Source organism: Pongo abelii, chromosome 8 (assembly GCF_028885655.2).
Source record: "Pongo abelii isolate AG06213 chromosome 8, NHGRI_mPonAbe1-v2.0_pri, whole genome shotgun sequence".
NCBI lineage: Eukaryota > Metazoa > Chordata > Mammalia > Primates > Hominidae > Pongo > Pongo abelii.
This window is the reverse complement of record NC_071993.2, coordinates 47,644,436-47,784,046: the sequence shown is the minus strand read 5'-3', so window position 1 is coordinate 47,784,046 and position 139,611 is coordinate 47,644,436. Positions and strand designations below refer to the sequence as shown.

General features: G+C 40.9%; 1 protein-coding gene, 1 long non-coding RNA gene, 1 other non-coding gene and 2 pseudogenes across 5 annotated transcripts; 2 read left to right on the top strand and 3 right to left on the bottom strand.

Annotated features, from left to right (window-relative positions):
* Window positions 1–6,307: 6,307 nt before the first annotated feature.
* Window positions 6,308–8,251, bottom strand: LOC103888571 (zinc finger protein 25-like; annotated as a pseudogene).
* A 19,178-nt stretch (window positions 8,252–27,429) lies between these two features.
* LOC129048436 (uncharacterized) lies at window positions 27,430–47,998 on the top strand. Of its 2 annotated transcripts, XR_008510778.2 has the most exons (4): window positions 27,707–28,170; window positions 34,322–34,443; window positions 41,271–41,523; window positions 47,918–47,998. It is a non-coding gene; the product is annotated as an uncharacterized LOC129048436 (long non-coding RNA). The 2 variants fall into 2 exon arrangements; XR_010141504.1 differs by lacking the exon at window positions 47,918–47,998 and having other exon boundaries at window positions 27,430–28,170; window positions 41,271–41,638.
* A 15,955-nt stretch (window positions 47,999–63,953) lies between these two features.
* Window positions 63,954–113,400, top strand: LOC100440486 (zinc finger protein 33B). 2 transcript variants are annotated; one of them, XM_063727538.1, is made up of 6 exons: window positions 63,955–64,068; window positions 65,552–65,604; window positions 69,181–69,266; window positions 70,082–70,226; window positions 70,507–70,602; window positions 107,706–113,400. In XM_063727538.1, exons 1-6 carry the CDS (start codon window positions 64,046–64,048, stop codon window positions 109,790–109,792), a joined length of 2,490 nt encoding a protein of 829 aa, XP_063583608.1. In that variant the 5' UTR covers window positions 63,955–64,045; the 3' UTR covers window positions 109,793–113,400. The 2 variants fall into 2 exon arrangements, with proteins under 2 accessions (XP_063583609.1, XP_063583608.1); XM_063727539.1 differs by lacking the exon at window positions 69,181–69,266 and having other exon boundaries at window positions 63,954–64,068; window positions 107,709–113,400.
* On the bottom strand, window positions 97,229–97,334 carry LOC129048530 (U6 spliceosomal RNA). Its single transcript, XR_008510908.1, has one exon. It is a non-coding gene; the product is annotated as a U6 spliceosomal RNA (small nuclear RNA).
* Window positions 113,401–135,030: 21,630 nt separating the features above from the next.
* Window positions 135,031–137,275, bottom strand: LOC129048482 (eukaryotic translation initiation factor 3 subunit L-like; annotated as a pseudogene).
* Window positions 137,276–139,611: the final 2,336 nt, after the last annotated feature.

The following is a 139,611-nucleotide window of genomic DNA, read 5'->3' as shown; positions in this document are numbered from 1 at the left end:
AGTGGTTTTGGTTTTATTACCTGAGAACTTAAGGGAGATAGAGGGAGGTGCCTTTGCTCTCTGTTTGCCAAAGAGATAACTGACTCCTTTTCCCATTTCTCTTTCTTAGCGCTGGTATCTGGTGAGAAGGCAGTTCTGGCAGTGTTTGGTTTTTGTGGGGAACAATGGCTAAGGAAGTGGTTTGCTACTGGCTTCAGAAGTTGGGCTCTGCAGCCTTTATCCTCCACAGCTGCCTCACATAGTTTTGACTCTTCCTGATTAAGGCAGTTGTTAGGTTTGGAAGTCTTCAGTTTCCAGAGCCAGCTGGACAGCTGACCCTCTGGTAGCTATTTCCAAAACTGCCAGCCTCCGGTTGCCTCATCTCCCTGGGCCCCTTTTTTTTTTTACTCTGAAGCAATATCCTATATTTAGTGAACAAACCAATTTGAAGTCAGAGGAAATTTGATGGGGGAGTCTCTCCCACCTTACAATCCTGGATGGATGGAGTATTTGGGCCCAGGAACAAGATGTATCCTGTTAAAAAAATTTAACACCTTCATCAAGCATACTCCAAATGGCAGCTTACAGTGCTATGAATGTACCTCTAGCTCATGGGTAAGGAGCAGTGTTTATTTTTGGGTGTCCTGAAGAAAATATTTGGGGGAAAGAGTGGGGAGAAGCTCAGGCAGCTCCATTTATGGTTGAGCAATGCTTTGTATTCTACAGAAGGGACCATAAGGACAGTGGAAGAGAGTTTAGCATTCTGATTGTTCACCTCTTGCTCCTTCCATTCTGATGGCTAATTAGGGACACCTCATTAGCTATCAGAGTGGAACAAGTATTTACCAGGCTGACATGAGCTTCAGCCCTGCATCCTGTATCTTCTGCTTTCCCAGCCTGCTGAGTCACCACCTAGGAATGGCAGTAGCCAGGTTACCACCTGGAGCACCTGGAGCGCTCTTGGCATAATGCACTGCTGACTGATTTTGGTCTCCTAGACACAGCTTGGGCCTCTCCAAGCCTGTTGGAGTGATAGGCTGGGTCTTAGCTCTCCTTCCAGCTTGTTACACAAGGTGCTGACCTGCTTTTCAGGGACAATTAAGTGTTTGTGAGCAAAGGAAGGCGGTGACCCGAGTGAAGGTAAACCAGAGCTGCATTAAACACACATTTGGAGTTACTTTTTCTATCTTACACAGGAGGGCCCATCTCAGTCAAAATGGAACGGCAGATCAGGCTGATTGTGGTAGCCACATTCCAGATGCTTATCAAGATAGCCAACTAACCCTTGAATTTTTGTTCTATCAATGTACCTTAAGATCAGAAGTTACTTTTCATAATCATTGTACCCCTTGTCTTTGGGTGATAGAAAAAGGTTTGGAAGGAAGTTGGGGCTCTTAGAGTGAATCATTGATTCAAGCTAGCTTTTGATATACCTTTTGGTGTATCAAAGATACACTTTTTGGTGGCAATGTCTGATTCATTTGTAACATCTTGGAGAGGATTGGAATCTCTTTTTCTTTTTGTATCAGGCCAGGATAATAGGAGAAAGGGGAGGCCAGATCTGTAGAGAATGAGCAGGTGGCTTGTTTAGGGTTTCCTGCCCTTGTGAGATAAGGGCTCAAGCATTAGATTCAGTCTTTCCATTTGCAGTGAAAGGAAGTAAACTCACTTTCCCACCCTCATCCTGGAGGTTACTTATGTTATTTGCAGACCCCAACTTCTGGCTCTCTGTTGAATACACTTCTTAGGCAGGTTGCCCTTACTGTTGTACCTTAACACTGGGAGAAAGATCCAAGGCTCTGGGAAGGACAGTGACAGTTGTCCTACATTGGCTAGTTCCAAGACCCTGAGGGAATTGCCAAGTCAGCAATTAGAGAATTTCCTTTTCTTTCTCTTTTATTTTTTTTTTTTTTTGAGATGGAGTCTTGCTCTGTTACCCAGGCTGGAGTACAATGGCATGATCTCGACTCACTGCAACCTCTGTCTCCCAGGTTTAAGTGATTCTCCTGCCTCAGAATCCCGAGTAGCTGGGATTACAGGTGCCCGCCACCATGCCCAGCTAATTTTTGTATTTTTAGTAGAGGCGGGGATTTCACCATGTTGGCCAGGCTGGCCTCAAACTCCTGACCTCAGGTGATCCACCCGCGTTGGCCTCCCAAAGTGCTGGGATTATAGGTGTGAGCCACCGCGCCCGGCCAGCAATTTCTTAAACTTTTATTTTTAGCAACTCCACATACATGAGAACTCTCATAATCTCCTAGTCAATAAAAAGAAAAGTTATTGAAGTTATAGATATTGCACCCAGAGATCCAGATCAAATCTTAAGGAAGGAAGAAGCTTAGAGGAGAACTTCATCCTGCCACTCTTTCATTGGAATTCCCTTCTAACAACGTGTGAGGTGTCAGCCCCATTTGAAGAACTAGTTTATATATCAGAGCATGGCCTGAAAGTCAGCGTGGCATCAATTTTTGGTCTTTTTTTTTTTTTTAATAGAGACAAGGTCTCACTATATTGCCCAGGCTGCTCTTGGACTCCTGGGCTTAAATGATCCTCTCTCCTTGGCCACCCAAAGTGCTGGGATTACAGGTGTGAGCCACTGTGCCTCACCAATTTTGGCCTTATATATGACTAAGTATTTTGGGGAGGGTTTTTCAGGTGATGTGCAATTGCTCCATTCCTCCTAGACATCCCAGAATCTGGTCACAACCTCCTTTTTTCCACTTCTCTTTTCCTTTATGCTCATTAAACCTGTTTTCTGCTATTTCCCAGGCTGTCCGCCCCTTCATGGTGTCAGTGCTTCCTGTTCATCATGTACAACAGGGCTTGTACTAGCATTCTCAAATCTCTTTTTTTCTTCCACACCTTCCTTTTCTATCCCCATTGCTGGACCTGTGTTCATTTTCTCTGCTGAGCTACTGAGTGCCACTGCATAACACTGACTCTACTACAAATTTATGAGCTCCAGCCACAGCTTGGCTCTCAATCCTATCCTGAAACCTTTTTATTCTCTTCTGGTTGACTACCATTCATTTTTTTCTACAGCAGCCATTCCAGACTTTCACCATTCTCTTCAAATTTGTTACTCCACCCCACCTTATACACTCAATAAGTCATTTAGCCTTTTATCTCAATTTATGTGTCTCAATTTATCTGTAGTCTTTACCAGTCCTCACCACATTCCCTGCTATTTCAGAGGCAGGTCTCTGGGCATATACATATATATTTTGTCCATTCCTAGTGACTCTTTGTAAATATGCTCAGGTTTTCTCCATCCTAAGATAAAAATTCCTTTAAGCTTATCTCTTCTTCAGACTCCCTGTGCCTTTTTTTATTTACCATCAAACTACCTCAACAGCCTTTCTTCTACTCCTTTAGTCATCATCAGCCACTATAGCCAAGCTTTGTGCCCACCATCCCGATGAAAGGCTCTCGCTTGTGATGACTTGCTTGCAGAACTCAGCAGCCTCTTTTTGTTCTCACGCTGTTTCATCTTGTCACAGCATTTGACACCATTTGGACCTCTTTCCTTCCCTATGTGCTATCTCTGGATGAGTTTACTTACTCTGGTGATTTCATTTAGGAACTTTGTCTGTGTGTACAGCGATGAGTGTCTTATCAGAATCTGTAACTACCTATCGTATGACCTTTTCCCCAAGGTCCAAACTTGTATTTCCAAATGACTACTCTCCTTTTCCATTTTGCAGCCTACAGAAATTTGCATGTAATGTATCCAAAACTGAACTTATACAACCACTATGGAGAATGGTTTGGAGAACTAAAAATAGAGCTACTGTACAGTCCAGCAACCCCACTCCTAGACATATACCCAAAAGAAAGGAAATCAGTATATTGAAGAGATATCTGGACTCCCATGTTTATTGCAGCACAGTTCACAATAGCCAAGATTTGGAAGCAGCCTAAGTGTCCATCAACAGATGAATGGATAAAGAAAACACAGGCTGGGCACAGTGGCTCATGCCTGTAATCCCAGCACTTTAAGAGACTGAGGTGGGCAGATCACTTGAGGTCAGGAGTTCAAGACCAGCCTGACCAACATGGCGAAACCCCATCTCTACTACAAATACAAAAACTAGCCAGGTATGGTGGTGCATGCCTGTAGTCCCAGCTACTCAGAAGGCTGAGGCATGAGAATTGCTTCAATTCAATTTAGACAACATTTATTTCATATATTTACTGCTACATTCTGTCAAGAAATTTCTTGTTTTGATGTTATGACAATTCAGCAAGTAAAAAACACATTTCTTTGAAAAAATACTTCTAAGCTCAGGCTCTTAACATATAAATATAATGCACAAAATAAATACACTGCAAAAAAACCACCCACCTACAAATTGCTGTATTCATCATTTCTGAAACATGTAATATTTATAAAAGCGTAACTCTACATTGCTTTTATTTTCAGCTCTAAGTAACAGAAAAACTTACTTTGTAAAATGCTAGATCATAGGCTCAAGGGCATATGGTGTTTGCCACAACTACTCAACTCTGCTGGGGTAGCGCAAAGACAGGCACAGGTCAAACATAAACAAATGTTTTTTTGTATGTATTCGTGTTTTCAAAACTTTATTTATGGACACTGAAATTTGAATATCATAGAACTTTCATGCGTCACAATATTCTTTGATTTTTTTCAACCATTTAGAAATATAAAACCATTCTTAGCTTGCAGGATACAAAAATGGGTAGTGGGCCAGATCTGTCTGATGGACTGTCATTTGTCAAACCCTGACTTAGTGTAGTCAGGATCTGCCCCTAGATCACTTGTAGGAAAACAAACAACAAACAACCAAATCAAGGCACTGGCAGCAAGAAGGTGGGGGATGAATGTTGGGTAGCCAAACTTTTTTTTTTTTTTTTGCAGCGTAATTTACAAAATACAAATAATAATGATGATAACCTCTAACATATTGCTCTTGTGTCTCAGACACTATTCTAAGGGCTTTGAAAATGTTAACTCATTTAGACCTCAAAGCAATCCTAAGATGTTGTCACTATCACTACTCTTTTATGGGATGAGAACTGAGGCACAGAGATATTAAGTAGCATGCCCCATGCAGAATTGGGGCCCAGGCAGCAGGAGTTCAGGGTCCACACCCTTAACTATGTCATGTTGCTTCTATGAGGAAGAAAAAGTTGGTGAAGAACATTTAGGACTTTCACAGAAAATACAAAAGCAGATAGCTTGGCTGCCTGCTCACACATCAACAGTGAGATACATAGTATTTCTTACATTGCACTATTTGTTTTCATTGTGTAGATTGTAATAAATATTACTGGGTTTAGCTGTTTAAAAACAGCTCAGGCTTTTGCTATATATAAATAAATGTGCCCTTAATGGAAAACTTGGCTGACATTTGAAAATTTTACAAAAACATTTTAACTTCTTTTTGAAGGATTAGTTTAGTACCACTGTCTATATCCATTTACAAACACCAAAACATAGGAGAAAAAGATGCCTTATAATTTAAAAAGAATATTACACTTGCAATACAAATATTAACAAGAGTCACTACTGAGACTTAACGTACAACATCTTCATATGCATAATAGTTACTGAATTAAGGTTACATATTTCCCTATGTACAATTATGGATGGATTCCACAAGCACATTGAACATCTGCAAGTTACATGTTATAACACACTCACATACACACAAAGTCGTATATACTAAAAGACATTTAATGTATGTTTAAAGATGTTGCCTGATAATTTGTGCTTTTTAAAAGCTTCATATATGTAGACATTTGCAGGTTTCCTTTTAAAATAGAACAATCTTGGCATCAGATCTGCAACATGCTTTCTAGTATAACTGTTTCCCTCAGTACAAATTATTTGAATTTTTATTGAACACTTTCCAAATATTTAAAATATCTATCCAAGTACTAGTGATCTGACATTGAATGAAACATCAATTCTTAATAAAGGCTTCTATATCTGCCACTGTCTTTGCAGTTATCCTTTTGAATTCTCTAGTATACGAGCTCCAATTGTGTAAAGAGATTTCTGGATACTCAAGGAGCTTTTCACTCGTGAGCTTTTGGATGTCTACAGCTGGCTGCCCTGACAGAAAATGTCTTGACATTCGTTTTACTTACAGAATTTCTCTCCTGTGTGATTTCTATGTTGTAAAATAAAAGTATGACTTCTAAAAGGTTTCCCTCCTGTTTTACAATTTGCATGACTTCTGCCATCTATATTATCTAATATTTAGAAAAGTCTACAATATGATAAAATTTTCTCCCAAATGTATATAATTTTTCTCTATGTATTTGCTGATACACAGAGAGAGCAAAGATTGTAGCTGAAAATTTTCCTATATTGAGGCCATTCATTAGGTGTACCTCTTGTGTGAATTATCTGATTGTTTTGAAGGATGAATTCAGTCAAGAGAATTTCCCAACTCATCTTACTTCTCAGCCTTCCTCTTCTTTGTGAGTGTCTTCTGATGTGCAGTGAGTTGTGACTTCTGGATAAAGGTTTCCTCACACTCCTAACACTCATAGGACTTCTCCCCTGTGTGTTTTCTCTGATGTATAATAAAATGTGACTTCTGAGAAAAGGACTTCCCACATTCCTTGCATGCATAGGGCTTCTCTCCTGTGTGAGTCTTTTGATGTAATCTGAGGACTGAATTCACAGAGAAAGATTTGCCACATTCTGTGCATTCATAGGGCTTCTCCGCTGTGTGTTTTCTCTGATATTAAGTGAGGCCCGATTTATAGTAAAAGGTTTTCCCACATTTATTACATTCAAAGGGTTTCTCCCCTGTGTGAGTTCACTGATGTACTGTGAGGGCTGACTTCTGGTAGAAGCATTTCCTGCGTTCCTTACATTCATAGCGTTTCTCTCCTATGTGAGTTCTCTGATGAGTTTTGAGGTGTGAATTCCTAGAGAAGAATTTCCCACATTCCTTACATTTATAGGGTTTCTCCCCTGTGTGTGTTCTCTGATGTACTGTGAGGTGTGACTTCTACAAAAAGGCTTTCCCACACTCCTTACAGTCATAAGGTTTCTCCCCTGGGCGTGTTTTCTGACATACCATGAGGTATGCCTTCACATAGAAGAACTTCCCACATTCAGTACATTCAAAAGGTTTCTCCCCTGTGTGTGTTTTCTGATGTTCTATGAGATGTGGTTTCTGGTAGAAGGATTTCTCACACTGATTACATTCGTAGGGTTTCTCTCCTGCGTGGGTTTTCAGATGTCTGCTGAGAGATGATAGGTGGTAAAATATTTTCTTACATTCTTTATACTCATAGGTTTTATCTCTAGTGTGAATTTTCTGATGTCTTGTGGAGGTCTTCGCTTTTAGAGAAAGATTTCCCACATTTATCACAGTCATAAGATTTCTCCTTTGAGTGAGTATGCTGATGTACTATGAGGGTAAGGGAGGAGACCACCCCTCATATTGTCTTATGCCCAATTTCTGCCTCCGAAGAAAGAAAAAGTAAAAACTAAAAGGCAGAAATGATATCCACAAGCAGACAGCTCGGCACCACACCCTGGGCCTGATAGTTAAAGACTGACCCCGACCTAATCGGTTATGTTATCTATAGATTACAGACATCGTACAGAAAAGCACTGTGAAAATCCCTATTCTGTTTTGTTCCGATCTAATTACCGGTGCATGCAGCCCCCAATCACGTACCCCCTGCTTGCTTAATCTATTATGACCCTCTCAAGTGTACCCCCTTCGAGTTGTGAGCCCTTAAAAGGGACAGGAATTGCTCACTCGGGGAGCTCAGCTCTTGAGACAGGAATCTTGCCTATGCCTCAGGCTGAATAAATCCCTTCCTTCTTTAACTTGGTGTCTGAGGAGTTTTGTCTGCTGCTCTTCCTGCTACAAGGGCAGACTTCTGGCAGAAGAACTTCCCACATTCCTTACATTCATAGGCTTTCTCTGTGGTATGAGTTTTCTGATGTTTTGTGAGTTCTCCATTCCTAGACAGAAAGTTTCACATTCATTAATGTGTAAGACTTTTAAGGCTTTTTCCCCCACACTAGGTGTATTTTCCAAGTACCTCTAAGGACTGATTTCTAGAGATGTTCCCATATTTATTGGATCCGTAGGGTTTCTCCACTGTGAGCATTCTCTGACCTGCACTGTAGTTTAACATTTGGTAAGGTGAATCTGCATTTGCATTCTATTCACAGGGTCTCTCAATTGCCTGCTTTCTATTTTGTGTAATAAAGACTCCCTTTATTATTTAATTCAGAAGTGTAAAAAAACTACTTCAAAGTTTCAATCATCCGATCCTGCACAAGGTCTCTATGAAAAAGGGCATTTCCATTTGGATTACATTCCTTGGGATTTGCTCTGCAGTGTTAGTTTTCTCACGTTTAGTATTAACTAGTGCCCTCCCATTTCTAGTAACTCCTTCAAGACTCTTGCCTACAAACCTTTTATCTTAAACATTAATTCTTGAACTTGCCTTGAATTTCCAGCTTGGCTTTCCTGGTATCTTGCTTCTAGATCATGAATGCTCCATAGTCTTCTACAAGGGAATCAAAAATGTAATACTTTATAAATATTACACATTAATATTGTCATAGCATTGATTCTTAGGCTTCAGGCCAATTTCTCATAATGAAAGAACCTCCAATGCAAATTTCCTCTAGCCCATTGTTTTGGGAAAAAAAAAACTAAAACAAACACTAAAAACTGCTGTCACACACAGAAGAAGGAACCTAGTTGTAGACCCATGTACTCGGACATTTTTACAAATATGACCTTAAGAGCTTGGAGGCAAAAGTTAAAGACAAAAAAAAAGAACAGGGAGAGGAGAACACAGGACATTCAAAGTGTTGCTGAGTGGGAGTGTGGGAAGTATAGAGAATGCTGTGAGCTCCTTAAGGACCATGAACAGTAAGCAGGTTAAGAAAAACCCCTGGACAACATTGTTCCCTGGAATTACATGGAAAAGATTAAACTGGAAGAAGGAGCTAAAGTATAGGTCTTTATTCCCTCAAACTAGACTACTGTGCTAGGATTCCTAGTAGTTAGCAGACAAACTTCTACTTTATTTCCTCTTCATCCATCCACAGCAATCTAGGTGTCAATACTAAAGTGACTTTCTCAGAACATCAGTTTCCTCATGCTTAGAGGAAGAGTCCTGTAGCTTGGGCTTTCACTCTCCATCTAGTTGGCTTTATTTTCAGGACAGGAAGATGGAGGACCACATATATATCCAAAAGGAAGGATTTGAAGGATTTTCTTAAAAGCATCGGGATAAGCCATTTATACAAGGATGAATTCCTAGTTGTACCACCAGAGATTTTCAGTCCTGAACATATCTGGACCACCAAATCCTGCACTTCTAAAGCACTTGTTACTCATGACTCAACACTAATCTTGAATTTCGTTTTCATATCTTGCTTTCTCCATCTCTGCTTCCAATTTACTACAGGATCTTTAAAGTTTCAATTATTGAACATCATTCTAAAATCTTTAGTGACCTTCATATTTATGCATCTTTAAATGCATGAAAGCAAGTGAAAGATTATCAGCAGAGGCTTGGGGTTGGAATTTCATAGTAATGGTGGGGAATACATAAGAAAAGTCACTTGATAAGGACTTATGCAACGTTAACTCAGATACACATGAAATAAGATCATATGTATGGGCCGGGAATGGTGGCTTATGCCTGTAATCCCAGCACTTTGGGAGGCCGAGGCGGGTGGATCACGTGAGGTCAGGAGTTCGAGACCAGCCTGATCAACATGGTGAAACCCCACCTCTACTAAAAATACAAAAATTAGCTGGGCCTGGTGGCGGGCACCTGTAATCCCAGCTATTCAAGAGGCTGAGGCAGGCAAATCACTTGAACCGGAGAGGTGGAGCTTGCAGTGAGCCGAGATCACACCACTGCACCCCAGCCTGGGCAATAGAGTGAGACTCCCTCTCAAAAAAAAAAAAAAAAAAAAAATCTTATGTTTGGAAAACATTTAAAAGCATAGTAAAATGGAGATTAACAGGTGCTTGCGGGCCACAGGGAGAAATAAGTTGCACAGGCAAGAGAGGGCCAGACTAGTTCTTGACAGAAAATTCATTTAAATAAATATTACTAATACCTCCTTACCCTTCTAAGATTTTTATTTTGTCTAAATGCCTTAATACTAAATGACTTAATACTGAGTCAGTATTAAGTATACCATGCAGACTTCTGGCAGTGTACATCTGCTGCATTACACAACTACTGTGGGAATTTAAATCAACAATTTGGTAGGTATGATATCAACAACTTGGTAGGTATGATATCTATGGTGGGTATAAACCTGTGGTAGGTATATATCTTGGTACGTATATATCTACGGTAGGGTGTAGGACCAAAATTAGTTAGAAGGTTACAGTGTAAAGTCAAGGGACAGGACAAGAAATTCTCAATCTGTCTTTTGGACCAGTAAAATATATTTTGTATACACACTTAACAAATAAATCTCTGCTTATTAATACATTACATACATTTGCATGTATTAATGTTTATTAAGAATTAAAGGGGTGGGTGTGGTGGCTCAGGTCTGTAACACCAGCTACTTGAGAGGGTGATGTGGGAGAATTGCATGAACGTGGGAAGTCAAGACTGCAGTGAGACACAGCAAGACTCTATCTAAAAAAAAAAAAAAGGCTGGACACAGTGGCCCACACCTGTAATCCCACCACTTTCGGAGGCCAAAGCAGGTGGATAACCTGAATGCAAGAGTTTAAGGCCAGCCTGGCCAACATGGCAAAACCCCATCTCTACTAAAAAATACAAAAATTCACCGGGCGTGGTGGCATGCACCTGTAGTCCCAGCTACTCAGGAGGCTGAGCCAAGAGAATGGCTTGAACCTGGGAGGCAGAGGTTGCAGTGAGCCAAGATCACGCCACTGAACTCCAGCTTGGGTGACAGAGCAAGACTCCATCTCAAAAAAATAATAATAATAAATTTAACAAGTTTGTTTTTGTTTATATAAAAGAAAACATAAATAGATATTCTGCTGTTTCATACTACGTGAAAAGTCTTATATATCTCTGGGAGGCTCACCATTCACTGTGTAGATGAAAATACGGAGACACCAGGAGCCACCGAACAGACATGTCAAGTAAGCACTGGAGTTATAGGGGTAAATGAGTGGTTTAGGAGAAAACTTTAATGTAGGCAAATGGCACATTAGAAAAATCAGAAAAACATTTATATGAAAGCAATAGCAGTGGGGGAAAGAAGTATAACACGACTTTGTAATTAATTGGAAATTAGTTAATAACCACTGGGAGAAAGGGGGAGGGCAGCTCCCATAGTGTCTCGCTTGTGGGTACAGTCATAGTGTCAATTATTTTCATTCCTTTACTTTTATTGGTAGAACTGTTTAACGCTATTAAATTTCCTCTAATCATTGCTTTATTTATATTCCATGAAATCTGAAGGACATTATTTTTACTTGCAGAACATCTTGGCTGGATATAAATTCTTGGTTCATTTTTTTTCTTTTTCTTTTGAGATGGAGTCTGGCTCTGTCTCCCAGGCTGGAGTGCAATGGCACAATCTTGGCTCACTGCAACCTCCGCCTCCCAGGTTCAAACGATTCTCCTACATCAGCCTCCCAAGTAGCTGGGATTACAGGTGCCTGCCACCACGCCCGGCTAATTTTTGTATTTTTAGTAGAGATGGGGTTTCGGCATGTTGGCCAGGCTGGTCTCGAACTCCTGACCTCAGGTAATCTGCCCGCCTTGGCCTCCCAAAGTGCTGGGATTACCAGCATGAGCCCCCACGCCCAGCCCATTTTTTATTTATTTATTTATTTTGACAAGGAGTCTCGCTCTGTCACCCAGGCTGGAGTGCAGTGGCACGATCTCAGCTCACTGCAAGCTCTGCCTCCCGGGTTCACGCCATTCTCTTGCCTGAGCCTCCCGAGTAGCTGGGACTACAGGCACCTGCCACCACGCCTGGCTCTTTTTTTACAAACTAACATTATTGTGTGGCAACAAGGAAGTCTGCAAATGAAAACAGGAATACAAGGAAAAGGATAAGTTGGGCAGGAGTTAATGAGTTGAAGTTTGTTTATCTGTGCTTAAAGTGACTGTGGAACACAAAGCTGGAATTGTCCATTTTGGGAGATACACATGTAAGTTTCCACAAACAGAATTTTCAAATATATAAAAAATAGAGTTCTAGAAGAGCCCAAAAAAGAAGCTGTGGGGGCTGGGTGTGGTGGCTCACGCCTGTAATCCCAGCACTTTGGGAGGCCGAGGCAGATGGATCACGAGGTCAGGAGATCAAGACCATCCTGGTTAACACGGTGAAACCCCGTCTCTACTAAAAATACAAAAAAAAAAAAAAAAAAAAAAAATTAGCCAGGCGTGCCAGCTACTTGGGAGGCTGAGGCAGGAGAATGGCGTGAACCTGGGAGGCAGAGCTTGTAGTGAGCCAAGATAGCACCACTGCACTCTTGCCTGGGCGACCGAGTGAGACTGCATCAAAAAAAAAAAAAAAAAAAAAATTAGAAGCTGTGGGAACAGCAATATCTGAGATAATGGCAGGAGGCTAGGCCCAGACCATGGAGCCTGAGAGAACTTCTGTAAACATAAGAGGCCAGGAGGAGTATCTAGGAAACCAAAGAAAGGGAGACTTACAAATAAGGGACAGTTTTAGTTCAAAATCCAAATGTAAAGAGTCCAAATTAGCATAACCACACACCAGCTCAGCAAAGGAGTGAAATCTGTAATAAGTAAGCAGGCCTTTTGAGAAATTTTGGAAATATCTAGAATTCCTAAGACTAGATAAGAGAATCCAGCTCTTGGACACACAGCCTAAAAAAGAGCTTCGTGTAAATTTCTATGCTCAGAGTCAAAGGGCTGGGGTTTGGCAAGGACAGAAGGATGACTGATAGGAAAATTATTAAAGACTCCCCACTTAAAAAACAACAACAACAAAAACCAAAGAGCATCCAGTATAAAGCAAGAGCTGATAAAAAGACTCCACCACATAATGATACCAGGGTCAATTGGGCAACATGATTACTTCAACGGGGTCCCTAAATATGGGTACAATACAGACAAAAAGAGAAACACAAAATTGTGTTATATACACACATAGATATTTTATTCTGTTGAAATACATCTGTGTTTTTTTAAAGCAACACTTCTCTTTCTGTCAAAACATAAAGTACTAGTTTCTTAAATGACAGCAATTCTATTTCAGCAATTAAGAGATTACCTAAGAGAATAAGGACAAAACTGACATACGACTTTTCATATGTAGAACCAAATGCCAAAGACAAAGAAAAAATACCCACAAAGGATAAAGGTTTTGAACCTAGAATTCCATGCCCTGCCAAATTTTTCATTCAAGGATAAAAAAAGATGTTTTCATAAATACAAAGATGTTAAAAGCATACAAACGATGCACTAATTTTGCAAGGCATTCTAGAATATACTTAATAGAAACTACAAAAAAATCACATGGCAATCAGATATAAAAGCTAACAGGGCCAGGTACAGTGGCTCATGCCTGTAATCCCAGCACTTTGGGAGGCCAAGGCGGGAGGATCACCTGAGGTCGGGAGTTCGAGACCAGCCTGACCAACATGGAAAAACCCCATCTCTATTAAAAATACAAAATTAGCCAGGTATGGTGGCTCATGCCTGTAATCTCAGTTACTTGGGAGGCTGAGGCAGGAGAATTGCTAGAACCCAGGACACGGAGGTTGTGGTGAGCCGAGATCGTGGCATTGCACTCCAGCCTGGGCAACAAAGATTGAAACTCTGTCTCAATTAAAAAAAAAAAAAAAAAGCTAACAGATGGCCAGGCGCAATGGCTCATGCCTGTAATCCCAGCACTTTGGGAGGTTGAGGCATGTGGATCACGAGGTCAGGAGTTCAAGACCAGCCTGGCCAAGATGGTGAGACCCCCATCTCTACTAAAAATACAAAAAATTAGCCGGGCATGGTGGCAGGTGCCTGTAATCCCAGCTACTCAGGAGGCTGAGGCAGAGAATTGCTTGAACCCAGGAGGCAGAGATTGCAGTGAGCCAAGATCACACCACTGCAGTCCAGCCTGGGTGAGAGAGCGAAACTCTGTCTCAAAAAATAAAAAAAGCTAACGGCTATGTTAGAATAAGAACTTATTTCTCATATAGCCATAATAGGAAACTATAAAATTTAAAACGGACTGCTTACAGAAGAAGGGAGAAGGAAAAGACTATTTTGTACACTAAACTGTCCTTCAAAGATACTTCTAAATATGTTAACAAAGTGCTCACATCTTTTCGTAAAATATTCACTGAAAGACCATTTTCTGGGCCAGAAAAATATCTTAAACTAAAAGAATTGAAATCTACCAAATACATTCTCTGAACACAGTAGACTTAAACTAGAATCAGTAACAGAAACTTATCTGTAATGTCATCAAATACTTGAAAATAATAGGTGAGCACTTTGTTTAATGTTATTGGAAAATAACATTTGAAGTTGGTTCTCTGAAAAAACTAAGAAAGCTGATAAACCTATATCCAGAATGACCAAGATAAAAAATACGTGTTAACAATATCAGAAATAAAAAGGAGAATAGTCACTATAGGCCCCACGAACAGTAAGAGGATAATAAGAGAATACTAAGAACCAGTGTATGTGCATACATTTGACAACTTAGATTAAATGGATTAATTCCTTGAAAGAAGATAACTACCAAAACTCACTCAGGAAGAAATATCTAAGATAAATAATCCTAGTATCAATTATATTAAATAAACTGAATCTGTAGTTAAAAACCTTTCAACATGAGTGACTTCATGAGAAATGGTAACTTCGGGAGCTTTAAGAATTGGTCCCTCCACTGAAGCAACCATTAAAGCTCACAAAAACTGATAGAATCAACTTTTTGGAACTCTAGAATCTTTTTTTTTTTTAAAACCATCAACCGGTGGAGTACTTTTTTTTCTTTTCTTTTTTTTTTTTTTTTTTTTTTGAGACAGAGTCTTACTCTGTCACCCAGGCTGGAGTTCAACTGCATGATCTCAGCTCACTGCAACTGCAACCTCTGCCTCCCAGGTTCAAGCAGTTCTCCCACCCCAGCCTCCCAAGTAGCGGGGATTACAGGTGCCCACCACCACGCCCAGCTAATTTTTGTATTTTTAGTAGAGACAGGGTTTCACCATGTTGGACAGGCTGGTCTAGAACTCCTGACCTCAGGTGATCCACCTGCCACAACCTCCCAAAGTGCTGGGATTATAGGTGTGAGCCACCACACCCAGCCTCAGTGGAGTTCTTAATAAAGAAAGAGGCTGCTAAATTTTGGGGAGAAAGTCTGTGGCACTTTTTTGTTACTGGCCTACTGATATAGTTTGGATGTGTGTCCCCTCCAAATTTCATGTTGAAATATAATCCCCAATGTGGGAGTTAGGGACTGGTGGGAGGTATTTGGGTCATGGGGGTGTATCTCTTATGGATGGCTTAGCACCATTCCCTTGATGATGAGTGAGTGCTCACTCGGTTCACATGAGATCTTGTTATTTAAAAGAGTCTAGCACCAGGCGTGTTGGCTCACACTTGTAATCCCAGCACTTCAGGAGGCCAAGGTGGGTGGATAACCTGAGGTCAGGAGTTTGAGACCAGCCTGGCCAACATGGCAAAACCCCATCTCTACTAAAAATACAAAAATTAGGAGGGTGTGGTGGTCCATGACTGTAGTCCCTACTACTTGGGAAGCTGAGGGAGAAGAATCGCTTGAACCTGGGAGGCAGAGGTTGCTGTAAGCCAAGGTCATGCCACTGTACTCCAGCCTGGGTAATAGAGTGAGACTGCACCTGAAAAAATAAATAAATAAACAAATAAATAAAGAGTCTAGGACCTACCCCTTATCTCTCTCTCTTGCTCCCACTGTCATTATGTGACGTACTGGCTCCTGCTTCAATTTCTGCCATGAGTAAAATTTCCCTGAGGCCTCACCAGAAGCTAAGCAGATGCCAGTGCCATGCTTCCTGTACAGCCTGCATAACCATGAGCCAATTAAACCTCTCTTCTTTATAAATGACCCAGCCTCAGGTATTTCTTTGTAGCAATGCAAAAAAGAACTAACACAACATTGGTACTGAAGAGTAGAGCATTGCTATAAAGATACCTGAAGATGCAGAAGCAGCTTTGGAACTGAGTAACAAGCAGAGATCGGAAGAATTTGGTGGGCTCAGAAGAAGACACTAAGATGAGGGAAAGTTTGAAACTTCTAAGAGACTGGTTAAATGGTTGTGACCAAAATGCTGATAGTGATATGGACAGTGAAGGCTAAGCTGATGAGGTCTCAGAAGAAAATGAGGAATTTATTGGAAACTGGAGTATAGATCACCCACGTTTTGTCCTGGCACAGAGCTTGGCTGCATGTCCTAGGGATCTATGGAAGACTGAACTTAAGAATGATGACCTAGGGTATCTGGCAGAAGAAATTTCTAAGCAGCAAAGCATTCAAGATGTGGCCTGACTGCTCCTAACAGCCTATGATCAAATACAGGAGCAAAGAAATGTCTTAAAGTTGGAACTGATATTTAAAAGGGAATCAAAGCATAAAGTCTGGAAAGTATGGGCACCACTGCCCTCCGTACTTTGGAATGCTAGAGTCACCAGCCACTTGCAACCTCAGCATGGAAAAGCTGAAAGCAGTCAACTCCAGCCATTAAGATTAATCCATTAATCCATTAAGATTAAAGCAGATTTCTTAACAGAAACTATGAAAGCCAAAAGGCAGTGTGATGACATATTAAAGTGCTGAAAGAAAAGAATTCTATTTCAAGAACTCTTTTCCATCAATAATGCAGAAGAAATTAAGGCATTCCAAGATAAACAAAAGCTAAAGGACTCTGTTTCTAGTAGACCTGCCTTATAAGAAATGCTATAAGGAGTCCTTCAGTCTGAAATGAAAGGACACTGGACAGTAATTCAGGGCCATATGAAGCTACAAAGAACACAGGTAAAGGTAACTATATAGGTAAATATAAAATCCAGTGTTGTATTTTTTTAATTATATCTCCTCTTTTTGCTTCCTATAGGATTTTAAAAACAAATGCATAAAATAGTAACTATATGTTAGTGGCCACACAACATACAAAAATGTAATTTGTGACAGTAACAACATAAAGGTGGGAGAAACAGAGCTATATATCAGCAATTTTTATACACTGCTGAAGCTAAGTTGGTATCAATTCAAACTAGATTGTTAAAAATTAGAAAAGTTAATTGTAATCCTAAGAGTAACCACTGAAAACACCTTAAAATATTCACAAAAGGAAATGAGGAAGAAAGCAAAATGGTACACTAGAAAAAATTTTAAAAGAAGGAAGTATTGGAGGGTATTAGTGTGTTATCACATTGCTATAAAGAACCACCTGAGGCTGGGCACGGTGGCTCACTCCTGTAATCCCAGCACTTTGGGAGGCTGAGGCGAGCACATCACTTGAGGTCAGGAGTTCAACATGGCCAACATGGCAAAACCCCATCTCTACTAAAAATACAAAAATTAGCCAGGCGTGGTGGCATGCACCTGTAATCCCAGCTACTTGGGAGGCTGAGCCAGGAGAATCGCTTGAACCCAGGAGGCAGAGGTTGCAGTGAGCCAAGAATGCAGTGAGCCAAGATCGCACCACTGCACTCCAGCCTGAGTGACAGAGCAGGACTCTATCTCAATTTAAAAAAAAAGAAAAGAAAAGAACTACCTGAGACTGGGTAATTTACAAAGAAAAGAGGTTTAATTGGCTCATGGTTCCACAGGCTGTACAGGAAGCATGGCTGTGGAGGCCTTGGGAAACTTACAATTATAGCATAAGGTGAAGGAGAAGTGGGCACATCTTCACATGGCAAAGCAGGAGAGAGAGGGCAAAGGGGGAAGTGCTACACACTTTTAACCAAATCTTGTCAGAACTCACTGTCTATCACAAGAACAGCAAAGGGGAAGTCTGCCCCCATGATCGATCACCTCCCAACAGGCCCCTCCACCAACATTGTGGGTTACAATTTGACATGAGATTTGGTTAGGGACACACAGCCAAACCATATCACAGAGGAATTAAAGGAAAAGATATAAATTATGTTGAAGAAAAATGCCACGTTACAGAAGTAAGTCTTTATCAAACATCACTTTAAATTTATTAGACTCACCAGTTAAAGGCAGAGATTGACTGAATGGGTATTAAAAACATGATTCAAATATACACCTTCTAAAATTAAATTTAGATCCAAAGACACAAGTAGGCTGAAAAGAAAGGATGGAAAATGGCATTTCATGAAAATATTAGTAACCAAAAGAGAGCTGGCTGGCTATACTAAGATGAGACCTAAATAAATGAGATGGCATCCTGTATTCATGGACTAGGAGACTTAATATGGTTCAAATGACAATACTACCCAAAGAAATCTACAGATTCAAAACAGTCCCTATCAAATTCCTAATGGCTTTTGCACAGAAATGGAAAAGATTATCCTCCAATTCATAGAGAATTGCAAGGGGTCCCCAGTAGCCAAAACAACATTGAGAAAGAAGAGTAAAGTCAGAGGACTCACACTTTACAATTTCAAAACTTACTGCAAAGCTACAGTTATCAAAACAGTGAGGTACTGGCATTAGGACAGAAATACAGTCTAATGGGATAGAACTGAGTTCAGAAATAAACCCACATATCTACAACCATATGATTTTCTTTTTTTTTTTTTTCCTGAGACAGGTCTCACTGTATGGAGTGCAATGGTGCAATCATGGCTTACTGCAGCCTGGACCTCCCCAGTCTCAGGTGATTCCCCCGCCTCAGCCTCCCAAGTATCTGGAACTAAAAGTGCAAACCACCCACCCAGCTAATTTTTATATTTTGTAGAGACAGGGTCTTGCCATGTTGCCCAGGATGGTTTCAAATTACTGGGCTCAAGAGATCTGCCTGCCTTGGTCACCTAAAGTGTTAGAATTACAGGCATGAGCCACTATGTCCAGCCCTTGTTGATTTTCAACAAGTCTGCCAAGACCATTCAGTGGGAAAAGAATAGTCTCTTCACCAAATAATACTGGGAAAACTGAATACCCACATGCATGAGTTAAATGGGACCTCTACCTCACATCATATTCAAAAATCAATTCAAAATGGATAAATGACCTAAATATATGAGTTAAATATGTAGAACTCTTAGAAGAAAACATAGCCTACCATGAATTTGGCAATGGATTCTTCTATATGACACCAAAAGCACAAACAAAAGAAAAATAAACTGCACCTCATCATAATTTGAAATGTTTGTGCATTATAGAACACTGTCACAATACAGAAAAGACAATCCACAGTGTGGAAAATATTTGCAAATCATCTGAGACAGAGTCTCCCTCTGTTGCCCAGTCTGGAGTGCAGCAGCACCATCTCAGCTCACCACAACCTCTGCCTCCTGGGTTCAAGTAATTCTCCTGCCTCAGCCTCCCAAGTAGCTGGGACTACAGGCATGCAACACCATGCCTAACTAATTTTTGTATTTTTAATAGACACGGGGTTTCACCACACTGGCCAGGCTGGTCTCAAACTCCTGACTTCATAATCCGCCTGCCTCAGCCTCCCAAAGTGTTAGGATTACAGGTGTGAGCCACTGCACCCGGCCGATCTTTTTTTCTTTTTTAAAGACAGTCTTGCTCTGTCGCCCAGGCTGGAGTGCAGTGGTGCCATCTCGACTCACTGTAACCTCCACCTCCTGGGTTCAAGTGATTCTCCTGCCTCAGCCTCCCAAGTAGCTGGGACTACAGGCACACACTACCAAGCCCAGCTAATTTTTATATTTTTAGTAGAGACGGGGTTTCACCATGTTGACCAGGCTGGTCTGAACTCCTGACCTCGAGTGATCCGCCCACCCTGGCTTCCCAAAATGCTGGGATTACAGGCATGAGCCACAGTGCCCGGACACAAAACATTCTTATAATACAAAAACAAAAAGATAAACAGCCCAGTTAGGAAATGGGCAAAGAATTTGAGTGTACATTTTTCCAAATAACACAACTCACCCTTGAACAGCACTGGCTTGGATGCAGATTATTTTCAAGCAAACATAATTTGAAAATATAGTATTTGCAAGATTGGAAACCCACCCATATGGAGGGCCAATTTTTTGCACACATGGGTTCTGAAGGGCTGACTGCAGGACTTGAGTATGTGTAGATTTTAGTACATGCAGGGGTCCTGGAATCAATCACCTGCATATACCAAACGATGACAGTATATACAAATGGGTAAAAAGCACACTAGAAAAAAAAAAAAGCGAACTAGAAGATGTTCAACATCATTCACCTCTAAAGAAATGCAATGCAAAACCGCAACAATACCACTTCACCCCCCCACCCCAATTATAATGGGCATAATTTTAAAAATGGAGAACAGGTGTTGGGGTTATATGGAGGAACTGAAACCCTTGTACATTGCTAATGGGAATGTAAAATGGTACAGCTGCTGTGGAAGTTTGGCAGTTCCTCAAAAAGTTAAACATAGAATTGCCATACATCCCAGCAATTCCATTTTTAGGTATATACCCAAAAGAATTGAAAATAGGTATCAAATACTTATAGATGAATTTGCATAATAGCACTATTCATAATAACCACCCAAATGTCTGTCAATGGATGAATGGATAAACAAATTGTGGTGTATATACACAATGGCATTTTAGCCATAAAAAGGAATGATGTACTGATACATGCTTCAAGGTGGATGAACCTGGAAAACATGCTAAGTGAAAGAAGGCAGAAACAAAAGGTCACATAATGTATGATCTCACTTACATGAAATATCTAGAATAGGTAGATCCATAGAGACAGAAAACATATTAGTGATTGCCAGGGGATAGAGGGAGAGAGAACAGGGAATGACTGCTTAATGGGTATGGAGTTTTCTATTGGGATGGTGAAAATGTTTTGAAACTAGGTAGAGGTGGTGTTACACAACACTGTGAATGTACTAAATATTAATACCTCACAATTGTATACTTTTAAATGATGAATAGTATGTGAATTTCATTTCAATTAAAACAAGCAAACAAAACCTTTGAACAAAGACAACTTCAGGCCTAAATGGTTTCATTGGTGAATTCAATCAAACAGTAAGGCAGAAACAATAACAATTATATGTAATTTCTTCCATAAAACCAAGAAAAAATAACCATTCTCAACTCACTTTATAAGGCTCACATGACCCTGAGACCCAAATCTAACATAACATTACCAGAAATGACAACTACAGTGGTTGCTGGCACCAGTTTGTATCAGCTCAGAAGAGCTGATGGTTGTTTTCAGGAACTGGCTGGCATGTTGTAGCTTCAAATTTGCCATGGTGGGAGTATTTATACCACAGAAATTGGTAAACAGTATAAACCAGATTTCTTTCCCAACCCCTAAAATCTGATTATTAAACATTTACTAGCATATTGATCACTGATCAATATTCCTCATGGTGATAGATGCAAAAATCCTCAAAAAATGTTAGCAAATCTAATTCAGCAATATATAAAAATATACACATTATGACCAATTTATCCTGGCAATGCAAGGTTGATTCCACATTTGAACATTAACCAATGTAGTTCACTATGCTAACAAACTAAAAATGAAAAACAACATTATTATCCCAAAAAAGCAGAAGAACATTTGGCAAAATTCAAGATCCATTCATGATAAAAACTCTGAAGAAACTAGGAAAAGAAGGGAACTTCCTTCATCTGATAAAAGGAATTTATATAAAATCTATAGCTTATACCATGCTTATTATTGAATGGCTAAATTCTTTCCCCCCTAAGGTCAGGTTTCATTATGTATATTCCTTTGATTACATAAAGGATGATTTTTAAATGAGAGAAAAAAATCAAAATTCAATGTTTTCTACAGCCTACAAGGGCCATACATATTCTAGCTTCCTCTACCTTTTTGATGTTACCTCTTAACATTCTTTCCCTAAGTCATATCTCTCTAGCTTCAATATCCTACTTACTGTTTCTGGAACATGCTTTGGGGTGTCTGTACTGCTGTTTTTCCTACCCACAATGCTGCTCCCTCAGATTTCTACTTGGCTCTGTCTCTCATTCAATTCAGGACTTTCCTCAAATATTATCTTTTAGGGTAGCATTATCCTAATCAACCTATAACTCGTTCCTCACTTCTCTGTATCACTTTGTCCTAAATTGCTTGAGTTTGTCTCTGAACATATACCTCAGAAATATTACTCAAATGTTGACACATTGTTATAAAATATATTTTCAAAATCACATTTGTGGCCTGGCATGGTAGCTCATGCCTGTAATCCCAGCACTTTTGGAGGCTGAGGTGGGAGGATCATTCGAGGTCAGGAATTTGAAACCAACCTGGCCAACATGGGGAAATCCCTTCTCTACTAAAAATACAAAAATTAGCTGGGCATGGTGGCAGGTGCCTGCAATCCCAGCTACTCGGGAGGCTGAGGAAGGAGAATCACTTGAACCTGGGAGACAGAGGCTGCAGTGAGCCGAGATTATGCCACTGCACTCCATCTTGGGCAACAGAGCGAGACTCCATCTCAAAAAAAAAAAAATCACATTTGTTAGTATCAATGTCATTGTCTACTTTATGCCAAACAGGCTGTAACCTATTTAGTATTGCTTTCATGCCATCAGTGCAAGTATCAACAGTGTAAAAGGCAATCTACATCTTAGCACTCTGAGTCTCAACCTCATAGACCGCTTGAGAGGGTCTTGGAGCTCCCAGGGATCTGCAGACCACATTGTGAGAATCGCTGTTTTATTTAAATGGTATTTTGCCTGAAGGTGATTTTTAACTATTTCTATGTTTCTAATTTAGTATATGGGCTCTCATTCATAGAACTCATTAAACACACACACACACACACACACACACACACACACAGTGAAACAAAGTAAGGGCTAAATAAATGACTCACCTGGAACTTGTTCATTTTCTGCTGCTCTTGGGGAAGGCTGAAAACTACAAAGCCGAGCAGAAATCATAAGGGACCTTACCTGGCAGCTCCAGGAATCACCAGTGAGAAATTTCCATACAACATTTTTGTAAAATATATACCTTTAAGAAAATGTCCCTTTGACCCATTAGAAAGAATACTAAGGACCATGATGAAGTAGCACCCACCTGTCTACTTCTGACTCTGATATAAATCTTGATGAGCCTGGGACATTTTTGAGTGAATCTACACATTTCTTTCCTATTGGCTATTTTGAAAATTATGTTTCTGTTTTCTGAATAACATAAAAGAATCGAAACTTAAATATCCAATAATGATAGATTAAATAACATGTATAATATATCCAAAGTATGGAGCCCTTTGCTGACACTAGAAATGATGTTGAAGAGATATATTTATTGGCACATAAAAGGTAATTAAGTTACATATCATAACCATTTTTTTCTGTTATAAACCCAAGGTTAGAAAGTCTCTTCAAAGTTCTCAAAAATAGGACATTTCTTCTCCCTAAATTGCAGTTTCTCAAAAACCACTTCTCCAAGAACCTTCTTATGATGTAAATATGATATAATGAACTTAAAGATTCAGTTCTACCCTAAGCTCTGCTATTAATAAACTTAGTGATTGTCTTAGTTTCAATGCTTTTGTCTTTAAAATGAGTATGAATTAGATAATCTTGAACAACCCTTCATGTACCATTCTGCTTCTATAAGTCTTCACCCAGGATCACCAATACAGACAGTACTGGCAATGCACTGTCCCCTCAAAACTTGGGCTAGGCCTCAGGTAAAATTTAATTAGGCCCTGATGAACTCTGACTTGAGAATCTAATCTGCTGACAGTGACACAAATCTAGCTTCTAAAATAACAGGTATCATAATTCTCAAGCACTTCATATATGTAGCAAAAGGCAACTACATGTCATAATACTAAGGTCCTTTTCATAAGCAGCAGAAACCATAAAGGGCATCCAAATTGGGAAGGAAAAAGTCAAATTATCTTCGTTCACAGATGACATGACCCTATATTTAGAAAAACATAAAGATTCCACCAAAAAAACTGGTAGAACTGATACATGAATTCAGTAAAGTTGCAGGATACTAAATCAACATTAAAAAATCAGTAGCAGGCCAGGCACGGTGGCTCACGCCTGTAATCCCAGCATTTTGGGAGGCCAAGGTGGGTGGATCACCTGAGGTCAGGAGTTCAAGACCAGCCTGACCAACAAGGAGAAACCCATCTCTACTAAAAGTACAAAATTAGCTAGGCGTGGTGGCACATGCCTGTAATCCCAGCTACTCGAGAGGCTGAAGCAGGAGAATCGCTTGAACCCAGGAGGCAGAGGTTGCAGTGAGCCAAGATCATGCCATTGCACTCTAGCCTAGGCAACAAGAGCGAAACTCCGTCCAAAAAAAAAAGTAGCATTTCCATACACCAACAGTGAACAATCTGAAAAATAATAAAGCAATCCCATTTACAATAGCTACCAAAAAAACCCCAACACCTAGGAATAAATTTAACCAAAAAAGTAAAAGATCCTACAATTAAAAGTATAAAACAGGCTGGGCACTGTGGCTCACACCTGTAATCCCAACACTTTGAGAGGCGGAGGCAGGTGGATCGCCTGAGGTCAGGAGTTCAAAGTCAGACTGGCCAACATGGCAAAACCCTGTCTCCACTAAAAGTACAAAAAAAAATTAGACAGGTGGGGTGCCATACTCCTGTAATCCCAGCTACTTGGGAGGCTGAGGCAGGAGAATCGCTTGAACCTGAGAGGCAGAGATTGCAGTGAGCCAAGATTGCACCAAACTGAGACCTTGTCTCAAAAAAAAAAAAAAAAGTATAAAACACTGGTGAATGACATTAAAATGGAAAGATATCCCATGCTCATAGACTGGCAGAATTAATATTGTTAAAATGTCCATAGTACTAAAAGCAGTCTACAGATTCAATGCAATCCATATCCAAATACCAATGACATTTTTCACAGAAATAGGAAAAAAATCCTAAAATTTATATGGAACCACCGAAGACCCCAAGTAGCCAAAGCAATTTTGTGCAAAAAGAACAAAGCTGGAGGCACTGCACTACCAGACTTAAAAATATAAAGCTATACTAAACAAAACAGTAGGTTACTGGCATAAAAAGAGACACATAGACCAATGGAAAAGAGAATTGAGAAATAAATACATGCATTTATAGCCAATTTCACTTTTGACAAAGGCACCAAGAACATACATTGGAGAAATGAGTTTCTTCAATAAATGGTGCTGAGAAAACTGGGTATCCATATGCAGAAGAATGAAACTAGACCCCTGTCTCTCATCATATGCAAAAATCAAATGACAGTGGATTAAAGACTTAAATATATGACCTGAAACTATGAAACTACTTGAAGAAAGCATTTGGAAATGCTTCAGAACATTGGTCTGGGCAAAAATTTTTTGGTAAGGCCTCAAAAGAACAAGCAATAAAGGCAAAAACAGACAAATGGGATTACATCAAACTAAAAAGCTTTGGCACAGCAAAGTAAGCAATCACAGTGAAAAGACACCCAAAGAATAGGAGAAAATATTTGCAAACTACCCATCTTACAAGGAATTAACAACCAGAATATATAAGGAACTCAACAGCCAGAAAACAAAAAATTTGATTTAAAAAAATTGAGCAAATGATCTGAACAGACATTTCACAATAGAAGACATACAAATGGCCAATAGGTATATGATAAAATGTTCAACATCACTACTCATCAGACAAATGAAAGTCAAAACCACAATGGGATATCATTTTACCCCTTAAAACAGCTATTATAAAAAAGGCAAAAAAATAACAAATGCTGGGATATGGAGAAAGGAGAACCCTCATATACTCTCGGTGGCAATGTAAACTAGTACAGCCACTGTGGAAAACAGTATGGAGGTTCCTCAAAAAATTAAAAACAGAATTACCATATGATCCAGCAATCTCACTGCTATGTATATATCCAAAAGAAAGGAAATCAGTATATTGAAGAGATCTCTGCACTCCCATTTTTATCGCAGCACTATTCACAATAGTCCAGATACAGAATCAACCTAAGTACCCATCAATGCGTGAATAGATAATGAAAACTGTGTTATATATACACAATGGAATATTATTCAGCCATAAAAAGAATGAAATTTTGTCATTGCAGCAACAAAGATGGAACTGGAAGACATTCTGTTACATGAAATAAGCCAGGCACAGAAAGACAAATATGTTCTCACTCATACATGGGAGCTAAAATAGTTGATCTCATTAAGGTAGGATGTGGAGTGATGGTTACCAGAGGCTGTGAAGGAAGCAGGGAGTGAGGAATGAAGAGAGGTTGGTTAATGGGTACAAAAATATGTAGAAGGAATAAGTCCTAGTGTTCAATAGCACAGTATGGTGACAAATGTTAACAATAATTTATTGTGTATTTCAGAATAGCTAGAAGATTTGGAATATTCACAACACAAAGAAATCATAAATGAGGTGGTGGATATTGTGATTATCCTGATTTGATCATCAGATTGTATGCATATATCAAAACATCACATGTACCCCACAAATATGTACATTATGTACCAAAAAAATAAAATAAGCAGCAAAAACCACTTCCAGCTAGCATGGGGCTTACAAAATGCCTAAGCTCAGTTATCAGCCAATGAGAGGCATTATCATATCACCACCATAAAACGGGGAAACTGATGAACTGCAATTTTCATCTTTAAAAAAATTCTTTGTCCCATTTCCTCTCTTCAGAAACTAGCCTCTGGATGGATGGGATTCCCAGCTTCTGTAAAATGCAAAATTGAGGGCTCAAAGGGTGGTTTCAATTTACAAGTTTCACAGTCCTCTAAGAAGAGACTACGGTTGGAGGATGCAGGAAGGCCTTAAATAATTAACCTTTTGACTCAAGGGCGCTGAAGATTTCCCCAAGCATTTTTGGAAATAGAACACTACGTGGTAAGACTGGGTTCAGTACACTCCACAGCTACATTCTGGTGGTGCTCAAGGGAGAAATGCTGTGCTAAATACAAGCCAAGACTGGATTTTAGTGTGGGAAGGCGCATGAACTCAGAAGAAAAAGTGAGGATTTACATCCCACCTGCTAATATTGTGAGTAAATTAATTATCTCTCTGAATCTTTAGTACTCACATTTATTTAAATGGAGGTGGTTAAGTCGAAAGGATGGTTACGATGATTAAATGAGCCAATAATGAAAACAGCATGTCTTGTAATAGAAGCAGCTCACCTTTATTGAGTCCTGTATCATACTTTACATCTACTGCCCTATTCAGTACCCAAAGGCTCCCATCATTTACCAGATGGGCATCGAGCGGCACTGGGACCACCTGCAGACGCTGGACCGGAACCCATGTCTCTGCGGCTTTGGAGCGCCGCCTCTGCAGCGGCCAGCGCGCCTGAGGTGGCGGCTCCTGTCCACGTCATACAATGTAGCTGTTCCGGGAGCCCGCTGCCCAGCCACCACAGGCCTCCTCTGGCCGCCCTTCAAGCAGGTAGCGCAAATGCTATTCCGGGCAGGGGCGCCAGCGCAGACGGCCAACCTCGCCGCCAGGCCGCTCCCACCAGGGGCCCTCCGCGGAGGCAGCTCTGGGGCCAGGAGGCGACTTCCAGGCTGGAGAGCCCGCCTCCCACGCCCTGCCCGCCCGCAAGGGCCTTCCACACACCTGCAGGGGCTCGACCTCTGCTCCCGGCTGGCGCCGAGTCCAGGCCCCGCCCTTTGCGGCCCAGCCGAGACCCGGAGACACCGGAGTCCTCCGCCCACCCTAGGGCGTAAGACAAAAACGCTAACGCCAGAAAGGAGATGGCACTGCACATGTGCAGAACGTTCCCCGAGCCCTAATCCAGAACTACGCTTCCCAGAAGGCCTGGCTGCGACTCCATCTTGGATGACGTTATGAGGCGCGCCCTACTCCAGGGGCCTGAGTGACTGCTGTCGGATTTCCTGGAGCGAGCCCTGGCCCTGCTGAGTGATGGTTGGAGAGCTGCACCGCGCACGTCGGGGCGTGAAGACAGAAGGCCACTGTGAGGTGCTCCAGGGATCACTGATGGGCAGTTTTGTTAAAGTGATTGAACTCCGTGGGTACAGGAGTACGTGGAGTAATGAAGGATAATGCCCTGTAACCGCTTCCTCTTAGGAATGCTAGCTTTCACAATTGTGCAAACCATCCGCGAAACGTAATGAACTACAAAGTATGTATAAGCTAAAACAGAAAACGAGTATACCACTTCCCAAAAACAAAAGCGCTTAATGTTAGCTGTACATCCTTCTCATGAATTTACACAAATTTTAACCTAATATAATACAATATCTTGACTATCATTTCACTAAGGAATATATATAGTCGTCCCTCCTTATCCCGGGGGTCCATATCTATGGATTCAACTAAGCTCCGATTGAAAATACTTAAAAGTGATCTGGGCGGGGATGGCTTGTGCCTGTGATCTCAGCCACTTGGGAGGATCACTGGAGGCCCAGAGTTGGAGAGCAGCCTGTGCAAAATAGTGAGACCTTCTCTAAAAAAAGAAACGACTTAAAATATTATATCTTACTGAGCATGTACAAACTTTTCCCTTTGTCTTTGTACCCTAAACAATACAGTAAAACTATTCACATAGTATTTACATTGTGTTAGGTTTACAATTAATCTAGACATAATTTAAAGTATACGGGAGGAGGTGTTTAGGTTATGCAAATACCAGATTATTTTCTACCAGAGACTTGAACATCCCTGGATTTGAGTAATCCAGGGAGGTCCTGGAATTAATCCCCCCGCGGATACAGAGGGAGGACTCGGCTGTATATGTAAAACAAATTATATATTTCCTGGTCAATAACTTTATTACATTAAAACATGTAGAATCATCTAGAAAAAATATGTATATATAGTCATGTGTATAAACACATATATATACATATAAAAATATGCACACATAATACATACACACCACTTTTCTGGATGGGAGGTATTGAGGAAATAATTGAAAATAAAGCCTCTTGCCAACCCAGAAAATCCTCTCCACAGATGGAAGAACAAAACAGTTACATTATTGAATAAACATTAAACCAGACTGCGATGTGCGTCATAGGCAACCCACTGATGAGTTTATGAAGACAGGAAGAACTATCATTTTTTGTATTAGCCTATTTGATACAATGCATTCCATTTTCTCAAGGTAAAAGGCAACTTGTACTCAAGTAAGATGACTGTACAACACCATTTGCTATGCATAATTCATCTGAAATTCACCTGATAATTAGGGTAGCCATCAGTGTTAGTTAATTGCCGTTATGCAAATGAAAAGTAAAGTTTCTGGTATCTCTATGACATGCAAGTAGTTAATAGGTAGGCAGGAGCCTGGGAGTTTACCACAGAGGCAAGGAGATGGGGTGCAATCTTCCTTGATGCTTACATTTCAAAGACATGACCCAAGGCCATTAAAAAAGACCTTCGTGTGTTGTTAAACTAGCAAGAAGCTTATTTGCTTTTTAAAAAAGTTTTGCTAAAACTCACAGAGACAGAGAAAGGATTTACAATTACAAGTTTTCTTAAGGAAATGCTGTAAGAAAACAGAGGAGGAAAGGTCTTTTTTCCTTTTTGCAAGAAGGAAAATTCAGTTTTGTTTTGTTTTGTTTTGTTTGTTTTTCTTTGAGACAGAGTCTCGCTCTGTCGCCCAGGCTCGGATGCAGTGGCGTGATCTCGGCTCACTGCAACCTCTGCCTCCCAGGTTCAAGCAATTCTCTGCCTCAGCCTCCTGCGTAGCTGGGATTACAGGCGCCCACCACCACACCCGGCTAATTTTCTTGTATTTTTAGTAGAGATGGGATTTCACCATCTTGGCCAGGCTGGTCTTGAACTCCTGACTTCGTGATCCACCCACCTCAGCCTCCCAAAGTGCTGGGATTACAGGTGTGAGTCACTGCACCTGGCCCAAATTTTTATGTTTATATTTACCCTTACAGAAAACTATAAAATTTAACACAATTTCAATCAAAATTTAAATAAAAAATCTTAATGGGGAGCTTAATTTTGTTTTACTTGATAAAATAATTTTTAACTTCCTCAGGACACGACCTCAGGGAATAGCAAGGAACTGAGGACTAAACTCTGATTTTTTTATCTTACCCAAATTTCTATCTAAGGGATCTGAGGAGTTATGCCCTACAAACCATAAATTCACATCAGATGGGTTTTACTTAACCCTATGTAGTGTAACTTACTTTCCAACCTGACTCTGGCATAACATTACGAGACAAGGAAGAAAATAAAAATATTTTACCCCAAAAACATGTTTCTTTGTCACATTTTGAAATGGTCCTGCAAGCCGTCCTTTGTGGGGGAAAATTCGCATCTCTAAATAATCTCTATTAACATAGCGAGACCTTTTCCTTCTAGGCCCTTCCAATTCTGAATAGATTGACTGAGAGTCTAGCACCTTTTAAAAGGGTCTGAATAGGAAACATTTGTCATCTCTTGTTTCTAAGGTCGGCCACTATGAGATTTCAAAAGAACCTTGGTCTCCACAATCTTTTATCTTAACCTGAACTTTTCCTTTCTATTGATCCCAGATCCTTAGACAAAAACTCAACCAATTGTCAACCAGAAAATCGTTAAATTTACCTATACCTGGAAGCACTCCCACCTTTCAAGTTGTCCTGCCTTTCTGGAACAAACCAATGTATTCCTTAAATGTATTTGATTGATGTCTCATGCCTTCCTACAATGTATAAAACCAAGCTGCACCCCCAACCACCTTGGGCAAACGTTCTCAGGACCTCCTGAGGGCTGTGTCACAGGCCATGGTCACTCACATTTGGCTCAGAATAAATCTCTCTAAATATTTTACAGAGTTGACTTTTTTCATCGACAGAACTTTTTTTGAAAATGCAAATTTAAAAGGTAATTTGAGGCTGGGCACAGTAGCTCATGCCTGTAATCCCAGCACTTTGGGAGGCCAAGGTGGGCGGATCACGAGGTCAAGAGATCAAGAACAACCTGGCCAACATGGTGAAACCCCGTCTCTACTAAAAATACAAATATTAGCTGGGTGTGGTGGTGTGTGCCTGTAGTCCTAGCTACTCGGGAGGCTGATGCAGGAGAATCACTTGAACCTGGGAGGCAGAGGTTACAGTGGGCTGAGATAGCACCACTGCACTCCAGCCTGATGACACAGTGAGTCTCTGTCTCAAAAAATAAAAAGTAATTTAAGTTTGGTGCTAGTTTTGAAAAAGCACAGAAAGATCCAAATATACATGAGAATTTAGTATATGTTAAAATTTTCATTGAAAACAAAATAGTGTGTGTATATATATATATATATATATATATATATATATATATATATATATATAAACTTTTTTCTTTTCTTTCTAATTTGGTCTTAAGGTCTCTCTCTCCTGAGGGTGGCTATAAACTATCCCTGTGGGGCTCCTGGGATTTGGTGTCATGGATATTTGGTGTGCCATATGTTAAAAGTTTCATTTCAAATTTACTAAAAGTCCACCCTTAATTTTTTTTTATTATACTTTAAGTTTTAGGGTACATGTGCACAACATGCAGGTTAGTTACATATGTATACTTGTGCCATGTTGGTGTGCTGCACCCAGTAACTCATCATTTAACATTAGGTATATCTCCAAATGCTATCCCTCCCCCCTCCCCCACCCCACAACAGGCCCCGGAGTGTGATGTTTCCCTTCTTGTGTCCATGTGTTCTCACTGTTGAATTCCCACCTATGGGTGAGAACATACGGTGTTTGGTTTTTTGTCCTTGACATAGTTTGCTGAGAATGATGGTTTCCAGCTTCATCCATGTCCCTACAAAGGACATGAACTCATCATTTTTTATGGCTGCATAGTATTCCGTGGTGTATATGTGCCACATTTTCTTAATCCAATCTATCATTGTTGGACATCTGGGTTGGTTCCAAGTCTTTGCTATTGTCAATAGTGCCACAATAAACACACGTGTGCATGTGTCTTTATAGCAGCATGATTTATAATCCTATGGGTATATACCCAGTAATGGGATGGCTGGGTCAAATGGTATTTCTAGTTCTAGATCCCTGAGGAATCATCACACTGACTTCCACAATGGTTGAACTAGTTTACAGTCCCACCAACAGTGTAAAAGTGTTCCTGTTTCTCCACATCCTCTCCAGCACCTGTTGTTTCCTGACTTTTTAATGATTGCCATTCTAACTGGTGTGAAATGGTATCTCATTGTGGTTTTCGTTTGCATTTCTCTGATGGCCAGTGATGGTGAGCATTTTTTCATGTGTCTTTTGGCTGCATAAATTTCTTCTTTTGAGAAGTGTCTGTTCATATCCTTCGCCCACTTTTTGATAGGGTTGTTTGTTTTTTTCTTGTACATTTGTTTGAGTTCATTGTAGATTCGCAATATTAGCCCTTTGTCAGATGAGTACAGTGCAAAAATATTCTCCCATTCTGTAGGTTGCCTGTTCACTCTGGTGGTAGTTTCTTTTGCTGTGCAGAAGGTCTTTAGTTTAATTAGATCCCATTTGTCAATTTTGGCTTTTGTTGCCATTGCTTTGGTGTTTTAGACAGGAAGTCCTTGCCCATGCCTATGTCCTGAATGGTATTGCCTAGGTTTTCTTCTAGGGTTTTTATGGTCTTAGGTCTAACATTTAAGTCTTTAGTCCATCTTGAATTAATTTTTATATAAGGTGTAGGGAAGGGATCTAGTTTCAAATTTCTACATATGGCTAGCCAGTTTTCCCAGAACCATTTATTAAATAGGGAATCCTTTCTCCGTTTCTTGTTTTTGTCAGGTTTGTCAAAGATCAGATAGTTGTAGATATGTGGCATTATTTCTGAGGGCTCTGTTCTGTTCCATTGATCTATATCTCTGTTTTGGTACCAGTACCATGCTGTTTTGGTTACTGTAGCCTTGTGGTGTAGTTTGAAGTCAGGTAGCATTATGCCTCCAGCTTTGTTCTTTTCACCTAGGATTGACTTGGCAATGCGGGATCTTTTTGGTTCCATATGAAATTTAAAGTAGTTTTTTCCTATTCTGTGAAGAAAGTCATTGGTAGGTTGATGGGGATGGCATTGAATCTATAAATTACCTTGGGCAGTATGGCCATTTTCACAATATTGATTCTTCCTACCCATGAGCATGGAATGTTCCTCCATTTGTTTGTATCCTCTTTTATTTTATTGAGCAGTGGTTTGTAGTTCTCCTTGAAGAGGTCCTTCACATCCCTTGTAAGTTGGATTCCTAGGTATTTTATTCTCTTTGAAGCAATTGTGAATGGGAGTTCACTCATGACTTGGCTCTCTGTTTGTCCATTATTGGTGTATAAGAATGCTTGTGATTTTTGCACATTGATTTTGTATCCTGAGACCTTGCTGAAGTTGCCTATCAGCTTAAGGAGATTTTGGGCAGAGATGATGGGGTTTTCTAGATATACAATCATGTCATCTGCAAACAGGGACAATTTGACTTCCTCTTTTCCTAGTTGAATACCCTTTATTTCCTTGTCCTGCCTAATTGCCCTGGCCAGAACTTCTAACACTATGTTGAATAGGAGTGGTGAGAGAGGGCATCCCTGTCTTGTGCCAGTTTTCAAAGGGAATGCTTCCAGTTTTTGCCCATTCAGTATGATATTGGCTGTGGGTTTGTGATAGATAGCTCTTATTATTTTGAGATATCATCAATACCTAATTTATTGAGAGTTTTTAGCATGAAGAGTTGTTGAATTTTGTCAAAGGCCTTTTCTGCATCTATTGAGATAATCATATGGTTTTTGTCATTGGTTCTGTTTATATGCTGGATTATGTTTATTGATTTGCATATGTTGAACCAGCCTTGCATCCCAGGGACGAAGCCCACTTGATCACGGTGGATAAGCTTTTTGATGTGCTGCTGGATTCGGTTTGCCAGTATCTTGTTGAGGATTTTTGCATCAATGTTCATCAGGTATATTGGTCTAAAATTCTCTCTTTGTTGTGTCTCCACCAGGCTTTGGTATCAGGATGATGCTGGCCTCATAAAATGAGTTAGGGAGAATTCCCTCTTTTTCTATTGATTGGAATAGTTTCAGAAGGAATGGTACCAGCTCAGCTCCTCCTTTTACCTCTGGTGGAATTCGGTTGTAAATCCGTCTGGTCCTGGACTTTTTTTGGTTGGTAAGCTCTTAATTATTGCCTCAATTTCAGAGCCTGTTTTTGGTCTATTCAGAGATTCAACTTCTTCCTGGTTTAGTCTTGGGAGCCACCCTTAATTTTTAGAAGTCAGTAAGTTCCAAGAGAAGTAGCAATTTGTGGTCACTGGTGAAGGCTTCACACAAGGTGAATTTTTACCTTGGGTTTCTCAACAGCATAAGGAATAAAACTGTTCTTTTGAAATGAAGAAGAGAACCACCTAGGAGACTACCACCCTGACCTGAGGACTTCACTAGGGATTCAGGAAAGAAGACACAGAAAGAAAGCAATCCTCAAGGTATTATATCTGAGTGATTTATTTTTGACTTAAAAATTTTTTTATTGAAGTAAAAAAAAATACAAAAGTATGCAATGGCATGTGTATCACTGTATAATTGATAAATGAATGATGAAGAGAGGTGAACACAACCACATAAACACCAAAGAGTCAAAAGACAATATTACCAGTGCCTGAAGTCTCCCTGAAAGACCCATTCTCTATTATTACTCTCCCTCTCAAAAGTAGCCCCATCCTGATTTCTATTTTTTCTTTTTTTTTTTGGGACAGAGTTTCTCTCTTGTTGCCCAGGCTGGAGTGCAATAGCACAATCTCAGCTCACCGCAACTTCTGCCTCCTTGGTTCAAGCGATTCTCCTGCTTCAGCCTCCTGAGTAGCTGGGATTACAGGCATGTGCCACCATGCCCGGCTAATTTTTTATATTTTTAGTAGAGACGGGGTTTCACCATGTTGGCCAGGCTGGTCTGGAACTCCTGACCTCAGATGATCCACCCACCTCGGCCTCCAAAAATGCTGAGATTACAGGCATGAGCCACCACGCCTGGCCCCCATCCTCACTTCTAACAATAAGGACAAGTTTTGCAATTGATTATTGCAATTTCTTTTACTCATTTATTTTGAGGTAATCTTATTTTTTAATTTTTTTTGAGACAGAGTCTCATTCTATTGCCCAGGCCGGTGCAGTGGTGCAGGATCAGCTCACTGCAACCTCCGTCTCCCAGATTCAAGCTATTCTGTGCCTCAGCCTCCCAAGTAGCTGGGATTACAGGTGTGTGCCACCATACCCAGCTAACGTTTTCTATTTTTAGTAGAGTTGGGGTTTCACCATGTTGGCCAGGCTGCTCTCAAAATCCTGACTTCAGGTGATCCATCCGCCTCCACCTCCCAAAGTGCTGGGATTACGGGTGTGAGCCACTGTGCCTGGCCTGAAGTAATCTTTAACTTTGAAAATAAATTGCAAAATAGGATAAAGAATTCTCATATAGGCCAGGCTGTTCTCGATCTCCTGACCTTGTGATCCACCCGTCTCGGCCTCCCAAAGTGCTGAGATTACAGGCATGAGCCACCGTGCCCAGCCTTCAATTAAGACTTTTATAGATAATTGTTTATCTGATTCAAGATCCAATTCAAAAACTGTTTCTGGGCCAGACATGGTGGCTCATGCCTATAATCCAAGCACTTTGGGAGGCGGGTGGATCACTTGAGGTCAGGAGTTTGAGACCAGCCTGGCCAACATGGTGAAACCCCATCTCTATGAAAAATACAAAAACTACCTGGGTGTGGTGGCCCACGTCTGTAGTCCCAGCTACTCAGGAGGCTGAGACCAGAGAATCGCTTGAACCCAGGAGGCAGAGGTTGGAATGAGGTGAGATCACGTGACTGCACACCAGCCTGGGCAATAGAGGGAGACTCTGTCTAAACAAACAAACCAAAACAAAACCAGTTTCTGGCCAAAGTAGAGTAACAGGGACTGGATTTACCCTCCTGCCTAAAACAACTGAAGAAACCAGATAAAATATATGAAACAATGGTTTCAAGTCACTGGATATCAGGCAATGAGCACAGTGACCCATGAAACATGAAATAAGTAAGCTCTACATTTGCCAGAGCTTACTGCCTTAGAAGAGTTTCCAGGCTGTGGCACAAGGAGGAGGATCCCAGGTTGAGCATGGTAGACTCCTTGAATTGAGGAGACGCAGCTGAGAGTCCAGAGAGACCAAGGCAGCTAGAGTTTGCAGGACAAATTACCAAGGAAGAGAGCTGCACAGAGAGACAGGTCTGGTGATCTTCAGAAAGTCCCCTTGATAACTCAGCAGAGTGCTGTCTGGAACATGCGTATGAGGAAACCACCTGAGGCTGGGGAATCATCCAAAAAGACTGAGGAGAATAGAGCCCCATGATGCTGGGAAAAGCACCTGCTGTCACCAGCCAGGGTGAAAAAATCACGATTCATGAGCATTGGGTAGAGTACTCAGAATGGTCTTGTCTCAGCAACAAAGAATAGTTAGCCTTAGAATAAACACTATGAATCTTAAAAGCAAGACCCAACACTATCAATTAACTGCACCCCAGAAGAAGCATCAAGACTATTTAGAGAAATACAAAAGTATTTTATGGGGCTAAAAGCATCATAAAATTCATAATATCTGCTAATCTCAAAGATTAGCAGGCTTGGCAGGAGCAGTGTCTCATGGCTGTAATCTCAGCACTTTGGGAGGCCGAGGTGGGCAGATCACGTGAGTTCAGGAGGTCGAGACCAGCCTGGCCAGCATGGTGAAACTCTGTCTCTACTAAAAATACAAAAATTAGCTGTGCATGGTGGCGGGCACCTGTAGTCCCAGCTACTTGGGAGGCTGAGGCAGGAGAATCACTTGAACCCGGGAGGCGGACACATGGTGGTGAGCCGAGATTGTACCGCTACACTCCAGCCTGGGCAAGAAGAGCAAAACTGCGTCTCAAAAAAAAGAAAAGAAAAGAAACATTTGAACATACAAAGTACCGTGTGTCATATATGTTATCTTCTCTTTCCTATTACATATTAATGTGTACAAACATTGTTACAGAACTCTCCTTTCAGCAGATAAGCCAAATAATGTTTAATAAAACCAGAATTTACTTAAAATATGCAAATATCAGGCACATAATTGTTTATAAAGCATATGTGAATTAATTTTCAAAAGTGACCTTGAACACTGGTACTTATTACATTGTGCAGATTAAAAGCATGTTATTTGAAGAAATTTATACTTGTGATATGTTTAAATGATGTGCCTATTTCAATTTGTCTGAATCCCAGATTGGATATAAACCAAGAACATTCTGCATTTGTATTTATTGTGATGGAATGCCATATTTTCCTTCCTAGGAGTATGCACCACAGTGTAGTTTTCCCAGACAGGCTATTCTGTCTCTGCCAATTATTATTTGTGTGACCTATGTGGTGGTTTAATCTTTCTATACCTCAGTTATCTCAGCTGCAGAGTGAAGATAATATTGCCTATCTCACAGATACTGAACAGTTTGACATGGAATTTTCTGTTATTAGAGATTAAGGCATTTAAGTTCAGAATTTAAATATCAGAAATAAAATTGGTGGTCATTCCATTATATGAAAGAAGTTTCTTCTTCTTGTGTTAGTATGAGATTCCTTTTTATTTATATTTTTATTTTATTTATTTATTTATTTGAGATGGAGTCTCACTTAGTTGCCCAGGTTGGAGTACAGTGGTGTGATCTTGGCTCACTGCAACCTCTGCCCCCCATGTTCAAGTGATTCTCCTGCCTCAGCCTCCCAAATAGTTGAGACTATAGGCACACACCAACACATCCTGCTAATTTTTGTATTTTTACTAGAGAAGGGGTTTCACCATGTTGGGTAGGCTGGTCTTGAACTCCTGACCTCAAGTGATCCACCTGCCTCAGTCTCCCAATGTGCTGGGATTACAGGCATGAGCCACCATGCCTGGCCAAGATTCTTTTTAGAATTTGCATTTTTTTTTCAGGTTTTTCTTCTATTTAAAACATATGAAACAACTGTGTTTAATTTAAATAGAATACTCTTTCTTTTTGAAAAAATAGAATACTCTCTTGAACCCTGTCTGTTATTACTTGATTAAATATGGTGTGAACTAAGAAGCTGACTTTGTTTTCTTCTAAATGAATAGCCAGTTGATCTTTCACTGTTAAATTCATTCGCTATTATGTCATGGATTTGAAATTTCTTTTTTATTATATACAAAATTATCCTTTGGAGTGGCTATTGCATTTGTAGGCTCTGCATTACTTTTCACAGTACTCTACTGCTGGTGCTTAACCCAGATGGGCCAGCCACAGGACCTCACCCTCCTAGTCTCACACTGAAGATTTCATTGATTAGTATTTGATTAAGTTGAACCACTGAGAGCTTATCCTAAGATTTTCATAATGGAGGTGTTTATTTTCCAATTACTTGGTGACTGGAATGCATTTTCAGTAAGAGAAAAAATGTGTGGAAATGTAGGAAAGCAAAGAGAAGCATGGTGGTGAACAGGTTCAAGCATTGTTTGAGCTGCTGATTCTACAGCTCAAAGACCCACACCATACCTCTGCTGTGACTTCATCATGAAGCCAATAAATACCAATATCTGGCTAGGCATGAGTGGCTCACACCTCAAATCCCAGTGCTTTGGGAGGATTGCTTGAAGCCAGGAATTGGAGACCAACCTGGGCAACATAATGAGACCCCGTCTCTGAAAAAAATAAAAGAAAATTAGCTGTGTGCCGTGATGTACATCTGTCATCCTATCTGTTTGTGAGATTGAGGTGGCAGGCTGCTTGAGTCCACACGTTCAAGGTTACAGTGAGCTGTGATCACACCACTACACTCCAGCCTGGGTGACAGAGCAGGACTCTGTCTCTAAATACTTAATGCATACGTACATATCACTATTTTCCATGTATCATCATCTGTTCTGAGTTCTGCTGCAATCAATTATTCATTGATACAGTGCTAAACATATTTTAATTACTGTGACTTTATTTATTTAGTTAGTTATTTTTTGAGATGGAGTTTTGCTCTTGTTGTCCAGGCTGGAGTGCAATGGCGTGATCTCGGCTCACTGCAAACTCCACCTCCCGGGTTCAAGCGATTCTCCTGCCTCAGCCTCCCGAGTAGCTGGGATTACACGCCCGGCTATTTTTGTATTTTTAGTAGAGATGGGTTTTCACCATGTTGGCCACGCTGGTCTCAAACTTTTGACCTCAGGTGATCCAACCGCCTCGGCCTCCCAAAGTGCTGGGATTATAGGTGTGAGCCACTGCACCCAGCTGATTTTAATATTTTTTAATATATTGTAGAATGTATTAGAATTCTTAGAATCTATTTGAAACCCACCTCTTCTTTCAGGGATGGAATTTTTGAGAGCTGAGATCAGCAAGATCATGCAACTGCACTCCAGCCCGGCCAACAGAGGGAGAAATAAAGTTGGCTGGGCGCAGTGGCTCATGCCTGTAATCCCAGCACTTTGGGGTTTTAGTGCTTTGGGATATTAAGATTTGGATTCAATTTTCATTCAATTGGATAGAACAAGCTTGCTAGAGCCATTCCATGAAGACCAGGAGACAGAGCCAGTGGCTAGGGGCTTGAGCTGCAATTGCCCGTCCCCATCTCCTCTCTCCCACTGTTCACCCCACCCCACATTGCCTTCTGAAGAGGGCTCTCTGGGCCATGGTCATGAGTGCCATCTTTTGCCGCCTGGGTCTCCTTCCTCCTTCTTATCAAATCACTGTCTTTTTTTTTTTTTTTTTTTTGAGACAAGTGTCTCGCTCTGTCACTAGGGCGGGAGTGCAGTGGCGCAATGTTGGCTCACTGCAGCCTTTGCCTCTGGGCCTCAAGCCATCTGCCTGCCTCAGCCTCCTGAGTAGCTGGGACTACAGCTACTCGTGCACCGTCATGCATAATTTTTTTACTACATGCACCGTCATGCCTAATTTTTTTTTTTTTGAGACAGGGTCTCACTTTGTCACCCAGGCTGGAGTGCAGTGACATGATCTCAGCTCACTGCAAGCTCCCCCTCCCAGGTTGAAGTGATCCTTCTAGCTCAGCCTCCTTAGTAGCTACAGGCATGTGCCATCATTGTGCCTGGCTAATTTTTGTATTATTTAATAGAGACAGGGTTTTACCATCTTGGACAGGCTGGTCTTGAACTCCTGACCTCAAGTGATCCTCCTACCTCAGCCTCCCAAAGTGCTGGGATTACAGGCATGAGCCACCATGCCTGGCCAATTTTTTTTTTTTTTTTTAGTATTTAGTGGAGACGGAGTCTCACTATGTTGCCCAGGCTGGTCTTGAAGTCCTGGGCTCAAGTGATCCTCCTTCCTCAGCCTCCCAAAGCGCTGGGATTACAGACACAAGTCACTGTACCTAGCCAAGTCTCTGTCTTTCAGCAAACAGAAGTCTCATTTGGACTCCCAGGAGGAGTCAGACTTTCTGTCTACTCTCCCAAAATTGTCCAACCCACCCTATTTGTTGTTGTTGTTTTTGTTGTCCTGTTTTGTCTTGTTTCAGGATTTTAGCAGCCTGAGGCCATGGTTTTTAGTTTCTGTCTCTAGTGATAAGTGGAAAAGAGGGATGAGGAATGGGCTTTGCTGTCCCAACCAGAAACAGAAACTAAGAACCCATGACTCTATTCTCTCCCTTGGACACCCATACTAAAGCATCTTCAGTGCACTGTGGCAGGGTGGCAGGGTGGCTGCGGCTGCCGTAAGAAAGCACTGCAGCCTGGGCAGCAAAGACAATGGAAATCTATGGTCTTATGTGGGGGCTGGAAGGCCAAGATCAAGGAGCAGGTTGGTTTCTCTGAGGCCTTTCCTTGGTCTGTAGATAGCCATCTTTTCCCCTTGTCTGTCTCATGGTCATCCCGGTGTGTGTGTCAGTGTTCTAATCTCTTCTTTTTATAAAGACACCAGTCACATTGGATTATGACCCCCTTTTAACTTAATTACATCTTCCAAGGTCTTGTCTCAAAATGTCAGATTCTGAGGTACTGGGTGTTAGGGCTTCAACATGGGAATTTTGAAGGGGATGCAGTTCAACCCATCACAGAGGGAGGGGATCTGTGCACAGAGGTTATCACACTGCTGTGTGTGGGAAACTTTGGCTTGATGATTTGATCCTTGCCAAACCCCTCTTGCTTGCCTGGCTCACTGGCTGACTGAATTCTAACCAACCACCTGCCCAGCTCTCACCAACATAGCCTTAAAATCTAGACCACCTACAGACTTCACTGAGCACCTGCATAATAACTAAGTGGCTAAATGACTACCATCGACTCTTTCTCTGGCTTTAGGATCAGGATGGACAGCAGGAGGCAATGTGCACCTAACCCAGATGGAAGGGAATGGCCCAGGGTGACCAGCTGGCTCTCTTTATCAAGCTCAGGCTCCTCAAGTCCTCACTTGGAAGAACAGTCACAGACTCCATATGCAGATAAGCAGGAAACTGACATCTTTGTCTTCAGCAGTTGTTGAGCTGGTGCCTGCTAAGGAGATGCAGGAAGTTAATGAACTTCACTGAATGAGCAAAATTGTGTCGCTGCTTGAGTAAGTTCATGTTTCTGAAGAGACAGCTCATAGCACACATCAGATCCTTAACCTGTGCCCCCTTTTCCCAAAAGAGTCACTTTCCAAAGGAGATTCAAATTCTGACCTATCCACAAACCTCACTTCCATTATTTTGAAAGTGAGAGGGTAGATTTGCTCTCAGAGCTCCATCTGGAGTCCTGTGCTCTATGCACCCTTGGGTGTCATCAGGGCCATGACTGTGTGGTAGCTTCCAGAGAGAAGTCCAAGGGAATCTGCCCACTTGCCTGGGGACTTCCTTGGCACAGAGTGATGGACCCTTGTCTCCCAGCACAGAGAGGGGCACTGGACTAAGGTGTAAGTCCCAGGGTTCTGAAGGGAGCAAATCACAGAAAGATAACTTGTATCTGGGAAGTTCCAGTGCCACACCCACTCCAGAACTTCCCTGGGAACTTGGACATGCTAAGTGAGCCCAGCTGGAAAGGACAGAATGATGAGGGGAGTATATTTAAAAAGCTGGAGTTTAAAGCTTGACACTGTTCCCTTAAGTTCTTCTGGTTGTTTTTTACCTCTGCTTATCATCTCTGGAGCTTCCTCTTGGTGCAACTCCCTCCCCTGCAGACTCAGTCCTGCAAATGCCAGCTCCATTTCCTTTATTTTTATTTTTATTTTATATTTTGAGACAGAGTCTCTCTCTGTCACCCAGGCTGGAGTGCAGTGGTGCAATCTCAGCTCACTGCAACCTCTGCCTCCCAGGCTCAAGTAATTCTCCTGCTCAGCCTCCAGAGTAGCTGGGATTATAGGCACATGCCACTACCACCCGTCTAATTTTTGTATTTTTAGTAGAGATAGGGTTTCACCATGTTGGCCAGGCTGGTCTTAAATGCCTGACCTCAAGCGATCCACTCCCCTCGGCATCCCAAAATGTTGGGATTACAGGCGTGAGCCACCACACCTGGCCCCAGCTTCATTTCCTTTAACCAGGGAGAGTGCTGGGCTCTGCCTGGGGCTCCCCTCCCCATGCCACTGCCTAGAAGGTCTCAAGCTGTAAGCTGGGGCAGTCGGGGGCTCACCTCACTTGATCCCTGTCTCTCTGGAATGCTGTCCTTCAACTGCCTGGTGTCCATGGTGTGGTGCACCACCATTTCCTATATTTTGACTGCTGTTAGTTCTTTCAGATAGGAGGATAAATTTGGTTCCTGTTACTCCATCTTGGCTAAAAGTGTAAATCCCACAGCCATTTATATATTCCAGAAAATAAGAGAAGCAAAGGCATGATCATTGTATTTTACTGTATTGTACCACTGTCCACACTGAACCTGTTGCTCCCACCACCAACATGTTCAGGAGTTAGCCTTTGTGGCTGTTCTGAGGCTGCCATAGTCCCCTAGTCTTTCCAGTCCCTCTTCTGAGGCTGCAAGTCCTCTGGGGCTCTACCACTATGTTGTGGGAGTAAGGCATATTGCAGCAGCCAGCAAGCCCCTTTTTCTCAGGGGGAATAGGTATGAAGGAGATCCTGGTAAGAGGGGCTGCTTCTCCTGGAATTAAAGGGCCCTCTGGGGATGAGACCTGCAGTTCTTTTATTTAAGGGAGTTGGGAGGCAATGGTTGCTACCCACCTTTCAGACTCTGGACCTGTCATTAACAACTTTGTTCTTAGCATCCCACCTTTCAAAGTCATACCCCAGCTGGATGAAGGGTTATAACCTCAAGCATATTCTAAGAATTTCATCACCAAGTCATCCCTTTTTCCTCCTACAAGGAACTCAAGATCTCCAAGCAGCAGGGAGGGGGTTCAGGATATATATTCAGGTTGTTACAGCTCAAAACACTGATGTAGATGTGGCTGGCACCAACGTGGCTCTAGGACATACTCCAGGTGACAGAAAAGATGGCCAATGAATTAAGGATCCCAAATGGAGTCACAGATGGGAGTGGGGCCAGGGTTTGTGGGAATTGGATTCCAGGTCTCTGCATGGCTATTTGGATTAGCCTTCACATCTTGGGAGGTTGTCCCTGTGGAGCAACGAATGGGGCCTCCTTAGGGAACTGGGGTGCTAGTTCTAGTTTGTCAGCAAGTGCTCTGTGATCTTACTTTGCTTTTCTGGGCTCAGATTCCTCCTATGCACAATAATGAGGATTAATATTTGTGATGATTAATTTTATGTGTTAACTTAGTCATAGGGTGCCCAGATATTCTGGATGTGTCTGTAAGGGAGTTTCTGAATGAGATTAACATTTAAACCAGTAGACTGGCAGAATGGCTACTATTAAAAAGTCAAGGCTGGTCTGAAGGTACTGAGTTATCTCAATTGATTGTTCCCAGTCAGTTATAGACTGAACTCCTTGTTCTAATCTTTCTCCCCTTCTCACTACTACACTTGACTAGTCTTAAAAAAAAAAAAAAAAAAAAGTTAAAAACAACGGATGCTGGCATGGATGCAGAGAAAAGGGAACACTTATACACTGTTGGTGGGAGTATAAACCTCTACAGAACAGTGTGGAGGTTTCTCAAAGAACTAAAAATAGAACCAGCAATCCTAGTACTGGGTATCTACCCAAAGGAAAAGAAGACATTACATAGAAAAGACTGCCAGGCGCGGTGGCTCATGCCTGTAATCCCAGCACTTTGGGATGCCAAGATGGGCGGATCACAAGGTCAGGAGTTTGAGGCCAGCCTGGCCAACATGGTGAAACCCTGTCTCTACCAAAAAAATATAAAAATTAGGCCAGGTGTGGTGGCTCACGCCTGTAATCCCAGCACTTTGAGAGGCCAAGACAGGTGGATCACGAGGTCAGGAGATAGAGACCATCCTGACTAACACGGCGAAACCCCATCTCTACTAAAAAAAAAAAAACTAGCCAGGCATGGTGGCAGGTGCCTGTAGTCCCAGCTACTCGGGAGGCTAAGGCAGGAAAATGGCATGAACCCGGGAGGCGGAGCTTGCAGTGAGCCAAGATCATGCCACTGCACTCCAGCCTGGGTGACAGAGCAAGACTCCATCTCAAAAAAAAATAATAATAATAAAATTAGCCAGGCATGGTGGCATGCAACTGTAATCCCAGCTACTTGGGAGGCTGAGGCAGGAGAAGTGCTTGAACCCTGGAGGCAGAGGTTGCAGTGAGCTGAGATAGCGCCACTGCACTCCAGCCTGGGTGACAGAGCAAGACTCTATCTCACAAAAAAAAAAAAAAAAGATATGTGTAGCTCATGCATATTATCCCAGCACTTTGAGAGGCTGAAGCGAGCAGATCCCTTGAGTCCAGCAGTTCACGACCAGCCTGGGTAACATGGCAAAACCCTATCTCTACAAAAAATACAAAAATTAGCCAAGTGTGATGGCATGTGTCTGTAGTCCCAACTACTTGGTAGACTGAGGCAGAAGGATCCCTTGAGCCCGGGAGGTTGAGGCTGCAGTGAGCCAGGAATGCACTGCTGCACTCCAGCCTGGGTGACAGAGTAAGACCCTGTCTCAAAAAAAAAAAAAAAAACCCCAGCATTTATATATTCTAGCAGCACTATTCATATCAAAATCATGGAACCAAGCTAAGTGTCCATCAACAGTTGACTGGATAAATAAAATATGGTACATATACACAATGGAATACTACCCAGCCTTTAAAAAGAATGAAATCATGTCCTTTGCAGCAACATGGATGGAGCTGGAGGCCATTATCATAAGCAGAGTAACTCAGAAACAGAAAACCAAATACTGCATGTTCACACTTATAAGTGGGAGCTAAACAATAGGTACACATTGACACAAAGATGGAAATAATAGACAACTGTGGACTCCAAAAGGGGAGAGGGTGGGAAGGGGGTGAGGGCTCAGTATTTGGATAATGTTGACTGTTTAGGTAATGGGTACACTAGAAGTCCAATCCCCACTAGTTCACAATATGCCCATGTAGCAAACATGCACATGTACCCCCAAATCTAAAATCAAACAAAATTAAAAACATAAGAAGTTCAATTATGCTAAAAATAACTCACCCCCTAAAGAAAAACAGCAAAAGCCCCCAATAAAACAGGAGAAAACAAAACTGGTAGGCTGAGTAGACTGTCTTCCTGATGTGAGTGGGGCTCATCTGGTCAGTTGAAGGATTGAATAAAACAAGCCTTCTTACTGACACATTAGCTTTTTCCTGCCTTTGGACTTGAACTGAAACATCTGCTCTTCCTGGGTCTCAAGCCTGCAGGCCTTCAGCCTGGAACTACAAAATTGGCTCTCCTGGGTCCCCAAACATGGACTCATCATCCTTCAGATCTTGAGAGTTGTCAACCTCCATAATTGCATGATTGCATAAGCCAATTCCTTATAATAAATCTCTCCCATATATATATATACACACATACATAAATATATACACACACATATATGCAAGTGTACAAACACACATGCACACACACACACTTAGTTTCTCTGGAGAACTCTGATATAATACTTAAAGCACATTTAATGAGGAATTAAAATATTCCAGGTAGGCCTTGGGCTAGGAGCTCCTACATTTTATTTTCAGAACCCTGGGTGGTAGAGTAGATTGAACCAGTTCGAAGATGGCAAGAGTGAAAACAAGAGAGGGGAAGTTCCCATGCCATATAGAAAGAACCATGTTAGGTTGTCCCCTCTCCTGCTCTCCCAAATGTGAGTGTATGTATCAGGTTTGTGTTGTCTATTTTTTAAAATTATTAATTTACACTGTCACAAGTAATAGTAAAATGCATTGACCAGCATTCCCAGTGTAGCCTCTTCCACAAAGGTAATGACTGCTATCAGTTTCGTGAGGCTCTTTTCAACTTTTACCTTGTATTTTATCCATTATACATGAGCCTATAGAAAACATATATTCTCTCATATTTTATAAGAATTTAAATTGTCATACTTTAAGGGAATTCTAAATCATGTTTATAAATAAATTCTCATGCTCAAAAGTTGAAATAGTTCAATTCCCTCAAAATTTTTGAAAGAGTCTTAGGAATTACAGAATTTCACAGTGTCAACAGTGGCTTGTGACCCATGTTTATGTGAAAGCTAAGTGGTTGTGCCCTTAATTTCATTTATGTCAAGGGCCTACAAATAAAGCATAGGCTTGTCTTATGTGCTTTGGAATCTTTTTTGGGTGAGCTAATGAAGCATTGTGTTTTAATATCATTCTATTTTTTTTTTTTTGAGACAGAGTTTTGCTGTTGTTGCCTAGGCTAGAGTACGATGGTGCGATCATGGCTCACTGCAACCTCTGCCTCCCGGGTTTAAGTGATTCTCCTGCCTCAGCCTCCCAAGTAGCTGGGATTATAGGCATGCGCCACCACACCTGGCTCATTTTGTATTTTAGTAGAGATAGGGTTTCTCCATGTTGGTCAGGCTGGTCTTGAACTCCCAACCTCAGGTGATCCAACCACCTCAGCCTCCCAAAGTGCTGGGATTACAGGTGTAAGCCACCATGCTCAGCCTAATTTTTATTTTTTTGAAGCAGAGTTTTGCTGTGTTGCCCAGGTTAGAGTGCAGTGGTGCACATCTCTGCTCACTGCAGCCTCTGCCTCCCAGGTTCAAGCAATTCTCCCACCTCAGCTGCCTGAGTAGCTGGAATTCGAGGCACCTGCGATGATGCCCAGTTAATTTTTGTATTTTTAGTAGAGATGGGGTTTCACCATGTTGGCCAGGTTTGTCTCAAACACCTGACCCCAAGTGGTCTGCCCACCTCGGCCTCCCACAGTGCTCAGATTACAGGCATGAGCCACCGCACCTGGCCTAATTTTTTAATTTTATAATGATGACTGTAGGAAGGATAACAGATTAAGGAATTTCCTCCTTCCTGTCTGCAGCATGCTCTTGTTAATCTCACCCCAGAAATAGCCCTTTACTTTATCCATTAGTTCTAGTCTCTGGCTTCTGCTTTTAAAAAAGCATTTGGGCTGGGTGCAGTGGCTCATGCCTGTAATCCCAGCACTTTGGGAGGCCAAGGTGGGCGGATCACGAGGTCAGGAGATCGAGGCCATGCTGGCCAACATGGTGAAACCTTGTCTCTACTAAAAATACAAAAATTAGCTGGGCATGGCAATGCTTGCCTCTAATCCCTGCTACTCCGGAGGCTGAGGCAGGAGATTCACTTGAACCTGAGAGGTGGCATTGTGGGACAATCAGAGATGGGAGAGACCGAATAGAGTTCAGGAAAGCCTTTATTAAGGTGACCATCTGGCTCAAGGAGAACTAGCATCAAGGAAATTCTGAGCCCCAGAAGAAAGCAGCCACATTTTAAGCAATCAGTGGCCGGGAGCTACATGATGTAAGAAGTGTACTTACAGAAGCGAGAACAAACGTAGTTGATCAGTCTTTTACACTTATCTATACTACATGTTCCACATCCTTGGGAAACTATGTTTCTGTAACATGCATATCAACCTTGTAACTTTGCAGCTGTGCTGGGGAGGTGAAGCAGGAACTCACTAAGCCTCAAGGAATATGAAACTGGTGAGTACAGATAAGGCTTGCTGAGCACAGAAGGAAAAACAGGCAGTTAGTATTCTTCTCTAACTTGGACTATGGGGTGGGGAGGGGGGCTACACTACACTTAGTTTTTGAGGGAAAAAGTAAAAATTTCTTGATCTTTGATTATACTTGTAAAATTCATGAATTCCTTCTTCATCCCCCACCTTTGGTGCTCACCATAAATGTAGATTAATAAAGAGCACCACAATCATTTATCTCTTCCTGTGTAGGCTTATATTCTTCCTGGGGGACAAGTTGATATTTTTGTAATGCCATTATTTTGGTGGTAGTTGTTTGGTCCACTATTGCTTCCATAGTAGACTGGATGCTTCTGATGAGGAGAGGTAAAAGACAAGGCAGTATTAGACATCTTCCTACTATAGCTATAAAACCAGTTATCAAGGTTTTAAAGCCTCCAAACCATGAGAACCATCCTCTAAAATATGAGTTTGGGCTCCACCCAGACCAAGTCTAGACTGGGACATGGGCTAACTTCCATATTCTAGCAGTAATTTCCATAACAGCTCTTCCATTACCATAGATTTGTAAGCAACAGTTGGTCACAGACTCCTCCTTCTGAGGCTAGGAGGTGGTCTAATGCTAGCCTATTTTGGTATGTAGCATCTCTCATTTGAGTGGCCTGTATGGCTAACAGATCCAAGGCTCAGGCTGTTTCATTGACTATGATTTCTAGTACTGCTTGTAATCTTATAATTTGGTTTAACATGTAAATAGGGGTGCGGTAGCCCCATGATCTGTCTTGGGCCCATGTAGCTGGCCCATAGTATTTGATAATTCTTTCAGGAAGCCATTCTTTATCTTTCCAGCTACCTATCTCAGTGTCCTTCTTTATGTTTGTGATTATCTTTTCTACAGTACTTTTCTGAGTAAAGACATTTCTTTTGGTCTTTTTTTCTTTCTTCATTATAGACTGGGTAACTAAAATCTTCCCCTTGTTTCAGTGGGAGCAAGAAGAAGGACGGCCTTATTGTCTCTAAAACACAGGCTCCGGTCCACTTCTCGGGCAATAGTTAATAGGCTTTTGTCCCATAGATCCAATGTAGTCCTGTCGGTGCTTTCCAAACATTTGGAGCATCTAGTTGATACTACAACTGATTTAGCCCTGGAAACTGAGAGAGAGAGTTAAAATATGGTAGAGAAATTGTCTATAAAGCTTCTCCACTGTGTCTTGTTCTTAGACTCTTCAAAATATTGCTGACCTAAACAAGTCATATCTCCTACTTGAGTTTGAAAGTCTTTTCCCCGTTGTGCTATGCAATATCTTCCAATGATAGGGGTTTTTAATAGCCAGACACGTGGGTTTCAATTAAACCTTGTAACAAATTCTGGTATGGTAAAGTTATCTCGTGGTATTAGTTCTCTAGCCTCCCAGGGCTGTTGGTCACCTACACTGGTACCTCCACATACATAACATGAGATGACTCCAAGATTAGTAGCAATACTTTCAGCTAGCTGAGTGAATAGGTTCTTGGCTGACATTGGTGGAATCTGAACTTTTGGCTCCTTGGGGTTAAAATGTTTATTGAAGGATTTGAAAAATCTGAACTGTGACATTGGACTGACTTGAGCTTTAGCTCACTGTGTCTTTTTAATAATGATTAACAGAACACCCAGATTTGCTCCTTCTCGAGCACAGCTTAGCTCTCCTTGGTGTTATTTAGTCCAAAAAGGCATGTTTGGCTTTAATATGGTTAGATTAAGGGGGTTGCATATTTTAGTCACACAACCAATCTTTGCTTCTTGGCTGGTTAGCAGAGCTGCTCTCCCTGCATAAAGGCATTGGCTGAACTCATGTGTGGTCCATTGAATGTTACAATCAGGACATTCTTCTTCTGGTTTTCCTGTTATGATCTTAGCGCCTTGCTGCTGAGTCTTTCTTGTCCTAAGTTCTTGCAGGCTACTCCTAGATAGTTTAGGTTGCTGAGGTGTGCAGCCTGACAGGCATCAAAATATATGGAAACAGATCCTTTATGTAAATAAGGGAATACCTGTGTTTTGCTTACGAGTTTCCCAGTTCTAACATCTTTAGGATTGGCCTATGAGAGTAATAAAGGTTTCCCTATTTTAATTTCAAACCAGAAGTCATAGGGTAGGAGGCCTGAATTATAACATACTTGAGGTTGCCTATTTCCTGGGTTACAGATGGAGTAGCTGGTTTGATTATAAACACATGTCCCCAGGGGAGTTCCTGTACACTCATAATAAGTTTGATATAACAGGGTTTTAGTTATACCTTTACCAGACCAACTTTCTATCATACAATGATGACAGTTATCTTGATTTCCTCCCATGCCTGTTAACATTATTGTCATTAGTGCAATTAAGTTTATACTATGCACGGGCATCCTCCCGGGCAACAAGTTTGATAGCAATTGCAAAGATAGCATGACAGCAAGACAATCAGTATAAGCAATAGTATAACTACACTTGCAAATTCAATCTACATTTACTTATCTAGTGCTGGCTTCCTCAGGCTTTGGCCATGCATAGGCTAGTCAGCTTATGGTTATGTGACTAGAGCAGGGCTTGACTTTTCCTTAAGCTTCAGCCATGCGTAGACTAGTCACCTTCCAGCTGTGTGACTACAGCAGGGCTTGACGTTTCCTTAAGCTTCAGCTGTGCATTGACAGACCAGCTTCTGGTGTGATCGGAACAGGGTGGTCATCTTTTCCTGCTGTGCCTTGGTTCCTCTGCAAGATCAGTTGAGTTGGATGATCTGGATCTTGCTGACTCGTCCACTGGTCTCGAACTGAGGCTGCAGGTTTCAGTTGGCTGTGATGGATCTAAGGTGTAATACCTGAAACTTTAACAGCAGTAGGGGTAGACATGGTCACAATATGGGGGCCATCCCATAAGGGTCCGAGGGTGGTAGGATTCCAGCATTTAACCCATACAGAGTCCCCAGGTTGAAAGGGATGTATTGCATCTGTAAGGCTAACAGGTATTCTTTCTCTTACCCACCCTTGTACTTCTTGCATTACCTCACGCAATGCCTGCATTTGTCTTCTTAGGGTCAGTTCTCCAATTTCCTTTAAATCTCCTTTTACTTGAGATATAAGTGGGGGTGGTGGGTCATACACTATCTCATAGGTGAACACCCAGTTAATTTTGCAGGGGTACACCTGACTCAGAGAAGGACCATGGGCAATACCTGGTCCTACCTTAAATGAGTCTCTTGGCAAAACTTCTTAAACAGTTATTTCAGTGTCTGGTTCATCCTTACAACCTTTCCAGATCTTTGTGGGTGATAGGCTGTATGCAGTTTCCATTTAATTTTTAACATCTGAGTTAGTTGCTGTACTACTTCTGCCACAAAAGCTGGTCCATTATCTAAGCCTAAGGTTAGAGGCAGTCCAAATCTAGGAATAATGTCTTTTAATAATATCCTGGTTATTTCTCATGCCTTTTGTGTCCTGATGGGGAATGCCTCAACTCACCCTGAAAAGGTGCAGACAAACACTAACATGTACCGACAGCATCCAGCCTGAGGCAGTTTGGTAAAGTCTACAAGTAGGTTTTCACATGGCACGGCTCCTGTTTCCTGAATTTTTTGAGGCCAAGTAGGCCCTTGCCTTGGGTTATTCTGGGCACAAGTAACGCACTGTTCATAGATGGCTCAAGTGATGGTAGTTAGGCATGGCACATAGAAATACCACCCTATGAGAATCTCAAAAGCTGTCCTCCCCATGTGTGTTCCTTGGTGAAACTGCTTTATAAATCAGGGGGCAATGGCTTCTGGAATGGTAAGCCTCCCGTCTGAAAACTTCCACCAGCCTTCTTTCTGATAACCTGTTTTCCTGTGCAAACCATGCCTTCTCACTGGATGAGTAATTAGGAGTGTCTGCAAGGGGAGGCTCTAATAAGGGCATGGCATAAGTCTCTTCTTTCTTTGTTTTTTCTGTCATTGCAGTCTTTCTTGCTTCCTTGTCTGCTTTGCTGTTTCCTGTAGGCTTATCACTTCCTCCTGTTTGCTGTCCTTTACAGTGGATGACTGCTACTTCCTTTGGAGCCCACACAGCCTCTAGGAGCTGCTCTATTTCCTTTTTGTTCTTTATTTCTTTTCCTTCAGTAGTTAACAGTCCTCTTTCATTGTAAATGGCTCCATGAGCATGCAAGGTGGCAAAAGCATATTTTGAGTCAGCATAGATATTCACTGACTTTCCCTTCACTAGAAATAGTGCTCTTGTGAGAGCTATTAGTTCTGCCTTCTGCACTGAGGTTCCTACTGGTAGGGGGCAGGCTTCAGCCACCGAGCTTAATGTGACCATGGCATATTTGGCCTTTCTGATACCCTCAGATATGAAGCTGCTTCCATCAGTAAAATATTCAACATCTGGGTTTCTTAAGGGTTGATCCTTTAAGTCTTTCCAGCTTGAAAATACTTCATCCACTGTTTCCACACAGCAGTGGTACCCTGGAGCACATAACAGGGGCTTTCCATGTTCTGCACATTCTATTGGTAACAGTGTGGCCATATTTAGGGTATTCACAGTCTCTAAGGTGATGTATGGATTCTCACATAGGAGTCCTTGGTATCTTAGCATCCTAGGGTTAGAGAGCCAACAATGTCCTCTCTGTTCCATCAGGGTGACAACTGTGTGGGGCACCTGAATTATCAGCTTCTGCCCAAATGTGAGCTTGTTAGCATCTTTGGCTAACAAGGCAGTGGCGGCCAGCACCTTGAAACAGGGTGGCCATCCCATAGCCACCAAGTCTAGTAGCTTGGACAAATATGCTATAGGCTGATACTACGACCCTAGCATTGGCACTTAGACTCCTGTAGCCATTTCTTTTCTTTCATGAACATACAGGTAAAAGGGCTTTGTCATGTCTGGGAGTCCTAGTGCTGGGGTCTGGACTAAAGCTTTCTTGATTTCCTCGAAAGCCATGTCCTGTTCTTTTCCCCAAGGGAGGGGCTCCTTTTCCCCTCCTTTATTTGCCTCATATAAAGGCTTTGCTAGGGGTGAGTAGTCAAGAATCCATAATTGGCAAAAACCAGCTGCCCCTAGGAATTCCCGCACTTGCTGCCTTCTGTCTGGCTGAGGAATGCTACAGACAATCTCTTTTCACTCCTGCCCAAGCTCACACCATCTTTGGGAGATGTAAAAGCCAAGATACTGAACTTCTTGGCCACAGATCTGTGCCTTTTTCTTAGACACTTTATAGCCAGCTTCCCACAGCACTTGAAGGAGACTCTCTGTTCCTTGGATACACTATTTTCTTGTGGGTTTGGCTAACAGCAGATCATCTATATATTGCAGTAAGACAAGCAATCACTTGGTGGTGTGAAAGCCTTTAAGTCTGAGGCTAGTGCTTCTCCAAAGATAGTTGAGGAGTTTTTAAATCTTTGGGGAAGTCTAGTCCAGGTATACTGAGATGGGCCCCACTCAAAGGCAAAAATATCTTGGCTTATAGGGGCTAATCAGATGCAGAAGAACACATCTTTAATGTCCAAGCATATGAACCAAGCAGCACTAGCAGGTATTTGTCCAAGCATAGTGTACATGTTAGGCACAATAGCATGCAGTGTAGCGGCTACCTTGTTGACTGTCCTTAAATCTTGTACAGGCTGGTAGTTGCCGGAAGGTTTTAACACCGGCAATAGGGGAGTATTCCATGAGGAGACACATCTCTCTATTATTCCAAATTCAAGGAGCCGTTTTAAGTGTTTTGCAATCCCTTGGTTAGCCTCTATGGGAATGGGATACTGATGGATCCACACTGGGTAGGTTCCTTGTAGTAGCTTTACTATGACAGATGCTTGATTTACTGCTAACCCTGGTGGATTGTCCTCCACCCAGACTCCTGGTAACTTAAAGAGTAAGTCTGTGAACAGTTTTTCTTTCTCAGCTGTGCTGTACTCCTTTCCACACTCCTGGCAACTACTTTCATAAAGTCTCCACTCCTCTGCCTTAGGTACTGTAAGAGTTAGTACCATAGCCTTCTTTTGCCCTAGGATCAAGGTCATATCTCCACTTGGTGTGAAGGAGATTTGAACCTGCAGCTTCTGCAACAAGTCTCTCCCAACAAGGGCACTGGGCAGTTTGGCAAGTATAAGAACTTGGGTTGGACTTCTTGGTTTCCAATTATACCTCTCTTTGATGTGAAAAAAGGTGTTTTTTCTGTGATACCTGTGGCCCTGATAATATTAGCATAGAGTTTTGATAACAGCCCAATTGCTTGAGTCACAGCTGAGTGTTCAGCACCTGTGTCTACCATAAGGTCTATTTTTCAGCCCCCTACTACCATTGAGACCATGGGCTCCTCAGGGCCTAATGAGATGAAGCCCAGTCTGTCTCAGTCTTCAAGGTAGTCACTGGCTCCTGCCAGCCCAATTAGATCCACATCAGATCCTACTACACCTTGCCGAGCAGCAGAAGGAGGCCTTGTCCAGCCATTCTGTCCCTGGTTGTTGCCTTTATCCTTTTGTTTCTCTGGACATTCATCTTTCCAATGCCCTCTTTGCTTGCATCTCACACATTGATTTCTCTCTAGTCTAGGCCAACATTCCTGACCTGTCTTGGTCTCCTGACCTGGCCTAGCCCTAGCTTGTCCTTTACCATAACTGCATCCATGACCATGTCCATGTCCTCTTGCAAATCCAGCCTCTCTTTCAATCAGGGCTGCAGCCAAGAACTCTGCCTTTTCCTTCACTCTATGCTTGGCCTCCCACTTTGCTTCTTCATGTTGATTTACAAACACTTTGGTTGTCACCTGGTTAAGCTGGGAAATGTTCATACCTTCAAACCCCTCCAGCTTCTGCAACTTTCACTTAATGTCATTTTGTGCCTCTCTCACAAATGTCGCATTAACCATGCATTGATTCCCTGCCACTTCTGGGTCAAAAGGTGTCTAGAGCCAGTAAGCCTCACAAAGCTTCTCATAGAACTCACTGGGACTTTCATCTGGTTTCTGATGGACCTCTGAAACCTTTCCAATGTTTGTTGCCTTTTTCCCTCCAGCCTTTATTCCTTGTATCAGAGCCCCTTGGTATCTCAGCAAGTTCAGCAGCCCTTGAGCCTGATTTGGGTCCCAGCCTGGGTCAGTTTCTATTGGCAAAGCCTGCTGAGCATACTTTCTGACATCTCCTGTGCCTACTGCAGCGTTGCTTTCTAGCCACTGATAAGCCACTTGTATTACTCTGCAGTGTTCTTCTGTATTGAACAGTGACAGAAGGAGCTGCTTGCAGTCAGCCCAGGTTGGGTTGTGAGTTAAGAAGATGGACTGCGTCAGGTCGATAAGAGCCTGGGGTTTTTCTGTATAGGAGGGAGTATGCTGTTTCCAGTTGAAAATATCTGTAGTAGAGAAGGGCTGATAAACATAAAGGTGTTCTCCTCCTTGAACCTCATTTTGGGCATCTAAATAGATCTGTCCCCTAGTTTCTCTGAATGGCATCTGCATGGCTCGGGCATGTCCTGACCGGAGATGGCCAACATCATCCTGGAATTCCTCCTTTGAATTATTGGGCAGTGGCCCTGGCTCTTCCCTATGTAGTGAAGTTTGAGGGGTACTCTCCTCTGAGTCTGACCCTCCGCAGGCAGCTGCTGGAGTGACTTCCTGCTCAAGCCTTGCCAGAGGCAGATAAATTGGAACATAAGGGGGTGGAGTCTCTAGCTCTTCTAGTGGGGCCTGTAAGACAGCTTTTTCCTGTTTTCCTTGCTGCTCCTTCTCCTGGGCCTACACTTTGTGGGTCTTTTCTATGGTTCCTTGTTTTGTATGAGCCACTAGAGTCTTACAATAATTTTCAAAACAGGCCTGTAGCCATTTCAGATGGGTTTGAATCACGCTCAGCCATGAGTCTATGTATGGAAACTGATCAGGTTGTCCAGGCTGTTGTCCAACCCCAGTGACCACCCAAAATACTCGGCCAATTATTTTCCTATCTATGGTTCCCTTGGCTGACCACCCTACATTGAAGGAGGGGCAGTCAATTTCACAAAGTGTTCTTAGCCTCTGCGGTGTTAACTTCATTCCATAATCACCATCAGAGCCTTTCTTAATGTTCTTCAACATACGTTCTAATGGAGCTGGCTTCAATACTTTTCCTCCTATTTCCTCCCTCATGGCACACTTTCACTCTCACTTTCACTCTCGGATTCACCAGACAGGGTCCTATCACAGGAGGTTTGGATGCTGCTTGGCCAGGTCACAGCCAACCACTGCTGTTGAAGCTATGAAGCAAATCTTGTTGGTCTTATGCAGTGACCTAGGTCTGGCTCATCCCACACTCACCTCAGGGGACACAGTCTGCACTAAGAGATCTGCACCTCTCCATGTCACTCCCCATGTTGGCTTCTCCTGAGACCGTCTCTTTCACACACTTTCACACACCTCCCCTGCCCCAGGACTCCTCATCAGATGAAACAAGCCTCTCTCATGTCCTGAGTGAGCTTAGTTAGGCTTCCACATTCACACACATACACACACCACTCCTACCCTAGGACTCCTCATCAGATGAAACAAGCCTTTCTCATGTCCCGAGTAGGTTCACACACACCAACACACTCCCAGTTTCTGTCACCAGATCCAGTGAACCACTTTCGCTTGTGTGGGGACACAAGATTCATCCAAATTGGTAGGCCACTCCTGCCACCCCCAGCCACTCTGGGTTGGATAAGTGGTCGTTCCGGGGAAGGTGATCAAGGTTCCCTTCCATCCTTATGGGACGGGCTTTTCCAGGGCCCAACCTTACAGCGGTTCAGTAGTCTGCCAGCGCATTGCTCCTGTGACTGTCCTGCAACTCCTGAGTCAGTTCCATTTGCACTGTCAGGGCGAGGCTCCAATACACGGGAGCCATTCTCCTTCTGGGCTAAGTCTTCCCCAGTGGTGCCAAAGTTCCCAAATCTCCTGTGTCCTGTGGCTTTAGCCCACAGGCAAAGGAGACAGAAACCTGCCATCTCCAATCCCAGACAGGCCCCCAGAAATGTTACGGGACAATCAGAGATGGGAGAGACCGAAGACAGTTCAGGAAAGCCTTTATTAAGGGGATCACCTGGCTCAGTAGGACTAGGGTCCAGGAAAGTCTGAGCCCTGGACAAAGAATGCAGCCACCTTTTAAGCAGTCAGTGGCTGGGAGCTATGTGATGCATGAAGTGTACTTACAGAAGCGAGAACAAAGGCAGTTGATCAGTCTTTTACATTTATCTATACTACATGTTCCACATCCTTGGGAAACTATGTTTCTGTAATATATGCATATCAACATTGTAACTTTGCAGCTGTCCTAGGGAGGTGCAGCAGGAACTCGCTGAGCCTCAAGGAATGTGAAACTGGTGAGTACAGACAAGGCTCACTGAGCACAGAAAGAAAAACAGGCAGTTAGTATTCTTCTGTAACTTAGACTATGGGCAAGGGTTGCTAAGCTACACTTAGCTTTTGAAGGAAAAAGTAAAAATTTCTTGGTGGTCTTTGATTATACTTGTAAAATTCATGAATCCCTTCTTCACTGGAGGTTGCAGTGAGTCGAGATCGTGCCACTGCGCTCCAGCCTGGTGACAGAGCTAGACTCCATCTAAAAAAAAAAAAAAAAAAAGTATTTGTAACATTGGCATACAGTTTACATACAAAATTTACTCCTTTAAAAGTGTGTAATTCAATAATTATAGTCACAAAGTTACACAACCATCACCACTACCTAATTCCAGAACATTTTGATCACCCTGCAGCTTCTTTTAGCTCTCCCAGAACTCTCCACATTGATCCCACTCTGGCTACCAGCACCAGCTGGACAGTAACGACTCTCAGAGGCAAACACAATATGCCTCAACATGCCTTTCTGAAAGTTCAGTTAGCAACTGGACAGCACCTGAATTCCAGTTCTGCAAAGCTCTTCTCTGAATACCTGAGGTACCAGCATGATCTTGGCACTGCCCTTGCCTCCGCTGTCTTGTCTAATTCTAGCTCTCTGGGGCCACTCTTGTGAGTTTCTAGGTTCTGAGAACCTTAATCTTTTCCATTTTTTCCCAGCCTAGACAGGTAGCTGCTACCTAATGTCATCCTGTATTAGCTCACTGTTCATTTTCACCATTAAAACACCTGCTTTAAATAATCTTCATCAAATTCTCTCAGTTGTTGTAATACTTGAGTGATCTCTCTTTTACCATTTGAACCCTGATTGATGTAAATATACTTGCACATATATCAACAATAATTTATTTTATTATTACAAAGTCATATAAGTGGAATTACAATATTATAAGTCCTTTAAAGTTTAAAATGCCAAGAATGTACATTGTGTAAAGGGCCCCCTGTTCAATAAATTGTGCTGGGAAAACTGGATATCCATATGCAGAAGAACAAAACTTGATCCCTACCTGTCACCATATACAAAAATCAACTCAAAATGGATTAAAGACTTAAACATAAGACCAAAACTGTAAACATACTAGAAGAAAACCTGGAGCAAACTCTTCAGGGCATTGGCTTAGGCAAAAGTTTTATGACTAAGACTTAGAAAGCACAGACAGGGCCAGGCAAGGTGACTCACTCCTAATACTTTGGGAGGCCAAGGTGGGTGGATCACGAGGTCAGGAGATTGAGGCCAACATGGTGAAACCCCATCTCTGATAAAAATACACACACACACACACACACACACACACAAATTAGCTGGGTGTGGTGGTGCACACTTGTAATCCCAGCTACTTGGGAGGCTGAGGCAGGAGAATTGCTTGAACCCAGGAGGCGGAGATTGCAGTGAGCCAAGTTCACACCAATGCACTCCAGCCTGGCAACACAGTGAGATTCCATCTCAAAAAAAAAAAAAAGAAAAGAAAAAAGCACAGACAGGCCAGGCATAGTGGCATACACCTGTAATCCTAGCTCTTTGGGAGGGTGAGGTGGGCAGATTCTTGAGCACAGGAGTTCGAGACCAGCCTGAGCAACATGGTGAAACCCCATCTCTACTACAAATACAGAATTTAGCCAGGCATGGTGGTGGGCGCCTGTAATCCCAGCTGCTCGGGAGACTGAGGCAGGAGGATCACTTGAGCCCAGGAGATAGAGGCTACAGTAAGCTATAATCACACCACTGCACTCCATCCTGTGCAACAGGGTGAGACCCTGTCTCAAAATAAATAAAGAAATAAATAAAAGCACAGACAACAACAACAAAAAGAGAGAAGTGGGACTGCGTTAAACTAAAAAGCCGCAGAGCAAAGGAAACAATTATGAAAGTGAAGAGACAACCTGTAGAATGGTAGGGAATACTTGCAAACTATTTATCCAAAAGGGACTAATATCCTTAATATACAAATAAACAACTTGATGACAAAAACAAAAACAAGTAATCTGATTAAAATGCCGGTAAAGGATCTGAATAATTATTTCTTAAAAGAAGACATACAACTGGCTAACAAATGTATGAAAAATGTCCCGCATCACTAATCATCAGGGAAATGCCAACCAAAATCACAATGAGGCATCATCTCACCCTAGTTAGAATGTCTATTATAAAAAAAAAAATAAGTGCTGGTAAGGATGCATAGAAAAGGGAAATCTTAGACACTGTTGGTGGGAATGTAAATTGGTACAACCACTATATAAAACAGTGTGGAGGTTTCTTAAAAAAATAAAACAGAACTACCATACAATCCAACAATCACACTGCTAGGCACATATCCAAAGGAAGGGAAATCCATATATCAAAGGGATACCTGCACTCCTGTGTTTATAGCAGCACTATTCACAATAGCCAAAATATAATATCAACCTAAACGTCCACCAACAGATCAATGGAAAAAGAAAATCTGGTATATAAACATAGTGGAATATTACTCTGCTATAAAAATGAAATCCTGTCATTTGCCAAAACATGGATGGGCCTGGATGTCATTAAGTGAAATAAGTCAGACACAGAAAGATAATTACTGCACATTTTCACTTATATTTGAGAGCTAAAAAAATTGGGGCTTATAGAAGTAGTGAATAGAATTATGGGCATTAGAGGGTGAGGGGGTAGTGGGAAGGGCAGGATGGGGAAAGGTTGGTATATGAATACGAAATTAGAGCTAGATAGAAGAAATGAGCTCTGGTGTTCCACAGCCCTGTAGGGTAAATATAATTGACTGTAATTTATTGTATATTTTCAAAAAGCTAGAAGATTTTGAATGTTTACAACACACACACACACAAATGTCTGAGGTGAGGGATATGCTAATTAACCTGATTTAATCATAATACATTTTATACACATGTCAAAATATCAGTCTATATCCCCTAAATATGCACAATTATTAGGTGTCAACTAAATATAAAAGGGAAAAAAGTACAAAAACAGAAGAAGAAATGAGAGGAAAAAATGAGCCTCCAGAGTTAATCAAATTCACCATAAAAATGAATAGCTGTGGCCAGGTGTGGTGGCTCATGCCTGTAATCCCAGCACTTTGGGAGGCCAAGACTGGTGGATCACCTGAGGTAGGGAGTTCGAGACCAGCCTGAACAACATGGAGAAACCCCATCTTTAGGAAAAATATGAAAAATTAGCCAGGCATGGTAGCGCATGCCTGTAATCCCAGCGACTTGGGAGGTGGAGACAGGAGACTCACTTAAACCCAGGAGGCAGAAGTTTCAGTGAGCCAAGATCATGCCATTGCACTGCAGCCTGGGCAACAAGAGCAAAACTCTGTCTCTGTCTCAAAAAAAAAAAAAAAAAAAAAAAAATAGAATAGCTGTGATGGTTAATGGTTAATTTTATGTGTAAACTTGACTTGGTCACAGGGTGTCTGGATTAAACATCACTTATGGGTGCATCTATGAGGGTGTTTACAGATGAGATTAGCATTTGAATCAGTGGACTCAGTAAAGCAGATTGCCATCCTCATGTGTAAGGACATCATTCAATCCCCTAAGGGCCTGGATAGAACACAAGGCAGAGAAAGGAGGAATTCACCCATATTTTCTGCCTCATTGTTGAGTTGGGACATTTCATCTCATCTTCTCCTGTTCTTGCACTGGGATTTACACCATTGGCTTCCCTGGTTCTCAGGCCTTTGGACTCACACCAGAATTACACCACCAGCATTCTTGGATTTCCAGCTTGCAAACGACAGATTGTTGGACTTCTTAGCCTCCATAGACCTGTGAACCAATTTCTCATCATCAATGTCTCTTTCTCCCTTACTCCCTCCTATTGGTTCTGTTTCTCTGGAGAATCCTGACTAATACACTGGGAATAAACATTTCCCCAAGCCCATACCATAGACGTGTACTAGTGTTTTTCTCAATCTTTTCAAATCTTAAGCTTAAAAATATTTTATTTATTTACGATTTCCCCCAATTGGAAACAACTTGCATATCCCTGGACTGGGGAATGGACAAGGAAGCTGGTAAATCCATACCAAGAAATAGGAGTCAGCAATGTCAGAGATGACAAATTCCTCTTCAAAAAGCTTTAGTTCCCTGTTGTTTGTTGCTTAAGACCAACTTCCTTGTACTTCCTTATCTCCTAGCTACCTGTTCTGTATACAATCTTCCCACCTTTGCCATGCCCAGACAAGTCCGGATATGCCTTCCCGCTTAGTAATGGACAGTCCCCCTTCCTTCCCGCCTAATAGACCCTGTCAATTTTAAACCTTAGCCAATCGAGTCAGCTTTGATTATGAGGTCCGATCCCAGCCAATGGGGAAGGGACACGAAGTGCTAGGAACTGCATCAGGGATAAAAACCCCTGCCCTACCCCTCTCGGTGTTCTCTCGTGATCGTGACTGGCGTAAGCTGCACCCTTCTGCAGAAGTAAATTTCTCTTGCTGAGGAATTTTCTGCCTTTGTGCTGGTTTCTCTGCAGCACCGGGCACTTGTTGCTAACAGCAAGAAAAACAAACAGAGGTATTGGTACACAAAACAACACAGAAGGATCTCAATTGCATTGTGTTAAGTAAAAGATACCAGATTCAAAGACTGCATACTGTATGATTCCATTTATATAATATTCTAAAAAAGGCAAACATACAGGCCCAAAGACTAGATAGTGGTTGCAAGAGGCTAAGAGTGGTTACAGAATCTGACTTTCAAAAGGTAGCATGGAGGAATTTTATTGACAGAGGTGAAACAATTTTGTATCTTGCTTGTGGTGGTGGTTACACAAATCTATGCATTTGTCAAAACTCATAAAATTATGCAACAAATAAAGTGAACTTTTCAGTATATAAAGCATAAATTTAAAAATGTAAATTTCAATAAATGTTTCACATATTTTTACTCAAATATTTGCATTTTTTTTTTTTTTTTTGAGATGCAGTCTCACTGTGTCACCAGGCTGGAGTGTGGTAGTGCGATCTCAGCTCACTGCAACCTCCGCCTCCCAGGTTCAAACGATTCTCCTGCCTCAGCCTCCTGAGTAGCTGGGACTATAGGTGTGCACCACCACGTCCAGCTAATTTTTGTATTTTTAGTACAGAAGGGGTTTCACCATGTTGGGCAGAATGTTCTCAATCCCTTGACCTCATGATCTGCCCGCCTCAGCCTCCCAAAATGCTGGGATTACAGGTGTGAGCTGCCATGCCCGGCCATATTTGCATTTCTTTCAATTCTCATAATGGACTTAAAAAGTTTTGCTGGAATGGAGCTGCTTATTTTTCTCTATTATAAAATGTAGCTGATATTAAATTTATAGTTTCTGTCTTTGGTATCACATTCCTTTTTGTTTTTTTGAGACAAGGTCTCACTTTGTCACCCAGGATGGAGTGCAGTGGTGCCATGATAGCTTACTGCAACCTGGGGCTCAAGTGATTGTCCAACCTCAGCCTCCTGAGTAGCTGGGATCACAGGCGCCTGCCTACATGCCTGGCTAATTGTTATTTTTAATTTTTTGTAGAGACGGGGGTCCCACTATAATGCCCAGGCTGGTCTTGGACTCCAAGGATCAAGTGGTCCTCCTGCCTCCACCTCCGAAAGTGCTGGGATTACAGGTGTGGGCCACTGTGCCTGGCCCACATGTCAATTTTCAAAAATTTATACTCGTTCAGTGGTTTAAATGTTTCAATATTGTATACATGTGAATTTTATCACGTGTGATCTATGTATATCTCTACATTCCAAATTGTTTAGGAATGACATGCTTTTTGGAACACTCCATTCTTTCCCTCACCGTTTTGAAATGCTGTATTTACTACACATTAAAGAATACTGTTAATCATGGTGTCTTATTTCCATGGAGCAGGTGCCAAACTACTTTGAACAGAGCAATATTATATATATAGATAGATATAGATAGTTCTCAGGCATTTTTTCCAGCTTTTTAAAACGTATAATGGCTGTTCATTTAGGTTTTTACTTACTCTGGATAAAGTTAAGAATGCTTTTGTATAGTACACAATACACTAAAGATCAAAGAGAAAAAATACATACAAAAATTTGTTGATATTCTTTTAGGAATTTTGTCTTCCTAAGAAAGGTACAGATAGACTAAATGTATTTCCATTTAGTCAGACAATTTTAATGTCACAGACGAAATCACATGTGACATTTATTTTCTTGTTTCAGATTATGTCTGTTTTCTGACTTTTCAATTTCCGTTTATTGCGTTAACGATTTTGATGAAGTAGCTTTCCTGTGGCACCTCCCCCATCCCCCCATCCCCGCTCTCAAAGAATCGCTGATAGTGTCAAAGTCTTTTAAACTGTATCAGTGAGATCTACTTCCTAACATTTAAAGTGAAACTGACACACAGATGTCCTTTCCTTGAGGCGTCTGCGTCTAACCTGCACACTGGCTGCACACAGACCTCCCCTGCAGTGCATCCCTTTGGGTCGCCCTGGGAGAGCCAGGGCTGCAGCTAGTTCCCACACCAACTCAGGCCGCATCCGCCCACTGCCTAGTGGGACACCTCTCTGCCAATCCCGAAGGGCTGCTCTCGCGACCTCACGGGAAAGGTAGTTTCCAGGTTGAGCGCCGACAGCGCCAGGCTTTGCGCGTAGGCTCTGCGCATGCCTCGTCCACTTGCTACCTCTGCATTTCCGCCTTTCCTTTTGTTTGTCTCACGTTTTGCGTGGGAGGCGGTCCCAGGATTTCAAGGGTCTACGGGCTCTTTTATGGCGAATGCAATCCGAAAAGAGAGCAAGGTAAGCCTCCGCGGGTTGGGCACAGACAGAGAGGGGGCCCCGCGCGACTCCGGGAGCAGGCAGCAGGGGACCAGTGCCAGGTGGTGGCGAGGAGTCCCAGGGACCTCACAGAGAAGCCGGGGACGGCGGGGCTGCAGCATGTCTGCCAGGACGCTAGGCCGGTTCCTCAAAGCCGCAGCTTTGTAGGGAGCAAGCTACGCCGTGTGCGTTGCCCCTTTTGTAGGGGCGGCGGAGGAGGGCATGTGCGCTTGCGCGGTCCGAGCACTGAACCTTGCGGAAGGGGCAGTTCTCTGGTCGAGCGTGTTGTGCGTGTGCTAGGGCGCTGCCATACCTGGGTAGGGAAGGGCGGGTGCAGTCGCCTGCCCGACCTACGGACTCTGTTTCCCATTCTGTGTTCATCCTCTTTAGGTTCGGAACTGCCCTCTAGTGTCCATCACCCCATCTTGTTATTTGCTGTTCCTCTGTCCTAACTTGATCTTGCACTCAGGAAGGATCTTCAAGAATTACATAATTTTGACCTAGCGCGGTGGCTCTCTACTGTAATCCCGCACTTTGGGAGGCTGAGGAGGGTGGATCACCTGAGGTCAGGAATTCGAGACCAGCCTGACCAACATGGCAAATCCCCGTCTCTACTAAAAATACTAAAAGTAGCTGTGCGTGGTGGCGCATGCCTGTAATGCCAGCTACTGAGGCGGAGAATTGCTGGAACCCGGGAGGCGGAGGTTGCAGGTAGCCGAGATTGCACCATTGCACTCCAGACTGGGCAACAAGAGCGAAACTCCGTCTCAAAAAAGAAAAAAAATTACCTAATTTTGCCTCATTTGTTAGAAGAAAAAATAATTTTTTTGTTTTTTGTTTGTTAAGGTTACTGACTTGTTCAGGATCAAAGTTTGTTAGTAGGGAAAACTAAAAGTCACTTCTCCTGACCCCTAAGCCAGTACTGTCTACTTTTCCACACACATCAAAGCAAGTTTAAAACATCCTTTTGAGAAATAGCAACAAAGTTAGACGAAGAAATTAAAACGGATTTTTTCTTTGAAGCACTGATACTTATGGCTTTCTGTGGATTCACTCACCAGAGATTAAGTAACATTACTGGGAAAATCCATAGCTTAGTCCTATTTTTTACAATGGTTTTAGTGTTAATGTTTCTTCATTAAATGTATTGTTAACTTGTTTGGCCAATATTGTCATTATACATTTTTTGTGAAGACCGAGGGAGATTGAAATCCTTAGGAAGCAAATATTTACTTTCACCCGGTGAAAAATCTTGTGCCCAAGAGCTACATGGTTATGTTGGAGTTATATTAGGGTGTTCTTTCACCATTTCTACCCCCTATTCCGAAGTGTCAGAGGACATTGATATTCTCCCAGAGGGAGCATTTTACCTAGTGGGTGTGTATGGCTTCTTAGGGCAGAAGAATCAGGGAGTTCCCAGGGAGGCCAAATCTTTCATGACCCCATTCCTCTTTTTCTGACTCAGCTGTATCTTCAGAGTCGTCTCCGTCTTTCCAAGAACAGAACAAAATGAACAAGGTAAGTTGTTTATTAATTCCCTACTTTATTTTGCGGTGGACTTTGTGAGATTTGTAAGAGTCAGTATTTTGTTTTGTTTTGTTTTGTTTTGTTTGTGACGTGGAGTCTCGCTCTGTCACCCAGGCTGGAGCGCAGTGTCCCATTTCCATTCACTGCAACCTTGCAACCTCTGCCTCCTGGGTTCAAGCAATTCACCTGCCTCGGCCTCCCGATTAGCTGGGACTACAGACAGGCCGCCACGCCTGGCTAATTTTTTGCATTTTAATAGAGATGGGTTTCACCGTGTTGCCCCTGGCTGGTCGCAAACTCCTGAGCTCAGGCAATCTGCCCGCCTCGGCCTCCCAAAGTGCTGGGATTACAAGCGTGAGCCACCGTGCCTGGCCAAGAGTCAATATGTTAAGATGAGAAATTAGTAATAGATAAAAATTGAACTTCCCAGAAAATATAAAGTAACAGATCAATAGCAGGGCCAAGCTAGAGTCACTAAGTTGAGCTTCATGTGTTTCTTATGTTTCCAACAACCATGGCAGAAAGGAAGACACTGGATACAGACAAACTGACTCCTCTGAAGACGCAAAGACTTCCTGGCAGATACCTTTTTTGGTTATAACATAGGGACCCATAGTGAATAACCTTCCAGTGATAGCCCTGAAATGAGTGCAGCCTGTTGAGTCAAACTGCTTTTTTAATTTTTATTTTACACAGGTTCCAATTTTCTTTTGGATGTACTGTTTGATCAATAAGTTAAAATGTATTTTAATTTTAATTTTTTTATTTTTTTATTTTTTTGAGACAGAGTCTCGCTCTGTTGCCTGGCTGGAGTACAGTGGCGCGATCCTGGCTCACTGAAACTTCCGCCTCCTGGGTTCAAGCGATTCTCTTGCCTCAGCCTCCCAAGTAGCTGGGACTACAGGTGTGCACCACCATACCTGGCTAATTTTTGTAGATTTAGTAGAGACGGGGTTTCACCATGTTGGACAGGATGTTCTCGATATCTTGACCTCGTGATCTGCCCTCCTGGGCCTCCCAAAGTGCTGGGATTACAGGCGTGAGCCACTGTGCCCGGCCAATAAATTAAAGTGTATTTTAATTTTTTTTTTTTTTATTTTGGATACAGAGTCTTGCTCTGTCGCCAGGCTGTAGCACAGTGGTGCAATCTCAGCTCACTGCAACCTCCGACTCCCTGGTTCAAGTGATTCTCTTGCCTCAGCCTCCCAAGTAGCTGGGATTACAGGCATGTGCCACCATGCCCAGCTAATTTTTGTATTTTCAGTAGAGACAGGGTTTCACCATGTTGGCCAGGCTGGTCTCAGTCTCCTGACCTCATGATCTGCCTGCCTCAGCCTCCCAAAGTCCTGGGATTACATATTTTAATTTTTAATGAATCTTATTTCTACATGTGTAGCAGATAGAAAAACCCCTAAATTTTAAATATAGAACTTAATGAATTATTACAAATCCATGGCACAAATAGTGAATACATACATCTAAACAAACATTGCCAGCACTCCTGCAGCTGCCGTGTTGTCCCCCTCACAATCCTGACACCTCCCTGCTCATTCACTCATTTACATTTAATCTGTGGCTTCAGTGGCAGAGTTGACTAGTTGTGACAGGAACCTTTTGGCCTGCAAAGCCCCAAATATAATGATGTCTGATTTTTTTTTTTTTTTTTGGAGAGTGTCTCACTCTCTCACCCAGGCTAGAGTGTAGTGGTGCGATCTTGGCTCACTGCAGCCTCTGCCTTCAGGGCTCAAGGGATTCTCCTGGCTAAGCCTCCCCAGTAGCTGAAATTACAGGCACATGCCATCACACCTGGCTAATTTTGTGTTTTAATAGAGATAGGGTTTCACTTGGCCAGGCTGGTCTCAAACTCCTGGCCTCAAGTGATCCGCCTGCCTTGGCCTCCCAAAATGCTGGGATTACAGGTGTGAGCCACTATGCCTGGCTAAATATTTAATGTCTGATTTTTTACAGAAAAAGTTTACCAATCCCTAGATTAGTTTCTTAAGTTTATTTGTTGATGGTGTGTGCTATTTTAGATGACTTTACCTACTTCGAGGTCATGAAGATAATCTGTTTTGTTATCTTTTAAAATATTTATTGTTTTGGCATTCACATTTACCTCTCTTTCATTGGAATGGGTGTCTACTTTTGTATGAAGTGGATGTCAGATTCCTGTTTTTCATACAGTTAGTGTAGAATTATTTTTGAAGACACCATCCTTTCCCCACTGTTTTACATTGTGATATTTGTCATCAATTATGTGTACATATATGTCTGTGTGTTTTTTGGACTATGTTCTGTTGGTTGGTTGTGCCAGTACCACACTTGGTGAAACATCTTAGTGTCTAGTAGTGGGTTTAACACATTTTTTCTTCAGCAAATCCTGGCTCTTCCTAGTTCCTTGCATTTCCATACAAATATTGTTAGTATTCTTAAAATAACTTGCTGAGACTTTCTTTGGGGTTGAATTGAACCTATATATAAATTTGGGAGGAATTTCTTACCTTTTTTTTTTGAGACAGAGTTGCCCAGGCTGCAGTGCAGTGGTGCGATCTTAGCTCACTGCAACCTCCACCTTCTGGGTTCAAGTGATTCTCCTGTCTCAGCCTCTCCAGGAACTGAGATTACAGGCACCCGCCCCCACGCCTGGCTAATTTTTTTGTATTTTTAGTAGAGACGGGGTTTCTCCATGTTGGCCAGGCTAGTCTTGAACTCCTGACCTCAAGTGAGCTGCCTGCCTTTATCTCCCAAAGTACTAGGATTACAGATGTGAGCCACTGTGCTTAGCCTCCAATTCCATTCTTGATTATTTTCTTTCCCCAGTTTTCTGACATCCTTCTGATTTTCTCTTGATGGCTTTGAGCACCACTATATTATAAATGTCTCTGTAGTCCTTGTTTCATTCTTGATCTTCATATTATGCTTCGTTTTTTTTTTTTTGAGATGGAGTTTTGCTCTTGTTACCCAGGCTGGAGTGCAGTGGTGCCGACCTCGGCTCACTGCAATGTCTGCCTCCCAAGTTAAAGGGATTCTCCTGTCTCAGCCTCCTGAGTAGCTGGGATTACAGGTGCCTGCTACCACGCCTGGCTAATTTTTTGTATTTTTAGTAGAGATGGGGTTTCACCATTTTGGTCAGGCTGGTCTCGAACTCCTGTCCTCAGGTGATCCACCTGCCTTGGCCTCCCAAAGTGCTGAGATTACAGGCGTGAGGCACTGTGCCCAGCCTGTGCTTCAAATTTAATGTTTTTAGGACATTTCTTGCTAGAATACCGTGTCCAACCTATTTTGCCCTAACTTTCCTGGTTTACATTGTGGCCCTAGTATCTGGGCAGCTGTTCATGGGGATAGCCAGAGGAAACATTTTTTATCTTAATGAATTGGTGACCACATTTTGTTGCTCTGTCTCCTATTATCCATGCCCTATTTGCATCCTGGTTTCTTCTACAGTAGTTTATGTAAGTGTTGTTTTGTCCTTTGCCGTTCTCAATAGAATTGGTTCTGTAAACAAAACCTGGTCACGTAATTGCAGTATATGCTCACGTCTCATCTTTGGCTCTCCCTTTTTCACAGCAGTGATCCCTAAAAGATGTGCCCTAGAGGATATCCAGAACAATCCAATTGGATGTTTTCTCCTATGTACTCCACAGAGGTTTCAAGTATAATAGTTCCAAAATCTTTCCATTTTCTACACATCCTTATTATTGTCTCTGAATTAAAGGATTAGAACCTAGAATATGTACTGCGATGAAGAAAATATCAGGCTTTCTACATTTTTAAATCTAAATGAGAATTAAATTAGAATTCGTAATAAATATACTGACAATTTATTTCTGTGATTTGTAAATATAAATCTGTAGTTCTCAGTAATATTCTTGAAAATGGCAAATGATCAAATACTTTAGAGAACATTGGTGTAAAATTACTGTATAACCCATTTCCTTGGCTTTTCTTCTCAAGACAGCACCAGGCCACTTCCTGTGCTGTCTGCCCTTTTGCTGATGTCTGCAGTTTGTTGGAGGCCCTCACCTTTGCTTGCATCATGGCCCCGTGCTTATGAAGAACGTAATAGAATGTTCTTCATAATTCAACCAACAGCTGTACTTCCTCAGTGAAACTCAAAGCAGAGCTAACTTTGCTTCTAATGTTAGTCTATTGGGTTTGTACTTTCACCTTAGTACTTGCAACATGTTACCATGTATATTTTCTTACCACTCTGTGTGTTCTTCGAACACAGGAAGATTTTTATTAATCTTAGTGTTGCCAGGAGTGATGATAGTTCCAGGTACATTGTGGGAACTCGATAATTTTTTTGCATGAATTAATATCTTAATGCATTAATGGCAGAATATTTCTGTTATGATTTCTTTTTTCCCTAAAAGTATAAAGCAAAACAAATATTCTGTGAATAATAATCATGGTAAGGATTAGCCCATACTTCTTTTTTCATGCCACCTAATTCTGAACATTTCAGGTAGAACAGAAGTTCCAGGGGTCAGTATCATTTAAAGATGTGACTGTGGGCTTCACCCAGGAGGAGTGGCAGCACCTGGACCCTAGTCAGAGGGCTCTGTATAGAGATGTGATGCTGGAGAACTACAGCAACCTTGTCTCAGTGGGTAAGGTCTGTTCACTGTATCATTTTAAATAGCATTTGTTTATTTTGATTATGAAGCATATAGGCAGTCTGTCTAGTTTAATGACATTATTTAGGCTTAGGTTAGGCTTCAGGAGTCAGTGTTGATTGATCACCTCTGAGCACCAGAAGATACTTATGTTCACCTCTCCAGTGAAAATATTTCCCTGGCAACTTGAAGCAGCCCCAGAAGCTTCTTCCTGCTTCAAAGGCCTGAAGTCTAGACTGCTTGGTCCAAATCCTAAATTATTTCCTGTTAACAGGGTATTGTGCTCACAAACCAGAGGTGATCTTCAGGCTGGAACAAGGAGAAGAACCATGGAGACTGGAGGAAGAATTTCCAAGCTGGAGCTTTCCAGGTGAGTTAATATGTACTGCACAGATTCACATCAGGGGATTTTTTGTTTCCCAGTAGTTAATTCAGGGTTTGGCAACTTTGGAACATTTTTCAAGAACATCTCCATAGGGGTCCTAACCTCTGGAAGTGATGGAGAATGCTAATTCCTAAATCAAACCTCCAGATACTACTCACAAAAAATTTTTCCTTTTTGAATCATTTTTTGAATGTTTACCATTCTTACACCTGCCAATAGTTCAGTCTTTGCCCACCTCAACTTTACTATTGTTTTTCTTGGTTATTTTTCTCAAAGCACTTTCAGTGTCCCACCTCAACCTCCATTGTTTTGTGTTTATTCTGCTGTCAGAATTTTTTATTCACTGATTTTTAAACTCAGCAAATAATTTTTGAGTACTTGCTGTGTGCTGAGGATATGATAATGAAAAAAATTAGGCCAGGCGTGGTAGCTCATACCTGTAATCCCAGCACAGGTCGAGGCAAGCAGATCACTTGAGGTCAGGAGTTTGAGAACAGCCTGGCTAACATGGGGAAACCCCATCTGTACTAAAAATACAAAATTAGCTGGGCGTGGTGGCAGGTGCCTATAATCCCAGCTACTTGGGAGGCTGAGGCAGGAGAATCACTTGAACCCGGGAGGCAGAGGTTGCAGTGAGCTGAGATTGCACCACTGCACTCTAGCCTGGGCAACAGAGCGAGACTCTGTCTCAAAAATAAGTAAATATAAAAAATAATAATAATAAAATTATGCCTCTAAGTATATTATGTATACTTATGTTTATGTATATTAAATGTTCTGTGGTTTTAAAGACTATGAAAGAAATTAAAGCAAGTTAGATGACTTTAAGGAACAGTCAGGGGAAACCTTACTGAGGTCAACATTAGAGCAGAAATTTGAATGAAATGACTGTGTGAGCCATGAGGATTCTGCCCCTTTTCAGCAGGGGTAATAGCGGCTGCTAGCCTTGGACAGGAATGTGCTTGGTGGTTTTCAGGAATAACCAAAAAGTCACAGTGGCTGAAGGGAGGGCTTGATTGGAGGAAGGGCAGGAGGTGAGGTGAGGGGGGCAGCTAGAGTCCAAAGGTAAGCCTATCATAAGCCTTATTTGGTTAAAATCTATTCAGTGGTAGATTTTCAGCAGGTGAGCAACATCTGATTTATATTTCTGTAAGATCTTTCTCACCTCTGTAGAGAAAATATTGGGCAGGGCATAGGGCATAGAGAGCTCATTAAAGTCCTGTGGTAGTTTTCCGTACGAGTGATTGTGGTAGCTTAGACAAAGCCGGAAGGCAGGAGGGAATGGGATGAAGTTTGATTCTTTCAGTATTTGGAAAGTGGGGCAATAACAAAAGAACTAACATTTGTAACATCAGAAGGAAGGGAAAGAGGTGTTTAAAGTATTTGAAGAAATAATGGCTGGACCTTCTCAAATTTAGCAAAAGATATAAAACTACACATTCCCGAGTCTGAAGTAACATCAAATAAGTTAAGTCCTTGGCAAACTCACACTGTAATTAAACTTTTGAAAACTAAAGACCAAAAAAAATTTCAAAGTAGCCAGAGAGAAACAACACATTCCCTGCAGGGAATGACTGTGGGTTTCTCTTCTGAAACTGTGGCGGCAGGAAGGAAGTAGTATATTTTCTCAAGTACTGAGAGGAAAGCACTATCAAATAAAAATTCTATATCTTTTGAAACTATATTCATGAATAAAGGGGAACTAAAGGCATTATTAGACAGGGAAGCTAAGAGAAAATGTTGCTAGCAAACCTACCTTTAAAAATTGGCTAAAAGTTCTCTAAATAGAAAGGAAATAACACAAGAAGGCTTGGAATGCAGGAAAGAAAGAAGATTAGAGGTTGGCAAAAATGGGGATAAATATATTTTTCTCATGAGTTTCTAGAATCATTTTTGATGGTTGGAGCAAATTGCTCTGTATGTAGGGGAAACACTGAAGACAATTATATTTTAAAAGTGGGGAGGGTAAAGGGGCCTAAGTGGAATGAAACTTGGTACATTTCACTTGAAGTGGTAAAATGCTTGATAGACTGTGATAACTTACATAAGTACATTTTAATACCTAGAACAACTACTGAGAAAACTATAAAATGTGGTACACTTAGAAACACTATAAATAAACCAAGATGGAATCTAAAAAAATATTTAGGTAACTAATCAGAAAATAAGAAAAAAGGAACAGATGAATGGAAAACAGAAAACAAAACAAATAGCAGCGTAACAGAGCAATATTTACCTTAAATGTAAATGATCAGAGTACACTAATTAAAATATAAATTGCTAGAGTGGAAAAAACATAAAACATGATTCTAAAATTTTTAATTTTTGTGAGTACATAGTAGGTATATTTATTTTGGGGGTACAGGAGATGTTTTGATACAGGCATGCAACGTGTAGTAATCACATTAGGGTAAATTGGGTATCTATTCCCACAAGTATTTATCTTTTGTGTTATAAACAATCCGGTTACACTCTTTTAGTCACTTTAAAATGTACAATTAAATTATTTTTGACTGCAGTCACCCTGTTGTGCTAGCAAATATTAGGTCTTATTCATTCTTTCTAACTATTTTTTTGTACCCTTTAACCATCTTCACCTTCCCCCAACCCCACCCCACCACCTTTCCCAGCCTCTGGTAACCGTCCTTTTACTTTCTACCTTATCTCCATGTTTTAATTTTTACCTTTCACAAATAAGTGAGAACATGCAAAACTTAACATTCTGTGCCTCCATTTCCGTCTAGGTTGTTGCATATGACAGGATCTGTCATTCTTTTTTATGGCTGAATGGTACTCCATTGTGTATATGTACCACATTTTCTTTATCTGTTTATCTGTGAATGGACACTTGGGTTGATTCCAAATCTTATCTCTTGTGAACAGTGCTGCAGTAAACGTGGGAGCAGAGATATCTCATTGATGTTCTGATTTCTTTTCTTTTGGTTATATATCTAGGAGTGGGATTGCTGGATCATATGATAGCTCTATTTTTAGTTTTTTCAGGAACTTCCAAACAGTTCTCTTTCAGCCATATGAAGTGAAAACCATGCTCTGTAAGTGCTCACCTGACTTTTAGTTCCTGTGAAACTGCTTCTTTTGTGTAGATAGTTGCCAATCTTAGTCTTCCTGCGGGGGAGTGGGTATGATCGGTGGCGTTCTCTATTCCACCATCTTGCTTCACCCATCCTAAAAATGTTTTCTTAGGAAACTCATAGTGAACAACATAGGTTGATAAAGTATATAAAAAGATAAACTGTACAAACATTAATCAAAACAAAATACAGTAGACCAGTAGACTCTAGAGCAAAGAGCAAAGAAAATTATTAGACAAAAAGAACATTACATAATGATAAAAGGATCAATCCAACAAAAATGCAATGATCCTAAATGTGTCTCTAGCAAACCTCAAAGTACACAGAACAAAACTGATTGAGTTGAAAAGCGAAAAGCACATTTTTAATTGTAGTTGGAAAATTCATCACTTCCCTCTTAGCAATTGATAGAATTACTAGCTATGTGATTACTAGCAGATATGGAAAAACAGGACAGCAACATCAGCCAACAGGACTGAAGCATCATTGTAGAATAGTGCTCAACAAGGCCAGGTGCAGTGGCTCATGCCTGTAATTCCAGCACTTTGGGAAGCCAAGGCGGGCAGATTGCTTGAGGTCAGGAGTTCAAGAGTAGGCTGGATAACATGGTGAAATCTTGTCTCTGCTAAAAATACAAAAATTAGCCAGGCATGGTGGTGCATGCCTGTAGTCCCACCTACTTAGGAAGCCAAAGCAGGAGAATCTCTTGAACCAGGAGACAAAGGTTCCAGTGAGCCAAGATTGTGCTGCTCCACTGTAGCTTGGGTTACAGAGTGAGACTCTGTCTCAAAGAAAAAAAAAAGAGGAAAAAGAATAGTGCCCAACAACAGCAAAATACAGTTTTTTTCTCAAGTGTCCATGGAATATTCAGAAAGATAGACCATATCCTGGGCCATAAATAAGCCTTGGCAGATTTAAAAGAATTGAAATCATTCTGAGTATATATGTTTTCTGGCCATAATGAAACCAAACTACAAGTCAGTAACAGAATGACAATAGGAAAATATCTAATCATTTAGAAATTAAACATCAGACTTCTAAATAATGTCTAGAGTGAAGAAGGGGCCTCAAATTCAATAGTAGAAATGCATAGACAATGAAAATGAGACCATACCATGTCAATATATGTGGGAGGCAGCTAAAGCAGTGCTGATAGAGAAATTTATAGTGCCAAATGCTAACATTAGAGAAGATGATAGGTCGCAAACCCATAATTGACTTTCTACCTTAAGAAACTAGCAAAGAGCAAAATAAAACCTCTGTTAAGTAGAAGGAAGAAAATAACACTGGAAGCAGAAATCAGTAAAATTGAAAATAGGAAAAAGTAGAGAAAACTAATGAAACATAGGGTTCTTTGGAAAAGAATAAAATTGATAAACATCTAGCAATATTGATTAAAAATATAAAATGAGATGAAAAATCATCAATATCTGGAATGAAACAGGGAATATCACTCCACCATCCATTTAACAGTATAATAAGGGAATCTTGTCTACAACTTTATGTTCATAAATATGACAACATAGGCCAGGTGTGGTGGCTCATGCTTGTTATCCCAGGACTTTGGGAGGCCAAGGTGGGCGGATCACCTGAGGTCAAGAGTTCACAACCACCCTGGCCAACATGGTGAAACTCCGTCTCTACTAAAAATACAAAAATTAGCCTGGCGTGGTGGTGCATGCCTGTAATCCCAGCTACTCAGGAGGTTGAGGCAGGAGAATGGCTTGAACCCAGGGAGTGGGAGGTTGCAGTGAGCTGAGAATGCGCCATTGCACTCTAGCCTGGGCAACAGAGCAAAACTCTGTCTCCAAAAAAAAAAAAAAAGAAAAAGAAAGAAAGAAAAATGACAACATAGAAGAAATGTACCAGTTCTTCAGAAACCACAAACTATTACAACTCAATTAGGGTGATACAGATAATTTGAATGACCCATAGGTTTTCATAAAGGTTGACATAATTTGAATCAAAGAATTTGAACTTTAAATAAAAACCTCCAAAAAACTAATTTCCAAGTACAAGAGAGTTGTTCTCACTAGAGAATTCTACCAAACATTTACACAAGAATTAATGATGATTTTACACAATGTCCTCAAAAAATAGAAGCAGGAACATTTCTTTATTTTATTTATTTATTTATATATATATTTATTTATTTATTTAGATGGAGTCTTGCTTTGTCACCCAGGCTGGAGTGCAGTGGTGCAATCTCGGCTCACTGTAACCTCTGCCTCCCGGGTTCAAGTGATTCTCCTGCTTCAGCTTCCCGAGTAGCTGTGACTACAGGCACATGCGACCATGCTCGGCTAATTTTTGTATTTTTAGTAAAGATGGTGTTTCACCTTATTGTCCAGGCTGATCTCGAACTCCTGACCTTGTAGTCCACCCACCTCGGCCTCCCGAAGTGCTGGGATTACAGGCATGAGCCACTGCACCCGGCCAAGAGGGAACATTTCTTAACATATTTAAAAAATTATTTTGATGTCAAAACCATACAGACAGTACAAAAATAATAAAACTACAGACCTATACTTCCCATAAATTTAGTAGCAAAAATCTTTAACAAAATACTAGCAAATAGAAAATAGTCATGTAAAAAGTATACATTATAACCAAATGGGATTTACTTGAGTTATACAAGCAAGGCTGGTTCAACATTCAGAAATCAATCAATATAATTAACCTACCATAGGCTAAAGAAGAAAAATGATATAACATCAGTTAATATAGAGAAAGCATTTGACAAAATGCAATATCCATCCATGATAAAAAAATCTCCATACAAGACATTAAGAGGATCTTCCTCAGTTTGATAAATGAACATGCACAAAATAGCGATAGCAGATATACTTGCTGGTAAGATGAAATGTTTTCCCTGTAAAACTGGGAACAAGGCAAGGATGTTTGCTCTCACCACTCTTATTCATTGTAGTACTGTAACTTCTTTCAAGCACAATGAGGCAAGAAAATGAAATAGAAGGCATACACATAGAGAAGAAATAAAACTGTTTACATTTACATATGACACGATTATATATGCAGAATATTACAAGGAATCTTAGAAAATAAAAACCTCAGGCCAGGCATGGTGGCTCATGCCTATAATCCCAGTACTTTGGGAGGCCGAGGTGGGTGGCTCACCTGAGGTCAGGAGTTCAAGAGCAGCCTGACCAATATGGAGAAACCCCATCTCTACTAAAAATACAAAATTAGCTGGGTGTGATGGCGCATGCAAGTAATCCCAGCTACTCGGGAGGCAGGAGAATCACTTGAATCCGGGAGGTGGAGGTTGTGATGAGCTGAGATGATTGCACGCCAGCCTGGGCAACAAGAGTGAAACTCTGTCTCAAAAACAAAAAAAAAAGAAAAGAAAACAAAATGAAAACCTCCCAGAATGAATGAATGATTTCCAAAAAGTTTCAGGATCCAAGATGAACACATATAATCAATTTCTCTCCGCTAACAATGAACATATGCAAATCTAAATTAAAAACATAATACCACTTATTCCATAGAAAATTAAATACTTTGGTATAAATTGAACAAAATATGTATAGGACCTTTGTGCTAAAAATTACAAAATGCTGATGAAAGAAATAAAAGAACACTGAAATAAATGAAGATACATGGTCTCTTGATAGATTGGGAAACTCAACTTTGTAAGTATGCCGGTTCTCTCCAAATTGACCTACAGTTTAATGGCATTCCTGTCAAGATTCCAGTAAGGTTTTTCTCAGCTTTAAATAAGCTTATTCCAAAATTTCCATAAACAGTCGAAGGAACTATATATATATATATAAAATACGAAACAATTTTGAGAAATTTTTTTCTCAGAAGTTTTGAGAAAAAGAATAGTAGGAGGAATTATTGTATCCAGTGTTAAGGCTTATTACATTAGTCTCCCCTTTTCTGTGGTTTTGCTTTCTGCAGTTTCAGTTACTTGAGGTCAACTGTGGTTCAAAAATATTAAATAGGAAACTTCAGAAATAAATAATTCCTAAGTTTTAAATTGCACACTGTTGTGAGTAGCATGATGAAATTTTGCACTGTCCTGTCCCAGGACATGAATCAACCCTGTGTCCAGCATACCCAGGCTGTATATGCTACCCATGGGTTAATTACTTAGTAATTGTCTTGATTATTTACTGTCATTATATGTGTCCAAGTAACCCTTATTTTACTTAATAATGGCCCTAAAGCGCAAGAGTAGCAATGCCAGCATATTGTTATAACTTTTCTATTTTATGATGTTGTTAATCTCTCCCTGTCCCTAATTTATAAATTAAACTTTATCATAGGTTTGTATATTTAGGAAAAAACATAGTATTCATAGGGCTCAATACTATCTGAGGTTTCAGGCTTCCACTGGGCGTCTTGGAGTGTATCCCCCTTGGATAAGGAGTGACTACTGTATGTATATATTAATAGCTATAATAAGAGGACAGGATGTTGGTTGAATATACACATTGATAGAACATACACATAGAACAATGGAAAAGAATAGAAAACTTCAACATTGATTATGCTGTTATAGACTATATGTTCATGTCTCCCCAAAATTCATATGTTGGAGCCCTCACCCCCAGTGTGGTGGTGTTTGGAGATGTGGAGCCCTTGGGAGGTAATTAGGGTTAGATTAGGTCATGAGGGTGGGGCCCTCCCAATGAGGTTAGTGCCTTGAGAGCTTGCTCACTCTCCATGTGCATAGAGGAAAGGCGATGTAAATATGCAGTGGCCAACTGCAAGCTGGGAAGAAGTCCTCACCAGGCCCTGGCCATGCTGGCATCCTGATCTCAGACTTCCAGCATTCAGAACCGTGAGGAAATAAACTTCTGTTGTTTCAGCCATGCAGTCTATGGTATTTTGTTACAGCAGCTGAAGCTAAGACATTTGACAAACTGTTGACAAAAATGCAAAAGAAATTCAGTCAGGTATTCAGCAAATGATGCTGGAGCATTTTGACAATATATTGTTTTGTGTGTAGTAAAATATATATAATATGAAATTTGCCATTTTAACAGTTTTTAAGTGTACAGTCCAGTGGCATTACACTCACAATGTTGTATAGCCATAACCACAATTTCTAAAACATTTGCATTATTTCAAACAGAAACTGTATTGCCATTAAGCAGTAACTACTCATTCCCTGCTCCCAGCAGCCTATGGTAACCTCTTATCTAGCTTGTCTCTGTGAGTTTTGACTGTTGTGAATATTTCGTGACAGTAGTGTGACAACATTTGGCCTTTTGTCTCTGCCTTATTTCACTTAGCATGATGCTTTCAGCTTTCATCTGTATTGTAACAAGTATCAAGACTTTCTTTTCTGGCTGTTTAATCCATTCATCGGTTGATGTACATTTGGGTCATACACCTTTTGGCTGTTGTGAATAATGCTTCAGTGAACACTGGCATATCATTATCTGCTCAAAGTTCCTGTTTTCAGTTCTTTTGGATATAAACCTAGGAGTAGAATTGTTTTATCAAAGTGTATTTCTTTTAGCTTTTCGGGGTACCACTGAATTATTTTTAACGTGTATATATACACAGATATTTGTTTTTGAGACAGAGTCTCACCCTGTCACCCAGGCTGGAGTGCAGTGGTGCGATCTCGGCGCACCACACCCTCTGCCTCCTGTGTTCAAGTGATTCTCCTGCCTCAGCTTCCCAAGTAGCTAATTTTTGTGGCTTTAGTAGAGACGGGGTTTCACCATGTTGGCCAGGCTTGTCTTGAACTCCTGACCTCAGGTGATCACCCACCTTGACCTCCCAAAGTGCTGGGATTACAGGCATGAGCCACCGCACCTGGCCTTACCTACTTTTTCTTTTGTTGCTTATCCATTTTATGTCATAGTTAAGAATCCATCACCAAACCCAAAGTTTTCCTTATGTTTTCTTCTGAACATTTCTTCCAAACATTTTATTGTTTTAGCTCTTATTTTCAGTTCATTTTTGTGTATAGTCAAAGTAGGGATCTAACTTTATTTTCTAACTTTATTTTCATGTGGAAATCCAGTTAACCCAGCATCATTTTTTGGTCATTTGTCATCATTTTAAACAGAAACTCTTATCGCCATTAAGCAGTAACTACTCATTCCCATTCCCACCAGCCTGTGGTAACCTCTAATCTATTTTGTCTGTTAGTATGACTGTTGTATTTCATGTCAGTAGCGTGACAATATTTGGCCTGCATCAACTGAAAGAAAAGGCTTTTCTTTCTCCCAGTGAATAGAATTGACACCCTTGTCAAAAATCAGTTGACCATAGGTAGTGTATTTTTGGGCTCTCACTTGTATTCCATTTGTCTGTATGTCTACACCTATGACATGACCACACTGTTTGGATTATTGTAGCTTTCTAATAAGTTGTGAAATTGGACGTTTTGAGTCCTCTGACTTTGTTCTTCTTTTTAAAAATTGTTTTGGCTATTCAGGGCCCTTATAATTCCATGTGACTTTAAAGATCAGCTTTTTATTTTGGTAAAAATGCTGATGGAATTTTGATAGGGATTGTGTTAAATCTGTAGATCATTTTGGATGGTATTATCCTTTTAACAATAAGACATCTCTCAAACTGTGAACATGAGATACTATTTCCTTTATTTATGCCTTCTTTAATATTTTTCATCAGTATTTTGTAGTTTTTAGTATACAAGTCTTGCACCTTCTTTGTTAACTTTATTTCTAGATAGTATTTTATTCTTTTAGATGGTGCTGTAGATAGAATTGTTTTCTTAATTTTCTTTTCAGATTGTTCTTTGCAGGTGTGTAGCAACACAATTGATTTTTGTGTGTTGATGTATCCTTCAACTTTGCAGAATTCATTCATTAGCTATGTATCTTTCTTGTAGTTTCCTTATGATCTATCTTTAGGATTATGTCACCTGTGAGTAGACATAGTTTTATGTCTTCCTTTGCAATGGATGCCTTTCTTTCTTTTTCTTGTTTGGCTGGAACTTCTACTGCAGTGTTAAATAGCACTGGCAAAAGTGAGTATTTTTGTCTTCTTCCTGATGTTAAGAGGAAAGCTTTCTTTCATCAGTGAATATGATATAAAGCTGTGAATTTTCTATATGTGCCCTTTATCATGTTGAAGAAATTCTATTCTGTTTTGTGTTTTCTGAATGTATTTATCCTGAAAGGGGGTTGGATTTTGCCAACTGCCTTTACTGCATCAACTGAGATGATCGTGTCCTTTTTTTACTTGTTTTATTAATGAAGTGTATTACATTCATTTTCTTTTCTTTTTTTTTTTTTAACATTGATTTTCTTATGTTGAACCACACAGGCATTTCCAGGATAAGTCCCCCTTGGTCACTTGGTCATGGTGTATACTCCTGTTAATATACAATTAAATATATTTTACTGGTATTTGTGTGTGTGTGTTTGTGTTTGTGTAGCTTTGTATCTGTATTCATACACATCATTCATTCATTCATTTATTCATTTGCATTTGTATTTTTTTTTTTTTTTAAGAGACAGAGTCTCACTCTGTTGCCCAGGCTGGAGTGCAGTGGCACAATCATGGCTCACTGCAGCCTGGAACTCCCAGGCTCAAGTGATCCTCCCCACTCATCCTCTTGAGGAGGCTACAGCTGTATACCACCATGCCCACTATGCCCAGCTATCTTTTTTTTTTTCCTTTGGTGGAAACAGGGTCTCACTATGTTTCTCATGCTGGTCTTGGACTCCTGGCATCAAGTGATCCACCTTGGCTTCCCAAACCTCTGGGATTACAGGTGCTATCCGCCATGCCCAGCCTCAGTCTAAAACTATTAACTGTAAGAACTGTCAGTTTCTCCCTTGCATTCTGTCAGTGTTTGCTTTACATGTTTCAGGATGCTGCTTGGTACATATATAGTTATAATTTTTATATCTTATTGATGGAATGACCCTTTATTCATATATAGTATCCTTCTTTGTCTCTTGTAACAGCTTATGACTTAATCTATTTTGAGTGAAGTTAGTATAGCCACCCCAGTTCTCTTTTGGTGGCTATTTTCATGGAGTATCTTTTATCAGCCTTTCAGTTTTAATTTATCTGTGTCTTTGGATTTTAAGTCAGTTTGTTTTGGACAATGTGTAGTTTGATCATGTTTTTAAAAAATCTATTCTGTAGCTGGGTGGTTGACACCTGTAATCCCAACACTTTGGGAGGATCTCTTGAGCCCAGGACTTGGAGACCAGCCTGGTCTACAAAGTGAGACTCCGTTTCTACAAAAAAAAATTAAAAAAAAAATAGTTGGGTGTGGTGGTGTGTGCTTGTGGTTCCAGCTACTTGGGAGGCTGAGGCAGGAGGATCCCTTGAGCCCAGGAAGTCAAGGGTGCAGTGAGTCCTGTTTGTGCCACTGCACTCCAGCCTGGGTGACAGAGCAAGACCCTGTCTAAAAAATGAATAAATAAATCAAATCCATTCTGCCAGCCTCTGTCTTCTGATTGGTGAGTTCAAGCAATTATCATTTAAAGTAATCACCAACAAGGAAGCACTTCTGCCATATTGCATTTTGTTTTCTGTATGTCGTATACCTTCTTTGGTCCCATATTCCCTTTATTACTGCCTTCTTTGTGTTTCGTGTTTTTGTTTTTTTTTTTCAAGACCAAAGTCTTGCTCTGTTCCCCAGGCCAGAGTGTAGTGGTATGATCTTGGTTCACTGCAACCTCCTCCTCCTGGGTTCAAGCAATTCTCATGCCTCAGCCTCCCAAGTAGCTGGGACTACAGGCACGTGCCACCACACCCAGCTAATTTTTGCGTCTTTAGTAGAGATGGTGTTTTGCCATGTTGGCCAGGCTGGTCTTGAACTCCTGGCTTCAAATGATCCACCCGTCTTGGCCTCCCAAAGTGCTTGAGATTACAGGTATGAGCCCACCACGCCTGGCCTGATTTTTATATTTATTGCCTTCTCATTTCCTTCTATGTATATTTTTTAGATATTGTCTTTGTAGTTAACCATGGGGATTACTTTCACATTCTAAATTCATGACAATATAGTTTGAATTGATTCCCTCATAACTTCAATATCATATGAAAACCTTGCTTCTACCTAGCACCTTACTCATCCCCTTTATGTTGTCACAGATTACGTCTTTATACATTGTGTGCCCATAATGTAAATTTATATTTAGTTCTTATCCATTTGTCTTTTAAGTCCTGCAGGAAGTAAAAAAATGGAGTTACAAAGCAAACATAATGACCCTGGCTTTTATATTTGTCTATATAGTTAACTTTATTGGAAATCTTTATTTTTCCTCCAGATTTGAGTCTAGTTTCTTTTTATTTCGTCTTGAAAGACACCTTTTAGTGTTGCCTGTATAGCAGGCCTAGTAGTAACAAACTCAGCATTTGTTTATCTGGGATTATCTTCATTTCTCTTTCATTTTGAAGGACAGTTTTACCAGCTAGAGAATTCTCAGATGATAGTTGTTTTCTTTCAGGAATTTATAAATGTCATCCATCTGTCTTCAGGCCTTCAATTGATTTCTGAGGAGATATCAGCTCCTAATATTAATGAGGGTCTCTTGTAAAGTAAAAATGCCACAAAACTTTCCCACCATTTGAAGTCGCCTTTTTCCTGATTTAGCATTCACTTGGTTACTGTAAACCTTTAATTGTTTTCCAGAGTTCTAACAAGGTTGGTTTTTATAGTTCTTGTTTTTTGTGTTTCTGTGTGGAGACAGTTTGGAGCTGTGTACTCCATCATTTGATTATGTCACTCAACACTGTTAACTGAATGGACCAGTTGTCCGTTCAAGAAGAACAACAAAATGAGATACGCAAAGAAACAGGAAAAATGTGACCCATGCACAGGACTATCAATAGGCAACACAATAATAATTGCCATTTAAGTTGGCAGAAACTGGGTTGTCTGGTGCAGATCAATGTATATTGTGTAATTTGAGGAAGAGCCAGTAAAATAATGAAAAATGAACAAAACCTGAGGAAACGAATATCATTAGGTGCACCAGCATATACAAATGGGAGTATCAATATGAGAGAATAGAAAGGGAAAGAAAAATTTTTTGAAGAATTCGCAGAAACACCCATAATTTGTTGAAGAACACTAATATATTCATCCAAGAAGCTCAACAAACTCATAGAAGGATAAATGCAAAGAGACTTATACCCAGACACATCATAATGAAAGATGTTTTTATCATGCTCTTATTTGACCTGCCTTATACAAGTGATAATACAAGTGCTGGTGAAGATTTAGAGAAACTGAATTATTCATACATTTTTGATGGTATGTAAAATGCTACAGTCATTCTAGAAAATAGTTTGTCAGTTCCATTTAAAACTAAAAACAAACTTAGCTTGTGAACCACTAGTTGCACTGTTAGACATTTATCCTTGACAAATAAAAAGTTAATGTTCCATCAAAAAAATTTCATAGCAGTTTTATGGGTCATAGCCCAAACCTGAATAATCCAGATGTTCTTGAATGGATAAATAACGTGTGGTGTGTCCATACCATGAAGTGTTACCCAGTATTAAAATGGAATGAATGACCAATACATGTAACATTGTGGATGAATCTCAAGAGATTAAGCTGAGTTTTAAAAAACCCAATCTCAAAAATTTACATGTTTGTTCTGGTCCACCCCATAGAGTTGGGATGAACCCTCCTACCCCCTACGCTTGGTTTAGGTATCAAAACTGGTAATGATATCAAGAGTGTAAAAAAGAGTTTATTACTTATACAGACAGGTTTCCAGGCTCCTAAGCAGGTCTAAATGTGGATTGAGAAAGAAGGGAGAAGAATGGCTGCTTGTCATTAGGAATTTGGGGTGGGGTGAGCACACACAAAAAGGATGGAGTTTGTGTGGTTTGAGTTTCCTACTGGCATTGAGGGAGGGACCACCTAGGCTTTATTATTGGCTTGCCCAAATGTAGGGTAAGAGGGGAGATGGGTGGGATTTGAAATCTATTAGCAGCCAATTATCACAAATGCAGTCAGGCTGTTTATCATAATACCTCATGATCTGTTATTTGTGTAACAGTTTTGAAATGACAGCATAGAGATGGAGAACAGATTCATGGTTGCCAGCGTTAGGAAGGCAGAGAGGGTGGGAGATGGCTGTAGTTACCATGTGTGGGATCCTGGTGATGGGACTGTTCTGTGTCCCCAATGTTGTGATTTTAACAAAAATCTATACATGTGGCAAAATTTATAGAACTAAATATACACAACTAATGCATGTGAAACTTGTGAAATCTGAATAAGGTTGATTGAATTAATCAGTGTCAGTTTTTGGCTGATATTGGACTATAGTTCTGCAAATTGTTACCATGGAGAATACTGGGTGAGGGGTATACAGAATCTTCTCATTATTTCTTCCAGCTGCATGTCAGTTTAAGAATTGTCTCCAGGCTGGGTGCGGTGGCACATGCCCATAATCTCAACACTTTGGGAGGCCAAGGTGGGTGGATCACTTGAGCTCAGGAGTTTGAGACCAACCTGGGCAACATGGTGAAACCCCATCTCTACAAAAAGTAAAGACATTAGCCAGGTGTGGTGGTGCGTGCCTGTGGTCCCAGCTACTTGGGAGGCTGAGGTGGGAGGATCGCTTGAGCCCAGGAGGTCAAGGCTGCAGTAAGCTGTGATGGCACCATTTGACTCCAGCCTGGGTGACAGAGTGAGACCTTGCCTCAAAAAAAAAAAAAAAAAAAAGAAAGAGAAAGAAAGAAAGAACAATTTTCTTCAAATAAAAAGTTTTGTAAATTGCCTACCAACTATAAATAATTCAGCTTCTTAATCTTTAATAAAGATAATAGACAGGCCGGGTGCATTGGCTCATGCCTGTAATCCCAGCACTTTGGGAGGCTGAGGTGGGCAGATCACGAGGTCAGGAGACAGAGACCATCCTCGCCAACATGGTGAAACCTCGTCTCTACTAAAATACAAAAAATTAGCCGGGCATGATGGTGCATGCCTGTAGTCCCAGCTACTTGGGAGGCTGAGGCAGGAGAATTGCTTGAACCTGGGAGGCGGAGGATGCAGTAAGCTGAGGTGGCACCACGGCACTCCAGCCTGGCAACAGAGCGAGACTCCATCTCAAAAAATAAAATAAAGGTAATGGACAAAAACATATTGTACACTGTTTGTTGAAAAATCACAGCACACTTTCTATATGAGAGATGCTGGATCTCTTGTATCACCAGTTTTACTGAATCTCATAGAGGATCTACTGTCCATTACACAGACAAGAAAAAAATAATAAAACATAAAGGTTGGGAAGTCAAATTGTCATTTTGTGTGCAGACGATTTGATTATCTGTACAAGCAAAAGTAAATGTTACACAGAAGTGATTTAAATTACTAAAAAAATTAGTGAGGTGGTTGGCTGTAAGAACAATGCATATCAGTTGTGTTATTTATACACCACAAAACAGGTATATAAGAAACAATTTTCTTGAGAATTCTATGAGATATAGTTCACATACTGTACGCTTCACCAATTTTACGTGTATAAATCAATCACTGTTAGTGTATTTGCGGGATTGTGCATCCTTCCTGACAATTTTTTTTACTTTTTTTAAGATGGAGTCTCACTCTGTCGCCCAGGCTGGAGTGCAGTGGCATGGTCTCAGCTCGCTGCAACCTCTGCCTCCCGGATTCAAGCCAATTCTCCTGCCTTAGTCTCTGAGTAGCTGGGATTACACAGCCTCCTGAGTAGCTGGGATTACAGTTGCATGCCCCCACACCCAGCTGATTTTATATTTTCACTATGTTGGCCAGGCTGGTCTCAAACTCCTGACCTCAGATTATCCACATGCCTCAGCCTCCCAAAGTGCTGAGATTACAGGTGTGAGCCACCACACCCGGCCGACAATTGTTTTTTTGAGGCAGAATCTTACTCTGTCACTCAGGCTGGAGTGCAGTGGCAAGATCTCGGCTCACTGCACCTTCCACCTCCTGGGTTCAAGTGATTCTCCTGCCACAGCCTCCCGAGTAGCTGTGATTGCAGGTGTGCACCACTATGCCCAGAAAATTTTTTGTGTTTTTAGTAGAGACACGGTTTCACTGTGTTGGCCAGGCTGGTCTGGAACTCCTGATCTCAAGTGATCTGCCTGCATAGGCCTCTCAAAGTGCCAGGATTATAGGCATGAGGCACCACGCCCGGCCGACAATGTTTCTTAGCAAATTGTCATCATCCCTGAAACAAAGCCAATATCCACTAGCAATTAATTTCTTTTTCCCCTTTCCTGTAGCCCTTGGCAACCAAAATTGAATTTTCTGTCTGTGTGGGTTTGCCTAATCTGGATGTTTCATAAAAATGGAACTGTATGTGACCTTTTCTGCCTGGCTGCTTTTTCGTAGCATAACATATTCAAGGTTCATCCATGTTGTAGCATGTATCAATATTTCACTTGTTTTTTATTGCCATATAACATGGTGTATAGATATACTACATTTTATGTATCCATTTGTCAGTGGATGGACATTTGGTTTTAGTTCTACTTCTTGACTATTATTAATAATTCTGCTGTAATTGTTCATGTATAAGTTTTCACATGGACATGTATTTTCAGTCATTTCAGATATATACCTAGAAGTAGAATGCTGGTTATATGGTGTCTCTGTGTTTAACTTTCTTGGGAACTGCCCGATTGTTTCTCATAGCAGCCACAATACTTTACAATCCTGCCAGCAATGCATGAATTTTCCAGTTTCTCCAGTTTGCCAACACTTTTTATTAATATTATTATTATTTATTATACCAATCCAGTAGTTGTAAAGAGGTATCTCATTGTGGTTTTTTGCATTTCCTAATGGCTAATGATGTTGAACGTCTTTTTTTTTTTTTTTCTTTTTGAGATGGAGTCTCACTCTGTTGCCCAGGCTGGAGTGCAGTGGTGTGATCTCAGCTCACTGCAGCGGTGCGATCTCAGCTCACTGCAGCCTCTGTCTCCTGGGTTCAAGCAATTCTCTCCCTCAGCCTCCTGAGGAGCTGGGATTACAGGTGCCCACCACCACGCCCAGCTAATTTCTGTATTTTTGGTAGAGATGGGGTTTCACCATGTTGGCCAGGCTGATCTTGAACTCCTGACCTCATGATCCACCCGCCTTGGCCTCCCAAAGTGCTGGGATTACAGGCATGAGCCGCTGCTCCCAGCCTGATGTTGAACATCTTTTTATGCACTCGTTGGCTATTTATGTATCTCCTTTGTCTATTTAAAACATTCAATTTATTTCATGACTTTCAGAAAAATTGGGGAGGTAGTAGAGAGAATTGCCATTTACCCAGTTTCTGCTGTTATTAACATATTAGAATGGTATGTTTGCAACAGCTGTTGAACCAACATTGGTACATGATTATTGACTAAAGTCCATATTTTTATTTAGGGTCTGCTGAATTTTTACCTAATGTCCTTCTTTGTTCCAGGATCCCTTCCAGGGCACCATATTACATTTAGTTGTTATGTCTCTTTAGGCTCCTCTTGGCTATGGTGGTTTCCCAGACTTTCCTTGTTTTGGATGACCTTGACAGTTTGGAGGAGTCCTGGTGAGGTATATATAAATTCCATTTATTGGAATGTATCTAATGTTTTTCTCAAGATAAGACTGGGATTATAGGTTTTGGGGAAAAAGGCCACAGTGGTAAAGTATCTTTTTTGTCACATTATATCAAGCATGCATACTGTCACCATGTTTTATGACTTTTGATGTTGGCCTTAAATGTCTTGGCAAACATACAGTTTTTCCACTATAAAGTTACATCTTCTTCCTATTTTCCATATTGTACACATTGGAACAATGTTACTCTGTACAACTCACACGTAAGAAGTAGAGATTTATGAATTTTGTTGCTGTTGTTTTTTAGAGCACTTTCTTTCTGTCACTGCAAGATGGTCCAGGCTCATCTTATATATTTCCTTTCTGAACTCAGCCACCATTTCTTCAGGTAACCCTGATTCCTTTTATTTGAGAATGGTATTAGAAACCAAGATAGGGGCTAATGGTGTGCTTACAGCAGTAGGGTGTGGCCATCTCAGCTGACAGAACAGGGAAATATACATGTGCATAAACCATGTAATATACTTACTTGTAAATAGTTCTACATGTAACCATGTGTATCTCTCTTAAGCTAAACATGTGTTTATACTTAAACCTTCAACTCTTCATTACCATATGGATCATTCTAGCTTTCTTCCCTTGCTTCACTGTAAATTACTATACACAACAGTAAGAAATTTGGCTCTAACCATCCATCATCTATTTACTTTCTTTCTTTTTTTTTTTTTTTTGAGACAGAGTCTCGCTCTGTCACCCAGGTTGGAGTGCAGTGGTGTGATCTCGGCTCATGGCAACCTCCACCTCCTGGGTTCAAGTATTTCTCCTGCTTCAGCTTCCCAAGTAGCTAGGGCTACAGGTGCTTACCACCATGCCCAGCCAATTTTTGTGTTTTTAGTAGAGATGGGATTTTGCCATGTTGTACAGGCTGGTCTCGAACTCCTGATCTTTTAGGTAATCCACCCACCTCAGCCTCCCAAAGTGCTAGGATTAAAGGTGAGAGCCACCACACTTGGCTTTCCATTTACCTTCATCATTCTTTCCCTGTATACATGTATAGCACTGCCAGAATTGTTAATCATACCCATGTGGAAAATAATTTTATAATTTTATCAACTAAAATATAGTACTTATGTGCAGACTTGCCTTTAGTCTCACAGACTTCTATCTCTTTCCAGAGCAATTAAGGTCAAGACTTCCTCCTGCATTGAAGGGGGTCCTTCATTGATACTATTTTTTGCATTTGTAATGCAATTAGATGGTTTTGGTACAGGATGCCTTTATTCCTGGCTTCTTCTTAACTCATGACTTAGGTGAAATGGGTAATTCCTTGAAATACACAAACTGCCAAGACTTACACAGAAGAAATAAACCATTCAAATGGACCAATATCAGTTAAATAAATTGAATCCATAAAGCTTTCAGAAAAGAAAGAAAGAAAATAAATTATCAGACTCTTTTGGTTTCATTGATGATTTCTGTGCAACATTTAAGGAAGAAATATACCAGTTCTCTACAGTGTCTTTCAGAAAAGAGATGCAAAGGGAACCTTCCTAACATTTTTTTGAAGGCTATTTTTTCTCTAATCCTAAAAGCATATGAAGACCTTGCGAAGAAGAAAAACTACACACTAATATCCCTTATGAATATAGATGCAAAAATCCAAGTAGAATCCAACATCGTATAAAAATAATTAGATGCCATGACCACTCAAGGCTGGTCAGAGTTTGAAAATCAATTAATGTGGCTGGGTCAGTGGCTTACGCCTGTAATCCCAGCACTTTGGGATGCTGAGGTGGATGGATCACCTGACGTGAGGAGTTTGAGACCAGCCTGGCCAACGTGGTAAAACCCTGTCTCTATTAAAAATACCAAATAAGCTGCGCGTGGTGAAGCGCGCCTGTCTTCCCAGCCCCTCTGAAGGCTGAGGCAGGAGAATCGCTTAGAACCTGGAACGCGGAGGTTGCAATGAGCTGAGATTGCGTCACTGCACTTCAGCCTGGGAGACAGAGCAAGACTCTGTCTCAAAAGAAAAAAAAAATCAATTTCTGTAACCTGCCACATCAACAGGCTACAGAATAAAACTGTATCATGTCAATTGATGGACAAGAAGCATTTGATAAAATCCAACACCCATTCATGATAAAACTGAGCAAACTAGGAATAGAGAGGAACTTCCTCAACTTGATAAAAAAAAAATCTGCAGGAAACCTACTGCTAAGATCATACTTAATGGTGAGACACTGGATAGTTTCTCCCTAAGATAAGGAAACAAGATGTCCTGTCTCTTCACTCTTACTCAACATCTCATTGGAAATTGTAGGTAATGCCATAAGACAACAAAATAAGAGGCATACAGATGGGAAAGGTAGAAATAAAACTTTCTGTGTTCATACAGGCATGATTGCCTAAGGAGAAAATTCTAAAGAACTCCCAAAACTATTAAATCTTTATAGCCAAGTTGGAGGATAGAAGCTTAATAGAGAAAAATCAATTCCTTTTTTCATTATGTAGTTGTGTTATGTGTCCTTTTATTGTTGAGTTGTATGAGTGTTTAGCATATTCTGTGTACCAGTTGCTAATTACATATATTATTAGCCAATATTTTTCTCCCATTTGTGGGTTGTCATTTTATTGTCTTTACTTTGTACTTGATAGTGAAAGAGTTTTTCATTCCATGAAGTCTAATTTGTTTTTTCTTTTGTTGCTTGTATTTTTGGTACTTTATCTAAAAGGGCTTTGTCTATCCCTAGGGCATGAAGATCTACTCCTATATTTTCTTTAAGTAATGGCTTTTAAATGTAGACCTGTGATCCATTTTCAATTAGTTTTTGTATATGGTGTGAGGAAAGGAATAATTTTGGTTGGTTTGCATACAAATATTCAGTTGTCTCAGCATCATTTCTTGAAAAGGTGATTTTTCTTTTTTCTCTTTTTTTTTGAGATGGAGTCTCACTCTGTCACCCAGGCTGGAGTGCAGTGGCATGATTTTGGCTCACTGCAACCTCCGCCCCCCAGGTTCAAGCAATTCTCCTGCCTCAGCCTCCCAAGTTGCTAGGATTACAGGCATGTGCCACCACACTTGGCTAATTTTTTTGTATTTTTAGTAGAGATGGGGTTTCACCATATTGGCCAGGCTCGAACTCCTGACCTTGTGATCTGCCTGCCTCAGCCTCCCAAATTGCTAGGATTACAGGCATGAGCTACCACGACCAGCCAAAAAGGTGATTTTTCAGCATTAAATTGTCTTGGCATCATTGTTGAAAATTAACTCAACATAATATATAGTAGTATCTATTTATGAATTCTCAATTTTATTTCACATGTTTACCTCTATGCCAGTATCATACCATCTTGATTATTGTAATTTTGTAGCAAATTTTCAAATTGAGAAGTGTATGTCTTCTAACTTTCTACTTCTTTTTTAAGATTGTTTTGATTATATTCCGTTCCCTAAATTTCCACATGAAATTTTAGACCAGCTTGTTAGTTTCCTCAAAAAGGCAAATGGGATTTTGGTAAGGATTGTGTTGAATTTAGATATTAATTTGGCAGTTATTGCCATCTTAACCGTATGAACGCTATTCAGTGCCTTTCCATTTATTTAGGCTGTCTTTAATTTCTTCCATCATTGTTTTGTGGTTTTCAGACTATAAGCTCTGTATTTCCTTCATTAAAGTTACAAGTATTTTATTCTTTTTGATGCTATTGTAAATGGAATTTATTTATTTATTGAGACAGAGTTTCGCTCTTATTGCCCAGGGTGGAGTGCAATGGCACAATCTTGGCTCACTGCAACCTCTGCTTCTGGGATTCAAGTGATTCTGCTGTCTCAGCCTCCCAAGTAGCTAGGACTACAGGCACATGCCATCATGCCCGGCTAACTTTTTTGTATTTTTAGTAGAGACAGGGTTTCACCATGTTGGCCGGGCTGGTCTCAACTTCCTGATGTCAGGTGATCCAGCCACCTCGGCATCCCAAAGTGCTGGGGTTACAGGCTTGAGCCATTATGCCTGGCCAGAATTCTTTTTAAAATTTCATTTATGATTTGTTTGTTGTTAGTGAACTTGCACCCTACAACATTGTTGAACTCTTTTATTAGTTTTAATAGTGTTTTAGTAGATTCTTTAAGATTCTCTATATGCATGAGCAGTCAACTGCAAATACAGAAAGTTCCACTTTTTTTTTTTCTATCTGAATTCCCTTTCCCCTTGCTTTTATTGACTAGAGTCTCCTGTGTGATGTGTAACCGGCAAGAGGGCATTCTTATCTTGTTTTTGTTCTTAGAGTAAAATCATTGTACCTTTCATTATTTAGTATGATGTTAGTGGTGGACTTTTTGTAGATGCCTTTAATCAGGCTCAGGAAGTTTAACTCTAATCCTGGTTTGTTGATTGTTTTTATAGAGAAGATGGGCATTGGATTGTGTTAAATGCTTTTTCTCTGTATACTGAGATGATCACGTGGTTATTGTTTTTGTTTCTTTTCTGCTTATGTGGTGTATTAATTGATTTTCAAATGATAAACCAAACTTGCCTTACTAGTATAAATCCCATTTGATCATTGTATATAATCCTTTTAATATACTACTGGATGAAATTTGCTAGTATTTTGTTGAGGGTTTATATGTCTGTAATCGTGACACATGGATCTGTAGTTTTTTCATGTCTGATTTTGGTACCAGGGTTGTATTGGGATCATAGAATGAGCTGGCAAGTGTTTCTTCTTATTTTCTTGGAGTTTTTGAGTAACTGATAATTCTTTTTAAATATTTGATAAAATTCTCCAGTGAACCATATGGACCTGGGTTTTGTTTTTGTTTTTGTAATGGGAAGTTTTCTTGTCTGTTTTTTGTCTCTTTTGAGACAGAGCCTCACTATATTGCCCAGGCTGGAGTGCAGTGGTGCAGTCATGGCTCACTGCAGCCTGACTTCCCAGGCTCAGGCAATTTTCCCACCTCAGCCTCCCAAGTAGCTGGGACTACAGGCATATGCCACCACACGCAGCTAATTTTTTGTAATTTTTTTTGTAGAGATGGGGTTTCACCATGTTGCCTGGGCTGGTCTCAAACTCCTGAGTTCAAGTGATCCGCCTGCCTTGGCCTCCCAAAGTGGTAGGATTACAGGCATGAGCCACTGCATCCCATTTGTAATGGGGAGTTTTAAATTTACAACTTCAATCTTTTTACTTGTGTAGGTCATTTCAGATTTTTCTTTTTCTTCTTGAGTTGGTTTTAGTCGTTTTTGTTTTATGGATTTTTCCATTTTATTGAAGTTAAATAATTTGTTGACATACATTGTTCATACCATTCTTTGTAATTATTTTTATTTCTGTAAGAGTACTACTAATACATCGTTAATCCCTGCGTTTAGTAATTTGAATCTTCTCCTTTTTTTTTTTTTCAATGTCAGTCTAGTTAGAGGTTTGTGTATTTTGTTGATCTTTTCCAGGAATCTGCTATTTTTCTGTTCTCTAGTTCACTAATTTTTACTCTGTAATCTTTCTGCTTTCCTTGCTGCCTTCTGCTTGCTTTGGGTTTGTATTGCTGCTCCTGTCCAGTGTTTTAAGGTGGAAAATTAGTTTATTGATTTGAGATCTTTTTTAATATGGTTATTACAGCTACAAATCTCTCTCTAAGCATTGCTTTATCTGTGTTCCATAAGTTTGAGTATGTCTTCATTTTTACCTCATAGCATTTTTTCTAATTTCCCTTCTTATTTCTTCTTTGACTTTTTTTTTTTTTAACTTTGGAATGTATTATATAATTTGTGCATGTTTGTACATTCTCAAAATTCCTTTGTCTTACTGATTTGTAATTTCCACTGTGGTCAGAGAATCGTTTTAAATTTATTCTGGGGAATGTTTCATGTGTACTTTTAAAGAATACCTATTCCACTGTTTTCAAGTGGAATGTTCTGTCTATATCTCTTAGATCTGGTTGCTTTAGAGTGTCATCTATATCTTCTGTTTCCATGTCTATATTGTGCCCAGTTGTCCTAGCCATTATTGAAAATGGGTTATTACAGTTTGCAATTAGTATCATAGACTTGTGTATTTTTTCTTTTAATTCTGTCAGTTTTTACTACACATACTTTGAGGCTCTGTTAGTAGTACATATGCTTAGAATTGTTATGTCTCCTTTATCGATTGACCCTTTTGTTGTTATATTAATAAAATTCCCCTCTTTATCCTTAGTAAAATTTTTGTGTTAAAGTGTATTTGGTGTGATATTAGGATAGCTACTCCAGCCTTATAGGTGCCATGTGCCTGATATATCTTTTTCTGTTATCAAATTTTCAACCTGTTTGTATCTATCTCTTATAGATAGCACATGTTTGGACTTTCACACTTTCGACAACCTGAGAATTGTTGCTTTTTGATTGGATTTTCAAATCATTCCCTTTTTCCTGTTGTTATTGCTATACAGATGGTTCCTGACTTACAATGGTTTGACTTATGATTTTTTAACTTTTCAATGGGTTTATTGGGTTGAAACCCCTTTGTATTTTCAGGATTTACAAAGGTTCAACTTAACTATTTTTTCTGACTTTACTAGAATGTGTTCCCATTTTAAGTGGAAAAACAATATTTTCAACTAATTTGACTATTATCAGGATGTAACTTGATCATAAGTCAAGGAGCATCTGTAGTTGGATTTACCTCTGCCATTTTTGTTTTCAGTCTCGTGCTTTTTTGATACTCTATGCCTTTTATTTCTGCTTTCTTTTACATGACATGAATATATTTTATTTTATTATTTTTATAGATTTCGAGGGTACAAGTGCAGTTTTGTTACCCAGACATATCGCATAGAGGTGAAGTCTGGGCTTTTAGTATGGCCATCAGCATAATAGTTTACATTGCACCCATCAAGTAATTTCTTATCCTTCACCCTCCTCCCCAGCCCTCCAAGTCTCCAGTGTCTCTCATTCTGCTCTCTATGTTTATGTGTACACAACATGAAATGAATATATTTTAGTATAACGTTTTAATTTTTAAAATTACTATGTCTCTTTGAAAATTTATTTACCTAGTGGTTGCTCTAGAACTTACCTAATAAATCTTACCTTATCAAAATCTACTCAGATTTCTACTACCTTAACTCTAGTAAAACACAGAAACATTACTTACATATAGCTCTATTTCCTCTTCCCCATTTGTTATTTTTATATATATTACATATATATTTAAAACCCAACAATACATTGTTATATAGGCTGAGCATCCCTAATCTGAAAATCTCAAATGCGCCAAAATCTGAAACTGAGTGCCAACATGCTCAACATGCTCAAAGGAAATGCTTGTTGGAGCATTTCAGATTTTAGATTTCTGGATTTGGGAAGCTCAACCAGTAAGTATAATGTAAATATTCCAAAATTTGGAAAAAAATCTAAAGTCAGAAACACTTTTGATGCCAAGCATTTCAGATAAGGGATACTCAACCTGTAATTGTTACTTTCTGTCATTTGATGTCTTTTTTTTTTTTACTTTGAGTTCTGTGATACATGTGCAGAACGTGGAGGTTTGTTACATAGATATATGTGTGCCATGGTGGTTGACGCATCCTCTTAAGTTTCCTCCCCTCACCCTCAACCCCTCAATAGTCCCCAGTGTGTGTTGTTCCCTTCCCTGTGTTCATGTGTTGATGTCTTTTAAAGAAGCTGAAAGAAAGATAGGAAGTATCTATTCATAGAGTTTGTTATACTAACCTTCTTATTCATCATTTCTGCTTTAATTCATTTGTTTGTGTGGATTCAGGCCATCTAGTGTAATTTTCTTACTCTAGTACAGATGTTTTCCTCTTTTTTTCCCCCTGAGATGGAGTCTCACTTTTTCGCCCAGGCTGGAGTGCAGTGGCATGATCTGGGCTCACTGTAACCCCTGTCTCCTGGGTTCAAGCGATTCTCCTGTCTCAGCCTCCCGAGTTGCTAGGATTACAGGCATGCACCACCACACCCAGCTAATTTTTGTGTTTGTAGTAGAGACGGGGTTTCACCGTGTTAGCTAGGCTGGTCACGAACTCCAGACCACAGATGATCTGCCCACCTTGGCCTCCCAAAGTGTTGGGATTACAGGTGTGAGCCACCACACCCAGCCGCTCTGCTTATTTTTTTGCTTTATTCTTTTTTTTTTTTTGCTTTATTATTTGTTTCCTTGTTTATCAATGTATTTCTTTTTTTTGAAACAGAGTCTCTCTGAGTCCTTGAGGCTGGAGTGCAGTGGTAGGATCGCAGCTCATTGCAGCCTCAACCTCCTGGACTCAAACAATGCTCCCACCTCAGCCTCCTAAGTAGCTGAGACTATAGGTGTGCGCCACTATGCCCAGCTAATTAAACAAAATTTTTTTTAGAGATAGGGTCTCAGTATGTTGCCTAAGCTGATCTTGAACTCCTGGGCTTAAGTGATTCTCCTGCTTCAGCCTCCCAAAGTGTTGGGATTACTGGTGTGGGCCACCGTGCCTAGCCTGCCTTATTGTTAAATATGTTGCATTTCTATATGTTATAGGTCCAACAATACAATTATAAACATTGACTTATACATATTTGCTTATTAAATTGGGTAGGAAAAGAAAGGAGAAAAAATGTGTCTTTTTTACTCTCTTGTATCATTGCCTTTACCCACAATAATAGTGGATTTGAACTAGTGTCTGGAATCACTTGTTTTCACCCTAAATAACTTATTTTCTTTCTTGTACAGTTAGTCTACTAGCAATGGATTCTCAAGTTTTTTTGGTTTCTATTTGTTTTTTAATTGGAGGATTTTAAATTTTCACCCTCTGTTTTGCAAATAGTTCTGCTATTTTAGGTGACAAGTTATTAAAAAAAATTATTTTTCAGTCCACTGAATATGTCATCCTGCCTCCTTCTGGCCTCTGCTGTCTCTGATGAGAAGCCATATGTTAATGTTAGGACATTCCGTTCGTGTGAGGAGTTGTATTTCTCTTGATGCTTTCAGTATTTTCTCTTCATCAACAGATTTGCAAGTTTTGGGCCTCTTTTTTTTTTTTTTTTTTTTTTTAATGCAACACTTCACAAACTTCTGTGTCTTTCTTGTGTAGCTACTGTGCTAATCTTCTTGGTATTGTTCCAGTTTCAGTATATGTGTTGCAAGGTGAGCATAGCCATTCATTTGTTTGAATATTTTTTCTGCTACTTGATATTTTTCCACTCCTTCTGGTACTTCTATTATGAATATATTGGTGTAGTTAATGGTATTCCTTATTTTTTTGAGGGTTTCTTCATTTTTCATCACTCTTATTTCTCTCTGTTCTTTAGATTACTTAATCTCTATTGATCCATCTTCAAGTTTACTGATTATTTTGCCAGCTACAACCTTTCTCTTTTTTTTGGATGAAATTTTGCTCTTGTTGCCCAGGCTGGAGTGCAGTGGCACTATCTCAGCTCACTGCAACCTCCACCTCATGGGATCAAGCGATTCTCCTGCCTCAGCCTCCAGAGTCACTGGGATTATAGATGCGTGCACTACCACACTCCGCTAACTTTTTTGTATTTTCAGTAGAGACCCTGGGGTTTCACCATGTTGGTCAGGCTGGTCTCAAACTCCTGACCTCAGGTGATTTGCTTGCCTCGGCCTCCCAAAGTGCTGGGATTACAGGCGTGAGCCACCCCGCCTGGTCCAGTCTTTTGTTGAGTCATTCTAGTGAGTTTTCCATTGCAGTTATAATTTTTGAATCCAGAATTTTCATTGTATTCTTTTCTGTCTTCTTACTAATATTTTTCTGTTTGATGAGACATCAACGTACCTCCCTTTTCTAAGTAGTACTTCCTTAATGAACATATTTATTTTTATTTTTATTTTTAATTTTGATATAGTCTTGCTCTGTCACCCAGGCTGGAGTTCAGAGGCATGATGTCAGCTCACTGCAACCTCCACCTCCCAGGTTTAAGCCATTCTCTTGCCTCAGCCTCCAGAGTAGCTGGGATTACAAGTGCCGGCCACCACGCCCAGCTAATTTTTGTATTTTTAGTAGAGACAGGGTTTCACCATGTTGGCCAGTTTGGTCTTGAACTCCTGACCTCAGGTGAGCCACCTGCCTCAACCTCCCAAAGTACTGGGATTACAGGCATGAGCCACTGCGCCTGGCCTGAACATATTTAAAATAACTGCTTTGAGGTCAGCTAAGTCTGATATCCGGATCTTCTCAACGGTAGTTGCTGTTGCCTGCCGTTTTTCCTGTATATAGATGACAGTTTCCTGTTTCTTTGTATGTCTTGTAATTTTTTTGTTGAAGAATAGACATTTTAGAGAATACTTTGTACTTTCTCTAGATACTGGTTCCTCTATTCTCTCTAGGGCTTGTTGTTTCTTATTTATTTAGGTGACTTCACTGTACTATTTGAGAGAAGCTTTTTCACTCCCATTGGGTTCTCACTGATGATGCTTGTCAGAGGGCTCCACCTTGGAAATGCACACTATCTTTAGGATGGCAGTAGTGTTAACAGTGCTCTCTTTGAGTGTCTCTTTCTGTGATTGCTGTGTTAGCCTGTCTGCCTCTGTTGCTGTTAAACTTTACTGATAGCCGCTACTGATTGCTGACGTATTGCTCTATTGTTTTCAACACTGTCCTGGACCATATGTTGCTCTTAGTTTGCTCTTGTTAAATTTGGGTTCCTTCTAGAGGGTTGTCTTTGAGGCTTTGAGTTTGCTTTTTATGTTGCCATTCTGAAAGTCACCTCCTAGAAAACATAAATTGAAAAATCATTACTGTGGAAAATGTGTGTATGTATTTGTATGAGTGTTTCTGGTAGATAGGAACACATCTAATTGCCCTGAATATCTCTTCTTAGCCATCTCTTTCCCTTGCTGTCTCCAGTAAACTTTCAGTTGGTCTGTGGTTTAGCTTGTTGCTGTCATAGAACTGCCACCCTCTTCTTAATTGGTTATCATTGAATTTCCATTTTTTTGAGGGTGACCTTAGGCTTCCGCTCACCCACACTCTGTTCTGAACAAAGTGAGTTTTCTGGAGGAGAGTTTTGGAACTCTCTGTCCTTAAAGCTGGCCCTAGGTGAGAGTCCTGCTCCATTATTCGGGATCTGGAGGCTACAGCAGTGTTTGCTTTTCTCTGGGTGGGTGATACTGTGCTTTATGATCAGGGATCTGGGTTGGGGCAGTAGTCTCTGGTCCTCTTGGTTTCTTTTGGAATCTCTTCTCAATGACCTAGGTAGGCATTGTACTCCACTCTTCTCAGACTGCCATGACTGGGCTGGATATTTTAATTGGGGTGGTGGAGGAAGCTGGCTCAAGGCCTTTTGGCAGTTCTTTCCTAGAATTTGAAGCTGTGGGGGTTGAGGAGCACTGGTGGCTTGCAGGAGATAGATGCACACAGAGAGAGGTCTGGAGATCTGTAAAGGGGCCTCCATGAATGTTCAGCAAAGTACTAATCAGCTTATGTATATGAGGACATGAGTGAAATAACTTTTGAAAAGAATCAGAGGGAACAGTACACAGTACTCACATAGGGCCTGGAAACGGACTGATCTGCCAGCCAGAGTGGAAAAACTCATAATTCAGAGTATTGGGTAGAGTGTTCAGAAAGGTCTTTTCTCTGTGGTGAGGAGTAATGTGCCCCAAACTGAGTACTGCTCCAGTTTTGCCTAACAAATCATAAAAGCAAGACCTGAAAGTGTCACATTGTTTCCAAGTGACTTAAGTGCATCCTAGAACAAAGCACAAAAATACTTATAGGAAGCCAAAAGTACCCAGCATCCAACCAAGTAAAACTCTCAGTCTTCCGTCCATTGAAATATTACCAGACTTACAGACATATGGGAAAACATGAGCTTTCTGAAAGAGACTAACCAGGAAATTGAAATGGACTCAGAATTGCCATAGATATTAGACTTAACTGACAAGTTCATTGAAAACAGTACTGTAATTTGGTTCCATATGTTCTAAAACTTAAGTAGAGAAGATTATTAAAAAAAAAAAAAATCGAAATTCAGTATAACAGAAAAGATAGAAATCAGATTTCTAGAAATGAAAACTATAATGCTTGAGATGAAAAATACATGGCCAGTCATTGGTGTCTCACACCTGTAATGCCAGCACTTTGGGAGGCCAAGGCAGGTGGATCTCCTGAGCTCAGGAGTTCGAGACCAGCCTGGGCAACATGATGAAACCTCATCTATACCAAAAATGAAACAACAAAAAAATTAGCTGGGTGTGGTGGTGCATGCCTGCGGTCCTAGCTACTTGGGAGGCTGAGGTGGGAGGATCAGTTGAGCCTGGCAGGTGGGTGTTTCAGTGAGCCAAGATTGCACCTCTGCCCTGCAGCCTGGGTGATGGAGTGAGACCCTGTCTCCCCCCCAAAAAAAATAAATAACACATAGAGCAAGAATTAATGGCAGTTTAAACATTGCAGAAGATAATGATTATTGAACTTAAAAACATAGTAATAGAAGCCATCCAAATGAAACAGAGAAAAAGCATATTTGAAAAATAAGCAAGCCCTTGGGCCGGTTGCAGTGGCTCATGCTTGTAATCCCAGCACTTTGGGAAGCCAAGGCGGGTGGATCACGAGATCAAGGGATCAAGACTATCTTGGCGAGCATGGTGAAACCCTGTCTCTACTAAAAATACAAAAATTAGCCGGGCGTGGTGGCAGGCACCTGTCATCCCAGCTACTCAGGAGGCTGAGGCAGGAGAATCACTTGAACATGGGAGACGGAGGCTGCAGTGAGGCTGAGATTGCACCACTGCACTCCAGCCTGGCGACAGAGTGAGACTGTGTCTCAAAAAAAAAAAAAAAAGCAAGCCCGTGTGAGCTTTAGGAGAACTTCAAGTAGTCTCTTAACACACATGGAATTGGAGTCTCTAAAAGGAAAGTGGGAAAAGAACAGAAAAGAGTATTTTGAGAATAATGAAAAAATTTCCAAATGTGTTGGGAACCTGCCGATCTAAGAAGCTCATCAAACCCTGAGCACAAGAGGCATGAAGAAAACTACACCAAGCCACATGAATCATAACCAGAATGCTCTAAATCAGTGTTAAAATGAAGTCCTCAAAGCAGCCAAAGGACATGTTTTATGGAGGAACAAAGATAAGGATGATAGCAGATTTCTCCTTAAATGAGGCAACAGAGAAAATAGTAGAACATTATTTTTAGTTTTAAAAGCAAAAAACTCAATGTAGAGTTATATACTTGGTAAAAATAGCTATAAGAAACAGTGAAGAAATAAGGACCTTCCAGTTAAACAAAGCTGAAAGATTTCCTCTCCAGCAGACCTGCATCACAAGACATGTTCTGATGTCTGATGGAAATCTAGATCTACTCAGGGGGATGAAGAAAAGGAAATGTTGACTACTTGGATATGTATACAATATATTTTTCTTTATGTAAATCTCTAAAAAGGATATTTACTTTATACAAAAATAACATCAAATGTATTGTGGGGTTTATAACGTATATTGAAAATATATGACAATCACAGCCTAAAAAGGCTATGAAAAAGAAGTAAAGTATATACTATTGGAAGGTTCATATATATACTGTTACTGAAAAGTACACTGATTAAAGCTTTTATAAACATTGATGATCACAGAAAATATAAATGGTCTATAACACCCCATTTAAAGGCAGAGATTTCTGGATAAGATAAATAAAAATAAGATCCAGTCATGCTGCCTATAAAGGAAACATGTTAGATTCAAAGACAAATAGATAAACAAAAAGAATGGGAAAAGATGTAGAATGGTAAAATTATTCACAAGGCTGCAGTGCTGTGACAGCCAGATGAAGTAGCTTTCAGAGCCAGGAATACAAGTGATAAAGATTTTTTTCATATTGATAGAGATCATTTCATCAAGAGGATTTAACAATCCTAAACTTAGATTTGCAAAATATTTGAAGCAAAATCTGATAGACCTGGAAGGAGAAATAGATCCACAGTTATAATCAGAGGTTTTAGCATCCTTTTAATAATTGATAAAACAGGAAATGGAAAAGGAGCAAAGATATAATAGACTTAACCCTAAATAACTTAATTGACATTTATAAAATATTCTTCTGCACCCTTCTCCCCAAATAAAACAGTGGAATATGCATTCTTTTCAAGGGCAGATGAATGAATATATTAACAAAAGTAAATCAGATTCTTGATTATAAAGCAAATCTTAATAAATGTAAAAGGATTGAAGTCATATATTTTCTCCCACCATAAGGGGTTTAAATTTAGTTAAATTAAAAATCAATAACAGAAGTATCTATTAAATCCCTAATAGTTGGAAAATGAATATAAGTCTACATAATGGATGCTTCAAAGAAGAATTCAAAGAGGAAATTAGAAAGTGTTTTGAACTTTGGGTTAATGAAAATGGAATTTATGGGAAATTTACATATAGGAAATTTATAGGAAATATAAAATACATACAATACTCATTGATTTCATTGTTCTCCATTTTGATCCTTACTCCTTTTTGCTACTTACTTTTGGGTCTAATTTGCTTTTTTCTAGCTTTTTAAGGTAGAAGCACTGAGGTCATTGATTTGAGATCTTTCTTATGCGACACAAATAAGCATTGTGTGTATTTGTATTGTGTGCATATATATCCACCATATGTAAATGCATATATGAAGTTTCCACAATATGTAAATGCATAGATGAAGTTTCTCATATATGGGATATAATGTATTATGTGTAATATATATTAAATATGTAATGTGTAAATTTCACATAGAGGGAATTTCATATGTGTATGTATTTATACATATGTATATATCTAGTATACACATGTATGAAGTTTAACCTTGTGTTGGATAAGAAGAAAGGTCTAAATCAATGGTCTTAGCTACTTCCACTTTGAGAATGTAGAAAAGAAGACAAATCCATATAATAGTAGAAGAAAGGAAATAACAAAAAACAAAATGGAGAACAATATAATCTGTAGAACCAGAAAAACCGTTGAGAAAATCAGTGAAACCAAAAGCTGTTTCATTGAGAAGATCGATAAAATGGATAAACTTCTAGGTGGAACAGATTATCAATATCAAAAAGAATGATGTGTCACTGAAGATTCTATAGATATTATGAAGGAAGTGAGGGAATACTATACCTGTAAGTTATCAATTTGACGATTTTGATGAAATGAACAGTTTCCTTCAAATAAACAGCTACTACGGCTTACTCCAAAACAAATAGATAACCTTTCCACAAAGAAAACCCCAGGCCCCCAGATGCTTCAGTAGTGAATTCCAGCAAACAATTAATAGTACCAATTCTATACAGACTTTTCCAGGAAATTCAAGAAGAGGGAATACTTCCTAAATCATTCTTTGAGTCCAGCATTGCCCTAATAACAAAACCAGACAGAGACATTGCAAGGAAAGAAAGCTGTAGACCAGTGTCCTTCATGAACATAAATTCAAAAACACTAGGGATTAGAAACCAGTGGTATATAACAAGGTGGTTAATACCTCATGACCAAGTGTGGTTAATCCCTGGCAGGCTTTTTCAACATTTGAAAAGCAGTCAGTGTAATTCCCTGTGTCTCGGCCAACTTCATGGCTAGGTGACTTGTGCAGTCACATGTTGCTACACTCTTGTAAGAAGGGATCCTGTACTTCACTTAATACCCTGCTGTTGCCATCTTGAAGTTCTTCACAGTTTTATCTTTGAACTTGTGATTTGTATGTGAAGTCTGATGGACACTGGACTATGTGTGCAAGTAGACAGGATACTTGAGAGGCAGTGCCCTACTCAGCTGTTGGTCTGTGTAGTATGGCCTGGGAGTGTCCTGGAATTGTGTGTGGGTGGCCAAGGCCATGACCTTTGTCTGCAATGGTTGCAGCAGCAGCAAACTCATGAACATTTGCACCCCAGAGAGGACCCACAGAGTGAGGCTGGTTTGTCTGTCCCCTAAGTCTGTCCCTCTGACCTTCTTAGGAAATACTAATTTTCTGGGCTGAATACTGGGACAGTAACCTCCAGCTTTCAGGCCGTCATCATGGTCAGTAAAGTATTAGAAAATAAAAGCATACTTGTGGACATCGTGTTAAGGCACACTAGGCAGTTACTAGAATTCTTTGGAGTGTAGATTCTCTGGTGTTAAGAACTGCTGCAACATTGCAAAGCAAATATCCCCAGGCTTAGAAATAGGAATTTCATTTGATGGGAGAGAACATTATTTTCATTTAAAATTTTTGATGAATCAAGTATTAACAAAGACATCAACTTTAAAAATAGTTTTTTTTGCATTTGAAAATACAGCAATACACTGCATAAACAGGTGTTTCCAATTATATGCAAATCATGAAGCCATTTTTGGTTTCTTGTACAAGATATAGGAAATGTCAGAGGAAACATTAAAATGCCGTTGTATAAATTTACATGTAAAATTGAATTCAGTTTTGTACAAAACTAATATTCATGAAAAATTAATTTCAGGGAACTGCTACTCCAGTCTTTGTCTATATATACCAAAACTTGTATTTTTTTTAACTTTTATTGTGCAGTAATGTATCAGAAATCAGAAATTTAGCCCATATTGTCACAACGTATAAAGAACCAACAGGTCCCTAATGATTGCATCAGCTGAAAAATCAACTTTCTCAAAATTGAAAATTAGCAAAAATTACTTATCTTGCATTTGCCAAGGGTCGTTACTTTGAATTATATATTGAAAATGAAGTTGCTAAAAATATAAATTTTGATGACTTAATAAATGAATTTGCAAAAAGAGTGCCAGAAAATCTTATGATCAATCAAGATATCATATTAACAAACTATTAGTAATTACTGTATTATTTAAAGTTATTACAACAAAACTGTTTCTTGTGATTTGTAAATTTATGTTGTTTTATATTACTATTATACCTATTACATTTTACAAGTAGTAAAATATGTTAAAAGAAAAAAGCATAATTTATTTACTTTTTACTATACTTCTTTTTATACATTCTGAGTAACTGACCTCACATTTTTATTTTGCACTGGCCCCATCAATTATGTAGTCATCTCTGCCCTGTATTAAAATGAAAAAAATTGAAAAAAAGTCAAACCCATATGACCATTTCAGTATATGCAGAGAAAGCATTTGACAAAATTTAGCATCCATTTCTGATTAAAACTCTCAAATGAAGAATAGAAGATAACTCTTTAATCTAATAAAAGTCATCTATAGAAAATGTACAATTGACATTGTATATAATTGTGAAAAATGGAATGATTTCTTTCCAATATCAGGAACATGACAAGGACGTCCACTCATACTTGACAGTATAGTATATACAACCTAGTATAACCAGGGAAGAAAAAGAAAGGAGACTAGAGTGGAAAGGAATAGAAATGTCTTTATTCACAGAAGATATGGTTATCTATGTAGGAAATCTAATGGAGTCTCCCAAGATATGGGAAAAAGAATGACTAGAATTATTAAGAGTAGCTAGGTGACAGGAGAAAAATATGTAAAAATGAATCTTCTATAAGCAACGATCAACTGGAAATTGCAATTTTTAAAAGTTCTATTTGCAGTAGTATCAAAAATATTTTTTTTACAGCTATGTCTGGCAAAAGATGTGAAAGACCACACTAGAAACAATAATCCACTGCAGAGAGAAATTGAAGACCTAAACAAGTGAACTCCCTGCTTATGTCAGAAAGCTCAATATTGCTGACATGTTTTGTCATTAAAATGACTTATATATTTAAAATAATATAATTCCATGTAGTAATTAGCAGGATTTCTTGTAGTAATTGAGTATGTAATTCTAAACCTTATGTGGAAATACACAGGAACTGGAATAACTAAAACTTTGAAAAATAAAAGCTGAGTCATATGTATAATATTACCTGATTTCAAGACTCATTATCAAAGTAAAAGTTTGCTGAGACTTGGTCCTTTTGTGCAGAGTACTTTTTCTTCAATTTTAACATCTAGTAGTTTTATTAAGATATGTTTTAGAGAAAACTGTTGCTGAACAGTTTTCCCAGGTTCATGATGGTTCTTTTGAATAGGAACCATCATGGATCAGGTCTTTTATTTTTGGACAGTTTGCTTCAATTATACTTTTTAATATTAGATTTATTCCATTGTTTTCTTTTTTCTTCTTTAAGGACTGCAGTAACATATGTACTATATTATAATTTTATGTATTTAATTGTAGACCAGCTTTATCCAGAACTTTCTTTCTGATCCAATTTTCTTTATTCTTACTCTTTTAAAATTACTGTTTCTTCCCTTTTTTCTGTTTCATTCTCCTTTACAATGCTGTTTATTCAAGTTTCAGTCAAGTGTAGTTTCCCATTTGGCTCCTTTTTAGTTTACTCAGGCTGCTGTAACAAAATTCAACAGACTGGGTAGCTTAAATAAGTTTTCTCACAGTTGTGGAGGCTGTAAGTCTAAAGTCAAGATGCCAACAGGGTTGGTTTCTGGTTGGTTCTCACTCCTTGGTTTGCAGATGGCATTTTCTTCTGGTGTGCTCACACAGCCTTTTCTCTGTGCATATGACCAGTGGTTGGGTGTGGTGGGTAGGGGGAGAAAGAGAGCTCATGCATGTGCTTTCAGCCTTCTCCTCTTCTTATAAGGACATGAATGCCATTGTATTACTCTTACCCTTATGACCCCATTAAACCTTAGTTAATCTCCTTAAAGTACCCATCTTCAAATACAGTCACACTGGAGGTTGGGGTTTTAACATACACATTTTTGGGGGGCACAGTTTAGTCTGTGACAGATTCCTTAATAAGGAATGTCTTTAATAAGTCTTTAATAAGACTTGAATTACAAGTCTTATTTTCTGTGATTACTCTGTCCTCTTTACAACTTCATTCCTGAGTTTGATTACCCTTTGCCTCTTTAGTTTGCATACAATCCAAGTCTCTTCTCTTGGATTTCCCAGTAGCCTGAGCTTTAATCTACATGAACTCAGACATCTTCTGAGTATTTTCCCACTCATAGTAAAACTTTCCCTTTCTGGGAGTAGTTTTGTGTTTCATCCTCTCTGGGCTGTCTGTCTCCTCTATTCCATGTGATCACCACAGTCTCTGGCTGACTCTCTTTGTAGGCATGGGCTGTCACTTTTTGCTGTATTTGAATATCTATTGCATAGTGGTGATTTGAAATTAGTAATATTCTCCATCTCCTAGTTATGCTAAAGTCATGGGTTGTTATAGATAATATTATTTGCTCCACTTATGCTGACCCTTATAGTTCTTGGGGGGATGCATGCGGAAATGCAGATGTAAGCAGTTGGTATTATTATTCTTACATTAGAAACCAAATGTGTGCATTCAAATAGTTAATTTCCTCTCTGTTTTTCCACTAGCCTAGGCCTTTTGTTTCTGGTTTTTGTGTTTGTTTTTTTACCCCAAACTCATGAAATACAAAAATATATGCACATGCAATTATGTTCATCTCTGGAAATTGGCCAAAAAACCAGAGTCAGCTACAACATAGGGCATTTGTATAGAGATTTCATTCCCTAAGAGATGTTTTGGTATTTATATGGTAAGATTAATTTTGTTTGTTTGTAGAAGTCTGGACAGCTGATCACCTGAAAGAGAGGAGCCAAGAAAACCAATCTAAACATTTGTGGGAAGTTGTATTCATCAATAATGAAATGCTGACTAAGGAACAAGGTAATGTAATAGGAATACCATTTAACATGGACGTAAGTTCTTTTCCTTCCAGAAAAATATTCTGTCAGTGTGACTCATGTGGAATGAGTTTCAACACTGTTTCAGAATTGGTTATCAGTAAGAGAAACTATTTAGGAAAAAAGTCTGATGAATTTAATGCGTGTGGGAAATTGTTACTCAATATTAAGCATGATGAAACTCATACTCGAGAGAAAAATGAAGTTTTGAAAAATAGGAACACTCTGAATCATCACGAGAGCACTTTGCAGCATGAGAAGATTCAAACTTTAGAGCACAATTTTGAATACAGTATATCTCAGGAAACCCTCCTTGAAAAGGCAATATTCAATACATGGAAGAGAGAGAACACAGAAGAGAATAACTGTGAATATAATGAATTTGGGAGAACTTTCTGTGATAGTTCATCCCTCTTGTTCCATCAGATACCTCTGTCAAAGGACAGTCACTATGAATTTAGTGACTGTGAGAAGTTCTTATGTGTGAAGTCCACCCTTTCTAAACATCATGGGGTACCTGTGAAACACTATGATTGTGGTGAAAGTGGGAATAATTTCAGGAGGAAATTGTGTCTGTCACAGCTTCAGAAAGATGATAAAGGAGAGAAACACTTTGAATGTAATGAATGTGGGAAAGCTTTCTGGGAGAAGTCACATCTCACTCGACATCAGAGGATGCACACAGGAGAGAAACACTTTCAATGTAATGAGTGTGGCAAAACTTTCTGGGAGAAGTCAAACCTCACTAAACATCAGAGATCACACACAGGGGAGAAACCTTTTGAATGCAATGAATGTGGGAAAGCCTTTAGCCATAAGTCAGCCCTCACATTACACCAGAGAACACATACAGGGGAGAAACCCTATCAATGTAATGCGTGTGGGAAAACTTTTTACCAGAAATCTGACCTCACTAAACATCAGAGAACACACACAGGGCTGAAACCCTATGAATGTTATCAATGTGGAAAATCCTTCTGTATGAATTCACACCTTACAGTACACCAGAGAACTCACACAGGTGAGAAACCTTTTGAATGTCTTGAGTGTGGGAAATCCTTTTGTCAAAAGTCACATCTTATACAGCATCAGAGAACTCACATAGGAGATAAACCTTATGAATGTAATGCATGTGGGAAAACTTTCTACCACAAGTCAGTACTCACCAGGCATCAGATAATTCATACAGGGTTGAAACCTTATGAATGTTATGAATGTGGGAAAACCTTCTGCTTGAAGTCAGACCTCACAGTACATCAGAGAACGCACACAGGAGAGAAACCCTTTGCATGTCCTGAATGTGGGAAATTCTTCAGCCATAAGTCAACCCTCTCTCAACATTATAGAACACACACGGGGGAGAAACCCTACGAATGTCATGAATGTGGAAAAATCTTTTACAATAAATCATACCTAACTAAACATAATAGAACACATACAGGGGAGAAACCCTATGAATGTAATGAATGTGGAAAAACCTTCTGCCAGAAGTCACAACTCACTCAGCATCAGAGAATTCACATAGGGGAGAAACCCTATGAATGTAATGAGTGTGGAAAAGCTTTCTGCCATAAGTCAGCTCTAATTGTACATCAGAGAACCCATACACAAGAAAAGCCCTATAAATGTAACGAATGTGGAAAATCTTTCTGTGTGAAGTCAGGACTTATTTTACATGAGAGAAAGCACACGGGGGAGAAACCCTATGAATGCAATGAATGTGGGAAATCCTTCAGTCACAAGTCATCACTCACAGTACATCACAGGGCTCACACAGGAGAGAAATCTTGTCAGTGTAATGAATGTGGAAAAATCTTTTACCGTAAATCAGACCTTGCTAAACATCAGAGATCACATACAGGGGAAAAGCCCTATGAATGTAACACATGCAGGAAAACTTTCTCTCAAAAGTCAAATCTCATTGTACATCAGAGAACACACATAGGAGAAAAACCTTATGAATGAATTGGATATTAGAAATTTCCAGCCACAAGTCAGCCTCCATAATGCCTCAGAGTATTCACAATGTGGAGAAAGCCCTGTTGACATCCTGAATGTTCAATAACTATCCACAAACTCGCTTTATGTTACTCCAAAGTAACAGTAGGAGATAAACCCATAGACTACAACAGCTATAGGACAGCTTTTGTTAGGAAGTGATATTCTGTTGAATATCAGATGGTTAATACTGGCATAAAACCTCACAGATTTTTTTGAATTTGTGAAAGTTTTTGGCAAAACTACAAATAGGATTATGTTAGAGTTTACACTGAGGAGAAAATTGTCAATTTAAGAAATCTAAAGTGAAAATTTTGCTTAGAAATAAAATATGACAAGTTCTATTTTGAGTTTGATACCATAATAGTTTTTAGGGTACCTAACAATAATTTATAGATGTACATTGTGGAATGTAAAGCTTTAAGAATTTTTTAAAAAGTAATAATTATAATCACCTCACAAGAAGTTGTAATGAGTACAGAGAATTCCCATGTACCCTTCACCAAGCTTCCTCTAAGGATAATATATAATCATAGTATATGGTCAAGTCCAAGAAATCGATGTTACCTTGCTAGTAGATACAGACTTACTCAGATTTTGCTGTGGTTTGCATGCACCCTCTGTGTGTGTGTGTGTGTGTGTATGTGTGTAGTTATATCAAACTTTTACCACTTTTACATTTGAGTAACCATCAACACAATTAGTTTACAGAATGGAAAAGGAGTCTGAGATCTGTATTGTTTCAGGATTACAAAGGAATCAAGATTTAGCCTCAAGTAGTTCCCTTGTTGTATTAATAATCACACCCTTTCTGCAACCCTATCCCTGGCATCCAGTTGACTATGAAACATTTTGTAAAGCACAAATAAATTGAATAATCAGGGCAATAACATTAAACACATCTGTGAATTATCCCTGAAGTTCATAGGACTTACATATGTACAAGTGGTATGTGATATAAATCGTGTGTTTCATATGCATAATGGTATTTAACATAATTGTGAATAGGAAGTAGGTATCCTAATTTAGTAGTGGTTACTTCATCAGGCCCATCCCAGGTGTTTGTCATGTCCTGAAACAATTTAAAAAGAGACCCACAGAGCTAATGTTTATCCATTTAAAAGTTATAAATCAAAATAACAAATTATCTTAAAAAAAAATCTATCCTGTATGTGTGAAGATCTAGACCTGCCTCCATGTTACTCCCTTTCTCTTCCTACCTGTGGCTCATCCCATGCCATGAAGTGCCAAGGGTATGTATGTGAACACTCCAGCCTTCAGCATAAGTGATAGTCCAAATTTTCTCTAAGCAGCTGCTCTCCAAGACAGGGCTCTGGAAAGAGGCCCACACATACAGCCCAGTTGCTGCCCAGGGCTGTTGGACTGTCATTTCATGGCTCATTGTACCCAGACAGGTATCTGGGCCCTCAGAGACTTTTGAGAATATGAAGAGGAGGGTTGAGGCTGGAGCAGAGCCAGAATAAGCTGGCATGGGGCTTTTATTGACAGTGTCAAGATTGTACACTACATTACATGATCAGATCATACAAATAACCTAAGATTATACAGTCTGGTGACCCTAGATTACACAAGTAATCTAAGCTTCCACTTTAGAAAACTAGAAAAAGAAGAGCAAATTAAATCCAAAGTAACCTGGAAAAAAATTAGAGTAAAAATCAGTGAAATTGAAAAGAGAAAACCAATAAAACCCAAAACGGTTCTTTGAGAAGGTTGGTAAAATTGATAAACCTCTAGCTAGATTAAGAAAAAACAGATGACAAATACTGCTAATACCAAAAGTGAAAGAGGCCATCATAGCTGATCCTATGGTCACCAAAAGGATTAGAAAGAAATATGGACAACTCTGTCCATAAATTTGATAACTTAGCTAAAATGGATCAATTCCTTGCAAGATGCATTCTCTCAAAGCTCATGCAAGGTAGACCTCAATAGGCGTATATATCTATTAAATAAATTGAAGCAGTAATTAATAACCTTCCAAGACCAGGCACGGTGGCTCACACCTGTAATCCCAGCACTTTGGGGGATGAAGCAGGTGGATCACGAGGTCAGGAGTTCAAGACCAGCCTGGTCAACATGGTGAAACCCTGACTTTACTAAAAATACAAAAAAAATTAGCCAGGCGTGGTGGCGTGCATGTATAGTCCAAGCTACTCAGGAGGCTGAGGCAGAAGAATCGCTTGAACCTGGGAGGTGGAGATTGCAGTGAGCCAAGATTGTGCCACTGTACTCCAGCCTGGGTGACAGAGTGAGACTCCATCTCAATAAAAATAATAATAAAACCTTCCAAAAAAAGTGCTGGGACCAAATGGATTCACCGATGTGCATTTTTTGGGATACTTAAGGTAGAAATGATACCAAGTCTCTACTGTCTCTTTCAGAAAATAAAAGCAGGGATAACACTTCCCAAATCATTTTGTGAGGCCAGTATTACCCTAATACCAAAACCAGGCAAAGACATTACAAGAAAGGAAAACTACAGATCAATATTTCCAGTGAACACAGATGCAGAAATCCTCAAAATATTAGCAAATCAGAAATGCAAGCCTTGTTCAACATTTGATATTTGGTGCAATCCATTGCATGCATTAGCAGTTCAAAGATTATGATCATATCAATAGGTACAGAAAAAGCATTTAACAAAATCCAATATCCATTCATGATGAAACCTCTCAACACAGAAGGAATACAGGAGAACTTACTGAGTTTGATAAAGAACAAAAAACCCTACAGCTAGCATCATCCTTGATGTTTCCAACTAGATGCTTTCCTACTAAGATTGAGAACACGGCAAGGAACACCCCTGCTTTTCAGCATTGTACTGGAAGTGCTATCTAATGCAGTGATACCAAAAAAAAAAAAAAAAAAAGGAAATAAAATGCACATAAATTTGGAAGGAAGAAATACAGCTGTCTTTGTTCTCAAATAACATGATTGTAGAGAATTCTAAATAAACAATAAAAACCTGCTGACATTAATAAGCAATTATAGCAGGGTTGCAGAATATAGTCCTCAGGTATATGATAAAAAAGAATTAGACATCAAGTCATTAAAAGACATATAGGAACCCTAAATGCTTATTGTTAAGTGAAAACAAGTCTGAAAAGGCTTTCTATGTTGTATGATTGCAATTATATGACATTCTGGGAGAGGCAAAACTAACGAGCCAGTCAAAGGACCAGTGGTTGCTGAGAGTTGAGGGGAAAGGAAGGATGGCAGGTAGAGAGGTGATTTTTAGGGCAGTGAAAGTACTCTCTAGGGTACTGTAATTTGTCAAAATGCAGAGAATGGAAAACAGTGAACAGAAAACACAGAGTAAACCCTAATATCAACTCTGGACTTCAGTTAATAATAATGTACCACTATTGGCTCATCAGTTGTAACAAATGAACCATAATGATGTAAGATGTTAATAATTGGTGAACCTGTGGAGGATGGGGGGGTAAAGGTTTATGTGAGAATTCTCTGTACTTTTTGCTCAATTTTTCTGTAACCCTAAAGCTACTCTAAAAATGAAGTGTATTAAGTAAATAAATAAGAAAATAACCAACCAACCCTGCGGAACATCTTGTTTCTGTACTAAGGTGTTCTTTTGTTAGTCGTGTGTTTCTGACTGAACCTGTAAATCACCATTAATGAATATTTGAATTGCTTTTATATGTCCTTAATATATTTTAAATTATGGTAACTGTGAGTTGAAATTAAGGACTAGTATTCTTGGTTCTCTTGACATCTGAAACCAAAAGGGCCTCAAATGACCTAAACTCATTTCCATCCCCACTCTGCTTCCACAGGTGAGGTACCTTAGCAGACTGTCCTCCCTGTCAGGGGGTCCAGGCACAGTTCCTGCTTATTCCTGCTTATTAAGTAGTAAGATCTGCTTCCCTACCAGCTCTTGGAATTATTCACCAAACCCCTCACATCCTCCCACAGCAAACAGTGGTCACTGTACTCTGGATAATACAGCTGCTCACCACAACCCCTTCTTTTCCACTCTGCTCCCAAGTGGAACCCTTTGTGGCTCTGCCCAGCATGTGGTGTCCTCCCCACCTTTCTGAGAGTTGGTGTGACTGACAAACTCACCTAGATCTTAACTGTTCAGTGTCAGGTGTTCAGTGTTCAACCTTTCTATAGCATCAGAGTGGGGATCCCTCCTTCACCATCAGAGTGAAAAGGAAGCAGTTACAACCACTAGCATAAACAGGATGGCCCATCCAAAGCCAGGGTCATCTAGTCCAATTTTAACTAACTGTTCTTGGCTAACTGACAGGTTCCATATTATGGCAAAGGCTTCTTGGACAGAACCACCAGTTGCTGGCAGGTTTGCACTTGGCCTGTGCTGTAATGCACTTTTCTTAGGGGAGGTGAGTGTCACATCTCTTCCCATGCTAAAATGCTCTTGTGTTCAGGACAAGAGTGCTCTCCCATTGGCTGTATCCCTGCATGACTTGACTTGGGCTCAGCCTGTTTGGCAGCTGGTCTCTGAGGCTCCCACCTGTAAAGGTAGTGATCACACTGCACACGAACTGATCAGCATTTGAGCCCCACTTTCCAAAGGACTGGCTGGAGCTCTCTGATTATCATCACTGACCGCATGGAACATCCCTATAGACTGTTGTTTGTTATTGCACACCCCTGGGTTGTGCATGCAGATGGCCTATTGTGAGGTTTGTGGAAAGGCATGAGACAACTGAGAGAGGTGAGTGTGGCACTCCAGTTGCCTGAGGAGGCATTCAGGAGGGGTAGTAACTGCACCCTGTGCTGCTCCTTCACTTGCTGCCACCACACATGTTTTTCTGACCCCTAAGAATGTCAAGATGCACATGCATGGTGGCCCATGGTCCAGGTGCTGATGAGAAGAGAAAAAGGTACCAGTTCTCACCAGATTACCAGAGGAAGTAACTCTCCTGCTCTCCCAATGCAAAACCCTCACCAGTGTGCCTGAGCATGGCCTGGCACTGCTAGTTGCCAACATGCCACAGGGTGAACCTTGGAATCATGGGACCTGATGGCCTTCACCTGGGCCACAGCCTATATGACCTTACCCTGAGCACAGGGAGAGTGACTGTGACATCCACTGTGCTTTGAGTGTTTGTGTCCCCTCCAAAAGTCATGTTGAGGCCAGGTGCAATGGCTCAACAAATCACAGCACTTTGAGAGGCCAAGAAGAAATCCCAGCACTTTGGGAGGCCGAGCACAAGTGCCAGCGTTTTGGGAGGGTGGGGCAGGAGGATCACTTGAGGTCAGGAGTTCAAGATCAGCCTGGCCAACATGGTGAAATGCTATCTCTACTAAAAATACAAAATTTAGCTGGGTATGGTGGGCACCTGTAATCCCAGCTACTCGGGAGGCTAAGGCAGGAGAATTGCTTGAATCCAGGAGGTGAATGTTGCAGTGAGCCGAGTTGGCGCCATTGCACTCCAGCTTGGGCAAGAGAGCAAGACTCCATCTCAAAACAAAACAAAACAAAAAGCAAGTGATGTTGAAACTGAATCCTCAGTGCAACAGCTTGCAAAAGTTTGGCCTTTGGGAGGTGGTAAGGTCATGAGAACTCCACCTCATGAATGATTAGTGATCTTAGGAGCCAGCTGGAGAGAACACACTAGGCCCCTTTTTGCCCCTCCCCTTTCTGACATGCTCAGTGTCACTCCCCTCAAGAGGACACAGCAAGGAGGGGCTGCCTTTGAAGCCGAGACCTGGTCCCCACAAGATACTCACCTTTCATCTTGGCACTTTCATCTTGGACTTCCCTGCCTCCAGAGCTGTGAGAGATAAATTTTTATTGTTTATAAACGACCTAGTCTCAGGTGGTTTGTTATAGTCCATGGTTCCCACAAATGGATGAAGACAAAATGTCTCCTGGAAATTTGGCATTTGGCCATGCTACACTCTCATCTCTGCATATGAGGAATATGTTGGGACACTACTGAAAAAATCAAACTCAACACCTAATGGCATGGTCCCAATGCTGCCTAAGACATTTGTCAGATTATTTTCAGGGGAAACTGTAAGACTAGTATGACTGTGTGTATGTGTGTGCATGCAGCCTATGTGTAGGTGAGGTGGGGCTGGGAGAGAGATTTATAATACCCCAGTTAATAGTTAATCTGAATGATTGCTTAGGCCGGGAATTCAAGGCTGCAGTGAGTTACGGTGGTGCCACTGCACTCCAGCCTGGGTGACAGAGCAAGACTCCGTCTCTTTGAAAAAGAAAAGACCAGGTGCGGTGGCTCATGCCTGTAATCCCAGCACTCTGGGAGGACAAGGTGGGTGGATCACGAGGTCAGGAGATCGAGACCATCCTGGCTAACACGGTGAAACCCCGTCTCTATTAAAAATACAAAAATCCAGGCGTGGTGGCAGGCACCTGTAGCCGGAGCTACTCGAGAGGCTGAGGCAGGAGAATGGCGTGAACCCGGGAGGTGGAGCCTGCAGTGAGCTGAGATGGTGCCACTGCACTCCAGCCTGGATGACAGAGTGAAACTCCGTCTCAAAAAAAAAAAAAAAAAAAAAAATTCTGAGGAAAATTATCTTGTGCCAATCATCTGGAAGTAAACGGTGGGTTTGGAGTATGCACACCCTAGAGAAACTGTAAAGCAAAATGCATCTGTGTCTGTGTGTAGTAATAACAGACTGGCATCTGCAGATTCAAGCTGTGAACTAGAACAAGGCATCCTGACTCCGGTCCCACAGGTTCACATGGAAAGAGACAGCACAAATGAATGAAATAATTGTGGGAAAGACAGGCATCTTGATAAATCACATTTCCTTTTTAAAGATATTTTTAAGGCACTAGTGGAAGCACACACAGCTTGGTAATCTGTGATGTATTCTCAGAAGGTACCACTTGAATGGAAGAGAGGAGACACAAAGACAACCAAGAGGCTTAAACTTGCCAAAAAATTTATTTATAACAAAAAGAGCAGCAAGGTACATGTAAATATATACATAATACTAACAGTGTCAGAAGATGAACATCCTACTTTGTTCAGTGATTTCATGGAGTTGCTGTTTTGCATTTCCTTGTCATGTTTTCTGTCTACATGTTTAAAGGGAGGATTACATGTGAACACTATTCAGTATTACGCATCTAAGCTTGTGTTATCAATCATTGGTAGATACCTAGTGAGATAACTTCTAGTTCCCATCTTCTCTGGTAAGAGCTAAGATGCAAACCCTTTGTGGTGAACTGACATCAAGACGAAATATAGCACCCCCATTTTCTCTGCATCAGCCTGACTTCAGGCTCACCCTGTGAACCCACCAAAGGGAGTGAAGTGTGGATGTGTCTCTCTTACTTATTTTCTCCTTGGTTCAGTTCTAGTTTGTGCATTGTCCAGACTGCCCAGGATGTGATGATCGCAGGGAGAGGTCATGTTCATTATAAAAACGCTTTGGCTCCTTAGGATTCAGCAAAGGTATCCACTGCCTGGTGTCCGTGATGCCTGCAGGACAGTGTGGAGCTTAGAAACAATCACGTAGGCCATGAAGTGAGGCCAGAGACTAAAGATGCTCCTTTTGGGTTTCCAAGTGGTCAGTGTCCTCTTGCTTTAGTCTTGTTCCAGAACATGGTGTGTCCCCTTGTTTATCCTCCTGTGGGTCACACTACTTCTTCATCCTGAGGAGGAGCCGGATGGGATGGTGAGAAAGATGCCTTCTCCCTCCTAAACCCGAAGCCCTATTGAGCTCTGCAGGGCATCGAACAGATCCTGAAACTCTTCCTGGCTGCAGGCCATGGAGGGTTCTCCTGTCCTAATCCTAACTGGTGATGCTGATTTCTGAAACTCTGAGGTTGTCAGGAGTTCATCTAAAAGGCATGAGGTGAGGCCAGGCACAATGGCTCACACCTGTAGTCCCAGCACTTTGGGAGGCCAAGGTGGGTGGATCACCTGAGGCCAGGAGTTTGAGACCAGCCTGGCCAACAAGGTAAAACCCCGTCTCTACTAAAAAGGCAAAATTTAGCAGGACATGATGGTGAGTGCCTGTAATCCCAGCTACTCAGGAGGCTGAGGCAGGAGAATTGGTTGAACCCAGGAGGCGGAGGTTGCAGTGAGCCGAGATGGCGCCATTGCACTCCAGCCTGGGTGACAAGAGCAAAAATCTGTCTCAAAAAAAAGCTCAAAGGAAAGGGATGGCCCCTTGCTTGGCCATGCCCTAGGCTGCTGCAGGTGTGTCCATGTGAGCACGTTGTGGAGCAGCACCCTGTCCCCAGGTGGCAATTTGATCACCACACCCTGGGACTGCTCACAGCCACCATTGCTTAAGTGGGCTGTCTTGCAGACCTTGTTGTTGCGATCCTTGCTCAGGATGACCAGACGGAGGCTGAGTAGCGTCCTTGAAGGGCAGAACTCCCAGGCTAGTGCCGTCACTGTACTTGTCATTCTGTGAATTTCATTGGTACACTTCCCAGAAAGGAGACTAAGTGGGTGAGAGTACCCCTTCAAGAGTTGGTACTGTTGACACATGGGTCCTGAGAGGAGAGATCTCCTGGCACAACCCAGGTGGACTGGTGCAGGATGGCCCTTGGTGCCTGGCTCACACAGCCTCCACAGACCTGCTTAGTGGAGGAAGGGCTGGTACAGATGACCAATGGCTGCTGGGGGAGTTGGAGGGAGGCCTGTGCGCAGAGCTGCTTGGGCAATGGACAGGTTGCTGTGCTGCAGCTGAGCAGTAGGGCGAGGTCTGTGACTGGGGCTGTCAGGGAATTCACAGGGCTGCCTCTGCTCTGGCCTGGGGGCTGAGCTCTTTGGTTCTGAGCCCACATCTAAGAGAAAGGGAAACAAGGATGTCAGAAGATGTAAGAGGTTCCAGCTTCATTCCCACATCTGTGAGGCAGAAGTGACATCTGTTGGGCTTTATCTCGGTGATTCTGTCTGTACATAACATTTAGTCTGCAAAATATGGATGAGTTAAGGGAATTATTGCACTGGCCCGTGAATGGATGCCACATTGATTTGCTAGAATGGCAAGATTTTCCCACAAAAATGAAGACCCTAGACTATTAGATTATCACACCTGGGGGTTAGTGGAGGGGCAAGATCTATACTGGTGTCTAGTGCCTAGAAGCCTGGGATGGAGATAAAGGTCACATAAGACATAAGACACATATGACATAAGATGAATAAGACACATAAGACAGCACCCTCGTAACAAAGAACTCTCAACTTCTTTGAAGATACCACCTCCCATTTATCTAGTACCATCTCAGCGGGCAATACCATTTCCAAAATTATGGGACAAATTGTGCACCACAGACAGAAAACTTACCTAGATTCTGGATTCTGGAATGCCTGTTTGTTTTGCCAGCTCTTCCTTGATGGCAGTTCCAGGGAATCGGTTCCTCTGAAAAGCTTGAAGGAGGACACCTGTCTGTGGTTTAGTGATGGCATCACTTTTGTCTCCCTCCTTTGGTTAAGCATTCTGTAGGAAAACACAAGAAAAGAGGGCTTTCAGGCCATGTTCACATCAACCCTAAGACAGACATTTTCAAATATTGTTCTCACCATGCTTACTCCCTCCCAGGCCTCTGAGGTGTTCATGCAGTGATCCTGGACCTCGGATTAAGCCCCTGCAGTGCTGGAAGAAGAGGACTCTGCACTGCCTGCCACACCAGGACTGAAAGATCCATGGCCTTCCCTTCTTCCAAACTACCTTCCCATGAGGTGGGGATGGTGGTCACATCTCCAACACTAGCGTGCTGTGGAAGAGACATCAGTGTTCTCTGCAACAAATTTGGAAACAGCCTAAAGAGACGTTTCTACTTCAAAGAGGTGCACTGAGGAAGTGCACTGGCACTGCTGGGGACTCACCTGGGGCTCAGGGCTGAGGCTTCTCGTGTCCTTGGAGCTGCTGTCCTCCCGAGGAGCATCCACACTGCAGCCAGCTCAGCCTCAGGTGTCTTCTCTGGTTTTGAAGCCAAATCTAAGTGGGAAAAGAAGATTCAAGTTTTATCCGATTTAGTCTACATAATTTTAAGTATCTATTTGAGCTCAACACCAAGAATCACTTCCTTCTCTGTCCCATCTGTGGTCTTCAAACGAAAGGTCCCTGGGTTAGGAGACACTGGTTGGCATCCTAAAGCCAGAGCTGGCCGACGGATGTGTGTCCACTCTTCCTTCACTTCTACCCCACCCCACACTTGTTTTTGTCTCACGCTCACTTGCTCTTTCTGCCTCCCTCTCACTCTTTAGGTCTCACAAAGGCTTTGGTCAAGGACTGACTGATTTCCTTGGCTGTCTGTCATCTCCCCATAATCAAAGGCATTTCATAACATGCAATCCATGTGAAGGGACCTCTGATGAAAATTCATTTAAAGAGGAGCTCACTAATTACCAATACTTACTGCTGAGCCTGGAATCATTCATATGTACCGCAGAGTTCATTCATTCCAGATGCAGTACTAGATAAGGAGACTCCTATGAGCCAAAAACCTAACTCTGAATAGACTGTGACTGTCATAATCAAACCCTGTGGCTGCCTCCTCCTTACTGGAGGGTGTAGAGGAATGCAGTTTTTTGTTTGTTTGTTTGTTTTGAGGCAGAGTCTCTCTGCAATGCTCAGGCTGGAGTATAATGGTGCGGTCTCAGCTCACTGCAACCTCCGCCTCCCGGGTTAAAGCAATTCTCCTGCCTTAGCCTCCTGAGTAGCTGGGATTGCAGGCATGCACCATCATGCCCTGGCTAATTTTTGTATTTTGTGTAGAGACGGGGTTTCACCATGTTGGCCAGGCTGGTCTTGAACTCCTGACCTTGGGTGATCCACCCGCCTCGGCCTCCCAAAGTGCTGAGATTACAGGCATGAGCCACCATGCTCAGCCAGGAATGTGCTTTTAATCATTCCTTAGTGTTTCATGTGGGGACTTGATAACTCACGATAAGGATTCTATCCTAAAAGACAAGCAATACCTGTTGACTTGCTCTTATGTCCCAGGCAGTCTGTAAAACTGTTTCATCTATTCTCTCAATATGTCACTTCAAATACGATCAGGAAAGAAGTCTTAAACATGGCTGGAAATGTGGGGGCAACAAATACATTAGTGAACACCCTGGCGGATCCAACCTCATTCCACATGGTTTCTTGTGCTTTCCTTCCACACCGTCAATTCCAGTGGGCTGGTTGCCAATGCTCCATCCAATCTCCATGTCTTCCCATGGACACACTTTTTTTTTTTTTTTTGAGACAGATTTTCACTCTTATTGCCCAGGCTGGAGTGCAATGGTGCGATCTGGGCTCACTGCAACCTCCACCTCCTGGGTTCAAGTGATTCTTCTGTCTCAGCCTCCCGAGTAGCTGGGATTACAGGCAAATGCCACCATGCCTGGCTAATTTTTGTATTTTTAGTAACGAGGTTTCACCATGTTGGCGAGGGTGGTCTCAAACTCCTGCCTCAGCCTCCAAAAGCACTGGGATTACCAACATGAACCACTGCCCCCAGCCTGGGCCACACTTTCATTCTGGGATTTCATGTAGCACTCTGACACCTGGACTGGGTGCATAAAGAGAAGGAAATATGTCTTCACTTGGCCTGCCTGAAACTCAGATCCCTGTTATCCCAGGGCTTACTCAGGATTATAGCATTTGATATAAAACCCTGACCATAGACTTTTCTTCAACAGAGTCCCTTTTACTTAGTTGTTGACAGTCTGGATACACTTCTCCTGGTGTGATTGTGATCTTTCCAGCTATTTCTTAACTGGAGAAACAGAATGGTTTTCTTTTATTATTTATTTATTTATTTATTTATTTAATGAGACAGTCTCGCTCTGTTACCCAGGCTGGAGTGCAGTGGCACGATCTTAGCTCGCTGCAACCTCTGCCTCCTGGGTTCAAGCAATTCTTTGCCACAGGGGTCCGCTACCATACCTGGCTAATTTTTGTATTTTTAGTAGAGACAGGGTCTCACCATCTTGGCCAGGCTGGTCTTGAACTTCTGACCTCGTGATCCACCTGCCTTGGCCTCCCAAAGTGCTGGGATTACAGGCATGAGCCACCGCGCCCAGCCGGTTTTATTTTTATATCCATTATTCCACTCAAAATATTCCAAAATGGGATCAGGCATTAAACTCTCCAGTGTGTAAAGCCCACATAAAAACAGTAGAGGCCAGGCACAGTGGCTCACTCCTGTAACCCCAGCACTTTGGGAGGCCAAGGTGGGGGGATCGCTTGAGGCCAGGAGCTCAAGACCAGCCTGGCCAACATGGCAAAACCCCATCTCTACTAAAAATACAAAAATTAGCCAGGTGTGGCACATACCTGTAATCCCAGCTACTTGGGAGTGTAGGGGATGAGAATGGCTTGAACCTGGGAGGTGGAGGTTGCAGTGAGCTGAGATCGCATCACTGTACTCCAGCCTGTGTGTCAGAGTGAGACTCTGTCTCAAAACAAAACAGTAGAAAAGAAACAAAAACCATGGGATGAGAAACAGGACTTTATGGCAGCCCTGACCTCACTGTCCTCAATATTACCTATTATCTGAGCATTCTATAATATTGGTGCCAGGTATCAATGACAACTTATCGTGATCATGGTGACCATATTACCTATATTCTCTAGAGCATGCAAATATGATTTAATTTTCTCCTACCAGGAGAAAGGCCCAATTTAACTTCCTTCCCCCATCAGTGAATACACCAGACCACATGTTCCCATGATTGGTAAAAGGCAGAGATAGGGGTCTTACTTTCAGTTCATTCTTAACATGGTATGACTGGAGACTGCTTAGCCCAGCTTGTCTTTTTTCTTTGACTCCAAGGAAATGAAATGGAAATACAAGCCCACCTTTATCCTAGACTCCAGACTGCCGATTTCTTTGGCCAGTTGCTCTCTGGTTGGTATGCCAGGGTAGGAGTTCTGCTTAAACAATGCTTGAAGGAGATCCTTTGACTTGAGTTCAGAATGATTCTTTGTTGAGATTCTCTTGGGAGACAGCCTGGTATAGAGAAATGGGTCAAAGCCATGGGAAGGATTTGTTGTGGATTCACATCTGTGATGCAGATACAGGCTTTCTATTGACACCAGGTTGAAGGTGTTGAGTCCCAGTGGTCACTCGGTGTTTGTACTTTTTGGATACAGACTCCATGATTAACTGGGCACAGGGCATTACACAGATTAGAAAGGGTGATAGCCTTCATGCAGAGATCCACACCAAAAACTGAATCTCATGCCATTCATAACATTACACACAAACAACTCAGAAACCAGTTGAAAAGGGGACATTGAATGAAACGTTTAGTTTCAAAATGTGAAAACCAAATTTGGACTTTCTGGGTTAAACATACACAGGGCAAGGGTTGAAAAACTACCTGTTGCGCTCTATGCTCACTACATGAATAACAGAATCAATCGTTCCCCAAACCTCAGCATCACACAGTGTACCCATGTAACAAAACTGCACATGTACCCCCTGAATCTTAAGATAAAAATATAAATTATTTTTTAAATTGTCAAAAAAAGATAAAGGTGTTATCTTCAAAGGGTGGTCATTAGGATGGACCACGATGTGGTAGGAGGGAGGCATGTAGCTGAGTCCCAGTGTTTATATCTGAAGAGGAGAGTGAATGGCCTTGCATCCCCCATGCAGAGACAATGACCAGCAGGGGTGTCAAGATCTGTTGTAATATTTGAAGCATTACTGAAGATCTGTGTAGCAAACTGGTTCCCAGGGAACTCTCGGCAGGAATCAGAATGCATCTATGTCACTCCTCACAAAATTGAAAAGGAAACAACAGGAACAACAAAAAATCCGTCAACATTTCCTGGAATTTATGACACCAGACATTTTCTGAGAGCTGTGTGGCGGACTTCATAGTGGAGAAAACAGTTTTTGTCCCACATCTCCATTCATCTGGGTCACTGTGCTTCATTCACATGGTATTGCAGTGCTGTGAGATACACCACAGATACAGTCAGCTTTGTCCTGGGACTGGATGTTAGAGATGGTTAAGGAGTGGTCAGCCTCAGACCTGGAGCCTGAGTAGTGGTCAGGGATCCCGTCCCTCTTGCCGTGGTTTCCATCACTCTTAAGCCACATCACACACCAAGGGGCTTCCCTGGCCATGCTACCATGCAGTGATGTAGGTGCTATGCTTACTGCTCAGTGTGCAGGTGAGCTTGGCGGAGACTCCCTGGCTGGGAGAGGGAACCTGAAAACAAACTCATTACATCGTGGAGGAAGGAGAAGAGGGGAAAATTCCACCATGAGTGAGCCAGGGATCAGGATGCCAAGGACCATGTTGGCCTGTCCCTTGAAGGAGGAGGATGAAGAGGAGGAGTAGGGTGTATGCCACTGTCCAGATAACCCTAGTGCTGTGCCGAGGCAGCCATGCTGCAGGCCTCTTATCCACCCTCCAGACCGTGGAGAAACAGGGGCCCTTCATGCAAATCCTTGGCCAACCAAACCCTCGCTGGGTCTTTCCTGCTGCCCTGTGGCTGGGTGTCATTTCTGGGAGGCGTGGGCCTGTGCTCAGCCTGGCTTGAGGCTCTGCAGGGTCCCAGGGAGGACTCAGCTTCTAGCCCAATGAGTCCTGAGCGGAGGCCAGGATCAGTGTCTGTTTCCTCATTTCCCCAGCTGAGAGCCCCACAGGTCCCCTCAGGGCAGGCCCACAGGCTATCCTCTCTGTGACTAGAGGAGGGGTGGTTTTCACAGAGGCTCCTGCTTCCACCATGCCAGGACCCCTGCCCACTCACTGCGTAATGACAGAGTGAGGTTCTTCCTCAGGGCAGCCGCCTGATGTCTCAGTCTTTAGCTTTCTATGTAGGCCTCCTCAGTGGGAACAGGATGCACAATTCTCACTTTATAAGGAGTTCTTAAGGGAAGGGTTATCTCATATACAAATTGCAGCTGAAATAAGCATACATTATCTACAAGCAGAGGCGATTCAGCCCTGAATCCACTGGCCAGGGTACTCATGAAGCCAGGTTTCTCTCTCCCCACTTGGTTGCTCAGGAGATCAGCACATAGTGAGCAGTCTGGTGAGTGCTGGGGAGGACAAATTCACCTGATTGATAGATCCACTGAATTCTCTGTCAAGTGAGGAGAACCCCGGGAGTATAAGGAGAAAGTACTGAAGAATCAGAAGCCTTGGGGGTTTTTCTGAAGTGAGGGGTTAGAGAGATTCACTAAAGGAAGGGGATGCGAGTGACAACTTCCAAGATCTGAAAAACTTCCCATGGCTTTTTGGACATAGAGAACTTGCTGACTAAGTGAGGAGGTCACAGGGGAGAAGGAGATGGTAGGAAAGAGAGACTGGAGAATCAAGATGGGAAATTGTGAATCAGAGATAAGGAATGGGAGAGGGTGAGGATGTTCCACACTTTATCAAAGACTGGAGGAGGTGCCAGTGGGGAGATTGAACAGGAGTCAGAGGGGAGGTCGAGGTTTGGGGTGTGTTTGCTTTCATTTCTGGTTTGTTTCTTAAAGTGTCACCTCTGCTAGCCATCTTCCAGCCTGGACTGGGAAATTTTTTTTTTTTTTTTTTTGAGATGGAGTCTTGCTCTGTCACCCAGACTGGAGTGCAATGGCACAATCTCAGCTCACTGCAACCTCCGCCTCCCGGGTTCAAGCAATTCTCCTGTCTCAGCCTCCTGAGTCGCTGGGACTACAGGCACCTGCCACCACATCTGGGTAGTTTTTGTATTCTTAGTAGAGACAGGGTTTCACCTTGTTGGTCAGGCTGGTCTCAAACTCCTAACCTCAGGTGATCCAGCCGCTTCGGCCTCCCAAAGTGCTGGGATTATAGGCATGAGCCACGGCACCCTGCCCTGGACTGGGAAATTTTTAAGTCAAAAGTCTTTAGTTCTCTCTGCAAGAGATTACTCTTTGGTTTCTGTCTGCTCATGGCTTTCCTTCATGTTTTCCACCATTCTTAGGAATTTGAGGATATTAAAATATGTATGGGAAAAATTGGGGGAAATGCAAATTCAGGTCCTATTCCAGACCCACGGAATCAGAATTCACACTTTACACGATCTCAGATGACGTGTGTGCACAGTAACATCTGAAAAGCCCTGGTCTGACTCAGGCGTGAAAGCACTGGTGGGTGTGGGTGACAGATTGTTTCTCATGCCTCAGTCTAGTCTCCCTCCTGCAAACATGCCCAGCAAGCTCCCTGCCTGCACTCTGTCTTGAGCAGGAGATGCCAGGCATGCTGCACTTGAGGCTTCCCACTGCACATGGAGGCAACTCCCCTGAGCTCACAGATCCATAGAGCTTCAATAACAAGATGATCTGCATATTTTTATTGATATTAATAAGCACTTAGAATTAGCTAAAAATCAATGTGTATCAGTACCTATGATAAAAATAATATTGTGGCCAGGCGCAGTGGCTCACACCTGTAATCTCAGCATTTTGGGAGGCCGAGACTGGCAGATCGCCTGAGCTCAGGAGTTCGAGACCACCCTGGGAAACATGGTGAAACCCTATTTCTACTAAAATACAAAAAATTATTGGGAGGCCAAGGCGGGCGGATCACCTGAGGTCAGGAGTTCGAGACCAGCCTGGCCAACATGGTGAAACCCTGTCTCTACTAAAAATACAAAAATTAGCTGGGCATGGTGGCAGGCACCTGTATTCCCAGCTACTCAGAAGGCTGAGGTAGGAGAATCGCTTGAACCCGGAGGCAGAAGTTGCATGAGCTGAGATCGCGTCATTGCACTCCAGCCTGGGGGATAAGAGCGAGACTTCATCTCAAAAAAAAAAAAGAAAAAATTAGCCAGGCGTGGTGGCCCTTCTCTGTAGTCCCGGCTACTGGGGAGGCTGAGGCATGAGAATCGCTTGAGCCCTGGAGGCAGATGTCATGGTAAACTGAGATTGCGCTAGTGCACTCCAGCTTGGGCTACACAGTGAGACTCCATCTCAAAAAATGTATATATATATATATATATATATATATATATATAATTATTTTTATGCAGTCATTATATACTTATAATGTCTTCACGACCAGGGAAATTAAATTAACCTAAAATGACACTAGTGGTATATAAAATATAGAAAGATAAACACAAAAATAATCATAATTGTGGAAATATTAGGGGCATACATGAAAGAAATTCATGCAAATTCAAAATATAGGTATACTGATTTGTCTTGGCGTATTAGCTTCCTAGGCCTGAAATCACATGGACCGTAAACTGGGGGGGGGGGTTAAAACAACAGAAATGTCTCAGTTCTCGAAGCTAGTAGTGCAAAATCCATAGGCAGGACCAGGTTCCCTCTGAAGCTTCTAGGGGAAACCTGTCCTTCTTCTGGGCTCCTGGTGGTTTCTCATTTCTTTCCTGCTGCTCCTCTTTGCCATCTTTCCTCCATCCTGGAGGATGGCCCTGTGTCAACTCAGTCCATGCATGTGAACCAACCAACTCCACACCCCACATTAAGCACAGCTCCCTGAGTGATCCATAATCACCAACCTCCAGGGCACTGATAGTCACTCTGTGTCCTCTCAGCTTTTGGAGAAACTTTTGGACAAGTCATCTCCAAATAAAGAAGACCTTGTCAATGTAAGACCATGCTTCTTTCTTATACAGAAATTTTGCTTTCCTGGTTTGTTTCTTTACCAGTGAAATTTAGAGATAAAAATCTGAAAATGTACATTATGGGAGACATGCAATACCCTTGGTTGAGGTGGTATTAGGTGGGCATCTCTTATCAACTGACAGTTTCCATGATAAACTGTAATGTAGAGGCATTTCCCTCAGCACCAGGTTTCCCTTTTGAATTAAGGACTGTGCCACTGCTAATCTAAATCAATTTGAAAGATAAATTTGGCAGGAAAAGGTGTTATCTTTTCCACAGGTATACTCTGTGCTAGTTTTAGGGAACTTTGATTTTTGATGTAACCACTGTACCCCTTCTAGTTTCCTAAAGTCAAGAGAAAAACAGACCTGTGTGAAGTACACAGCATAATATAATCCTCACAGTGCTTTTAAAATATGATTGCAGATGTCATCAGCCTCAGGGGAGAGTGGTATGTACCTTGAAAAACTCACCGAGACACAAACTTGCTGACTTCTTGTCCTCCATCTCAGAGAAGATATGGAAGACATGAAGGATGGAGAAAAAGAGGAAGAGGAAATGTGATGGTGGAGTGGGTAACATAAAAAAGGGAAGGCAAATAAGTGTATGTGTTTTCAGTGGCTTCTCACTTTCTTTTGGCCCATCAAGGAGATCAACACATCTGAGGAGAGTGCTGATAGGCTGCTCTTAGCCGGGACCACACTTGTGCTTTGAAAACAACCCCCAAAATCCCTGCAGGCAAATGAAGGATGTCCTGAGAACATCCTCCCAGGGAGCAGATACCCATTCTGTAGAAGCTCTAAGCCTGCTGGGCTAAACCCTCCACAGGCCACTTTAATGAGGAGGAGAGGCTGTAGGTGGTGGTAGGACCACCATGTTGCATGACTTTTCTGTGTGCCCCGTCTTTTGACTCTGTCTCAAAAAAAAAAAAAAAAAAAAAAAAAGTGTGTTGCTTTGAAACAAAAGTGCAGATGCTTATCAGCAGCCTTTGCCTTTGTGGGAGTTGTAAACTAAAAATAAAATTCTAACCCCCCACTGACTGAACAGGCCCTCCCTTGGTCAAAGAGACCCCAGAAAAACCTTAAAACTGAGTTTCTGGCCATGATGAGATGGGAGGAGGTTCAGACACATCTCATTATCCCCCCTCATGTTTATGGTTTAGACACAACTGCCCAGCATTACCGTGAAATTAGAGATCATAAGACTGACATAATGGACTATTTGTGGCAATGAGATATCGAATTATAAACAGGACTGAAGGCCACAACAGGTAAGGGTTAAGTCAGGCACCCTAAACTTAAAGAATAAACTCTGTCCTAACTGCCACAAGTTAATTTTTCTCTAGCAGCTAAACAAGCACTGACCCTCAAGATAAGCAATATTAAAATAATTGTAGCTCAACACCAGATACTGACTAACCTCCAACCCCTGTTCCACAAACCGTAACTGCACCTTTGATTCGACAAGAGACTAATTTCAGTAACTTTCTCCCGATAAGAAGACCACCTACAGTTTATCAAGCTCCTGTAGGGCCAACATAACCATGGCAACCCTGAGAAGTATGTGAATGGTTGCAGGCCCCTTGCTGGTCTGTGAGAAGTCTAATTTCAAGTACAGCAAGAAATGAAGCCAGCATCTAATGGAGAAGTAATGTCGCCTATGCTAACATACGATACAAATATTGATGAAGATAAAACCGTTGCCCTCCTAACAAATGGGAAATTAATCACTGGATACATACAGCTATGAAAAAACTGGACATCTAGATTGTCCACCTCTACCTCTGTGCCAAATTCTAGGCTTTCATTAATAAGAATGTATCAATATTGGTTCAGTCATTGTAACATTTACCACACTCATGTGAGATGTGATTACAAAAAGGATGCTGAGGTGGGGGAAGGGTATATGAGAACTTTCTGTACTACTTCGTCAGTTTTTATGTTAATTCAAAACAGTTTCACCTAATGTCCATTAATTTAAAAAATATGGCAGCATTGTTCAGGAAGTGTTTCATTTTAGTTAATGTTTAACAAGCAGCTAAATATCTAAATACTACGTTGAGATATTCTGTGCTATTAAGACTGAAACAATTTTGAAGTTGTAAATATATTTTCTGTAGTTGTAGCACTAGTGATAGACTTAATAAACTTAAATTTGCACACATGAAATAAAGAATATAGCATAGCAATTTTAGAGTTGTCTGAAATATGCGACGCTGAATAATCTAGAATTGTTATCCTTGAATGAACTTAACAATTTAATTTCCACAGTACTTTCAGTTGACTGCTTTCAGGGGTGCACTAAGTTATGAGGCCAGTGGCAGAGCATTCTCTTCCTCAGCTTGGTGTGGACAGTAGATTCTCTTGATCCCTCAAGATCTACTGTCATATCCTGGAGGCAAGATGCTGGGAAATGTACTATGAAAAAGACGTCAAAAAAGCTTTTGACGTCTTCCTGCCACAGACCATAGAGAAATGAGTAATCATTTATTGACAGTTTAAATGTTGGACCCATTGTTCACCATCTGCATAGCAAAACCCCCTGAATCTCAGTTGGATTTTAACAAGAACCTGCAGTGTGAGTTGCACTCATAACCAACAGACTGACTATGTAGGCAAATACCTGTATTGAGATGAGACAATATAGAAATATTGGAGTGACCAAGAACACTGGGCCTGGTGCATAAAGGTGTGGGTTCAAGTCCTACTTAGAAGATGCACAAACCGGACAAAGTTATAGAGACCTCTCTGTGCCTCAGTTCCCTGTTCTGAGGTATTGAAATGTTAATATGGCCTATGTTATGTTATAAGGCTAAAAATGGTGAAATGGAGGTAAAGCCTTTAGAAGACTGGCGATTCATAAGTGACCTAAAGTGTTCAATCATTATATGTCTAGAAGAATAAGCCAGAACTTTGGTAGTTGTTGAATACAGAGAAGAAACGTGGGTGGCTCCAGGGGAGTGGAAGATGGGATTTTCTTCTTTCCGTGGGTATGATGCTTTACAGCTCATGAAGAATATCTGTTATTTCTTGTGATGCTTACACCAGCCTGGAGGAATGCGCAGAGCAGGGGCTACAACCCATATTTGACAGCTCAGGGAAGTGAAATGGAGAGATTTGAAGTGGTCTGCCCAGAGTCACAGCACTGATGAGTGATGGATCTGGCACAAGAAGGTAATTGGTTTTCTGGGAACTGAAGTCTCTGAAGACCAGAGACCTTGAACTAATTCTCTGAACCCTGAACAAAGAGCTATTTTCACTTGCTTTCTCAACTGCTCCTACCCCAAAGTTGCTTCAGGAATCTGATGCCCTAGAAGAGGTGGCTAAGTCAAAAGAAGAGGTGAAACAATAATAAAAAAAGAATCTTTCAACTTCTAGGTTTTAATCCCTGACCTCACCTTGCAGTATAAGCCACCTTATAATCAGTTGACCATCCTAAGGGACCATGGTCTGCTTGGCCCCGTATTAGTCCATCCTTGCATTGATATGAAGAAATACTTGAAACTGGGTAATTCATAAAGAAAAGAGGTTTAATTGGTTCATGGTTCTACAGGACATAGAGGGAGCATAGTGGCATCTGGTCTTGGGAGACTTCCAGAATCTTCCAATCATGGTGGAACGTGAAGGGGAAATAGGCATCCCATATAGCAGCAGCAGAAGCAAGAGAGAGTGAGAGTAAGATGCCCCACACTTTTATGCAACCAGATCTCATGAGAACTCAGTTTTGCAAGGACAACATCAAGGGGCTGGTGCTAAACCATTCATGAGAAAACTACCCCCATGAGCCAATCACCTCCCATCAGGCCCCACCTCCAATACTGGGGATGACAATTTAACATGAGATTTGGGAAAAGACACACACCCAAACTATATTATTCCACCCCTTGCCACTCCCAAATCTCATGTCCTTCTCACATTTCAGAATACAGTTATGCCTTCCCAACAGTCTCCCAAAGTCTTAGCCCATTCCAGCATTGTCTCAAAAGTCTGAAGTCCAAAGTCTCATCTGAGACAAGGTAAATCTCTTCCACCTGTAAAATAAAAAACAAGTTAGAGTTACTTCCAAAATACAATAGGAGTACAAGCATTGGGTTACAAACCCCATTCCAAAAGGGATAAATAGGCCAAAAAAAGGGGCTACAGGCTCCATGCATATTCAAAACCCAGCAGTGCAATCATTAAATCTTAAAACTCCATAATAATTTCCTTTGACTCCATGTCTCACATCTAGGCCATTGGTGCAAGCAATGGGCTCCTGAGGTCTTGGGCAGCTCTGCCTCTGTGGCTTTGCAAGGTTCAGCCCCCAAAGTTGTTCTCATAGGCTGGAGTTTGGTGCTTGCAGTTTTTCCATGTGCATGGTGCAAACTGCCAGTAGATCTACCATTCTGGGGTCTGGAGGATGGTGGCTCCACTAGCAAATGCCCCAGTACAGACTCTGTGTAGGGGCTTCAACCCCACATTTTTCCTCTACACCACCCTAGTAGAGATTTTCTGTGAGGGCTCCACCCCTGCAGCAAGCTTCTGCCTGGACACCCAAGCTTTTCCACACATCCTATGAAATCTAGGTAGAGGTACCAAGCCTCATTCACTCTTGCATTCTGTGCACCAGCAGACTTAACACCATGTGGAAGCCACCAAGGCTTATCACTTACACTTGTCAGAGCAGCAGCCCAAGCTACCCTTGGGCCCCTTTAAGCCACAGATGGATCTGGAGTTGCCAAGAGGCAGGGAGCAGATTCCTGAGGATGTGCAGGACAGTGCAGGCCTGGGCCTGGCTTCCAAAACCATTCTTCCCTGGGCTTCTGATCCTGTGTTTGGTTGGGCTGCCTCTGAGATCTCTAAAATGCCTTCAAGGCTTTTTATTGTCTGGGCTATCAGCACTTGCCTTCTTTTTAGAAGAAGAAATTAGAAATCAAATTTCTCTAGCAGGTGGTTACTCAGCAGCCCACTTGAGTTCTTCTGAAGATGGGCTTTGGTTTTTTTTTGTTTGTTTTTCTTTTCCCCTACTACATGGCCAGGCTGCAGGATGCAAATTTTCCAAATTTTATGTGCTGATTACCTTTTAAATAGAAGTTCCAACTTATTTCTTTGCTTCCACATCCAAGCATAGGCTTTTAGAAGCAGTCACACCAGTTTTTTTTGTTTTGTTTGTTTTGTTTTGTTTTGTTTTTGAGACAAGGTCTCACTCTGTCACCCAGGCTGAAGTGCCATGGCATAAACATGGCTCACTGCACCCTAGACTTCCCAGGCTTAGGTAATTGCCGCATCTCAGCCTCCTGAGTAGCTGGGACTATGGGTTCATGCCACCATGTCAGGTATTTTTTTTATATATTTTTAGTCAGAGATGGGATTTTGCTATGTTTCCCAGGCTAGTCTTGAACTCTTGGGCTCAAGCTATCTGCCTGCCTTGGCCTCTCAAAGTGCTAGGATTACTGGTGTGAGCCACCATGCTTGGCCCATGCCACTTCTTGACCTCTTTGTTGCTTAGAAATTTTTTTTGCCAGATACTCTAGAACATTACTCTCAAGTTTAAACTTCCATAGATCCCTAGGACTTGGATGGAATCCAGCCAAGCTCTTTGCTAAGGCATAACATGCGTGACCTTTGCTCTAGTTTCCAATAAGTTCCTCATTTCCATCTGAGACCTCATTAGCCTGGACTTCGCTTTCCATATCACTATCAGAATTTTGGTCACAACCATTTAACCAATTTCTAAGTAGTTCTAAACTTTCCCTCATCTTCCTGTCTTCTTCCAAGTTCTCCAAACTCTTTCAACCTCTGCCCATTACCCAGTTCCAAAGGTGCTTCCACATTTTCAGGTACCTTTATAGTAATGCCCCACTCCTTGGTACCAATTTTCTGTACTAAGCCATTCTCACATTGCTGTAAAGAAATTCCTGGCTGGGCACGGTGGCTCATGCCTGTAATCCCAGCACTTTGGGAAGCCAAAGTGGGCAGATCACGAGGTCAAAAGTTCTAGCCCAGCCTGACCAACATGGTGAAACCCTGTGTCTACTAAAAATACAAAAATTAGCTGGGCATGGTGGCACGCGTCTGTAATCCCAGCTACTCAGTAGGTCAAGGCAGGAGAATTGCTTGAACCCAGAAGGTGGAGGTTGTAGTGAGCCGAGATCACGCCACTGCACCCCAGCCTGGGTGACAGACTGAGACTCTGTCTCAAAACAAACAAAAAAACCCCCAAAACAAAACAACAACAACAACAACTTCCTGAGACTGGGTAATTTATATAGAAAAGAGATTTAATTGGCTCAGGGTTCTGAAAGCTTTACAGGAAGCATGATACAGACATCTGCGTGGCTTCTGGGGAGGCCTCAGGAAACTTAGAATCGTAACAGAAGGCTAAGTGGGAGCATGCACATCACAAGGCCAGAGCAGGAGCAAGGTAGGAGGAGGTGTCGCACACTTTTAAACAACCAAATCTCACTGTTGCAAGAGCAGCAACAAGGGGATGATGCTAAACCATTTATGAGACATACACTCTCGTGACCCAGTCACCTCTCACCCGGTTGTCTCCAATACTGAGGATTACAATCCACCATAAGATTTGGGCAGGGACACATATCCAAACTGTATCAGCCCCCAAGCTGGCTCAGAACTCAGGACATTTTAAACCAATTGCTACTTGAAGGCTGTGCCAAGAATCAACTTCCATTCAACTGGCCAACTCTTCATGAGCAGCTAATTGAAATTAACTGAAAATATGGCTATCTGGGCTGATGCTTTAGTGGCTTAATGAATTAAATCTGTGACCCCAACCATCTCACTGGCTTAATCTGAGCAACTATCCGAACAACCTGGACTAAGGCATACTTGAGATGGGAAGTGCCTAAATAAAGTCTGTTTAAATAACTTGGAAGTCAAACCTGATGAAAAAGATACTTGAATTTTATTAGACACAGGCACAATGTATTCAAGGTCATGAGTGAACATTGTATTATAGAGGAATGTAAACATGAAAACTAGCACCTTGAGCAGGTGGATATATGGCTGCTAGTATTAGGTTTGTGCAATAATTGCAGTTTTTGCCATTGAAAGTAATGGCAAAAACAATTATTTGTGCACCAACCTAATAGCATGGGAAGTTTCCTGATTACATGCAACAATTCAGACATATCAAAAAGTTAAGATATGTCTTAAAGATATGTCTTAAAGTAAAAATCATGTTACACCTGAGAAAAAATTTTTTTTTACCTTTGAGTTCAATATTTTGGTATTATAACAGCAGAAATAGAATATGAGTGAAAAGTTAAAAGAGCTGATGGAAAAGCTGAAGTACAAAGTTACCATTCTAGCCAAGTAAAAAGATTTACCTTTTGAAGGGGAAAAGAAACAAAGGGTAATGAGGTGTGATCTGTAAATAATGTGTAAAAAAAATAGTAAACGTTGAACTTCTGAGATACAAATCTCAGAAGTTTTAAAAAAACAGATTTGAGAATTACAAATTATTACTGTGTGTAATCTCATTGAGAACAAATCTTTTTTTTTTTTTTCTGGCTCCAAAGATCCTTTACTGATATCCACTTGAAACACTTCGGTCCTTAACTTGTTAACTGAGTTGACAGGCTGATGGCTGAGCTAGGTAAAGCTTTCATGGTAGCAAAAACACTTCCTGCCTGTAATTATATCAAAACAGGTTGCTGAATAATGTGTGTGAATGTCATCAGGGTCTCTGTCCCATCTTCTTCAGGGTTCGATTAAGCTCCTCCAATTTGTGGATCCGACGGATGAAGAAATCCCCATAGTGCCTGGAGACCTTGGTGTCCGCAATGTGGATCATGTCCTTATCAATGTAGAAGTCAACCTCTGAGGCTGACTGAAATTCACCATGCAGGATTGAGATGCCACTGGTCCACACCAGGTTCTTCATCTTGTGTTTGAAGACAAGAAGCTGGATCCTGAACTCCTGCTCTGTGAGGTCCAGGCAGCCAGCCAGCTTGGCCACAGGCATGGTGGTGTAGAGCTTGAGGAAGCTGTGGATGGTTGAAAGCTGGGCCTGCTGCTGTATTTCATCAGAAAACACCTTCAGCTGCTGCAGGAAGGGCTCTTTGTGGTAGTTGGGGTGCACATTATCATAGTTGAGCACTACAAGCGACAGGAACTTGGGGCAGAAGTAACTGAAAAGTTCTTCATAGACTTATGGGTCACCTTTCTGCATGCGCAGCATCTTGTCCCTGTATTTCTTCTGCAGCTGGAGGTGAATGCTCTCATCGATACTCATGGGGTACACTGTGAGGGCAATGGCCAGCAGCGCATGCATCTGCTCATTCTGCTTGTTAATCATCTCATACTTGTATGTGGTCCCCTGGAACATGCACTTGGTCCTCTGGATATAGAGGAGGATATTGGCAAAGACCCGGATGGCATCCTGGTAGTGACACATCATCAAATATGCAAACCCAATATAATAGTATGTGGTGACCTGGCACTCTGGCACACGGGAATACATACTCTTTTTGTTAAGTTCGATGGGGAACAAATCTTACACTTATTTTTTTAAAAAAAATTCAGGTGGATATTAGTGTATTTTTAATGTTTTTATTTATTTATTTGTTTTTATTTTTTTGAGACAGAACTACAGGCGCCCGCCACCATGCCCGGCTAATGTTTATATTTTTAGTAGAGACGAGGTTTCATTTTGTTAGCCAGGATGGTCTCCTTCTCCTGACCTGGTGATCTGCCCGCATCGGCCTCCCAAAGTTCTGGGATTACAGGCGTGAGACACTGCCCCCGCCTGTATTTTTAATATTATGGCTAATTTTAATAAGACGTTTTAAACAAATCTAATCCCAATCAATCTTGACAGCAAAAGAATTTTGTATCCTTTTATAATATTTTTACAATTTTATAGTAATATATTAATATATTTTTATTTTAATTTTTATAACTTTATATTTTTTATTTTATAACTTTTATATCCATTTAATGTTATTTATCTTTTAAATTTTTCTTTAAAACAATCCCTCAAAACCTCTAAACTAAACAAAATTATGGTTCCCACCATGAAATTTCAGTTTCTTTTCCTAAAAATCTCCAGATTTAGACCACTCTAATATTTGGTTTCAGATTTTGACTTTTATACTCAAAAGACTTTGGTCTATAATTTCCCTTTCATGGAATGTCTCATACTGTATTTGGTATCAAGATTCTCCTCATCTGATGAAGGCAGTGTGGTTGTGTTTTTTCTGTATCCTATGAAACACTGTGTACAAAAGTGGTGTGGGGAAACAGTACATTTTTCTAAATGTAGGAAAATATTTAAGACAAAATGCTTGGTGGAAGAATCAAAAATACAAATCAGTAATCATACTATAAAACATGTTCATAAATCCATAGATGAATTGGAGTGGGGGAAACAAAAAAATGAGGAAGATATTTTGAGTACAAGTGAACTGGCCTACTTGAAGAAACCACGATCAGAAGATGAAAGTGAACATATCTCAGCAACAGTACATAAAATTCCCCATTTGAGCATTCGTTGTATGACATTCCGAAATTGACAAATACTGTCAAACTTGAACCTCGAAGCTCACAGAGTGATGGTTAGAATGGAAGGCAAGATACGCTTCATCACATGATCACAGTGATAGGTCACTGTAGAATTTTGAAATGAATACATGCCACATTACGGGGTCCAACTGCTGCTATTTTGACATGTGTAAATGGGTCACTTAGAGTATATGTTGCATTTCAAAAACTGAATCTCAGACCCACAGTATTGTTCTCTGTGCATGAAATAAATGTTAAATGAGGAAAAAAGACCTCTCAAATATATTTGATAGTGAACATTTTAGAGTGAAGAGGGAAAAAGCTAACGTGTTGAGAATAAAAGGAGTTCCTTGCTTGAGTTGAAATGCCCTCCTCACCCATTTCTACTGTTCCTAAATCACTGGACATTTCTAGATTAAATAATTTAAAATTTGTTCCACATTTAGTTTAAAAAGCACTATTATAAATTTAGTTTGAAAAAGTAATTATATAAAGCCTTCTTTTATCACTTATGTATATTACCTACTTTTTCTCTCTATGCAGCTAAGTTTATCTACTTATTTCTGAATCTCTTTGAATTTATTGAGAGATCCTCTATTCATGTATGCATAAAAGGCTGGCTATTCACTGAGATATTAAGAAAAATGAAGCCCTATATGTTCAACAATGGGTTGTTTGAAAGCATATAATACTTTTTTAAATGGAGACTTCTGATAACCCTAAATTCCAGGATTAAATATGTGTTGTGGCACATCAATCAGCCTGATCACACACATTCTTATGATCTGGTCATGAGAATTAGGAAAGGGAAGGGAATTGACAAGCCCTTTAAACAGGCAACAATGGAAAATTCTAAAATAAACATGAGAGAGTTGTCATGTCTGAAACAAAGTAGATACCCTTTTAGATATGAAATAGTTCAGTACAAATTTCCATCACTGCTGATTCATTACAAGTTTCTAGAACTATTTTATCAAATGTGTCACTGATGAGATATAAAAATTGCATTAATATAGATGTTGCCATTTTTTCAGGGATTATTTAATTGACGGGGTAGTTGACAGGGTTTGGGAAGGAACATGTAATGTTTCCTCACTCTGAGTATAGAGTTTTAATGGTTAATCGCTAGATAGAAAAATGTGTATGTGTAAGGCACCATCATAAACATACATAGATATGTCCAGTGACAGGAATTTCATCACTGCCTGTCTCATCTGAAATTTAACATTTAGTGGTGAAACATAAGAAAAACTAGAAAACAGAGTCACACCTCTGAATGCTCAATTAGGGGAGAAAATAAAAAAGATTTGGTAATATATGAAGAAAATAGAATTAGCTGAAGGAACAGCATTCAAAGAGCAGATCAGACTTTCATTTGGTTGAGCAAAATACTTTCCTTCCTACTGCCACCTGAGTGTCCACAGTGAGTGAAGAGTAAATGAATAAATATAAGCAAAGCCCTTAAAAAGCTTCCTCACAGTGTCAGTGCTATATGATTGTTTAATTAATAAATCTGGAAAGATGTGCAGAAACTTAACCATTGTTACTTCCAGAGGCAGAAGCTGATAGGCTGTGGAAGAGGGAAAGAAGGAAACCTAGATTTCAATGTATGTTATTTTGTGCCTTGTGAATGTCCTACAAGTGTGTTATTCTTGGTGCTTTTACTGTGAATTTTTTTAAAAGAAAGAACCACCACCATAAAATAATGCATGAAACAAACATTTTATTTTGTTCATGGTTCACAGGGCTAGGAAGAAACAGAAAAGATGGCTTATTGCTGCTTATTGGTGTTTGGGGACTGCAGAGAAGACTCATTGGCCGAAGTTGAATCCACAGCAAACGGTTGGCATCATCTGGAGGTGACTTCACTCACATGTCTGCAGAGGACATGGGGCTTGACTGCAGGACCTATAGGAGACCTCCCAGGTACCCTGGGATTCCAGGTAGCAGAGCAGTCTCAGGACATTCAGAGCTCTGACTTGGTGATCAAGGGCACCATAGGTGAGTGACCGGAGTGAACCAGGCAGATGCTCATGGGCTTTTTAAACATAACTTTGGAAGTTACACAGCATGACTTTTACGTCATGTGTCAGTGACAAGTGAGCACTAGTGTCCAGTCTGGTAAGGGTGGGCATAGACCCCCAAATCTCAAGGGGAGAGTAGCAAAAAAATTGCAAACATCTTTAAAAAGCCACATGCATATTCTAGTTTAAAACTACTCAGGTTTTTTTCTCTCCTGGGCTTCCCACCACAGCTCTGGGGTGATCTTAGGGCTTACGTTTCCTCCCCAACTTGGAGGCAGCAGAAAAAGGGACTTTGGTAGTGGTTGTGGCCAAAGGTCTTTTGCTTATGTCCTGGGAGATCCACCCAAGAGAGATACAGGTCAGCAATCGCCCAGTCTCACTTATAAGTGGTAGCTAAATAATGAGAACTCATGGACACAAAGGGGAACAGCAGACACTGGGCCTACGTGAGGGTGGGGTAGGAGCAGGGAGAGGATCAGAAAAAATAATTATTGGGTACTAGGCCTAGTACCTGGGTGATGAAATAATCTGTACAACAAACCCCTGTGATACGAGTTTACCTGCATAAAAACCTGCACATATCCCCCTGAACCTAAAATAAAAGGTTAAAAAAAAGTTCTTGGTAGCAGAGATGCCTCTCAAATATGTGATAAAAGATTTGTTACTTTGTCACATAGGCCAGGGGTAAGGTAATTGTGGGTTTTACTTCTGCCTCAGTCC

What these genes read in the sequence shown, in the direction of transcription:
- LOC100440486 (XM_063727538.1), top strand. Translation starts at nt 64,046, where the DNA reads ATGCAATCCGAAAAGAGAGCAAG. An exon ending in CAATCCGAAAAGAGAGCAAG is followed by an intron (nt 64,069 to 65,551) that starts GTAAGCCTCCGC and finishes TTTCTGACTCAG; the next exon opens with CTGTATCTTCAGAGTCGTCT. An exon ending in CAGCAACCTTGTCTCAGTGG is followed by an intron (nt 70,227 to 70,506) that starts GTAAGGTCTGTT and finishes TCCTGTTAACAG; the next exon opens with GGTATTGTGCTCACAAACCA.